Source organism: Coregonus clupeaformis, chromosome 10 (assembly GCF_020615455.1).
Source record: "Coregonus clupeaformis isolate EN_2021a chromosome 10, ASM2061545v1, whole genome shotgun sequence".
Lineage (NCBI taxonomy): Eukaryota > Metazoa > Chordata > Actinopteri > Salmoniformes > Salmonidae > Coregonus > Coregonus clupeaformis.
This window is the reverse complement of record NC_059201.1, coordinates 27,433,128-27,577,306: the sequence shown is the minus strand read 5'-3', so window position 1 is coordinate 27,577,306 and position 144,179 is coordinate 27,433,128. Positions and strand designations below refer to the sequence as shown.

Sequence of the window (144,179 nt, the reverse complement as noted above, 5' to 3'; positions counted from 1 at the left end):
ACTGGGCCGCACTCACCACCGTCTGTAGCGTCTTGTGGTTGGGTGCCTTGCAGTTGTCGTACCAAGCAGTGATGCATTATGAAAATGTATGCACTCACTAACTGTAACTCTGGATAAGAGCGTCTGCTAAATGACTAAAATGTAAATGTAATTGATGCAGCCAGTCAAGATGCTCCCAATGATGCAGCTGTATAACTTTTTGTGGATCTGAGGGCCCATGCCAAATATATTCAGCCTCCTGAGGTGGAAGAGGCGTTGTCGTGCCCTCTTCACAACTGTGTGAGTGTGTGTTGTCCATGTTAATTCCTTAGTGATGTGGACACCCAGGAAGTTGAAGCTCTCGACCCACTCCACTACAGCCCCATCGATGTGGTTGAGGGCGTGCTCATCCCTCAATTTCCTGTACTCCACAATCAGCTCATTTGTCTTGCTAATGTTGAGCAGCCCTGGGAGCTGAGGTTAGCACGGCCTAAACACTGCTCTGCTACCACTGCAGCCTGGGCCTCATTAGGATGTGTTGAGGGACCTGGGCCAGCCAGCCCGATGGGGAAGCCTGGCCTGGGACCCCAGTATACACACCATCTGAGGGGGGAGCAGCCTTTGCTGCGGCCTGGGCTGGGTCCTGGTCGGCTCTATCAACCCCAGCTCATTTTACCACTCCCAGGGATACCCCCCATAAACACATACCTCAGTAGTACAGAACAATACAAATCATAACAATACACAGTAAGAACATGAGGAGAATGATCATTAGAAATGTATGCTTTTCTTTTTGTTTCCTGCTCATGTTGAAAGTATGCAGTGATTAACCTTCAGGTTTTTAATAAAATATGGTCCTGTTATGAGAGAGCTTGGATTTAATAGCCAAACTCGTATCATATTGCCTTTTCCCTGTGTGTTAGTGTGTGTATGTGTTTAAGTTCCAGAGCGCTCCTGTTCTCACCTCAGTCAGGGGAAAAGGTTGTAGAGATGTAGCTAATGGGACAAGGCTAGCACTGAGTCCAACCACTAACTTGCACTGCTGTCCCTGTCCCCTGATACCATAATCACTACTGTCAACTATTACCGTAACTTCCACTTCACACTGCTACTGAAAACACAAACTCTGTGTTATTACCTGAATATTACTTTACATGCCATCCCCTGTCATCACTACTCACTCACAGCTTGAGAAAAGCTGGAAAATGACTGTTTGCTTGGATGTGTACCACTTTCTTACACTTACAATCTCATGCTGAGGGATTTTGTCACCTCACCCACCTCCTAATCTAGACGTCTCTTTGCACAGACTGAGCAGAATCTTCCTGTTTGTTTGTGTATCTGTCCCTTGGCCGTAGCTTCTGTCCTGTTTATATGTGTGTGTTCAGCGTGTTTTGTGTGTGTGGCCGTGTCCCAATACCCGTACTTGCGTTCTAAATAGTAGGCATTTTGGGTATGCGAGAAAATAAAGTTTTATAGTATGTGACATTTCTAAAATGTAGCATGCTTTAAATGCCAGGATGTCATACTCATTTCTGCTTTCCATCTAGTAGAATTCGCTGCACACTTTTGAGGAAGAGAATCGTCTTTCGAGACCCATGTGTGTCTGACAACAGCTGATAATCAGTTGAGGGGACAGCTGTACCAAAATAAACAAATGGTGGGAATCAATGCAATTGTGCATTAGATTACACATTCTCAGTAGGATGAGCCTAGTATGCTGATATTTGTTGCTTGCAGCATTCATTTTTACTAAACAGCACTCTTTGAATAACATGCTCCTTCCAAACAACCGCAGTATTGATGCAATTAATTGTTAGCTGCTGAGGTGGCCTGGAAGCGTGTAGTTAATGTGATTTAGAAGGCTTGACTTATCTACTTAGGCTTTGGGTGCAGGGTAAAAGTGCATGTGGTAGAGAAGGAGAGAGAGGGGGGATAGGGAGATAGAGAGGGGGATCGAGAGGCAGAGAGAAGGCGGGGATAAAGTGGTGGAGAGAGAGCGAGATTGTTTACAGTAATAGAATAAGGAGTCATCTGAGGGGATCAACTGTTGTTACACTCTTAGAATACATTTAGCTATCTAGAACCTAAAGGGTTCTTCGGCTGTCCCCATAGGAGAACCCTTTGAAGAACCCTTGTTGGTTCTAGGTAGAACCCTTTTGGTTCCATATAGAACCGTATTGGGTTCCATGTAGAACCCAAAGGTTTCTACATGGAACCCAAAATGGTTCTAATCTGAACCAAAAAAGGTTTTACCTGGAACAAAAATGAGTTATCCTATGGGGACAGCCGGAGAGCCCTTTTGGAACCCTTTTTTCTAAGAGTGTACGGTACCAAATCTCAATGACCCTGGCTAAAAACAATGTTAAAGGGCTTCAATGTAGCACCAAGTAAAGTGCTCAGCTACAACCAAGGCCTATCCACCTCATTTTCGAACGTTGCTATGGGCACAGCCAAATAATGAAGTGATGGATTCGACTTCCGCTTTACTTCCCTACTGCAGAGTGCCAGTGGCAAACTTGCCAGAGTAAATTATTTGAAAGAGTGTAAAAGTCAAGTAAATAAGTGTAAGTGTAATTTTATATTTATTTTATTCAAGTTCGCTAACGTTAGCTAGACCTAGTAGTAGGCTAGTTCTGTTTTGATAATAATAATAACATTAGTTGTGTTGTGTCAGAGTTAAGGCCAATAACTATAATGTTAACTATAATGATAAACTATAAGCTACATGACTATAAAACGTTGGTGAGCATCCATACTAGAGGAACATTTTTCCTTCTACAGTCCTACACCTGTCAATCAAGTGATCAACTCATCCTACTGCAAACTGCCTATTAATAAGATGGTAACAGAAGACCAATTATGAGGTCTCTAACGCACCGATACTGGTTCAGACCATTCAGTGCTTTCAGGGTGTGTTCATTGTTATAGTGACAACTGCAAATAATACATCAATGTACATGTAGGCCTAATGTAGGAAAATGCTAGCCTATTTTACATTCTGCAAGCAAGAGCAAGCGTGCATCTCTCCTCCAATAGGTTAATAGTAGGCTAAAGAAAATATTTCGAAATAAGTGTCCAACAATCTTTTGTAGTCTGGCTTTTTCTGGGCCTCCACAAGTTTTAAAAGAATAGCGGTGGCAGCGGAGAGGTCGGGTGCGTAATTGCGCAACAGAATTATGAAGAGACAGGCTCGAAATGTAGCCTATAGCCTGAGTTAGAAGCATATGCATATTAGCCTATAATTAATACGCTCAATGTTAGGCTTAATACTGCAGTGAATATATCTAGTCATCTAGTTTTATCAGATAACGAAATCACACTTTCAGCGCTCCCGAGGCTGCGCTGAGTGCGCTCCATCCAAGTCCCCGGGTATGCAGCTCAAAAATCTACCCTATTGTTAAAGTTTTTTAGGGACAAGAAATGTATCCTACCTAGGCTACAACAACACAATGTATTGAATAATGTTATTATTGTTTTCAAGTGAGTACAAAACTCTAGTCTAGGCTGTAAACTGCAGTGAGTAGCCTATGTCATTTGAATAAGCACTCAAAAGGCTGGATCAGTTATGGGGTTTTTCTCAGCAGTTTAGCCTACAAGGTCCAGGCACATTAGCAGGAATGTAAGATGGTGTATTTTCTCATGAGGTATTAGCTAACAGAAACATGCTAATGCAAGGATTTCGAGTGGCGCGGAATAGGCATATGGATGATAATAATGTGCGAGTGCGGAGGAAGTTGTAGCCATAGTTTCCGCGTTTGGCGTTTGGCTATTTTTTGTGGCAGGTTGCATACAATACCAGTCAAAAGTTTGGACACACCTACTCATTCAAGGGTTTTTCTTTATTTTTACTATTTTTTTACTTTGTAGAATAATAGTGAAGACATCAAAACTATGAAATAACACATATGGAATGATGTAGTAACCAAAAAAGTGTTAAACAAATATATTTGAGATTTGAGATTCTTCAAATAGCCACCCTTTGCCTTGATGACAGCTTTGCACACTCTTGGCATTCTCTCAACCAGCTTCATGAGGTAGTCACCTGGAATGCATTTCTATTAACAGGTGTGCCGTCTTAAAAGTTAATTTGGGGGGGGGTATACAGAAGATAGCCCTATTTGGTAAAAGACCAAGTCCATATTATGGCAAGAACAGCTCAAATAAGCAAAGAGAAACGACAGTCCATCATTACTTTAAGACATGAAGGTCAGTCAATACGGAACATTTCAAGAACTTTGAAAGTTTCTTCAGGTGCAGTCGCAAAAACCATCAAGCGCTATGATGAAACTGGCTCTCATGAGGACCACCACAGGAAAGGAAGACCCAGAGTCACCTCTGCTGCAGAGGATAAGTTCATTAGAGTTACCAGCCTCAGAAATTGCAGCCCAAATAAATACTTCACAGAGTTGAAGTAACAGACACATCTCAACATCAACTGTTCAGAGGAGACTGTGTGAATCAGGCCTCCATGTTTGAATTGCTGCAGAGAAACCACTACTAAAGGACACCAATAATAAGAAGAGACCTGCTTGGGCCAAGAAACACGAGCAATGGACATTAGACCGGTGGAAATGTGTCCTTTGGTCTGGAGTCCAAATATGAGATTTTTGGTTCCAACCGCCGTGTCTGAACGGATGTTCTCCGCATGTGTATTTCCCAGCGTAAAGCATGGAGGAGGAGGTGTTATAGTGTGGGGGTGCTTTGCTGGTGACACTGTCTGTGATTTATTTACAATTCAAGGCACACTTAACCAGCATGGCTACCACAGCATTCTGCAGCGATACGCCATCCCATCTGTTTTGGGCTTAGTGGGACTATCATTTGTTTTTCAACAGGACAATGACCCAACACAACTCCAGGTTGTGTAAGGGCTATTTTACCAATAAGGAGAGTGATGGAGTGCTGCATCAGATGACCTGGCCTCCACAATCCCCCGACCTCAACCCAATTGAGATGGTTTGGGATGTGTCTGACCACAGAGTGAAGGAAAAGCTGCCAACAAGTGCTCAGCATATGTGGGAACTCCTTCAAGACTGTTGGAAAATAATTCCAGGTGAAGCTGGTTGAGAGAATGCCAAGAGTGTGCAAAGCTGTCATCAAGGCAAAGGGTGGCTATTTGTTTAACACTTTTTTGGTTACTACATGATTCCATATTTGTTATTTCATAGTTTTGGTGTCTTCACTATTATTCTACAATGTAGAAAATAGTTAAAATAAAGAAAAACCCTGCAATGAGTAGGTGTGTCCAAACTTTTGACTGGAACTCTATGTACACTAATTGTATAAGCAGGTCTCAGAAGGTGTAAGTGGACTTGTTGGAAACTTGTTTTCTAACCTGTGGTATACAACTCCACCCAAGCCCTGTGAAGAGATCAGAGATTCTTGAACACAATGAATATGAGTTATGACCAGTCTGGAGTAGGGCCAGGAAGGAAGGAGTGTAATGCATCTGCAGTAGCAAACACCAACGCAGGGCAGGTTTATGCGTATAGACATCTGTTTATTCAACTAAAGCAATTTTTTTCAATTAAAGACTGTTATTGCCTGTATCAGAATGCCTATGCTTTTCTCCCCTCCCTCATCCAGAGTGAGGAATGTTTATTCACATGGCCCACCAACACAGTAATGGGAGTGTTGGGCCTGATTTCTGAAACATGAAAACATTTGGAAATCCAACGATATTCGTGCAAGATGTCTCCGAAAAGTCCCAGACGCACAAACGGTCCGGTTTGGATGTTGTTCTGACATTGGATGTTCTGCCATTGAGGATGTTCTTGTTGAGTGTGGCAGACAGATAAAAACACAGAGATGGTCTGTGGCTGGCATGCTGGGACTGTCTTGGCATTCCTGGAGTCCTGTGTCCTCGCTCTCATAGAGGGGCACAGCTGTGGTTACGCTTCCTAACATGAAAGGATGAGCATAATTAAAAATCTTAATTACATAACAAGATGCAGTCGTCCCAAAGTGGTGAAACATGGCTGGCTTCTTTGCTGAGGTTTTCCCTGACTCTTCTAACTGTTCCCATGACGACCATTGTTGGCAGCAATGACCAACACAGGAAGTATATTGTCAGATAACTTGTTTTCCGTTTACATTTTGGTTTGATTTAACGTCTCTGCTTCCTCTTAAAAGTCATTTCAGTCTGATGATGAATTGAATACCCATACCCATGCCATTTAGTTTGCCTTTGAACACATCTCCTCACCAAGCGGACATTGGAGAAAACTCATTTTTTGCATTTACATTTATTGAGAAACCATCCCAAATGTCTATTGATATATTTGTGTGGTGGCATCCTTCATTAATTAACATCTGAGCGTTGGCATGTAGAGAAGGCCTTGATGGCAGTGGAATGGATCCCCACAGTAATTGTGGGTCGTAAACACATGAAACCCTGAGGAATTTCATGGTTATCAGATAAACAATAACATGTTCGGTTTGCTGTTAGACGAATAAGATCCTCAAGTCACCCAGAGGGGTTCAGAGGTTTCAGTCAAGACATTCAGCATCTCATGATGTGTTTGTTCATTCTCAAATACACAGTTATGTGCATCATTCCAAATAGCTACAGTATACAACAACATACAGTACAAGTCAAAGGTTTGGACACACCTACTCATTCAAGGGTTTTTCTTTATTTTTACAATTTTTTACATTGTAGAATAATAGTGAAGACATCAAAACTATGAAACACCACATATGGAATCATGTAGTAACCAAAATATTGTTAAACAAATCAAAATATATTTTATATCTGAGATTCTTCAAATAGCCACCCTTTGCCTTGATGACAGCTTTGCACACTCTTGGCATTCTCTCAACCAGATTCACCTGGAATGCTTTTCCAACAGTCTTGAAGGAGTTCCCACATATGCTGAGCACTTGTTGGCTGCTTTTCCTTCACTCTGCGGTCCAACTCATCCCAAAGCTGTCATCAAGGCAAAGGGTTGTTATTTGAAGAATCTCAAATATAAAATATATTTTGATTTGTTTAACACTTTTTTGGTTACTACATGATTCCATATGTGTTATTTCATAGTTTTGATGTCTTCACTATTATTCTACAATGTAGAAAATAGTTCAAATAAAGAAAAACCCTTGAATGAGCAGGTGTGTCCAAACTTTTGACTGGTACTGTATGTAACAGAATCCGCCATTTCTCTAAGGTCCTGTTTTGCATTCTACTAAGACTTTGTGTTTTAGTCCAGCCATTTCTCTAATTTCTCCTCCTTCTCCTCTCAGAGTACGTAATGACAGTGACTGAGCTGTTTTTTTTAGTAACTGTTAGTGTTAGAATAAGCCCTGGTTTGTCTCTGTAGGCTGTCCTCGCACCCCAACCCATTACTCACAGCAATCTTGGCCTGTTTTCACTGGGTTCTGCCCTCTCTCATTCCTCCACTACCCGCTTCTCTCTCTCTCTCTCTCTCTCATCCATTGCTTTACTATTCTCCCCTCTCTCTTGAACTCACTCTATGGATAAGAAAGCGAGGGGGATACAGAGAAGGGACCCATGAGAGACGGACAGACCCATAGATTGATGGAGAGAAGCACCTAGGCAGAAGAGGCCATTGACCTTAAGGGGCACAGACATATCACAGACAGGAGAAAGAGGAGAGAGAGGCACTGTATATCAAACACAATTGGTCTATTTAGTCTATTCAATAACCTCCCAAGGTCATATCAGCCACCACAAGAAGAAAACAATACAGAAAGACAAATGAGACTCATATGGAGGAGACAGGGGGATCTGAATGTTTGCTGCAGTTATCCTCACTTGAAAAAGAGCCACAGAAATGCACACACATCTGAAATTGTCCCTTTGTTTATGTCACTGTCACTGTACATGATCATTATCCCTCTATAAACCACCACTCCAGTCTGGCACCCCCTACCTCTAGTCTAGACCACCCCAGCTGTGGTGTGTGTGTGTGTGTATACTGTAGACTGAGTCAGCCATGCCTACAGTGCACTCTGTCAATACCAGAGCATGTGAGCGGAGTGGAGCGGGAGCGAGTGGGGAGCGCGAGCGGGCGGATTTTGGACAGAGCACAGAGTGACATTTTTAAAAGAACGGAGGGTCGCCCTATGTCCCGCTCCAATTTCGCTCCGCTCACACCACGAGTCTGAAGCATGCTCAAGCCTGACCCAGAATCCACCTGTGTCTTGCACAGTCATCAACAGTAGACTATTTTCAGTCAAAACTCGGCTCAATAATGGAGTTCACCAAGTACTTCAAAAAGGAAAATGAGAAGTCATACAGGTGTACTATTAATATAAAACTAACTAACAATGATAATGTGGTACAAGAAAAATAATGTGGTGACATTGTTTAAGTCAGTAAAGATTCATTTTCGCTCAAACACGAAAGTGTGCTACGTGAACACGCTGGGAAGAAAGCAAAAGGTTAGCAAGTTGAATACGGTAACTTGTAACAAAAGTGTAAAGTAAATATAGCCTAATATTCAAACAAATTTGTTTTGTCATTCAAAGAAGGCCTAATATATGGTTCGTTTAATTTAATTTGTGTCGTCCATGAATTTGTATTTTATAGAGCGAGAGGAGCAGCAGCAGCAACAACAGAAAAGGGTTGAGGAATGTAAAAGTGTCTTCACTGCACGCAAAGGCCCAGCCATAACAAGGGAGAGAAATAGAGAGCTGGATGTAGCATTTTTTAAAATGATTTAAGTAAAGGAGAATGCGAAGGGATACAACACTTCGCCAGCGCAGCTCAACCGGGCTACACCCCCACATGCACCATACGGGACATGCTCATGCCACATGCCCTGGAAGAGATGGAAGCCAAACTGCAAGACCTACTGCAAAATGGTGATGGGCTCGTTCTGTCAGCGGACATTTGGACCAGTAAAGGAGGGCACAGCTTCCTTGGCATCGTGGCCAGTTTCATTGATGGGACGTTCCGGGGGCACACGGTTTTGTTGGGCTGTGAGCACATACAGGGGCAACATACCACAGATTGTATTTACCAAAAGTATGAAAGTGTACTGAAATATTGGAATGTGCAACGACGTGTGATTCGGGTCGTCACTGACAGTGCCAGCAACATGATCAAGGCATTTAACCTCCTCCCTGGCACTGAAGAGGAGGCGGAGGGTGAAGTGACCGCGGATGCCAGTAGCAGCGCAGAACATGAAGAGGAGAATGAGGGACCACCTGCGCCCTCGCAAGTCCATGTGGAAGTGATAACCACTAATGTAGAAACTATGATAAATCAGTACTTTACTGTGTCAAATTTACATCTGAGATGCCCCATTCATATGCTTCTGCTGGCGATGAAAGACGCCGTTAACGAGCACGGCAACATTAATAGGCTGTTAGTGAAAGTCGGGCACCTGGTGAAAAGTGTACGAAAGAGCACCCTGAACACAGAGGAAACTGACCAATTAGGTGTCCGCCCCACAAATGCCTGCGCCACTCGATGGAGCAGCCAGCTGCGGATGATTCAGTCGTTCATCCGGTTGTTCTAAAAAGACCCGTTATGGCAAAACAAACTCAAGTCTAATGTTGCTAACATCACCCTGAATCAAGTACGGCAGCTGACGCACCTTGTCAGTGTGCTGACACCACTGGCAGACCTCACAGACAAAATGCAGAAGGAGCTGGGGAACCTGGGGATGATCCTCCCTGCTGTCACATAAATCAAATCCCTGCTCACCGATGACACTCACGCTGCACTTCCAATGGGCATCGCTGCTTTTGCAGAAACATTGGCAAACAACGTGTCAATTCGCTATGGAATATACTATACTGATAAACATCTCATTTTAGCATCAGTGTTAGATCCCCGTTTCAAGACAGAATGGATAATCCGAGATGAGTCTGTATGCAACAAACTCGGGGAGATCCGCGACCTCCTCATAAAAGAAGCGGAGGAAATTAACGCTCCCAACGGGACACCCGAGACCGACACCCCACCCGCCGCTGACCTGAATCCCGAGCCCGAACCAAAAAGAGCTCGCCTGTTCGGGTCATACTTCAGCGAGCAGCTACGCATAACCGGAGACACCAAAGGTGAAGTCGAAAATTACCTCTCATCCCCGAGACAGAACCCGGGCGCAGATGTTATTCGATTTTGGAAAGAAAAATCCACGTCTTTTCCCCGCCTGGCTAAAGTAGCTTGCATTGTGTTCAGCATCCCAAGCGGGTCTGCGAGCGCAAAGAGGGTTTTCTCCGCTGCTGGCCTGCTGTCAAGAAACCACCGCATGAGTCTGAAGCCTCAGACATTGGCCAAACTTGTGTTCTTGAAGGTGAACTCAAAAGAACTGTAGATAAGGAAAGCAATTCATTTTTTTATTTTATTTTAAAGTTTGACAATGGATATAAGCCAATTTAAATTTTAATCCACGTGCACACTGCGCAAAAGTTCAGTTATCAGAATTTTGGCCTAATAGTTAATTTACTTTTAAAACTTTGATGTATAGCCTGTATATTTTTATTTATATAATTAGGCCCATTGATTCGTTTAATTTTACAGGACTTTTTGTGTATATTACTTCTTACATAGGCTAGGCCTAATTTGTCATTTGAAATAAAACATTTCTATTTGGAAAATGTTGTCGTTTCTCTTTAGTTCTTCGGGAGGTAAGGCTGTGGTTTAAGCTAAAAGTGAAATACATGCAGATTGTTTTCCTTTTTTGGAGCGAGCGGGGGGGCGATTTGAGTGGAGCGCGATGCAAACTGCGTTGAGCGCTGAGCGATAATGAGCGGACTGGCCTGATGTGGCTTTGAGCGGGGGGAGCGGAGGGGTGAACAGCTCCGTGAGCGAGGAGCTGAGATTCTCACCGCTCCACTCCGCTCATATGCTCTGGTCAATACTGTACATGCACCTCAATACATCTTGTTCTGTCCATCCATCCTGCAAAAATAAGATAACTTCTGTAAGGTGGGAACTGGGAAAACATTCCCCAAACAAGGTGAGATGGAGGACATGTCAATGGCCTATATACAGGATTCTTGATATTCACATTCATATTCTTGATGAAGAATGTTAAGCTCACTGGTTTGAGACCACAAAATCATCCAAATACGCTAAATAGCGCTGCTAATAACTCTATATTGAAAACACTGTGATTGAAGAAAAATAGTTCAGAGGTTAAATTAGAAAATAATATAGGTTCGGACCTCCCGAGTGGCACAGCGGTCTAAGGCACTGCATCGCAGTGCTAGAGGCGTCACAACAGACCCGGGTTCGATCCCAGTCTGTATCACAACCGGCCGTGATCGGGAGTCCCATAGGGCGGCGCACAATTGGCCCAGCGTCGTCCGGGTTAGGGGAGGGTTTGGCCAGGGGGGGCTTTACTTGGCTCATCGTGCTCTAGCAACACCTTGTGGCGGGCCGGGCTCCTGCAGGCTGATCTCGGTCGTCAGCTGAACTGTGTTTCCTCTGACACATTGGTGCGGCTGGCTTCCGGGTTAAGCGGGCGGATGTTAAGAAGCGTGGTTTGGCGGGTCATGTTTCGAAGGACGCATAACTTGACCTTTGCCTCCCGAGCCCGTTAGGGAGTTGCAGCTATGAGACAAGATCGAAATTGGTTTTAGTTGTTTAAATTGACTGGAGTATATTTCATTTAAAAAAACATATACTCAGACACTTGCGACCCATTCAAAACCACTGGCTGATCACCACACAGTGGGAGTGTGATGATAATTGCCTATTAAGCAGGAGGCCTTTAAGGGTGCAGATGAGGGTGTGGTTGGAGGCATGTCTAACCCACAGGTGCCATCTTGAATTAGACTGCAGGCCCATAATTTGCTACAAAGAGGGATTGCAGGCCTCTTTTCTCCAGATTCCACAAAAATGTAGCCATCACCTTCCTTTACATTTCGGGATTTGTTTTCTGTTGTTATCTTGTTTTAGGGTGTTCCTTTTAGGATTACAAATATTTCTCTGGGCTTGAACTTGGACTCAACCAGAGGTTTTGGTAGGACTACGTTTTTTTTTAGTTAGGCTACTTTGTAAATTTGCTCCTTGGACTCTTGGCTCTGACAGGACTATTAATTTGGTGTTGATGATTGAATAATGATTTTGTTGTTTGTGTTGAGCCCTTTGATTTTCCTATCAATTCACTATTATTACTGCGCTGACCAACTTCGTCAATCTCTTATTGCTGGCTATTTTATGCATGTTTGTTACAGCATTTGTGTGCATGTGTGTGCTCCGTCATGCGCTAGCTCACACATGTCAGCATTGAACATATTAGCCTCTCAATTAAGATACATTAAATACAGAAGTGTCAATTTGATCTGGTGACACTATGGTCATGTGATTCCATGTATGAATGGTTGAGTCCATTTCCAAGAAGCACATAGCCTCTTTGACTGCAGTCAGGTATCTCTGGACATGTTTAAATAGGACCTGAACAAGGTCTAGGGTGTTTGTAAATGCTTGAACAGCTGGTCTGAATGACAGATTGTTAAAACTGCTGTAACCTGGGTCTGCAGGGCTCAGTATTAATTGGGTAAAGGTAGGATTTCCACAATGAAAGAACAGTGTTATCATAAGAGAACACTTTGCATGGCTCTTGCTGTAATAAACCTGCCAAAAGGTTTGTCTGGAATGCCATTTTGGGGTTTGCCTTTTCTCAGAATCTAATGAAAACCTGTAGTCTTTCCGCACCACCTGCAACAGGGTGAGTCAACAATGTTGTGTTTTTTTAGATAGAAAATTCACCAGGTGAATTCATAAACACAATGTGTGAGCTGTGTGTGTTGGGTGGAGCAAGACCCATACTCTGGGGTCTTGTCAAGGCTGCAGGGATCTGTTGTCATAACGGGAAACAATATGGCTTGGCTCCTTTCAGCAGTGACTTCATCCCAGTCCATTTCCACACACACAGACAGCTCAGCTCTGAGAAACATCAGCCAGCCCAAGACATAAACTCTACTCAGCACGTTCTGCCACTCCCTCTATCTCTGCTGAGCTGATAACAGGGGAAACATTTAAAAAACAGAGATTACTAAAACAATGAAGACATCCCAGACAAACTAGTTTTTTGTCTGTGAAAAGTTTTGCAATATTTCTACTGCTCTATAGAGCCCTTTCTCATAATGGTAAGATTAATCTGTGCAAACAATTGTTGATTGTGTTACATTTAGTTTGCAATTGAAAATGTGGAAAAGGTCATAACAGATTTACCTGACCGCACCGGTGAAATGTATGTTGTTTATTTTTAATTGTTTGCTGGTGCTTCACTTGGAGGTCATTGATCTGAAGTCTGTGTCGCACGTTTGCTTTCCTCAGAGAAACAGTGTCTGAGCCGCCCAAGAAAATCATAATAATCATAAACAAAAGAGGCACTGCTTCCTTGTGTTTGTGAGGCACACATCTGGACTTCCCTCAGATTATGTGACCTGAGCTGGAAACAATTTGTTGAGAACGGACCACTCCAGTGAAAGGATTCGAGGTATGGAGTTTATTTGGCTAAAGGTCTTAGTTGCAGTAGAATGATATTTGGCAGCATTTGAAGATGTAATCTCCCATTTGATTTTCATTCACTGGGCAGGATGGGAGGGTGCCAGTCCCCTTCTCCCGGGGATAAGACATCCCACTCATATCAGGGTCAAGCTGGCTCTTTATAAACAGCGATTAAATGTCCTGGAAATGAGTCTCTGGCTAAGTTTTACACATAAAAAAGACAGGAGTACAGTGTTGTGAAAGAAAGAAAGAAAGAAAGAAAGAAAGAAAGAAAGAAAGAAAGAAAGAAAGAAAGAAAGAAAGAAAGAAAGAAAGAAAGAAAGAAAGAAAGAAAGAAAGAAAGAAAGAACAGAGAGCACAGGATATCATCTTAACAGCTGAATTATTGTTTTTTAGGAATTTCTCTTGATTTGTATATGTTTTATCATCAGACCGCATCCTAATTGAAGACAAAATATTAAGAGAAATCATCAGTGCAACTGTGTCTGGTCTTGTCATTCAAACACCAGTCCTGTTTTACAATTGTTAGCAGCGGTCTATAACAAACTGCTCACACGAACTTGGCTCCCACACCCTACAAAACTGTGTTTTTTTAAACAAAATGTTGACCAAACCAATCACAAAAATGTTGAAGGGATTTGCACTCTACTTCTGTCTTTTTCATTCCTTCTCTTCATCATGATATTTGAAGCAGCTGTATACTCTGAATAATACCTTTATTACATAATATCAATGATGATATCTTACAATGGTAACACAAGCCTTAGGTATACTTCACTGAGAGTTGAATGTGTTTGATAAAGTGTCTGAAAACAGATGCCTCAGGTTCTCTCACAGAAGAGGAGGGAAGGGACCTGTAAGGATTGGTGTGACCCAGGTGCGGTGCAGGATAGACAGTAGGCAGTAGGCAGAGATGGTGAAACAAGGATCTTTACTGGTGGTCCCGAAGCCAGGATACAAAACAATGGACTTAACACGATAAAAGAAAGGTGGAGCAACTAAGTCTCCAAAAACAGGCTGACAGCCAAAATACGAAATAGTAACTACGACTGAAATAATAAAGAAACAGGGAGAACACTTCTCGAGTACCTGTACATACTTCTCCGATCAGACACTGATTAGTACTGCTGAGCATAGAGAAACTAGCAGAGAAAACTGAGCAAGGGAACACAGGGAAGTGAGGGCATAAATACACAGGTGAACAGGTAGACACAGGTGACACCAATAGGATGATGATTAGTCCACTGTGAGTAAGGAGGTGCCTAAGGTTGTCGGAGGATGACACCTAGTGGGTCGCTCCAGAACTGCGACCCCCTCCTGTAACAGGGACCCATATTTGAGTGTGTGCTATTGATTTAATTTCACCCGTTTTATTCTAACCAGAGAGGAGCTGATGTCAGTATCAGCAGCCCTATAAGGAGCCTCACTAGAAAATACTTCCCTGCCTCTGAGATCCTGTTACACTACACAATAGCATGAACATTAGGAGTGTGTTTTTTTACAAGTTGGGGACAATTCCAGCTGAATTCCACTCAATTCAGAATTTGAATTGCACTACTGCAGTGTGTGGAAGATCCATGTCCAATTGAACTGACTAGAGTTGAAATGGAACTGAGCCAGCCAACTCAGGTGAAATCACTCAATGGCGCTTTTCTTACTCCCAATGAGGAGACTTGGCACGTACACGTTCAGCTGAGGATCAGGGCCTAGTTGCATAAAAGTTCATTTCCCCTTTATCTTTTCCCTTAACGTTTCCTTCATTTTAAGGCAGTTGCACTAAACATTTTAAGGTGAATGGTCCCCTTAAATTAAGGAGAAAATGTAAGGGTGCTCATGAGGTCCCTTAACCCTAGGATGCATAGTAAACATGACGCCCCAAGAATGCATATGCCGGGTCAAAATTACGCGATAATGTAATATCTGTGTTTTATTTATATGGGTCTAAAATATTATAAATTTTGTGGAACATAATTATTTTGAGTAATGATTTGGACCTTTCAATAATTATTCTATTGTTTGAAATGTTGTTGTCGCTCTTCAACAGTTTGATACACATTTCAATGATAACATATTATGAAAATTCATAACGGCTATTGAAAATATTAGCATATTTTTCATACAATCAATCTTACAATCAACGTTTCACATTCAACCTTTTAGTGTGAAGAACATGCTTTATAATATTTTAAATCATTTATTTGAAAATCCAAAGTTCATCATCAATATAAACGACAACACTAACAATTGTGAATTTAGAAAACATAAACACTAAAAGGAACAAAGTGTGTGTGTGTGTGCGTGTGTCATATTTACTTATGCTGTCTTAGTCCATGCATTTGTTACAAACCACAAGCATGTGACTGTGCTTTTTGCAGACGGGTGTGTTGCCCTGAGAACACCAGCAGCTGACTATTCTATCCTTTGTGCTTGGGCAGAGCTGGCACCTCTTCCTCTTCTGGCCCTGGCTGCTCTGAGTGTTGGTGGCATGGCTCTCTTTCATCACCCCACAACTTTCCATTGCCTCAGTTCTTCTGTGGAGATGGGAGAACCTTCCAGAAGGACAACCATCTCTGCAGCACTCCAACAATCAGGCCTTTATGGTAGAGTGGTCAGACGGAAGCCACTCCTCAGTAAAAGGCACATGACAGCCCGCTTGGAGTTTGCCAAAAGGTACCTAAAGGACTCTCAGACCATGAGAAACAAGATTTTCTGGTCTGATGAAACCAAGATTGAACTCTTTGGCCGGAATGTCAAGCGTCACGTCTGGAGGAAACCTGCTTATCCACTGTGACACAGTCGCTGTGGATTAGAGCAAAACATAAAACACATAGCTAGCTACTGTAGCTAGCTAATGCTAGCTAAATAATGGAAGGTGCACAATCCATGGCTACATCCATGCTAGTTTTAGCTTAGGTTGAGAGCCAGCTACTCTAAGCTAGCTTGACTTGCTAGAAAGTAAGAGAAACAAGTTGAGAATAAAGTAACTAAAATAAACATGTTTTATTATCACCTGAAACAACATGTTCCTGTCTTGAATGTAAATGTATTTTTGCAATCGCCCAGGCTGTACATCCTACAAGAGGAACTACCCACACATGTTTGAAAATGTTCCATCATGCAGCATTTTTATAATATTATTAAGTATGATACTGTTTCTCTATAATAGCATGCTTATTCCACAGTGGTGACTGAAAACATATGGTTTGTCCATACATTTATTGGAAGCTCATGGAAAACTGTCTGTTTCCCAGAGTTGCATGCAGTGCTAGTTTGGGAAAACAAATGTATTAAACCATTATCTGTGGTAGAGCATCCTCATGTAATGCACAGCGCTGTCCTGTGTTCTCCATCCAAACTCAACCAGATAGTCTGGAGAATTAAAGGATGGGTAGGCTACTTTCCTTTGCAACAGGAAGCATCAAACAAAAAACACACATCAAAAAGCACCCATGCTTCCCATCAAGAGTCAAAGACAACATAGACTGCTGGAAATCCAAGCTCAGCGTGTCTTTGGGAGAGACTTGAACACAGACTATAGTAATGTAGCACATTGTAATATGGTAACCTACTGTTTGAACACAGCTAGGCCAGAGATAAGCAGATTGGACTGACGGAATCATCAGGTTAAAAACTACAGCCTAATGAAATGGAAATGATCTAATTATGTTTAAGGATATTCATCTGTTGCTCATTTGTACTCCAGATTCTGGTGTTAAATTATTTTGTTCTGGTAGAGCTTTTAGTATAATATGAAGGACTACGAGCATATAACCAATACAGTGGGTGCAAGACATTGGACACAGTTTTATCATAACAATTTCTAGAGCTGGACTGAGCATATGGAAATTCTGAAACAGAAACATCTCTTCCAGTCTCTTCTAAAACCACACCAGAGCTCCAGTGGAAGATTAAGCAGCCAGTGTAACAGAATGTCAAAATATGTTTTGACTTTTTCTAGCATGCCTCGAGAAACATAGTCAACATGTTTATGCTTCTGCCATTTTAATTAAATATAATCATTTGCTGGTTTATTGAAACGTCCTCCCTCTTGATTGGAACACCGGCAGAAGTATTATGGGAGCGCCGTAGCATTAAAATGCAGTTAGACGGTTGGCATGCACTTTTTAGTAACTAGAATTGTTTTCCTGCGGTTTTCAAATAATTCTCAATTTGAACCCTAAGAATAACGAAATGACAGGGTGTGTAATTTTGGAACAGAAACCAGATCCCAGTTCTGTACTGTAGCGTTTTGATGGGCAAATAGTGGTTTCCAGTTCAAAGGGCAGCTGCAATAATCATGATTGTTTCCTTAAATACATAAACAGTGGAGGGTCATTCCACCTCAAAATGGACAACAAATATGATTTCGGCACCCACCATCTCAGATTGTTTTCAAATCGTTTCTGTAACAGATACAATTAGCGTTCCTGAAACATTCATTTGTTGAAATATAATTTGATCTCTAAGTCAAGCTAATTGATTACACCCAAATTGGCCATTTTATTTGTCAATATTATAATTATAATAGTCAATAAATATAGTACCCAACATCCGATTTGGACCAAACTTCTTCCTACCAATGAGTAAGACATGAGGTCCCCCACACCCCATGCCAATCCCACCCCAACAACCAGTATACAATATCAGTTCTCTATGAGTGACAAGTAGTATGAAGCTGTGGCTTGGAGTATTGCTTCTCTATACTAAGTAATGTATTCACTGTGAATCTGGTGATGTTTTTTCCCTCTGCTCAGAGAAATTTGTTGTTGAAGTCGCTTGCATTATTTACCATAAAGTAGTGTGAACGTACCATGTTTTGACCACTAGATGTCGCTGTTCCTGCTGTACCGCCACACTATGCTTCAACCCAACTCTCGTTGAATAGTCCAAAAAGTGTCCGCTCTCTGAGTGGGCTATCCCTATGGTGCAATTCTCATATGAAGACTTTTCCTACAAACCAAAAACTTTGATGGCGAAAGGGACTAAAATGTTGTGACAACCCCAATAAAATAATTAATTGCATGGGAGTCTTATCTTTTTCAATAAATTATCAGGAAACAGCTCTATATGTATTGTGATTAGTGACATTTACCATTAAACGCAACCCAATGCAAAACACTATACAGTGTGTGTTTGGGACTTTAACCATTTAAGCCCATTAGAGACCATAACATTGAAACTAGTATAACTGCTGTAGCCTAATGGTTTGCTTGCTCACCAGGAATGGTCGAACAGTAACTAATCCAGACCTTTTTTGATGGGAATAAACCACACAAAGGGGACGTTTGCTGGATGCAGATCAGGCGTAAAAAGAAGAAGAAGGACAAATTGATTTGTATGAAAATGTATGCACTCACATAAGAGCGTCTGCTAAATGACTAAAATGTAAGTCGCTCTGGATAAGAGCGTCTGCTAAATGACTAAAATTTAAAATGTATTTGCTTTCATGGAGGACTAGCTTGAGTTGTGAGGATAACCACACAATTTATGTTCATCATGAGCCAAATCTATTGGTTTTCTAGCCAAAATTGCAAAGAAAATGTGATCTATTTAATCAACACGAGTCCATCAAAATGGATAAAATAGGATAATGGTATAGCAGGAACAGCGGCATATAGTGGTCAAAATCTGGTACTTTCACACTACTTTATGGTAAATAATGAAAGCAACTTCAATTACTAGTTTAACTGAACAGGGGGAAAAAACATCACCAGATTCACAGGGAATACATTACAAAATATGGAGAAGCAATACTCCAAGCCACAGCTTCATAATACTTGTCAAACAGATACTGGATACTGGTTTACATTTTAGTCATTTAGCAGATGCTCTAATCCAGAGCGATTTAGAGGAGCAATTAGGGTTAAGTACCTTGCTCAATGGCACATCAACAGATTTTTCACCTAGTTGGCTCAGGGATTTCAAACCAGTGACCTTTCGGTTACTGGCCCAATGCTATTAACCGCTAGCCTACCTGCCTCTCTGGTTGTTACGGTTGGGATTGGCATGGGGTGTGGGGGGTCAGTTGGTGGCTTTAGAAATTTTTTTGGGATCCTAGTGTCTTACTCATTGGTAGGAAAAAGTTTGGTCCAAATCGGATGTTGGATACTATACTTATTTAATCTTATCTGTAATCTATGTGTGCTTCTACAGCCATATATCCATGTGGTCTGGGAAGGAAAGTATTATTTTATTAGTAATCTAGGAATTGGGGAATGTCAGAGTTGGAAATCTATCTTGTCAATGGCAAATGCTTTCCATACTCATAAATAGAGCTGTTACGGTGATGTATTAGGTGGCGGTCATGTTTATGTTAATTTATGGTAAATTCCCTTGAGACCGGCACAACATTTCATGACCGCCACAGCACTACTCATAAAGAGTCGCTCAGACGGTAATATACTTGAGCTGATACACTTGGAAGTCATGCATGTGTTTTCATTAGTCTGAGAATGTACAGATTGCAGTTGATATTAGTTTTGAAGAGAGCGGTTACCAATTGCATCCTACTGCATTAAGACACTTAAAAAATATATAAAAAATATGGCAGTCCTGCAAAAAAGCAGAGTTTCTCTCTGTTTATCCCCATCCTTTCTCCCCCTCCCTCTCCAATACAATACAGATATTATAGAAACAAAATGTCCCTTCCATGTCTACCCCGCCCTTCCTCTCCCCCGCACTCCCTCCCTCTCCTCCCTCTCCCCACCCTCCCTCCACCTCCCCCTCCCCCGCCCTCCCTCTCCTCCTCCCTCCCTCTCCCTTCATCTCCCCCGCCATTCCCCTTCCCCCCTCTCCCCACTCTCGCTCTCCGCCCCCGCCCTCCCTATCCCCTGTTCTCCCTCTCCCCTCCCTCCCTCTCCACCGCCCTCCCTCTCCACCACCCTCCCCTTCCCCTGTTCTCCCTCTCCAAGCCCTCCCTCTCCCCTGTTCTCCTTCTCCCCACCCTCCCTCTCCACCGCCCTCCCTCTCCCCTGTTCTCCCTCTCACCGCCCTCCCCCTCCCCTGTTCTCCCTCTCCCCACCCTCCCTCTCCACCGCCTCCCTCTCCACCGCCCTCCCTCTCCCCGCCCTCCCTCTCCCCCGCCCTCCGTCTCCCTCCCTCATTTCTATCCTCTCTCCTTTTCCGGCTGCTCTGTGGGCCAACCTCCCTGCCAGTGGTTAGTATCACAGATGGAGATTAGGAACACCCTGGTTGGCCATTGTCCTTTGCCATGGAGTCCCAGTAGGACCCACTGAACACACGATAGCGGTGCGTAATAAGAGACAGAACATTTTTTTCACTCCTTTATCAGCTGCAGTAGCTTCCGTTGATGTCACTGCCCCATGTCATTAGCTGCGGCCTCCTCCCCTCCCCTCGTCATCTAGACAATACGGTCATTACGTTTAGAGGATGGGGGAATGGTGGAGGAAAAGAGAAGCTTTGCAAAGCCTTTGAAACTTGTTAAGTATTAATTGTTGAAATACCTATTTTCGTTTATCCAGCGTCTCTACACCCAGAAAGACCGCTGGAACAGACCAATGATTTAGGTTAAAGAAAATACTTCAGGTTTAAAATATTAAGAGATGTTAAGTTTGATGTATATGGAGGTGCTGAAAATAACACTTGTTGAAATAATACTCTCCAGGATGACAAAATGCATTGAATGCATTGAAGAATATATAAATCCATTATTGTCTGTCTTTTTTCCAGAGCATGTTGAAAACGGAGCGGTTGCAGATGGAGAGTTTCAGGAAACCACAGGGCCAAAAGGGATCCTTCTCAGTCTGCTCTCAGCCGTGCATTTGGTACACAAACTACAAAGGCAGGCCGCGGTCAGTGCTCCCTCGTGAAAGGAGTTAAAATAAAGTGTGAGCACTACAGGATGTCCAATAGACTCCAAACAAGAAGAGGGAAACGTCTGCAGCAAACATTATTAGATTTACATTTTAGTCATTTAGCAGACGTTCTTATCCAGAGCGACTTACAGTTAGTGAGTGCATACATTTTTCATACTGGAAGGGAAATGTTGTTTCTATAATATCTGTATTGGTTTTACAATAGATAACACAGTAGACAGAAGCTTACACAGCAAATAAACATCAATCAATCAATCAAATGTATTTATAAAGCCCTTTTTACATCAGCAGATGTCACAAAGTGCTATACAGAAACCCAGCCTAAAACCCCAAACAGCAAGCAATGCAGATGTAGAAGCACGGTTGCTATGACAAACTCCCTAGAAAGGCAGGAACCTAGAAAGAAACCTAGAGAGTAACGAGGCTCTGAGGGGTTGGCCAGTCCTCTTCTGGCTGTGCCGGGTGGAGATTATAAGAGTACATGGCCATTTAAGGCCAGATTGTTCTTCAAGATCCCCTGTAGCTTTGTTGGTAGAGCATGGCGCTTGCAACGCCAGGGTTGTGTGTTTGTTTCCCACGGGGGGCCAGTATGAAAATGTATGCACTCACTAACTGTAAGTCGCTCTAGATAAGAGCGTCTGCTAAATGACTAAAATGTAAGATGTTCAAACGTTCATAGATGACCAGCAGGGTCAAATAATAATCAGTGGTTGTAGAGGGTGCAACAGGTCAGTACTTCAGGAGTAAATGTTAGTTGGCTTTTCATAGCCGAGCATTCAGAGGTCGAGACAGCAGGTGCGGTAGAGAGAGAGAGTCGAAAACAGCAGGTCCGGGACAAGGTAGCACGTCCGGTGAACAGGTCAGGGTTCCCTAGCCGCAGGCAGAACAGTTTAAACTGGAGCAGCAGCACGACCAGGTGGACTGGGGACAGCCAGGAGTCATCAGGTCAGGTAGTCCTGAGGCATGATCCTAGGGCTCAGGTCATCCGGGAGGGGAGGGAGAGAGAGAGAATTATAGGGAGCATACTTAAATTCACACAGGACACCAGATAAGACAGGAGAATTACACCAGATATAACAGACTGACCCTAGCCCCCGGCACATGGACTATTGCAGCATAGATACTGGAGACTGTGACAGGGGTGGGTCGGGGGACACTGTGGCCCCGTCCGACGATACCCCCGGACAGGGCCAACCAGGCAGGATATAACCCCACCCACTTTGCCAAAGCACAGCCCCCACACCACTAGAGGGTTATCAACAGACCACCAACGTACTACCCTGAGACAAGGCTGAGTATAGCCCACGAAGATCTCCTCCACCTGAGTTGTTCCATTCTCAGAGCTAGGCATGGTGGAAGCCCAACTGTGGAACACAGACTTGTCAGTCCTCCCTGATTACAAGCCAATCAATGTTTGACCACCATTAGTTGATTGTGGTATTTCTCCCTGGTCTAATCTTTGATAATTACCTCTCTGAATCACATTTATGTGAAGTATTTAGGTATTCACATTAAAAAGAATGCCCAGGCAATAACTGTCAGTGCCGTTTTTCACCACCCCTAATTCACCCCAATCACCTGCCCTTTAAAGAGACCGGTACTTTTATATACTTTTTAGCCAGTAGTTCTGAAAGTAGCCCTCACAAACCAAAAGTGGTCCCTGAAAATTGTGCACTATGTCACATATGTGCAGATATGTGACCCACCACCTGGATTCGGTCCTATGTAGCAACATTTGAAATAGTGTTTTTTACATTGGATAAAATTGGAGACTCTGAGCTAGAAAATGGTACATCATACACTGCAGTTGAGGAACAATGGGAAAGTAATTCTGCTGTGAAAGTTGAGAAATGGTCCTTGAATGTTTTGGTGTACCTACTGGAGAGCACTTCTTTGTCTACACCCATGCAGCATCGTTCACACCCTCTTAAGCCTTAGCCCCACCCATCTCTTTAAGGATTCACATGTGAGGCCATGTGCTAAACTGAGTGAGTAGTGTAGTAAACAACCAAACATTTCAAGACTAAAAGTAGTAGCCTACAATAAGGATAAACTCAAGGTAAAAATGCTCTTTATCTAGTCCATGGCCTATATCCTAATCTGACTTTGGTGCAGGTCATGTTGTTCTTCACATTACCGTCTCTAAGTTTATTTGTCACATGCACAGGATACAGAAGGTGTAAACGGTACAGTGAAATGGTTACTTGCATTTTTGCATAATATAAATATAAATTATTATTTTATACTTTTTTAATCATTATTAGATGATGCTACCCAGACACACTTGTCTAAATTGATGGGTCATTTGAAATAAATGCTATAACCACCCCCCAGTCACATCTAGCTAAGTGGATGGGTCACTATTGTCTAGACATGTACACATGTTCATTAAATACAATAGATGGCCGAAATCAACCCCAGACACACCTGGCTAACTTGATGGGTCATGTAATAATCTGGCGAAGTGGAGTCTTTTGTTTATACATGCTAGCTAGCTAAACAATGAACCAGCATAATCCCAATTCATACTACTACCACCAATACAAACTGATTTTCATAGCTGTAGTATGAATCTGCAGGTAGCTAAAGCTAACCAACTAGGTTCAATGTTAGCTAGCTAGCTAACATTAGGCTATAATGGTGTAGAATATTTTAATATTACACAGACCATACACGTAACGTTTGCTAGCTAGCTAACAGTACGCTTTAACTTGCAATGAAAATGACTTTCTGTCAAAAGTAGAAACTTATAATATCTGAAAAGGTAGCTCTTGCCCGTATACATGGATAAACGCTTCACGGCAGACTGGAACTATTTAACTCTGTTTGTTTGTAGCTATATCTTGTTCGGCCAGCGTTGTGTCAAATCACTCCGGTTCACACTGATTGTGGCGTGTGCAGAAAGTAGCCCATCACAACTTTTTCCAACTGCTCTGTCGATAGCGCCTGCTAAATTCAGGGCATCAATGTTGTTGAGAAAAGTAGCAAAAACTTTGTAGTTCTCGATGGCTAACGTTATATCTTTCAAAAAAGACGCGGTTGTGATAAGGCGGTGTTGAAGGAGGTGGCGGTCGTCGGTGCCAACGAACGCTGAAGCCTGCCCGAACAAGGAGGGGAGGCAGCCTCGGCCGAAGTCGTGACAGTACCCCCCCTGACGCGCAGCTCCAGCAGCGCGCCGACCCCGTACTCGGGGACGGCCAGGAGGACGCGGAGCAGGGCGAGCCGGATGGTGACGGTGGAAATCCCGCAACAGGGAGGGATCAAGGATATCCCTCACCCGGACCCAGCACCGTTCCTCCAGACCGTACCCCTCCCACTCCACAAGGTACTGAATGCACCCCACCCGACGCCTCGAATCCAGGATGGCACGGACAGAGTACGCCGCGGCCCCCTCGATGTCCAGAGGAGATGGAGGAACCTCCCGCACCTCAGACTCCTGGAGCGGACCAACCACCACCGGCCTGAGGAGAGACACATGAAACGAGGGGTTAATTCGGTAATCAGGGGGAAGTAACAACCTATACATAACCTTGTTGATTCTCCTCAGGACTTTGAATGGCCCCACAAACCGTGGACTCAGCTTCCGGCAGAGCAGGCGGAGGGGCAGATTCCGGGTTGAGAGCCAGACCCGATCCCCCGGTACGAAGAGCGGGGCCTCCCTGTGGTGACGGTCAGCGTTGGCCTTCTGACGACGCACGGTGCGCTGGAGGTGAAGGTGGGCAGCGTCCCACGTCTCCTCCACGCGCCGAAACCAGTCATCCACCGCAGGAACCTCGGTCTGGCTCTGGTGCCACGGTGCCAGAACCGGTTGGTAACCTAAAACACATTGGAATGGTGTTAGGTTAGTAGAGGAGTGGCGGAGAGAATTCTGGGCATATTCTGCCCATGGCAAGAAAACCGACCACTCCCCCGACCGCAGGAACCTACCCACATCCTGATTTACTCGTTACACCTGCCCATTTGACTCGGGGTGGAACCCAGAGGTCAGGCTGACCTAGACCCCCAGACGTTCCATGAACGCTGTGATGCGTGTGATAGAAGGAGTCAGGCGCAGGAGAGTAATATGCATCCAAAGAGTTTATTCCGTCGATAAACAGTTGCGTAAGCATGCGACAACAACACTCAGGCACAGGGGAAAATACTACCCTGGCAACAACAAGGTAAGGGTAGCTCAACCGAGCTACACACAGCTCACAACAAACAATCACCCACACAGACAAGGAAGCAGAGGGAACAATTATACAATGACTAATTGGGGATAAGGACCAGGTGTGTGTGATTAAATAGACAAGACAAGTGGAGTGATGATAAACGGATCGGCAGCAGCTAGTAAGCCGGTGATGACGAACGCCGAAACCTGCCCGAACAAGGAGGGGAGGCAGCCTCGGCGGAAGTCGTGACAGTACCCCCTTGACGCGCGGCTCCAGCAGCGCGCCGACCCCGGCCCCGGGGATGGCCAGGAAGACGCAGAGCAGGGCGAGCCGGATGGCGACTGTGGAAATCCCGTAACATGGAGGGATCGAGGATATCCCTCACCGGGACACAGCACCGTTCCTCCGGACCGTACCCCTCCCACTCCACGAGGTACTGAAGGCCCCCCACCCGACGCCTCGAATCCAGGATGGAACGGACCGAGTACGCCGGGGCCCCCTCGATGTCCAGAGGAGGTGGAGGGACCTCCCGCACCTCAGACTCCTGGAGCGGACCAGCTACAACCGGCCTGAGGAGAGACGAGGGGTTAATACGGTAATCAGGGGGAAGTAATAACCTATATGTGACCTCGTTGACTCTCCTCCTGACTTTAAACGGCCCCACAAACCGCGGGCTCAGCTTCCGGCAGGGCAGGCGGAGGGGCAGATTCCGGGTCGAGAGCCAGGCCCGATCCCCCGGTACAAAGACGGGGGCCTCACTGCAGTGGCGGTCAGCGTTGGCCTTCTGATGACGCACGGCGCGTTGGAGGTGAACGTGGGCAGCATCCCACGTCTCCTCCATGAGCCGAAACCAGTCATCCACCGCAGGAGCCTCGGTCTGGCTCTGGTGCCATGGTGCCATAACCGGTTGGTAACCTAGAACACACTGGAAAGGCGTTAGGTTAGTGGAGGAGTGGCGGAGAGAGTTCTGGGCATATTCTGCCTGCCAACGATCGTTGTAAGAGGCAGACCAAGGCGCAGCGTGATAGGCGTACATCTTTTAATGAGTACTTTACACCAACAACAAAACAACAAAACGATACGTGAAGTCTAAAGGTTCACCAACACAAACCTATACAGAACAAGATCCCACAATACTAAAGTGCCAAAAGGCTGCCTAAGTATGGTCCCCAATCAGAGACAACGAGCTGCAGCTGTCTCCGATTGGGAACCACCCTGGCCAACATAGATATGAACGATCTAGAACAGACCCAATGAAAACTAAACATAACAAGTCCACACCCTGGCTCAACATTTAAGATACCCCAGAGCCAGGGCGTGACAGTACCCCCCCCCCAAAGGCGCGGACTGCGACCGCGGCAACCAAGCACAACAGGGGAGGGGCCGGGTGACCACCACTCTCTCGCTACCCCCCCGTAGCGCCCCTGGTCTGGTCTGGCCCCGCTGGCCGGAGCTGGACTGGACACCGGTGGTGCGGATTGCTCTTGCTCCGGAGTGGAACAGGCACGGGCCGTGCCGGACTGACGACGCGCACCACTGGCTTGGTGCGGGGAGCAGGAACAGGCCGGACCGGGCTGGCGACGCGCGGGGAGCAGGAATGGGCCGGACCGGGCTGACGACGCGCACCACTGGCTTGGTGCGGGGAGCAGGAACAGGCCGGACCGGGCTGGCGACGCGCACCACAGGCTTGGTGCTGGGAGCAGGAACGGGCCGGACCGGGCTGACGACGCGCACCACTGTCTTGGTGCGGGGAGCAGGAACAGGCTGGGCCGGGCTGGCGACGCGCACCACAGGCTTGGTGCGGGGAGCAGGAACAGGCCGGACCGGGCTGGCGACGCGCACCACAGGCTTGGTGCAAGGAGCAGGATCAGGCCGGGCCGGGCTGGCGACGCGCACCACAGGCTTGGTGCGAGGGACAGGAACAGGCCGGACCGTACTGGGAACACACACCACTGGCCTTGTGCGGGGATCAGGAACGGGCCGGACCGGACTGGTAACACACCCCAGTACCTCTCGCCGTGCCTCTACACTCTCCTTCCCCCTCATGACCAATGGCCCCCGTAACCTGGTGGCCTCCTCTCCTAGTCCGCAAAGTCGCCCTGTAGCTGCCTCCAGCAGCCCCGTCGTCCATGCTGTGTGCCCCCCCCAAAAAAAAATTACTTGGGGTTGTCTCTCGCCTGTCCGACGACGGCCCGGTTGGCGCCGCTTCTCCTCTCCTGCCTGGGCATCCTCCCTCATCGCCCTCCGGTAGCGGACGGCCTCCTCCTCCGTGATTCTCCCCCAACCGAGGAAGACATCTACCAGAGTAACCTCCTGTTCCATACCCGGCGTTTGCTCCTGCACACGCTGCTTGGTCCTATTTTGGTGGGATCTTCTGTCACGATCGTCATAAGAGGCAGACCAAGGCGCAGCGTGATAGGCGCACAGCTTTTAATGAGTACTTTACACCAACAACAAAACAACAAAACGATACGTGAAGTCTAAAGGTTCACCAACACAAACCTATACAGAACAAGATCCCACAATACTAAAGTGCCAAAAGGCTGCCTAAGTATGGTCCTCAATCAGAGACAACGAGCTACAGCTGTCTCCAATTGGGAACCACCCTGGCCAACATAGATATGAACGATCTAGAACAGACCCAATGAAAACTAAACATAACAAGTCCACACCCTGGCTCAATATTTAAGAGTCCCCAGAGCCAGGGCGTGACACTGCCCATGGCAAGAACACCGACCACTCCCCTGGCCGGTCCTGGCAGTAGGACCGCAGGAACCTACCCATGTCCTGATTTACCCATTCCACCTGCCCATTACTCTCGGGGTGGAACCCAGAGGTCAGGCTGACCGAGACCCCCAGATGTTCCATGAATGCCTTCCAGACCTTGGACGTAAACTGGGGAGCTCGGTCAGACACTATATCCTCTGGTACCCCGTAGTGCCGGAAGACGTGAGTAAACAGGGCCTCCGCAGTCTGCAGGGCCGTGGGGAGACCGGGCAGAGGAAGGAGGCGGCAGGACTTGGAGAAGCGGTCCACAACGACCAGGATGGTGGTGTTACCTTGGGAGAGGGGAAGATCAGTTAGAAAATCAATGCTAAGGTGAGACCATGGTCGTTGTGGAACTGGTAACGGTTGTAGCTTACCCGCTGGGAGGTGCCTAGGTGCCTTACTCTGGGCGCACACCGAGCAGAAGGAGACGTACACCCTCACATCCTTAGCCAAGGTAGGCCACCAGTACTTTCCGCTCAGGCAGCGCACTGTACGGCCGATACCTGGGTGAGAGAAGGGTGATGTGTGTGCTCAGTAGATCAGACGATCTCGGATAAGAGCAGGCACGTACTGCAGCCCATCTGGACACTGAGGGGGAGAGTGATCCGTGGGTAATGCCTGCTCTATATCCGCGTCCATCGCCCATACTACCGGCGCTACAATGCAGGAGGCCGGCAGTATGGGAGTGTTGTCTCTGGGCCTCTCCTTTGTGTCATTCAGCCGGGACAGCGCGTCTGCCTTCACGTTCTTCGTACCCGGGATGTATGATAGAGTGAAATCAAACCGGGTAAAGAATAGGGCCCACCTGGCCTGGCGAGGATTCAGCCTCCTCGCTGCCCGGATGTACTCCAGGTTACGGTGGTCCATCCAGACGAGGAAAGGGTGTTTTGCCCCCTCTGGACAATGCCCCCACACGGTCAAGGCTCGAACAACAGCCAACAACTCCTGATCACCAACGCTGTATTTCTGCTCCGCCGGGCTGAGCTTCTTCGAAAAGAACGTACAGGGGCGGAGTTTGGGTGGCGTACCCGAGCGTTGAGACAGGACAGCTCCTATTCCAACCTCGGACGCATCCACCTCCACTACGAACGGTAGTGATGAATCGGGGTGGGCCAGTACTGGGGCTGAGGTGAACAGACCCCGCAGTTTGCTAAAGGCTAGGTCAGCCTCAGCGGACCAGCGGAGCCGGGACAGCCCACCCTTCAACAGGGAGGTAATGGGTGCTGCTACCTTGCCAAAGCACCGGATAAACCTCTGATAATAGTTGGCAAAGCCAAGGAAGCGCTGCACCTCCTTAACCGTGGTTGGAGTTGGCGAATTACGCACGGCTGAAATGCGATCTCCCTCCATCTCCTCACCTGAAGTGGAAATGCGATATCCAAGGAAGGAGACGGACTGCTGGAAAAACATACAGTTCTCTGCCTTAGCATAAAGGTCATTTTCCAACAGTCGGGCCAGCACCATGCGAACCAGGGACACATGCTCGGTGCGCGTAGCGGAATACACCAGGATGTCATCAATGTAGACCACTACACCGCGACCAAGCATGTCCCGAAACACCTAATTTTCATTTAAATTTTCGTCATTTAGCAGACACTCTTATCCAGAGCGACTTACAAATTAGTGCATTCACCTTATGATAGCCAGTGGGACAACCACTTTACAATTTTTTTTTTTTTTTAGGGTGGGGTAAGGGGGGGATAGAAGGATTACTTTATCCTATCCCAGGTATTCCTTAAAGAGGTGGGGTTTCAAGTGTCTCCGGAAGGTGGTGAGTGACTCCGCTGTCCTGGCATCGTGAGGGAGCTTGTTCCACCATTGGGGTGCCAGAGCAGCGAACAGTTTTGACTGGGCTGAGCGGGAACTGTGCTTCCGCAGAGGTAGGGGGGCCAGCAGGCCAGAGGTGGATGAACGCAATGCCCTCGTTTGGGTGTAGGGACTGATCAGAGCCTGAAGGTACGGAGGTGCCGTTCCCCTCACAGCTCCGTAGGCAAGCACCATGGTCTTGTAGCAGATGGATCTTCGTTGTCGTCGCAACGGGAAGCCTGTTGAAACCACAGACGATTACATCGGCAGACCAGTCGTGATGGATCGGCGGGGCTCTGTGTCAACTCTAGGAGGTCCCGTCCGGTTGACAGAGAGGTAGATAGCTGGGAGATGTGCCTGACTCGAGGCTAGCTCAAGGCTGATTAGCCACCAACAACATCCATTTGGTTGCAGCTGCGCATGCCACACACTAACCTATCATGTATAGTGTCACTCATTGATCGCCAAAATTCACAGTGTTCAGATAACTGTTTCGATACAGCCACAAACTGTGAGATTGAGTCCCCCTCCTCTTGATTTCTCTTATGAAACCGGAATCTCTCTGCGATTATCAGTGGTTTGGGAGAATAATGTCCTTTTAAGGTAGCCACAATTTCATCATATGATTTATCACCAGGTTTTTCAGGCGTTACTAGGCTGCGCAGTAGATTGAATGTTTTTCCTCCCATAACAGTCAAAAATATTGGCACAATGACTTCTGCTTTAATTCCATTTGCCAACACAAAGTACTCAAAACGTTCTGTGTAAGAACTCCATTGTTCCACAGATTCATCAAATGTTCCTATATTTCCAATCAATGCAGACATTTTCGGTTTAATTTTATTTATTTTAACTCACAATGACTTCACTTTCTCCCGCAGCGAAACTCTTCATATCCCTCGAGGCTCTCATTGCAGTGACATCAAAGGCTAGCTAGTATCACTCGACTGGCTAGCTCCACGTTATGTTTGCATCTTTCTACAGCGAGAACATTTTTTATAACGAATTTAACTCAGACTTTCTGCCGAAGACGATGAGCACAAACGTGAGAATGTTCCTTCCTCGTCGCCAGTTTTGTTGTATAGCACACTGTATTACTTATACAACTAATATAAGGACAGGACATGAGACGGGAGTAGAAATTAACGTGGGCATTGTTTTAATGCGTTTTACAGGAAGAACATTCCAAGCATTTCAACGTAGGTAAGCAAGGGGGAGTTACATGTGCCCTAAAGGGACAAAACTAGAATATCAATACACAACAAATTCAAACTCATCTCCCGGCATGTCCAGCCCATCGATTATCTCAGCCAATCGTGGATAGCAGGAAGGTTCCTGTCTTTTTCCGTGGGCTAAACCAACTAGGCTCGTAATTTTCCAATTTTATTCGTATTTACAGATGCAATAGAGGTTTGTTATTAAGGCACATGAAAGTACACATGTTCCAGAACAAATTTCAGCCCAAAACGCATAAAAAAATTAAAATACAATAAAGACATTCAAATGCCTCTCCTGTGAAGTAGTGACTTGCGACATACGCCTAGCTTCCTGAAACGGGTCACATATGTGCACCACGTCATTGCTCTCTTTCTCTCACTCTGCTGTGTGTGCATGATGTGCCTCTTGCTAGCTGTCACTCATATGGTGAGGGACTGAAGCTCAATGGGTGAACTTGAGTTGCTAGGGGGCTGGCCCACGTGGGGGGGAAATGGCGCAGCACAGCTTCCAGAAAAACAGTTGCTTAAAAACTAGGGATTTCGTGGCTGATTGAGGTAAAACAGTAATTCTGCTCATAGATTATGCATGTATGAACTATATATTAACACATACAGCCCAAAGCATGAGGTAAAAAAAATACTTAGTAGTTGCCAACGTTCTGAGCATGCCTTTAAAATGTCTGGGTTGGCATTCCTGTCATATTAAAACATTCTTGTTGAACAGGACCTGTCCTCCAGCACAAGGCTGAATGGATATGATTAACAACGAGGTGCCACCAGAGATGATCATGATGAATGTGGTTTCTGTTGTTTGGCGCGCTGAATATGAGCGCATGATCACTCCCCCACATGTTAGAATGCCAGGTATTATGTTGTGCTTCATTTCCTGGGGGTTCTGACCATGCCATGCCATAACAATACACCACTGACCTGGCATGGACTTTTCCTAGAAACACTGCTCATTAAAGAACTAACCTGCCTGTGTTCAATGTTTGGATCAGCAAACACAGTAGATGCCTTTACAAAGGGTATTTCTGTTGAAATGCATTGTAGATCTGTTATGTTGTGATACTGATATATTATGTGTGAATATGAATGAGTCAAGGATGAATGATTCTAATGCACAATGGCTAGATTTGATTAAATCCAACCTACAGTAGGTTCTGCCTTCTAACTGAGCTGAAACTACAACAACAGGGATTTCCAAACCATACACTGGCCAAGGTTAAATGATCCTCACCATAAAATCGACCAAAACGGTGACAAAGCAGAGTACCAAATCCCACAGCAGGAATAACTCAAAGGTAAACTGTAGGTAAAACAATGTCAAATCAAATCTAATTGTATTTGTCACATGCTTCGTAAACAAAAGGTATAGACTAACAGAGAAAAAAAGAGAAATAATAGAAAAGTAATAACATAAGGAATAAATACACAATGAGTAACGATAACTTGGCTATATACACGGGGTACCAGTAACGAGTCGATGTGCAGCGGTACGACGTAATTGAGGTAGATATGTACATATCGATAATAAACAGTAACAGCAGCGCACGTTATGAGTCAATAGAGTTAGTGCAAAAAGGTCAATGCAGATAGTCCGGGTAGCTATTGGTTAACTATTTAACTGACTATTTAGCAGTCTTATGGCTTGGGGGGCTGTTCAGGGTCCTGTTGGTCCCAGACCTTGTGCATCAGTACCGCTTGCCGTGCTGTAGCAGAGAGAACAGTCTATGACTTGGGTGGCTGGAGTCTTTGACAATTATTAGGGCCTTCCTCTGACACCACCTGGTATAGATGTCCTAGATGGTAGGGAGCTCGACCCCAGTGATGTACTGGGCCGTACGCATTACCCTTTGTAGCGCCTTGTGGTCGGATGCCAAGCAGTTGCCATACCAAGCGATGATGCAGCCAGTCAAGATGCTCTCAATGGTGCAGCTCTATAACTTTTTGAGGATCTGATGGCCCATGCCAAATCTTTTCAGCTTCCTGAGGTGTAAGAGGCGTTGTCATGCCCCTTCACCACTGTGTTGGTGTGTGTGGACCATGATCATTCCTTAGTGATGAGGACACCGAGGAACTTGAAGCTCTCAACCTGCTTCACTACAGCCCCATCGATGTGGATGGGGGCGTGCTCGGCCCTCCGTTTCCTGTAGTGCACGATCAGCTCCTCTGTCTTGCTGACGTTGAGGGAAAGGTTGTTGTCCGGTCACCACACTGCCAGGTCTCTGTCCTCCTCCCTGTAGACTGTCTCGTCGTTGGTGATCAGGCCTACCACCGTCATGTCGTCTGCAAACTTAATGACGGAGTCATGAGCGGCCACACAGTCGTGGGTGAACAGGGAGTACAGGTGGGGACTAAGCACGCATCCGAGGGGCCCCCGTGTTGAGGGTCAGTGTTGCGGATGTGTTGTTGCCTACCCTCACCACCTGGGGGCGGCCCTTCAGGAAGTCCAGGATCCAGTTACAGAGGGAGGTGTTTAATCCCAGGGTCCTTTTCTTAGTGATAGCTTGGAGGGCACTATGGTGTTGAATGCTGAGCTGTAGTCAATGAACAGAATTCTCACATAAGTGTTCCTTTTGTCCAGGTGAAAAAGGGCAGTGTGGAGTGCAAAAGAGATTGCGGCATCTGTGGATCTGTTGGGGCGGTATGCGAATTGGAGTGGTCCAGGGTGGCTGGGAAGATGGTGTTGATGTGAGCCATGACCAGCCTTTCAAAGAATTCCATGGCTACAGAAGTGAGTGCTACGGGGCGACACGTTGCCAGAAGTGAGTGCTACGGGGCGACACGTTGCCTTGGCGTTCTTGGGCACAGGGACTATGGTGGTCTGCTTGCAACATGTAGGTATTAAAGACTGGATCAGAGAGAGGTTGAAAAGACACTTGCCAGCTTGAGGTGTGGATAGATATACTATACAATGTTTGATGATATGACCATCATGATGGGACTTCAATGTAAAACTGAATCCTGTGGTGACAAAGGAAGAGGGAGTAAATGTGAAAACATGACAGTCGGGGCTGCAGAGAGCTAATCTCACTGCTTCAGGCTGCTTCGCATACCTTCCCTTTGGGCCAAGAGGGGAACCGAATAAGCCGGGATGAAGCTCTAGCTGTATCGCTTACACAAACTAGACTTTTCCCAAACCGCTGATCACAGCTGAGCTGACCATCCAGCGGCCGGACCAGGCCCTCTGTAGTAGTGAGTGCCCCCCCCATCTCTGTGGTAAAACATTCAACTGGGCACTCGGTGAACCCAAAATGACCTCTGCTCAGCTCAACACCACTCTACACTGATCCTACATTCAACAATTTGGTAGGATTGATCTCAATTTCCTTCTTTGGATGATGAATGGATATCCTACAATAGGATGAAGTCATTCTAAATTATGTTATCGCAGCAGTTTTCCAAAGATTTGAAGTTTATGGGAGACACCATAACCGAAGAAGTCCTACTCTGTTTCATAAGTAAGTTTTGGATGTTTAGTGTCGTGAAATCATATTTGTCCACTTTCTGATTTCTGTATATTTTTGACACTGAATGTTATCAGATCTTCAACCAAACCCTAATATTAGATAAAGGGAACCTGAGTGAACAAATAACACAAACATTTGACCCTTATTAAAAATATATATATACAAAGTTATGCAACACCCAATGCCCCTGTGTGTAATTGTCCCTTTATAACCAAATGCTTCCTGTAGTTGTTGATCAATCTCTCACATTACTGTGGAGGGATTTTGGCCCACTCTTCCATGCAGAACTGCTTTAACTCAGCAACATTTATTTATTTTTTGCAGGAACTGCTCGTTTCAGTCCTGCCACAATATCACATTCCGGTTTAGGTCTGGACTTTGACTAGGCCATTCCAAAACTTTACATTTGTTGCTTTTCAGCCATTCTGATGTAGACTTGCTTGTGTGTTTTGGATCATTGTCTTTCTGCATGACCCAGCTGCGCTCAGCTTCAGCTCACAGACAGATGGCTTTACATTCTCCTGTAGAATTCTCTGATACAGAGCAGAATTCATGGTTTCTTCAATGTCAGCAAAGCATCCCCAAACCATCACATTACCACCACCATGCTTAACCGTTGGTATGAGGTTCCTACTGTGGAATGCAGTGTTTGGTTTTCACCCGACATAACGGGACCCATGTCATCCAAAATGTCGACTCAAGTTTGCCAAAAAGCACCTGGAAGCACCTGGATGATCGTCAAGACTCCTGGAAGAATGTTTTATGGACAGATGAGTTAAAAGTGGAACTTTTTGGACAACATGGGTCCCGTCATATCTGGCGAAAACCAAACACTGCATTCCACAGTAAGAACCTCATACCAGTGGTCAAGCATGGTGGTGGTATTGTGATGGTTTGGGAATGCTTTGCTGCCTCAGGACCTGGACGACTTGCCATCATTGAAGGAACCATGAATTCTGCTCTGTATCAGAGAATTCTACAGAATGTCAGGCCATCCGTCCATGCAGCCTGGTCTCATAGACTAGATGTAACAGTAAATCCAGGACACTCAAATTAGTATGATATGTTATGTTTGGTCTGGTTACATAAAACAGAAGGTTACTTATGGCAAAATCAAAAGTAGGGTCGTTGGTTGGGGTCGATGGGTGTAAAACGCGAACGTCTAGCAACCCAAAACTTTAGCATTTTAGCTAATTAGCAACTTTGCAACTTCTTACTACTTTTTAGCTACTTTGCAACTACTTAGCATGTTAGCTAATCCTTCCCCTAACCTTAACCATTTAACCTAACTCCTAACTTTAACCTTAACCCTAACCTTAACTGTATCCTTAACCCCTAACCCTAACCCCTAGCCTAGCTAACGTTAGCCACTTAGCTAACGTTAGCAATAGCCACCTAGCTAACTTTAACCACTACAAATTGGAATTCATAATATATCAAATTCTTAACATATTGTACGAATTGAACAGCTGGGTCATGCAGCAAGACAATGTTCCAAAACACACAAGCAAGTCTAAATCAGAATGGCTGAAAATAAACCAATTTAAAGTTTTGGATCAGACCTAAACCTGATTGAGATGATGTGGTAGGACCTGAAACGAGCAGTTCATGCTCGAAAACCCATGGAAGAGTGGGCCAAAATTCCTCCACAGCGATGTTAGAGACTGGTACGGCAACTGCACCGCCCACAAATACACGGTTCTCCAGAGAGTGGTGCGGCCTGCCCAACGCATCACCGGGGGCACACTGCCTGCCCTCCAGGACACCTACAGCATCCAACGTCACAGGAAGGCCAAAAAGATCATCAAGGACATCAACCACCCGAGCCAAGGCCTGTTCACCCCGCTATCATCCAGAAGGCGAGGTCAGTACAGGTGCATCAAAGAGACTGAAAAACAGCTTCTATCTCAATGCCATCAGACTGTTAAATAGCTATCACTAGCTGGCTACCACATGGCTACTCAACCCCGCATCTTAGAAGCTGCTGCCCTATGTACATAGACATGGAATCACTGGTCACTTTAATAATGTTTACATACTGCTTTACTCATTTCATATGTATATACTGTATTATACTGTATTTTAGGCAATGCCACTCCGACATTGCTCGTCCTAATATTTATATATTTACTTTACTTTTAGATGTATGTGTATTGTGAATTGTTAGATACTACTGCACTGCTGGAGCTAGGAACACAAGCATTTCGCTACAACTGCAATAACATCTGCTAAATATGTGTATGTGACCAATACAATGTGATTTGATCAACAACTGATAACATTCAGTGTAAAGAATATGAACAAATAGCGTAAATCAGAAAGGGGGCAAATACTTTTTCACGGCACTGTAGGGCCCTTTGCTATACAGTTCTGTTCCGTTTGTTTTCTTTTATCCCAGGAAGACAAAGAGACTTTAATAAAGGACGCACTCGTGCCCAACCATCCTGTCCACCACAGAAGATTGAGTGTTTCTGGGTATATAAGTGAAAGGGATGTCTAGCCATCTGACATAGGATATTTCCTGTTCCTCCAAAGCCAACCATTCCTAAACAGAAATGTACACAGAAGAGGAGCTGTGGGCAGCATGTCAATGCCTCTGGGAACGCGGGGGAACAAGAGCACAGCACCAACGCAGACATTCCTCCTCCTCACAGCTGTGTTTTCAACTTAAATCCACACAAGTCAATACCTCAGCAAGGCAGCGGCTGAAACTGGACTGCTGCCTCCAATTCATACAGTACATATTGCATGACTGGCCTTTCTCTCTATAGTAAAGTTTTCTTGTTTTCTAAGATATTACAATGCTTTAGGATGGAGTTCTTTGATGTTTTGCTGTGTGATGTTCAAGGTCGTTTCACACTGAGTATAAATTGAATGCAGGTCTATGAGGGCAGTCAGCTACAGTACAGAGGCAGAGGTAGGATACTGTACTATATTTAAGATGTGTTGTCTTTGTTTGAGTTCAGCCTGAAGTGATTATAGAGGTGACTCACTGCACTGGACCATGCACAGAGACAATATGAAAGCATTAACACACGACAGACTGTGCATTGTCAGGGAATAACCGTACACCTCAGCGGTGTGAGAAGGCCCTCGGCAAGCCCTCCTCGGTAAGCCCTCCACGGCGACAATGTTATTGGGGGTGCAGGAATGTTAGATTCATCTTTTAGCAGTTAGGTGACATTTGGCCTTTATATCAAACCAAACTTTGTGTTATTAGCACCATTGTTTTTTAAAGGTTAAAAAACCTGCAGCGGAATTTTCGGGGGGAATTTTCCTAGATTAAAAAATGAGAAAGTCGCTAGAAGGGCAATTCTTAACATTTAAAATAAGAGAAAAAAGAGAGACCAAAAGTAAAATCAAAATGTATTAGACTACTTAAAAAAACACAACCAATCTGAAAGGGCACCTTTCTTATAGAAGGGCAAAAGGGTAGGTGCACCTCTATCTGTGCACGTGCCTGGGACAGGCCAAACATCTATGCTTTTTTGTCTATGCCAAGCTGTACTGGTTATAGTTTAAGAGGGAAATCTTTGTGGTTCATCACCTCCATGGAATGAAAAACTGTTTAACATTCAAATACTGCATGGTTTTGACCAATAGCATCCTTGTTCTCTTATCATTTCTTCCATCCAATGAAACAATTACCCCCCACGTTGCATCAATGCATTGTCATCAGACACAACTTCAAAGTGATTGTGCCAAACTTCATTTTGACTTAATTCTAGTCTGTTGAACTATAAAGAAATTGCATTACAGATACAGCATTACCAGTGGGCTGTTAGCCCTTCCCCCAGGTTCCTGGCAGTCTGTGGAGTTGGTTGTGACAGTAATACATGTTAGGGAGTTTCACGCTGTCAGTCACAGCCGTCAATTGGAGCCACTCACTGTGCTGGGTTAATATATATAATTACATTATCAGGCCACATTGAATTCAGAAAGTCTGATTTGGCAGTAATTCAGCAGATCCTGTGGGCGCTCTGAAAGATTAGGCTAAGACAGGGTATCCCTGCCCACTTCAACAGACTGTCTATGGGGCTACTCTTCCCATCAATGTCTCCCATTCAGTTGACACTATTGAGCTCAATTTTGTTGTTTTTTAAGACTGTTACGACTATTACAATTACAAGTCTTGCACAAGGTCAAAAGTGTTCAAGCCATCAACAGTGAAAATGCTTAATGTGCAGCTATACTACATACCGGAAACTTTTTTTCTACTTTTAAGTGAACCCTCTAAGTGTGACATGAGCGTTGGTTGGACTTGGAAAGGTCGTCATTGATGTGTTTTGTTCCCTCCCATCCAACGGGGGCCCCGTGCACACTGCTGTGCACCTGTCATCTGCACTAAGCCTGTCGGTCCCTGGTGGTCCCTGTCGGCCCCTGGCGGTCCCTTTCGGCCCCTGACTCAGTGGGGCTGCCAGCGGGACCCAGGCCAGCTTATTCTCCAGGCCTTGACAGCTACAGAATAGAGCCCCTGACCCAGAACACTAAACTATATCTATTATGACAAAGGAGCAGGGCCCAGGCAGCTGGAGCAGAGGGGAAACAAATTAAGCAAGATTGGTGGGTTTAAAGAGAACCCTGTGCCCCTTCAACCGCTCCTGTACTGTACACACCCTGTTTATTGTGATGCTCAGTTCAGGTCTGTGCTGTCTTCATCTCGTTAAGGTCATTCAAGAGACCCTGGATTTTACATGATGTGTTAGACACTACAATGAATTTTTACAGTGTAGAAGCATCGCTTCTGTATTATGAAGTTACATTATTGAGGTTAAGAAGGATATGAATAAAGTGAAGTGGTCCTATTAACTACTCTACTTTGATGACCTGGCATGCTCACAATGATAATTAATTTATGACAAATTATCACACTGTATTTATTTTATTTATTTATTAAGTTTATTTGAGCAGGGACAATGTTCAACAAAAACATTAGTCTCAGTACACTTGAGAGAATTTGCATTGTACCAAATTTAGCTAGCATCTCATTTCCTTCTGCAGTCCCATGTTGGCGCCCAATCAAAGGATCAGAGAAAAATAACACTGTTTCTGCTGTATTCCTTTTACTCCTCGTGACATCCAGCATTTTTGGAGTAAGGAATCTAAAATAAAGGCTGTTTTTGAGCTAGAGGAAAGGTGCTGATAACCCCACGCCTCCCCCTACTCCCTCTCTCTTTCTCTTACACTCGCACTCCTTCAACAGCTGCCTCATATCAATCCACTGGCTTGGGCTGGAAAGGGTTATCTTTTGGGTTATCTTTTCAATTTCTCTCACAGTTGAGAGTGATTAGGTCATCGTGTTGTCCTTTTGTTAAGCACGGGACGACAAGTAAGAGGGGTAACAGGCCCAGTGCTGCTAACTGATGACATACAGACTCAGAGAACTGATATTACTACTTTCCCCAAAATGGTCTGTCACATCCATTTCGAGTCAAATGGGGTGCTTGGGTGTCTGTCTCCAAACTGCAGTGTTACACCCCTCCCCGCCTCCTGTCACCACCACCACCACCACACCACAGCTCCACAGTCCACCGTGTCCATGTTATGATGTTATGAAAGAATACATGCCCTCTGAAACCTTCAGCAGGAGAAGAATGACTCACTAAGTCTTCATTTGCCCTACTGGACATGTAAACAGAGGATTTGGTGGAAGTGTTGAGAGGTTTTTGGAAGTTGGAGACTACACAGCTGGAGGCTTTCTTAGTGTGTGGCACATTGACATTTTTAGTGATCCAATTGACATTTTAGTAATTTAGCAGACACTCTTATCCAGAGCGATTTACAATTAGTGAGTGCATACATTTTTCATACTGGCCCCCCGTAGACGTAGTTTCAACGTCTAGTTTTAATTTACATTTGGTTGAGCTGTCAACTAACGTGAATTCAATGTGAAATCAACAACAAATGTCCCCATGTCATTGGATTTAAGTTAAAAATTGGGTGAAAAAAAAAAGAAATTCCCTTAAGTTCATGACTTTTTGCAAGGAAAGGCAATTGAGCATTTTCTCATAGAGAATAATATCATGTGAAAAAGTAAATATCCCCCGATGTGTCACAGTAGTAAAGAGAGACCAGTGTATTTCTTAACAACTGTCCCCTGACAGGATCCCAGCTGGAAAGGACAACAAGGCCACTGAGGTTAGAGCCTTGTGTCTCATTCAAAGATGTAATGTAGGCAGCAACATATAGCCAGTTGTCAATGCATGTGAATAAAAAGTATATATTCTCCTATCAGCCATAGTTGTATAGAACCAAAGCACAGAAGACCTGCTAAGCACTGAATACTATGGATGACAAATCACAACACAGCACACATGGACCTCGCCCAATAATTAAGACAAGTTCAGTACACCAAGGAAGTTAGTCATAAGGGGAGGGAGGGGATGATAAAAGCATAGCAATTATGTTTCTCTCTTTGAAACCCCAGGCCAGGATTTAGCCTCCATTCAAGCTTTCCAGTCCTTATCGGCCGTCATCAGAACTGGAGGGGAAGTGAAGTTTACAAGGTCACGAGGAGGCCGCCCTCGGTATGCTGTCAGATGCCTGTTACTGTCCCTGCAGGCCAGGCCAGGCCAGGCTCCATTGACCTCAGTGACAGTCCACTGACTGTGCATTGAGAATAACCACAGGGTCTGTGACTACTAATGGTCTACTGGTCTCCTGAGTGGCGCAGTGGTCTAAGGCACTGCATCGCAGTGCTAACTGTGCCACTAGAGATCCTGGTTCGAATCCAGGCTCTGTCGCAGCCGGCCGCGACCGGGAGACTCATGGGCGGCGCACAATTGGCCCAGCGTCGTCCAGGGTAGGGGAGGGAATGGCCGGCAGGGATGTAGCTCAGTTGATAGAGCATGGCGTTTGCAACGCCAGGGTTGTGGGTTCGATTCCCACGGGGGGCCAGTATAAAAAAATATGTATTCACTAACTGTAAGTCGCTCTGGATAAGAGCGTCTGCTAAATGAATAAAATGTAAAAATGTACTAGTCTGTTGAGTGAGGCCAACAGTAGCTAAACAGCCTCTTCAGAACAGCACAATGACAAACACAAAATCACATTATACAACAAGTAAACTGCCAACCACCAAGTCAACAACCAACCACCAAGTCAACTGCCAACCACCAAGTTAACTGCACCACCACCATTGTATTTAAAGCTGAACACGATGCCTTGTGGCAATGTTTATCTAGGTATTTGTATCTTCCCCAAGACCCCCGTTGTAAAAAGGTTTATGGAGAGTTCTGGGAAACTGATAATTGTACCTGATGGGTTACATTTAAAGGGGCTAAGGTTACTGGATGTAGAATCCACCACTTTACTAGGCCCACAGTGCGTTTTACTGACAGTGTGTTTTACTGTCTGTTCATAAGTCCAAAACTGCAAGAAGATCTAGAGGGAGCATAGTTCATTTACATTTACATTTGAGTCATTTAGCAGACTTCCAGTTAGTGAGTGCATACATTTTCATACATGGTTCCTGTCTGACTACTGCATGTTTGGAGAGATTGTAGGTATTTTAAACAAATCTGCAGTTAACAACAGTTAATTTTGCAAGGTAGTGGGTAGAATAAATTTTTAGTTTTTTGACTAGTTTGCCATCATAGTTTATTTAATTAATTAATGTGATGTTATTGATACTGTGGAAAACAAGCATTTGAGGAAAAAAAATGGATTGTTTTGTTTAGGGGTAAGATAATATATGTAAATGCCTTTGAGTTTGATCCCAGATTGGCTTAACAAAGCATGACGTCTATAGTATCGAATGATGGAAGTTGAGCTCTATTGAGTCAGATTATCAAACAGATTTTGTCATCATTTAGAAGACAAAAAGTACTGATTTATAAAATTAATCAATAGAGGCTTGAACTTCATGTTTTAACCAATACAAATTTTGTACAAGCTGGTTGGCTATCATAATTTTGTTTGCCTGTTTTCCTTCTAAAAATCCCTTGTGCTTAGGCTATAATGTGTTTTTTTCTGAGCCCACCACGGCCATTTCCTATGGGGCTATTGTTTTAGGTGTGCACCTGCAAACCATGTTAATGGTTCTAATGGTGATGTTTGTTGATTGTACCAAACAAATTAGCTGTAACGTCCCATCTGCTAGCATTTATCACTACATAAGGTCTCTGGGGAGGAGACCAGGCGTCTAGTGTTGTGGTGCATTGGTTGCAGTGATGACACATCAAACCAAGGGAGTGTTTTAGGAGTGCTTAGCAGCATCTACAGTATGTCACAGGTTCAACTAAACTATTCTAAATAAAATAAAATAAAATTGTATTTGTCACATGCTTCGTAAACAACAGGTGTAGACTAACAGTGACATGATTCCTTCTAGCCCTGGTCTGTGTAGTAACAAGGATATTTAGACTAGTTTTAATCTCAAGAACATGACTGCCTGGTGAAAATGTATTTCTTCATGTCCTGTTTTCTTGACAGAGCCTTCTAGGCTACTTATCTTTCACATATGATAATATTGAAGAACAAACTGTGTCTTTGCATAATATGATGATGTGTATGTGTGTGAGGGGGAGGGAGGGAGGGAGGGAGGGAGGGAGGGAGAGGGGGAGAGAGAGAGAGAGAGAGAGAGAGAGAGAGAGAGAGAGAGAGAGAGAGAGAGAGAGAGAGAGAGAGAGCGAGAGAAGAGAGAGAGAGAGAGAGAGAGAGAGAGAGAGAGAGAGAGAGAGAGAGAGAGAGAGAGAGAGAGAGAGAGAGAGAGAGAGAGAGAGAGTGAGTTGGGGGATACATTTAAAGGAACTCAATGACTTTTTAAATGTAAAGATCCCCCAAATCCTCATTTGTGAAGACACAGTGAATGAGGTAGAATAGCTGAGTAGGCTAAATGTGGAGTAGCTTGAAACCCTTTGAACTTAACTGCAGTGTCTATACAAAGGACCCCATGTAGGCTAATGTCAGGAGGAGGATGTAGCCTAATAAAGTGATTATCAGTAACATTAAACAATGCCATTATAATGTCTTTATAACTCAAATGTTGACATTTCTCATTGCTTATCCAGCTACTACCTTCATGGTTTCTTCATGGAGAACAGCTCCACCACCGCCAGCAATCCTAATTGAAGATGTTTCTCAAGTAATTGCAGTGCTGCCACAATAATACGTTTATTCTGTCTGTCAAGTCCCTCTCTAAGAAATGGGAGTGGCTTGGTTGAGGGGCGTGCTCCATTAATGTAGCCTACCTTTTCACTAAGCGCGCCCCCGACATCAGCAGTCTGGTGCCTGCAGTGTAGCCCACAATAGTTATATGTTTGTAGCCTACAACCGGCCCCTCTCTCTGCAGTATGCATGTTCTCCAGGGGATCCGCGAACCGCTCACGACCCAACGCACGTTACTGGTGAGAAATCCCCCAGCCAAGAGTCAAGCATAATCGATTTGAATGTGGCAGACGCGCAAGCACTTAAGAGTTGGAATAGGTTGGAAAGCCCGAGTGACCGGAGCAGCTGTGCAAGAGGCATACTTGTATTCGGTGGTGCTGCTCTCTACTTAACGTGGACAATCATGCATGTGCTGTTTTGGGGACTAGGGTTTCTGCTATTTCTCCCAGACGTTTTGAATGTAGTGTTATCCACGGAGAGATCGCTATTGAATTCAAGAAAAGGTAAAGTATTTCGACCTGCCCAAAAAATGTTTTACCATGTGATGTGATATTTTGTAACCGGTATGCAGAGAATGAATGACTTTTTTCAGGATCAGCAAAACACATGACTTGCAATGCATTTATACATTTATAATGGTCTTATGTTTTTGAATTACTTTATTTCACAGGGCAAACGTAATTAACTCATATAACATTATTATTATTATAGTTATTATTATTATAATTATGTATTATCATTGCTTATGATATAGCCGTTATACCATGGCTTTCTTCACCAGCTAAAGTGCCTAAGCAGCTTGGCGCATACGAGATTGTAACTCCGGCGCGAGTGAATGAAGCCGGTGACAACTTTCCCACGAGCGTGCACTTCAAAAGGAAAAGGCGGAGTGTGGACGGTGTCCCTGGCAACTCCTCCGATCAATGGGCCTCTCCAACAATCCATTTCAAAATATCTGCGTTCGGACAGAGCTATCACCTCAACCTGACACTCGAGTCCGGATTTATCGCTCCGCTATACACTGTGACAGTACTAGGAGCACCTACCAGAGGTAACATAACGGATTTCACCCTGGAGGAGGAGGCGGAGGAGGATACGGAGTATCAGCACTGCTTCTATAAAGGACATGTGAATGCTCAAACGGAGCACACCGCAGTCATCAGTCTCTGCTCTGGATTGGTGAGTCCAAGCACTTTGAGTAGCCCTCCCTTGATACAGTGTGCTACAATGTTTCTCTAGTCTGCACTATGATAGGCTCACGTGTTATATGACTAGATATGAAACTGTAATACCAATTGTTTACTATGCAGCTGTTCACATAATAATACTATGGCAACATGAGAACATTAGGGGAACCTTACCTGGCAACGGAGTGCATTTTTACCTCTGCACAAAGCGCGCCTTTCCAGCCTTGTGCATTTGTGTTCAACATGCAAGTGGTGACTGTTAATGAGAGACAGACGTTATGTTAGCTCTTGTATCCCTGACAATCTAAAACGAGCTGCTAAGATAAATAACTTTGTGCCTAGATGTCCTCTCTCTTGTCCTCCTCCACTTCATCCATCATTCACTCTGGATGCATGCTCCTCCGGTCGCTGGTGACGTCCTACGCACATTAGTGCAGAGGGAGCGCCAGTGGTGCTGACGTCATCACGATTCAGTCTCGGACAAGAACATAATATCCATTCATGCATGACGTTGTGGAGTAGAAATTCCCTAGGGATACTTACAGATTGTATTGATAACAATTATTAACTAACTGCGAACATCTTTGAGGTCATCACAAATCAAACAAATGGGACTTTTTACAATTTTTAAAAAACATTTTAGTCATTTTTAGCAGACGCTCTTATCCAGAGCGATTTACAGTTAGTGAGTGCATACATGTTTTTTTTCTTACTGGCCCCGCGTGGGAATCGAACCCACAACCCTGGCGTTGCAAGTGCCATGCTCTACCAACTGAGCTACAGGGGGACCTGTACTATAGGCCTAGTTAGCTTGCTTGTGGATATCATTTGACATTAAAATAAAACAAAGTTAATGTTGGTCTATGGGTGTGATTCATGCCAATAAAATGCACTATTAAAAAGTGAAAATGATCAAGCATTTATAGGCTATTTATTCATACATCCAAGGACTTGTAACTTGCTCTGGACCTATTCACAGGGAAACGGTCAGAAGTAGGTATATGCACACTGATATATTATGAATCATATCCACTTACCATGAATTAACCACTTTCTCATTTCAATTCCACTTTGTAATTTAAATTTCGTGAGTCATCATCCTCAGTCATAATGAGAGGGGCTCCCACAACTAAATCAATACTTGGTGTTGTCATTATACAGTATATTGTTTGCATGTGAGTACAATGGTGAATATTCCCAATGGTCATTACATTTTGCATACAGCAGACCTACAGTATATGATATGCCTTTTTCCCTAGTTTGAGGTGGTTTCAATCTCATACATAAGCAATGAAATACATTTTCATGGTGAATTAGGTTCACTCTGGGCCACCCTATTGGTCTGTAACATTGCCCAGTGCAGCATTGTCCAACTCAATCTAAATTAGAAATGAGTGCTGTTTCCACATTGCTTAGCTTTGCACTTTGCTTGTCTGGTGTATCTTTGACCTCCAAGTTAACTAGTAGTACAGCCTGTGCTTTATGAAATGCAACAAGGCTTCCACCAAGTCTGCCAACTGTGCCAAGAAACAAACAAAAAGAGTTGCATTGTTTTCTGATAGGTATCATAGGACTCATTCTTCTCCTTTTTCCTCTCTTTTGCAGGGACCATTTTACTAATATGCATGCAAATACATGTATTTCAACACATTCTCATCACATGAATAGCTGTGTATAAAAGCCAGTGGGGGCCCTGACAAGGAGCATTTCAACTAATATTTTGAGTGTGTCCATGCAGTACGAATCCACACTCCAATGTTACTGCAGTTATTTCAAACAATTCTGTTTCCTCCTGTTTTCTCCCTCTCAGCTTGGCACTTTCAGGTCACCAGAAGGGGAGTTTTTTGTGGAGCCCCTTCACAGCTACAATGGAGAGCACTATGAAGAAGAACACACCAAACCTCATATTGTGTACAGGAAGAAGGCCCCCAAGAAAGAGGCAGCCGGGGAGGACACTGCTTGTGACACATCAGGTACAATGAAATAATGAGAGGAGAGATGCAATGGAGATTTTTGGTCTGATATTTTTATTTTTAGAAAGAGAGAGAGAACGAGCGAGAGAGCTGTGTCAGTTTCATTGCGTCCGCTGACAGTTTCAACCTTCACCTGGTGTCTGATGGCTCTGAGTGGAGAGGAGAAGAGAGAGGATGGGACTCCCTGTGAGAGCTGCTACATGTGTAAACAAATGTGTGTGTGTGTGTGTGTGTCTCAGTCTCCCTGATAACACGCCCCTCGTTAACCAGCCTTTAACAAGTTCACACAGACGTAAGCAAGGAAGGATAATCATTGTCTCTCATATACAGTATTATATCCCAAAACTCCACTATATGATTCGCAATTGAACTTATTATAGTCATTTTACAATTATAGTCATGACCAATGACCATGCTACTGTGCTGTCTTGTTTAGACTTTGGTGTAAAGCAGTGGCATCATTTTGCTCATAGAACTGAGGAAATACAGTAAAAAAAATTTAAGTTGTGAATGAATGTTGTAAGGCAGATATAACAAGTTATGAGTGGTTCTTTAGTGACTGACATACAGTATCTGAAAGACAATATAACTGTAACCAGTCATTCTTATGATCTCACCATCCTTCAGGCAAACACATTGTGGCACAGCAATTTCACTTGAACAACTGATTACACAGAGGTGTATGCAGATGCTATGCACCCTAGAATGCAGTATGTGCAAAAGGTCAGAGGTTATTCAAGTTTTCAAGAGCAAAGGGCAGGATATGCATGCATCTTACCTCTAATTTCCCTAGCAAGTTCTACTATAACTGGGTACTTTTTCAGCTCATGCACAGGACAACCATTTTGGAAGTTCTTCCTAGTATCGCCGAATCTCTGTTTATTGCTACAAGTTCCTGTTGACTCTTGCACTTCCTGTGATCATTTGATAAGAAAACACGATAGGCACACTACCATGAAGACACTGTGTAAATTGTATTGTAGGAAAGTGATGCCAACTTCAAACATTTAAGTATGAATTACTATGAAAATAAATCTGAATGATATTGAGTAGAGTAATATGCAAAACATTTCACTACTCATAGGTGTGTGTGTGTGTTTGTGTATGTTACATCTCAGATTTGATGACCTAAAAATTAATTTGAGTTCAATAGATTTTTGAAAAAGTTGGGATGCATATAAGACATTGTGCAGGCTTTTACAGGTACCCTTTGTAGCTCTGGATTTTCAAGAAGGGAATATGTTTCAGTCTGAATAGAATCATGGGTAGCAGAAACAGCTCAACTTTTGTGCTGGAGACGGGGTCGAAAAGAAGAGTGGAGTGGTACTTGTGCTACTCCATTGCATTTGGTTGTCATCTCAAGATTAAAATCAGACTCAGAAGTCACCCTGAGTCATCCCTGGTGCTCCTCCTTGAGATGTTGGGGCTTTGCTCCATCTTTGGTGTGTGGCCGAGTGCCAGACTTACCTAAAGTGAACGCAACCCACGCCCTCATCTCTCCTCCTCTCCTCCCCACTCCTTCTCTCTCCAGGCCCTTGGACCGCAACACTTTCGTTTTGACTAATTCTTTTAGCAATAATATGCAAAGAAGAGCAGCAGCATATTCACTTTGTATGCATTCACAAGCATTACCTGGCAGTAGCAGAAAAACAGTGCTTTCAAGTAGGCTTGAGCGGTATACTGTGTATACTGTATACAGGTGTATTTTGAAATACTGACAGTATGATTTTCAATACTGTCAAAATATTATTATTATTTATTTTTTTTATGGTTGGGGGTCCCCGAAAGCTCGGGGATGCGTGCTACACCACTGCTTATAACTATAAGTTAACTATCTAAGATTTGCCAAATAAATTATCTCCTGCTCAGGGCTCCAGCTATGTATTTGGTTTGCTAACTTGCTAGTTAAATGGCTAGCTTTCCAGATCAAGCTTCTTGGTTACAGCAGAGACAATCAATCCCCTCCTGGATCAAGATCCCTGCTGCCTACATTTTTTTGGTGCATCAAAACAAATTACGCTTGGAAAGAAATACCGCCCCTTGTGTGCACTGCCGGTAATACAGTATATCCTGGTATGGTCCAGGAACGGTATAAAGTTATGAAAATCTGGATACCGCCGAACCATACTTTCAAGAAAGAGAGAATGACAGTTGATTGTATGATAAATGCAATAGCCTGTCATACAAGCTTGCAGTATAAGCTTGTGTTTTATATTGAGAGTATTATATTCATTTGACCATCTCTTTTCCAGGACATAAACACAGACACAAGAGGAACAGGGACAAGGTGAGGAGACATCCGATGGCCAGCAGCAGCAGCAGCGGCATGCTGAATGACCTGGAGAGCCTGTCTGCAGGCCTGACTGCCAATCCCTTCTCCAGATCAGAGAGAGAGAGCAGCAGACGGCCGGCTAATGACAGCAGCAGTGACTCAGTACCTCACAGGAGATCAAAGCGCTTCCTCTCCTATCCCCGCTTTGTAGAAGTCATGGTGGTGGCAGACAGCAAGATGGTGGAACATCACGGGAGCAACCTTCAGCACTACATTCTCACGTTAATGTCCATCGTAAGTTCTGCTCAGTTAACCACCCGACCGCCAGCCAGTTAGCCAGCCTCTTTGATTGTAGGGGAGTGGGGCTGTATTCTGTTGTGTCCCGGGCCATCGGCAGCAGGCAGGCAGGCAGGCAGGCAGGCGGAGGGGTCAGAGGGCTCAGAGGGAAAGGGCAGCCCATGGCAGGAGTAAACAAACATTTTTTGAACGGTCATGAAAGGGGCAGCATGAGGTGTACCTGTCTGACAGCTTTGATGAAAGTGAAAAAATAAGCTCTGGTATGTCGCGTAGATGGCATACTCCTGCCCACTTCATATAAAGGCTTCCTCAGGTGTCTGTGGCTGAGAGCCTAGGGAGTAGCTAACCTGGCCTATATTCTGATCCTGGTAGTCTGCATTCCCTACAGGATCTAACTGCAGCCATAATAAACCTCTCAAACAGGACAACGAGAACATGTTTTCTTCCCTTAAAACTGCATGTTGATTTAGAATGTCTGAACCGCTGATTGAGTACACTCCTAAAGGTTTTGATGTATGTTGGCTACTGAAATATATTGATGTTTTAAAAAAACGGGTGATTTTTCTGTCTATAATCTTTTCCTTCAGGTGTCTTCCATCTACAAGGATCCCAGCATCGGAAATCTGATTAACATTGTGATTGTGAAGTTAGTCATAATTAACAATGAGCTGGTAAGATTGCAACACTAACTCTAATCCTAATCATTTTCAGAGAAATACAATGCATTGCATTCATTCATCAGCCCCAGAAGCACAGTACAGTACTGTAAACGTCTCCCTTGTTCTCTCTACTGTAGGATGGCCCTACCATTTCCTTCAATGCACAGACCACTTTAAAGAACTTCTGTATCTGGCAACAGAGGCAAAATCACCAAGATGAGAACCATCACTCCTACCACGACACAGCCATTCTCATCACCAGGTACACTGTCTCTCCTACCACCACACAACCATTCTCATCACCATCTCTTGGGGTAACGGCTAAAGTGTTGTGTTGACAGTCCTAGGTTCGAGCCACGGTTGGGTCTACCCCCAGAATTCGCTGTAATATGTTGTCTTTTGTTTATTCTCTGGTGGAACAGTACAATGGGATTCTGGGGTGTGAAACCAGTGACATAACTTCCATCTGTGTGTTCTTCACAGGCAGGACATCTGCCGAGCGCGGGATAAGTGTGACACTTTAGGTAAGAGGAGCTCTCAATACACATGCAATACAGACTGTACAACATAACGTTTGATTGATGACAGTTTCATAATAATATTGATGTACTTATAATGATGCTGCTTTTGATGGGGCTGATGACAATGTAATGATGATGAAGGTGATGATGGTGATGACGATGCTCTAATAACAAATATGATGATGATGATGATGATTATACTCTTGGTTTGCAGGGCTTGCAGAGCTGGGTACAGTGTGTGATCCATACAGAAGTTGCAGTATTAGTGAGGACAATGGACTCAGCACTGCGTTCACTATCGCCCATGAACTAGGCCATGTGTGAGTACTGCATGCTCTCTATACTCTGATTGATTTCATGTAATCAAAATGTTGCAGCTGTATTAGTTTATCATGCTATCTCAGGCAAATGTCTTATGTGGCCCTGGTTTTGCTCTCAAAATCTTTCCAAGCTCCAAGACCTAAGTCTGCATGTACAAAGTCCCAAGTCAGCATGCGCCAGCCAGCCAGCCTTCATCCAGCTTGGCCAAACAACTCCAGGCCACTACATTGGAGACTGTTACAGACTTTAACAACCCTCGTGTCTTAGACAAATACAATTTTTTCGCCACACACACAAAAGGTGGGATTGTGGTGACACCGCTGCTGAAGTCTGCTTAGCGTCAAAGCTCGGTGGAATGCAGTACCTGTCATATTGTACCATAGAGGTGCCATACAGTACAGTACAGTACAGTACCATAGGAGAGAACTACCATACTATATAATACGTATCCCCTGTGACCCTACTCTCCAAGACACTGGCCCCGGCACAGACCGGCTGCTAATGTTAACCCCAACCAGCCCAGTCAGTTAACCCTGTGTGTTACCAGTCTGCTGCCTAAAGGATGAGGTTTTATTTATCACAGTAAAACAAATCTCCCAAAACTGGTCCTTTAGTGGTTAGCTTAGCAATCAGCCCAACATGTAGGTTTATTGATGGTGGGTTAGAGGGTTAGACCTGTGTGTTGTGGTGAATATACAGTGGCTTGCGAAAGTATTCACCCCCATTGGGATTTTTCCTATTTTGTTGCCTTACAACTGGAATTAAATTGGATTTTTTGGGGGTTTGTATCATTTGATTTACACAACATGCCTACCACTTTGAAGATGATATTTTTTTATTGTGAAACAAACAAGAAATAAGACAAAAAAAAACAGAAAACTTGAGCGTGCATAACTATTCACCCCTCTAAAGTAAATACTTTGTAGAGCCACCTTTTGCAGCAATTACAGCTGCAAGTCTCTTGGGGTATGTCTCTATAAGCTTGGCACATCTAGCCACTGGGATTTTTGCCCATTCTTCAAGGCAAAACTGCTCCAGCTCCTTCAAGTTGGATGGGTTCCGCTGGTGTACAGCAATCTTTAAGTCATGCCACAGATTCTCAATTGGATTGAGGTCTGGGCTTTGACTAGGCCATTCCAAGACATTTAAATGTTTCCCCTTAAACTACTCAAGTGTTGCTTTAGCAGTATGCTTGGGGTCATTGTCCTGCTGGAAGGTGAACCTCCATCCCAGTCTCAAATCTCTGGAAGAATGAAACAGGTTTCCCTCAAGAATTTCCCTGTATTTAGTGCCATCCATCATTCCTTCAATTCTGACCAGTTTCCCAGTCCCTGCCAATGAAAAACATCTCCACAGCATGATGCTGCCACCACCATGCTTCACTGTGGGGATGGTGTTCTCGGGGTGATGAGAGGTGTTGGGTTTGCGCCAGACATAGCGTTTTCCTTGATGGCCAAAAAGCTCAATTTTAGTCTCATCTGACCAGAGTACCTTCTTCCATATGTTTGGGGAGTCTCCCACATGCCTTTTGGCAAACACCAAACGTGTTTGCTTATTTGTTTCTTTAAGCAATGGCTTTTTTTCTGGCCACTCTTCTGTAAAGCCCAGCTCTGTGGAGTGTACAGCTTAAAGTTGTCCTATGTACAGATACTCCATTCTCCGCTGTGGAGCTTTGCAGCTCCTTCAGGGTTATCTTTGGTCTCTTTGTTGCCTCTCTGATTAATGCCCTCCTTGCCTGGTCCGTGAGTTTTGGTGGGCGGCCCTCTCTTGGCAGGTTTGTTGTGGTGCCATATTCTTTCCATTTTTTAATAATGGATTTAATGGTGCTCCGTGGGATGTTCAAAGTTTGGGATATTTTTTTATAACCCAACCCTGATCTGTACTTCTCCACAACTTTGTCCCCGACCTGTTTGGAGAGCTCCTTGGTCTTCAGGGTGCCGCTTGCTTGGTGGTGCCCCTTGCTTAGTGGTGTTGCAGACTCTGGGGCCTTTCAGAACAGGTGTATATATACTGAGATCATGTGACAGATCATGTGACACTTAGATTGCACACAGGTGGACTTTATTTAACTAATTATGTGGGCTTCATAGCAAAGGGGGTGAATACATATGCACGCACCACTTTTCCGTTATTTATTGTTTAGAATTATTTTAAACAAGTTATTTTTTTTCATTTCACTTCACCAATTTGGACTATTTTGTGTATGTGCATTACATGAAATCCAAATAAAAATAAATTTAAATTACATGTTGTAATGCAACAAAATAGTAAAAACGCCAAGGGGGATGAATGCTTTTGCAAGGCACTGTATGTTCTCACTTGTTGTTTGGTCCCCTGACAGATTCAACATGCCCCATGATGACAGCAACAAGTGCAAAGAGGAGGGGGTTAAAATACAGCAGCATGTGATGGCACCCACACTCAACCACTACACTAATCCCTGGATGTGGTCCAAGTGTAGCAGGAAATACATCACGGAGTTCCTTGAGTATGTATTGTTTTCTAGTATAGACATTCATGTCATTATGGAGAAGGGTTATTGTCGTTAGCATTAGTAGCACCACGCTCTTATCGCAGTAAGGGTTAAATGACCAGTCAGCTATTCAATCAAAACTGGTATCTGGACATTTCTGGGTTAAAGGGAAACAACATTACTTCAATGTTGTCAGTATCTGTTTGGAATGTGTAATACTTCCAGATATGTTTGTTTGATTGAATAGAGCTCCAGGTATTAGTAGTGGTTCTGATATTGTACAGAATACTGCCTGTCCACCTGTACTGAGTGTGTTTTCTGTCTGTTTGTGTCTTTGTTTTTTTTTGTTTTTTCTTTAAGTCATTTTATTTTTATTTCTTAATAGCACAGGGTATGGCGAGTGCTTACTTGATGAGCCCATTTCTAGGCCATACAGTCTGTCGCAGCAGCTGCCTGGACGGATATACAATGTCAATAAACAATGTGAATTGATATTTGGGCCGGGGACACAGGTGTGCCCATATATGGTAAGAGAATGAACCATGCGCAATTAAAATGTCATGTTTTGCACATTGGTCTGTCAAAGACACAGGAAGTACCCAGACACTCAGTTCACTGTCTAGTCCTACATTACTGTAGTATATGGCTCCAGACATTCTATACTAGAGTGACCTTAATCTGTTATGTAATATCCAATAGCTGCCCCAGTAATCTCTCAGCTAGGCCTTCTGTATGCGTTAAATAATTTGTTTACATGCTACACCTCCTGTGTAGCCCTGGCTTAGCTCCAGGCTTTGTTTAAAGGGAACACACCTTGTAAGAGATACAAGAGTATACAGTAATGTCTGTGGATGGGGCTCAGACAGGGGAATGGTAACAGTGTGTGTGTGTTCTCCAGGTCCAGTGCCGCAGGCTGTGGTGCACCAGCCCAGAGGGGGCCCAGAGGGGCTGCAGGACCCAACACATGCCCTGGGCCGACGGAACAGAGTGCTCTCCAGGAAAGGTAAGTACCAGAGAGATGTACCGCAATATATAGGGATCTGACAGGGAGAAGGAAGAAAATGGACAGATTGTGATAATTGGAGAGGGTGAGATAAAGAGAAAGATACAATTAAAAGTGAGAGAATAAGAGGGACTAGCACCAGATACTTATGTAGTGTGTACACACACAGAGAGAGAGAGAGAGAGAGAGAGAGAGAGAGAGAGAGAGAGAGAGAGAGAGAGAGAGAGAGAGAGAGAGAGAGAGAGAGAGAGAGAGAGAGAGAGAGAGAGAGAGAGAGAGAGAGAGAGAGAGAGAGAGAGAGAGAGAGAGAGAGAGAGAGAGAGAGAGAGAGAGAGAGAGAGAGAGAGAGAGAGAGAGAGAGAGAGAGAGAGAGAGAGAGAGAGAGAGAGAGAGAGAGAGAGAGAGAGAGAGAGAGAGAATCAAATAGTATCATTAATCTGTGCATGAACATACAAACACATACACCCCAAGCCAGCTTAATCACTATGCTGGAGCATATTGGAAATGTTCAATGTTATGAACTGCCAAAAAACACCCCATAAATAACCACAAAGGAAACTTTGATTTGAACTTTCTTTGTTTCAGCTGCTATTTGAATGACTCATGACTATAACATCTGTCAGGCTTTATTTAATCAAAAGCAAAATGACAAAACAAAACAACAAGTTCAGAGAAGCCTGCCACAAAATCAATTTACCAATGACAACTCAATATAAACACATAATTGAACATGAGTGGGGCACACGTGGCAGTTGCTCCAAATCCCTCCATTTGTTTAAACATATTTGGAACTTGGGTTAGGATGGTTTTGTTCTCCAGAGCCTGTATTATTATGAGGCAGTAATAGGCTTATGGTGGAGCTGTGAATAGAGGCTTGTGGAGATTTCCCTCTCCATTACTGGTTTAGTGTAGCTTCTAATTAGGCCCTCTACCAAACTCTTCACTTCCTGGCTGTCTGTCTGACATAAAAGAGATGTGGGGTGGCCGGGCCGGCCTGCTGAGGTCCCACAGCACACATGTTCAGAGCCTGCTCTGTTTACACATTGTATTCCTGCACACAAACAAACCAACCTCATGCCAAGCCCATGCCAAGCTCAACCCTTCAACACCGAGGCTGCCGCCTTTTACAATGCAGTCGTTGACGCCAACGAAAATGGATCCTCCGTTATAACCTGAAACATATCTTCCCCTTTGTGTTCACTTACCCTCAGACAGACACATTTGTAATGGGTGCCTTTTTGGGTTCTGTCTTTTTCCATTCGTTTGGTAATTTTTCCCAGATTAACATCAAAGGAGGTTGTGAAGTGCTTTCAATGATTTATATTTTTTGTCATTTAGCAGACGCTCTTATCCAGAGCGACTTACAGTTAGTGAGTGCATACAATGTTTTATAAAAAATAAATAAAAAAAATAATACTGGCCCCCCGTGGGAAACGAACCCACAACAATGGCGTTGCAAACGCCATGCTCTACCAACTGAGCTACATCCCTCTGCCGGCCATTCCCTCCCCTACCCTGGGCCAATTGTGCACCGCCCCATGGGTCTCCCGGTCGCGGCCGGCTACGAACCAGAGCCTGGATTCGAACCAGGATCTCTAGTGGCACAGCTAGCACTGCGATGCAGTGCCTTAGACCACTGCGCCACTCGGGAGACATGTGTTGCCAGTGTGCAGGCTAAGGTTTCATTCTCTCTCTCTCTCTCTCTCTCTCTCTCTCTCTCTCTCTCTCTCTCTCTCTCTCTCTCTCTCTCTCTCTCTCTCTCTCTCTCTCTCTCTCTCTCTCTCTCTCTCTCTCTCTCTCTCTCTCTCTCTCTCTCCAGCACTGTAAACATGGCCAGTGCATTACCAAGGAGCATGATGCCACGCCCGTGGAGGGGGCGTGGGGAGGCTGGTCTCCGTTTGGCTCCTGCTCGCGGACGTGTGGCGGGGGCATCAAAATCGGCAACCGCGAGTGCAACCAACCCATGTAAGCACAGCCTTTGTAGTCATGCAAGTCTACTGGACTGTGTCTCCCTTGGAGCTGCCGTGGTCAATGTTCCATACCATCAAGCCTCCTTAAATGAATTATTTACATATCAATCCTAAAGTACAAGATTTGACGATGTATTTATTTACCACCTTTATCCAGGCCCAAGAACGGGGGGAAGTACTGTGTGGGGCGCAGGATGAAGTTCCGCTCGTGTAACTCAGAGCCCTGCTCCAAGCAGAAGAGAGACTTCAGAGAGGAGCAGTGTGCGGCCTTCGATGGCCGGCACTTCAACATCAACGGTCTACCTCCTAATGTGCGCTGGGTACCCAAGTACAGCGGAAGTAAGAACATCTTCTCTCTCTTGACGCCTTCTGGGTTTTGCATTTTACTAATACAGAGAAAAATCTATGTACTGGACTGTTTAGGCCGTTAGAAATTGTGCCATTGTAAGCAAACTAAGGCTTCCTGTAGATGTGCACAAAGCACTCTGAGTGCTCAGTGAATCAATGTGATACAGCATGAGGACACTAAGTCAACTTGTTAGAGCATCCATATGGTTGAATTCATTAGCCCCTTTAATGTGGTCAGTGGACTGTTTTCACCATTCAACCTTCCTCTCCTGTCCTGTAGTTCAGATGAAGGATCGCTGTAAGCTGTTTTGCAGGGTGGCTGGCAGCACCGCCTACTATCAGCTCAGGGATCGGGTCATCGACGGCACGCCATGTGGCCCCGACACCAATGACATCTGTGTGCAGGGCCTGTGCAGGGTGAGACTGACACACAGCCTTTAACAGCTTCAGCCTGACAGCTAACCTAATATGCCATTCATAACAGTCATAAGATAATAATGGTATTATTTTAAAATGAGAAGAATATTGTTCACAGAGGAGGTGTGTTTCTTCATTTTACTGTACTCCCTATTAGAGGCAACTCGAACTAAACCCAACTATACCTGAATAGAGTTTCACTTTGGTGCTGTTTACGATAGAGATTTCCTGTCAGATGTGTTACAGTGATATGGACTTAACACACTTAACCAGGTTAGGTTCTGTGTATTAAGCAACTACACTGCTCAAAAAAATAAAGGGAACACTTAAACAACACAATGTAACTCCAAGTCAATCACACTTCTGTGAAATCAAACTGTCCACTTAGGAAGCAACACTGATTGACAATACATTTCACATGCTGTTGTGCAAATGGAATAGAGAACAGGTGGAAATTATAGGCAATTAGCAAGACACCCCCAATAAAGATGTGGTTCGGCAGGTGGTGACCACAGACCACTTCTCAGTTCCTATGCTTCCTGGCTGATGTTTTGGTCACTTTTGAATGCTGGCGGTGCTTTCACTTTAGTGGTAGCATGAGACGGAGTCTACAACCCACACAAGTGGCTCAGGTAGTGCAGCTCTTCCAGGATGGCACATCAATGCGAGCTGTGGCAAGAAGGTTTGCTGTGTCTGTCAGCGTAGTGTCCAGAGCATGGAGGCGCTACCAGGAGACAGGCCAGTACATCAGGAGACGTGGAGGAGGCCGTAGGAGGGCAACAACCCAGCAGCAGGACCGCTACCTCCGCCTTTGTGCAAGGAGGAGCAGTAGGAGCACTGCCAGAGCCCTGCAAAATGACCTCCAGCAGGCCACAAATGTGCATGTGTCTGCTCAAACGGTCAGAAACAGACTCCATGAGGGTGGTATGAGGGCCCGACGTCCACAGGTGGGGGTTGTGCTTACAGCCCAACACCGTGCAGGACGTTTGGCATTTGCCAGAGAACACCAAGATTGGCAGATTCGCCACTGGCGCCCTGTGCTCTTCACAGATGAAAGCAGGTTCACACTGAGCACATGTGACAGACGTGACTGAGTCTGGAGACGCCGTGGAGAACGTTCTGCTGCCTGCAACATCCTCCAGCATGACCGGTTTGGCAGTGGGTCAGTCATGGTGTGGGGTGGCATTTCTTTGGGGGGCCGCACAGCCCTCCATGTGCTCGCCAGAGATAGCCTGACTGCCATTAGGTACCGAGATGAGATCCTCAGACCGCTTGTGAGACCATATGCTGGTGCGGTTGGCCCTGGGTTCCTCCTAATGCAAGACAATGCTAGACCTCATGTGGCTGGAGTGTGTCAGCAGTTCCTGCAAGAGGAAGGCATTGATGCTATGGACTGGCCCGCCCGTTCCCCAGACCTGAATCCAATTGACCACATCTGGGACATCATGTCTCGCTCCATCCACCAACGCCATGTTGCACCACAGACTGTCCAGGAGTCGGCGGATGCTTTAGTCCAGGTCTGGGAGGAGATCCCTCAGGAGACCATCCGCCACCTCATCAGGAGCATGCCCAGGCGTTCTAGGGAGGTCATACAGGCACGTGGAGGCCACACACACTACTGAGCCTCATTTTGACTTGTTTTAAGGACATTACATCAAAGTTGGATCAGCCTGTAGTGTGGTTTTCCACTTTAATTTTGAGGGTGACTCCAAATCCAGACCTCCATGGGTTGATACATTTGATTTCCATTGATAATTTTTGTGTGATTTTGTTGTCAGCACATTCAACTATGTAAAGAAAAAATTATTTAATAAGATTATTTCATTCATTCAGATCTAGGATGTGTTGTTTAAGTGTTCCCTTTATTTTTTTGAGCAGTGTATTTTCTTAGGTCATATGGTTTTTATCCCTGTTGCAGAGCACAGTACAGGATTTCATAAGAATGCCACTACTTTAATTACATTATCTCACAAATACTAAAATCTTAGCTGCATCAATGTTTATTAATATGAATCTGCCAAGCAAATTAATGTGAGAGTGATGAGTTTTATGTTGTAGCACTAGTTGGATATTTATCCTTCCATGTCCTATACCCCACTTTCCCTCCCCCTCATCATCTGCCTTCTCCTCTTCCTCCTCCACTTCCTTTCCCTCATTAACCACCTCCTCTCTTTTCTCCTTCTCATCCCTGTGCAGCAAGCGGGATGTGACCATGTGTTGAATTCCAAGGCGAGGAGAGATAAGTGTGGTGTGTGTGGCGGTGACAACTCCTCGTGCAAGACCGTGGCAGGCACCTTCAACATGGTGCGATACGGTGAGCCTAGGGCCAGTCGTGGTGTTCAAACTATGTGTCATCACAATGACTGAAAAGGGTCATTCACTAGCCCATTAAATACTTAAGCAATAAGGCCGGAGGAGGTGTGGTATATGGCCAAAATACCACGGCTAAGGGCTGTTCTTATGCACGACGCAATGCGGAGTGCCTGAACACAGCCCTTAGCCGTGGTATATTGGCCATATATCACAAACCCCTGAGGTGCCTTATTGCTATTATAAACTGGTTACCAACTTAATTATATACGGTCTGATATACCATGGCTTTCAGCCAATTAGCATTCAGGGCTTGAACCACCCAGTTTATAATGACCACTGACTCAGTCATGTCCACTCAGAGACGTTGAGTTCTCTTCTGCTTGTTGTGCTGCAGGGTACAACGAAGTGGTGAGAATACCCAGTGGTGCTACAAATATTGATGTGCGTCAACACAGCTACTCAGGGAAACCAGAGGACGATAACTACCTCGGTAAGACTCAAACTCACTATCAAAACACTATTTTAGGGTCTTGTTGGCTGTTGAATTTAAACATTAGCTGGAGCATTGTATTTGTCACTGTCCGTCATATCATAGTTCAGGATGTCTACCATTCAGAGTTGTCAAAAGGTTTAGTATTCTCTTCTTGAGCAGATATGAGATGGTTCAATGGCGCCAGAGGGGATGGCTGCCGTTTTACGGGCTCCTAAACAATTGTGCTATTTTGTGTATTTTATACATAATGTTTCTGCCAGTGTCTCTTATGACCGAAAAGAGATTCTGGATATCAGAACAGCAATTACTCACCACGAACTGGACAAAGATTTTTTCTTCAATGAGTCAGACGGGAAGGATTTACTGCTGCTACCAGACCAGGCCCAAATCCCCGTCATTCATATGAAGAGACACCACCGATACAGGGAATGCAGATCCAGGTGCCTTGTGAGAATTTGCCGGCGAGTGGGTAACCCGCCTCTACCATCCATCCTATTGGCCAACGTGCAATCATTGAAGCATAAACTGGATGAGCTCCGTTTGAGACTATCCTACCAATGGGACATTTAAAAAAGTAATATCTTATGTTTCAGTCATGGCTGAAAGACGACATGTATAATATACAGTTGGCTGGGTTTTCCGTGCATCAGCAAGACAGAACAGTTACCTCTGGTAAGACGAGGGGTGGTGGTCTGTGTCTATTTGTCAATAAAAGCTGGTGCGCGAAATCTAATATTAAAGAAGTCTTGAGGTTTTGCTCGCCTGAGGTAAAGTACCTCATGATAAGCTGAAGACCACACTATTTACTATATTTTTCATAGCTGTCTATTTACCACCACAAACCGATGCTGACACTAAGACTGCACTCAACAAGCTGTATAAGGCCATTAGCAAACAAGAAAATGCTCATCCAGAGGCGGCGCTCCTAGTGGCCGGGGACTTTAATGCAGGAAAACTAAAATCAGTTTTACCAAATTTCTACCAGCATGCAACGTGCAAACAGAGGAAGAAAAAAAACTCTAGACTATCTTTAATCCACACACAGAGATGTGTTCTATCCTCCTGATTCCTGCTTACAAGCAAAAAATAAAGCAGGAAGTACCAGTGACTCGCTCAATACCGAAGTGGTCAGATGACGCAGATGCTAAGCTACAGAACAGCTTTCCTAGCACAGACAGGAAAATGTTCCTGGGATTCATCCGATGGCATTGAAGAGTATACCACATCAGTCACCGTGCATCGATGACGTCGCCCCCACAGTGACCGTACATACAGTAGGGGAAAAAAGTATTTAGTCAGCCACCAATTGTGCAAGTTCTCCCACTTAAAAAGATGAGAGAGGCCTGTAATTTTCATCATATGTACACGTCAACTATGACAGACAAATTGAGGAAAAAAATTCCAGAAAATCACATTGTAGGATTTTTAATGAATTTATTTGCAAATTATGGTGGAAAATAAGTATTTGGTCACCTACAAACAAGCAAGATTTCTGGCTCTCACAGACCTGTAACTTCTTCTTTAAGAGGCTCCTCTGTCCTCCACTCGTTACCTGTATTAATGGCACCTGTTTGAACTTGTTATCAGTATAAAAGACACCTGTCCACAACCTCAAACAGTCACACTCCAAACTCCACTATGGCCAAGACCAAAGAGCTGTCAAAGGACACCAGAAACAAAATTGTAGACCTGCACCAGGCTGGGAAGACTGAATCTGCAATAGGTAAGCAGCTTGGTTTGAAGAAATCAACTGTGGGAGCAATTATTAGGAAATGGAAGACATACAAGACCACTGATAATCTCCCCTCGATCTGGGGCTCCACGCAAGATCTCACCCCGTGGGGTCAAAATGATCACAAGAACGGTGAGCAAAATTCCCAGAACCACACGGGGGGGACCTAGTGAATGACCTGCAGAGAGCTGGGACCAAAGTAACAAAGCCTACCATCAGTAACACACTACGCCGCCAGGGCACTCAAATCCTGCAGTGCCAGACGTGTCCCCCTGCTTAAGCCAGTACATGTCCAGGCCCGTCTGAAGTTTGCTAGAGTGCATTTGGATGATCTAGAAGAGGATTGGGAGAATGTCATATGGTCAGATGAAACCAAAATATAACTTTTTGGTAAAAACTCAACTCGTCGTGTTTGGAGGACAAATAATGCTGAGTTGCATCCAAAGAACACCATACCTACTGTGAAGCATGGGGGTGGAAACATCATGCTTTGGGGCTGTTTTTCTGCAAAGGGACCAGGACGACTGATCCGTGTAAAGAATGAATGGGGCCATGTATCGTGAGATTTTGAGTGAAAACCTCCTTCCATCAGCAAGGGCATTGAAGATGAAACATGGCTGGGTCTTTCAGCATGACAATGATCCCAAACACACCGCCCGGGCAACGAAGGAGTGGCTTCGTAAGAAGCATTTCAAGGTCCTGGAGTGGCCTAGCCAGTCTCCAGATCTCAACCCCATAGAAAATCTTTGGAGGGAGTTGAAAGTCCGTGTTGCCCAGCGACAGCCCCAAAACATCACTGCTCTAGAGGAGATCTGCATGGAGGAATGGGCCAAAATACCAGCAACAGTGTGTGAAAACCTTGAAGACTTACAAAAAACGTTTGACCTGTGTCATTGCCAACAAAGGGTATATAACAAAGTATTGAGAAACTTTTGTTATTGACCAAATACTTATTTTCCACCACAATGTGATTTTCTGGATTTTCTTTCCTCATTTTGTCTGTCATAGTTGACGTGTACCTATGATGAAAATTACAGGCCTCTCTCATCTTTTTAAGTGGGAGAACTTGCACAATACCCCAACCAGAAGCTATGGATTACAGGCAACATCCGCACTGAGCTAAAGGGTAGAGCTGCCGCTTTCAAGGAGAGGGACTCTAACCCGGACGCTTATAAGAAATCCCGCTATGTCGTCCGATGAACCATCAAACAGGCAAAGCGTCAATACAGGACTAAGTTTGAATCCTACTACACCGGCTCTGACGCTCACCGGATGTGGCAGGGCTCGCAAACTATTAAGGATTACAAAGGGAAGCCCAGCTGCGAGCTCCCCAGTGACACGAGCCTACCAGACGAGCTAAATCACTTCTATGCACGCTTCAAGGCAAGCAACACTGAAGCATGCATGAGAGCACCAGCTGTTGTGGACAACTGTGTGATCACGCTCTCCGTAGCCGATATGAGTAAGACCTTTAAACAGGTCAACATTCACAAGGCCGCAGGGCCAGACGGATTACCAGGACGTGTACTCAGAGCATGCGCTGACCAACTGGCAAGTGTCTTCACTGACATTGTCAACCTGTCCCTGACAGAGTCTGTAATACCTACATGTTCCAAGCAGACCACCATAGTCCCTGTGCCCAAGTACGCCAAGATAACCTGCCTAAATGACTACAGACCTGTAGCACTCACGTCTGTAGCCACGAAGTGCTTTGAAAGGCTGGTCATGGCTCACATCAACACCATCATCCCAGAAACCCTAGACCCACTCCAATTCAAATACTGCCCCAACAGATCCACAGATGACGCAATCTCTATTGCACTCCACACTGCCCTTTACCACCTACACAAAAGGAACACCTACGTCAGAATGCTGTTCATTGACTACAGCTCAGCGTTCAACACCATAGTGCCCTCAAAGCTCATCACTAAGCTAAGGACCCTGGGACTAAACACCTCCCTCTGCAACTGGATCCTGTAATTCCTGATGGGCCACCCCCAGGTGGTAAGGGTAGGCAACAACACATTTGCCACGCTGATCCTCAACACGGGGGCCCCTCAGGGGCTCAGTTCCCTCCTGTACTCCCTGTTCACCCACAACTGCGTGGTCAAGCATGACTCCAACACCACCATTAAGTTTACAGACAACACAAAGGTGGTAGGCCTGATCACCAACAACGATGAGACAGCCTATAGGGAGGAGGTCAGAGACCTGGTAGTGTGGTGCCAGGACAACAACCTCTCCCTCACCGTGATAAAGACAAATGAGATGATTGTGGACTACAGGAAAAGGAGGGCTGACCACGCCCCATTCACATCGACGGGGCTGTAGTGGAGCAGCTCGAGAGCTTCAAGTTTATTGGTGTCCACATCACCAACAAACTATCATGGTCCAAACACACCAAGACAGTCATAAAGAGGGCACGACAATGCCTTTTCCCCCTCAGGAGTCTGAAAAGATTTGGCATTGGTCCTCAGATCCTCAAAAAGTTATACAGTTACACCATCGAGAGCATCCTGACTGGTTGCATCACCGCCTGGTATGGCAACTGCTCGGCATCCAACCGCAAGGCGCTACAGAGGGTAGTGCGTACGGCCCAGTACATCACTGGGGCCAAGCTTCCTGTGATCCAGGACCTCTATACCAGGCGGTGTCAGAGGAAGGTGAAAAAAATGGCCACCCTAGTCATAGACTGTTCTCTCTGCTACTGCACGGCAAGCTGTACCGGAGCGCCAAGTCTAGGTCCAAAAGGTTCCTTAACAGCTGCTACCCCCAAGCCATAAGACTGCTGAACAGTTAATCAAATGGCTGCTCTGACTATTTGCATTGACCCCCTGTTTTTTTACGCTGCTGCTACTCGCTGTTTATTATCTATGCATAATCACTTTCCCCTACCTACATGTACATATTACCTCAATTACCTCGACTAACCTGTACCCCCGCACATTGACTCGGTACCGGTACCCCCTGTATATGGCCTCGTTATTGTTATTTTATTGTGTTACTTTCTTTTTACTTTAGTTTATTTAGTAAATATTTTCTTTACTCTTATTTTTCTTAACATTTACATTTACATTTTAGTCATTTAGCAGACGCTCTTATCCAGAGCGACTTACAGTTAGTGAGTGCATACATTATAATATTTTTTTTTTTCATACTGCATTGTTGGTTAAGGGCTTGTAAGTAAGCATTTCACGGTAAGGTCTACACCTGTCGTATTTGGCGCATTTGACAAATAAAATTGGATTTGATTTGATTTATGGTTGGTGGTGATACTGTAGTGTTCTGCTTGTCTTCAGCTGAGAGCTTTGGCGGGCCCATTGAACCTGGCCTGTACGAGAGTTTAGGGCACACATGCTAACGCGTTAATGATCCAGAACTCATATAGCCCTCTGGGGTCCATTTCATTCTCTCTGTGCTGCTCGTAAAGGTCACTATGCTTGTGTTTCTTTGTGTGTGTGTGTGTGTTTGTGTGTGTGCGTGTGTGTGCATGACTGTCTCTGCGGGTGCGCTGGGGCCTTCTCTCTGTGCTGCTCGTAAAGGTCGCTATGTTTGTGTTTCTTTGTGTGTGTGTGTGTGTGTGTGTGTGTGTCTGTGCGTGTGTGTGTGACTGTCTCTGCGGGTGTGCTGGGGCTTGAGTGGGAACAGGGGGTAAGAGGGCTTGCGGGAAGTGGGCCGGTCTCTGCGGCCACATAACTGTGATGTGTGAAATGGCGAGGAAAGTAACTCAGGAAATTAGCTCCATAATCGTATTAGTGTGTATGTGTGCAGCAGACAGACTGATGAACAGAACAGGAGGACTGAGATTCCTCCAGGAGGAATGCAGGATTCTTTGACCCCAATTAGGTTTATCTGCTCTCTGTTGTAGGCCTTACTGTAAATTAAAACATCAGCTGTTTTGCTGCTCTTTTTTTAATCACTGAGTTAAGTGAGAGTTTGTTTACAGTTGACCGACTCTCTTTTCAGAGTAGACAACTCTACAGTATGTCCATGTAAACACTCAGCCAACTCTACAGTATGTCCATGTAAACACTCAGCCAACTCTACAGTATGTCCATGTAAACACTCAGCCAACTCTACAGTATGTCCATGTAAACACTCAGCCAACTCTACAGTATGTCCATGTAAACACTCAGCCAACTCTACAGTATGTCCATGTAAACACTCAGCCAACTCTACAGTATGTCCATGTAAACACTCAGCCAACTCTACAGTATGTCCATGTAAACACTCAGCCAACTCTACAGTATGTCTATGTAAACACTCAGCCATCTACATTATGTCCATGTAAACACTCAGCCAACTCTACAGTATGTCCATGTAAACACTCAGTCAACTCTACAGTATGTCCATGTAAACACTCAGCCAACTCTACAGTATGTCTATGTAAACACTCAGCCAACTCTACATTATGTCCATGTAAACACTCAGCCAACTCTACAGTATGTCCATGTAAACACTCAGCCAACTCTACAGTATGTCCATGTAAACACTCAGCCAACTCTACATTATGTCCATGTAAACACTCAGCCAACTCTACAGTATGTCTATGTAAACACTCAGCCAACTCTACAGTATGTCCATGTAAACACTCAGCCAACTCTACAGTATGTCCATGTAAACACTCAGCCAACTCTACAGTATGTCCATGTAAACACTCAGCCAACTCTACAGTATGTCTATGTAAACACTCAGCCAACTCTACAGTATGTCCATGTAAACACTTAGCCAACTCTACAGTATGTCTATGTAAACACTCAGCCAACTCTACAGTATGTCTATGTAAACACTCAGCCAACTCTACATTTACATTTTACATTTACGTCATTTAGCAGACACTCTACATTATGTCCATGTAAACACTCAGCCAACTCTACAGTATGTCTATGTACACTCAGCCAACTCTACATTATGTCCATGTAAACACTCAGCCAACTCTACAGTATGTCCATGTAAACACTCAGCCAACTCTATAGTATTCCCATGTAAACACTGTTTGATTTCCTCAACAAAAGGAAAAATGACTTTAGCTGAGCTCATCAGACACTTGTGGTTTCTCACCCTGTCCCATACTGTACTTTCAAAGTCTTATGACATCCTATTTATTCATGTCAGTGTCACCTCCTCTCTCTTTTTATGTAGCTGTTTCAAACAGCCGTGGGGAGTATCTGCTCAATGGCGAGTTTGTGGTTAGCATGTTTAAAAGGGAAATCAAACTGGGCAACGCCATCATCGAGTACAGCGGATCTGACCACGTCATCGAGAGAATCAATTGCACTGACCGTATCGAAGAGGAGATCATTGTCCAGGTAATGACTCCTTACCTAACTGTTGAGAATGTGACACAGTAAAATGGTTGTGATGCAAATGGAACAGTGGAACTGTACGGATCGTTCTGTTCCTCTGCCCCCCTCTCACTCCGCAGGTGCTTTCTGTAGGTAACTTGTACAACCCAGACGTCAGGTACTCCTATAACATCCCCATCGAGGATAAAACCCAGCAGTTCGTCTGGGACGCCTACGGGCCCTGGCAGGAGTGCAGCAGGCCCTGCCAAGGTGAGGGTTGGGGGAGGGATGTGAAGGGAACAGAGGGGAAGGGGTGTAGGGGTTAGGGGGGTAAAGAGAAGATTGTGGAGGAGTGTGGGAAAGGTGATGGGGTGTGGGAAAGGAGGTGAAAGATCAGGGGAGAGAGGAGTTGAGGCTGTATGTGGTTGTATCTGACAACCATGAAGTCCTCGTCTCCAACACGAAAAAAGCTCCTGCAACCAAGCGTTTTCTAGAAAGTAGAAAAGTAGACATTTCTCATTAAATAGTGTAGAATGCTGTACCCTACAGTCTTGTCAGGGTGTGTGAAACATGGAATTCAGGTGCAAAATTGTGGTATTTATTAACAGGTGCAGAAGGTGAGCTGGATCTATGACAAGACGTTGACAGATTCTGACTTATACAGATAAACTAAATGGTCAATATACTGAAGCTACAATTAGCTTCTAAGAAAGAGCACCTTTAAACTAGGCAGAGCGCCTATAACTTTGATAAAGCGTCAATGATTGCACACAGCTGTGTTTAGTAGGCCTAGACTAGAGCATTGGATAACATGTCACTCCAGCCTATGCTCTCCTGAAAATGGGCACCTGAAGCCTAACCTGTAACACTGAGATAATACAGAATGCACCTAAACAGGTATTTCATCAATTATCATTAGCCTAATAATTCCCTTTACAATCAGTACTTCTCAATAGTTATCTTATCAATGACCAATCCATAATACATTTAAACATTTCAGGACAAAATACTGTATCACATTAACGTTAAACTAATATACTGTAGATAGGCTATTATTAGGAAAACACCCCTCGACATAGAACATTTGGAGAATCTCAATAGTATTTCCTTGATTCCTCGGGTGCTCTCTCCTCGCCTCCTTCTCAAAACCCATTGGATGAGGAGGTCAGAGGTCCCAGAGGAATCAAGGAAATGCTATTGAGATTCTCCCATTGTAATTACTGCGCGCGCCAACCTGCTGGATAACTATGCACACATGAGCGGCTGCCGCGGTCTCTCCAAATCAGTAAACAATAGGGGTGTAACGATTCGTTTTAACAACGATTCGATTTGTATCACGATTCGTGGTTGTCGATACGATTCAAGGACGATATTGGTTCATTTAGAACGATACGATCCGAAACGATTCAGTGACTTGAAATCGATTCAGTAACCTTTTAGCCAAAAATTCAACCAGTGTGACTGAAATAAATACCTGGATACTGGACAGTGCAGGTGAAGTTTCCTAGATTCCTGTTTCTTGTAAGGACCGCAATGGTGGCTTGATAATTTCTCGCTCGTCGGCTTCTCCTCTGTTGTCGGCTTCTCCTCTGTTGTCCGCTTCTCCTCTGTTGTCCGCCATGCTTTGTTTTGTTGTCTTGGCGCCTTTGCGCTGCTGCTGGCGCGATGACGTCATGGATAGGCAGACTGAATCGAGTAATGTTTAAAGCCTTTATCATTAAAAGTGCTAAGAAAAAACATCCATATAAAGTCTGACGTGCTTAAATCCAATGGGTTATTTCCTAGTATCGATACAATCGATTTATTACATTTTAAAACGATGTTAGATCGATATATGTTGTCCAAAAGGCCAACTCGCCGAGCACAGATCGATGTTGTTGGATCATAGGAATATAAATTGATACATCGATGTAGTAGATGGATCGTTACACCCCTAGTAAACAACCTACGGTGGTAAGTACAGCTCAGGGATACAAATGGAACTTAACTTCTTAATAAACATTTCTACTTGCGTGTACGCTTGCAAAGCTACCGGTAATTTACCAAGGTTACCGGAATCTTCAGTAAGATTCTTTGGTAATTTATGCTTGAATAACTTGTAAAAAATTTATTCATATATAGTATTAATTTATTATATATGTTTCCATATTGTGCATGAGTTTCTAGTAGATAGAACATATGGTTTAAGAGAAATCAATCAATCAATCAAATGTATTTATAAAGCCCTTTTTACATCAGCAGATGTCACAAAGTGCTATACAGAAACCCAGCCTAAAATCCCAAACAGCAAGCAATGCAGATGTAGAAGCACGGTGGCTAGGAAAAACTCCCTAGAAAGGCAGAAACCTAGGAAGAAACCTAGAGAGGAACCAGGCTCTGAGGGCCTTCTGGCTGTGCCCGGTGGAGATTATAACAGTACATGGCCATTAAGGCCAGATTTTTCTCCAAGATGTTCAAACGTTCATAGATGACCAGCAGGGTCAAATAATAATCATAGTGGTTGTAGAGGTTGCAATAGGTTAGTACATCAGGAGTAAATGTCACTTGGCTTTTCATAGCCGGGCATTTAGAGGTTGAAATAGCAGGTGCAGTAGAGAGAAACGTTGGGTCTGGGACAAGGTAGCACGTCCGGTGAACAGGTCAGGGATCCATAGCCGCATGCAGAAGAGTTCAAACTGGAGCAGCAGCACGACCAGGTGGACTGGGGACAGCAAGGAGTCATCAGGCCAGGTAGTCCTGAGGCATGGTCCTAGGGCTCAGGTCCTCCGGGAGGGGAGTGTGAGAGGGAGAGAAAATAGCCTAATTAATGAAAACAGCATCTAATCAACAATGGTATTCTTTTCAATTAACAGCAACTCTTCAACTATTTACTTTTTTCACAACTGCCACCAGATTGACGCCAAAACATTGACAACAAATACATATTGACATAATAAAATAAAAAATATAAAGGATATTTCATGCTGAACCCCTCATATTTAACACCAATGGTATTCACTAAATTGATGGTTTATATTTAGGATAATGTTTTACAGCTTTGTCATTCTATCTATTATTTTAAAATAATTTCATACAATTATTTCATATGTAATAAGGCCACACAGAAGGCCAGAGATTATTACAGACACCTGTGATAATATTAAGTACCCAGAAGGGCCACTACATTTTAGTCATTTAGCAGACGCTCTTATCCAGAGCGACTTACAGTGAGTGAGTGCATACATTATTATTAATTTTTTCATACTGGCCCCCCGTGGGAATCAAACCCACAACCCTGGCGTTGCAAACGCCATGCTCTACCAACTGAGCTACACGGGACACTAGATGTATTGTGATCGATGACATAAAATCCTTGAAAGATACCAAAATTCTGGTAGTTTACTGGTAAGCTTAGAAAGTTTCCAGTAATATACCCTCCCTTTGCAACCCTACTAGCGTGTGACCTTTTCTATAACAACTGTGGGAGATCTTTAGCAATAGGAATTTGCTTGAAAACGTTAGCAACACTAACAACCATTAGCAAACATTTACAATCTGAGTTTGGCGCTAAAATAGCCAAGTACCTCAACTCCTCCACGGAGTTGAGCGCAGACTAGCCCATTCATAGACACTAACTACTCTAATTAGCACAGGTAGTCAAGGTCAAGAATTACAGTGAAATGCTAGGTGTGTGTATGTTTCTGTGCTCCCTGTAGTCTAAGCTGTAAGGGAAAAGAAGAGAACTCACATGGTGGAGGTGGGGAAACTGTCCAAGCAAGCTAGAAGTAAAGCAGAGAGAAAGTGATGTTAAAATTATACATTTCTTTTTAAATCAAACAATTAGTTTATTCAATTGTGACCTTATTTCATTGAAAATAAAGTGATATTTCATAGATAACCATTGTTTTAAACCCCTCTTTACTATTTAAAATGCAATCACTTCCTTATTTATGACAGGTCAGGATCGGTCATCTGACTTAGTTACTGTTTTCAAATGCTAGCCAAGGAGCCATTAGCCTAGTCATTCAAAAAATCTAATCTATCACCCCATTTCAATAGACTTAAAAATTAAAGCCTAACTTGTGATAACAGTACTAAAGAGACATAGCAAGAGGTATATCAAACCTCATTTGTCACTTTCCATGGAAGCAAAAGTTTTTAATGTTTTTTTGTCAAAGCTAGCTAGGTAGCAGCCAGTGGCAGAGAACATGCTAGCTAAGCTAGCTAATTTACTCATACAAAATATTCTACAAACACAACACATTAAAACCGACCTATGCCACCTCCTAACATGTTTATATAAACATTTGTTGTAGTTTTAGTATGTTTCTCTGACCCCATACCTGTCAAAAAATATTGTAATATTAGCAGTACCTGAACTAGCTAAACTGCCTGGCAGCCATTTCCTCAACTTCCAACTGTCAACTGTTGCTATGGTGACCAAGATGTCACATGACTGTTCATCTTCTTGTTCGTCTAAATGACCAAAATGTAAATGTAATGTAAATTGTAAAGGAGAGTTAAAAACACGTCTCTTTGGAATAGAAAACTAGCTAGCTATATACAAAATAATGTGCACTCACCTCCGCACACATTTGATCTTCTCCTTCAGCAGTTTGACTATCCGATATGGCCCTAGTAATATCAAAATCCTGCAAGATTCGTGCTGGAATTGGTCCTGCAGGAATATCAAAATCCTGCAGGATTGGTGCTGGAATTTACTTGGTCCTGCAGGAATTGCCATATCCTGCAGGAATATCAAAATCCTGCAGGTTTCAGTCCTGCAGGATACCTGCAGGAATGTACTTGGTTATGCAGGAATTGGCATATCCTGCAGGAATATCCAAATCCTGCAGGTTTCGGTCCTGCAGGATTCCTGCAGTAATTGTCATGTTTGTGCAGGATTTTCAAAATTTTCTTCAGGACAATTCACACTAAAAAGGACAAACATTTTAAATGTAAATATGCAATGGAGAGAAATGTCGACGTCACGGGCGCTCTTCAGTGTCAACGTCACATTTCTATTTATCTATGAAGATTTACTGATTTACTGCTCTTAATGTTTGGTTATAAAATTGAGAACAGAAGGTAAGGTTTCTGGGAATACTTTTTGAATTGATTTTGCAATGATTTAAACCATGTACGTCAAACGTGACTCTTGGAGGAACACACTCCTGCTGGTTTTCATTCTTGCCTTTTGACAAGTGTCTGATTTAGACTCCAAAGAATCCAAGCGCGCATGGACTTTCCAGCCAATCGATTCAATCCCAGGGAGAAACCAAAAGCAGTAGGACCATGACCAAGGAACTAAACCTTCTCTCACACCCCATCAGGAGAGCGTAAGAGGAAGATCCTGTGTAGTAGAGAGTCGGACCGTGTGGTGGTCTCAGACCAGAGATGCCATGGGGCTGCCAGACCAGCCATGGTCACAGAACCCTGCAACGCAGAGTGTGAAATCAGGTACTACCTAAACCACTCTCCATCTGTCCATATCACAGATTCTTCATCACTATCTTTATATCTGCGATCTGTATGCTGTATGATATAAAATTATAAAGTTGTTTCCTGTCAGCGTCTCTCACCTATGACCTTTCCTGTCTGTACAGGTGGCATGTGGCGCAGAAGAGTGAGTGTACAGTCCCGTGTGGAGTGGGATATCGTACGCTGGAGATCTATTGCGCCAAACTCAGACGTACCGACGGAAAGACCCAGAAGGTGGACGAGCGTTACTGCAGCAGTCAACGTAAACCTGAGGACAAGGAGAGTTGCCATGGAGACTGTAACCCGGCCGGTTGGGAGTACTCTTCTTGGTCAGAGGTGAGACCGCCTGTTTTTCGGGGGGCTAAGAAAAAGAGAAGGCAAAACAGAAGGAAAATGGTTGAATACGCGTACGTGTGTTTCAGTGCTCCAAAAGCTGTGGCGGAGGGTCCCGGCGTCGTGCGGCCGTGTGTGGGAAGTCCTCTGAGGCAGAAAGTGATGAGAGTAAGTGCAGCCAGCGAGACAAGCTCACCACCGTCCAGAACTGCAATGAGTTCCTGTGTCCCGCGTGGAAGACCGGAGACTGGTCTGAGGTCAGTTCTATGGAGAATGTTTGGACTACGCTTTGGAAATGATGGTTATCACTTGAAATGAATTTAGGAATTTAGAACCCAGATGGCCTTTTTTACGCTACGACCAGTTTGTTGTTAAAGATGTAAAAATGACAGGGCGCCAGTGAAGTGGGTCAAAGATCAAATCCAAATGTTAATAATTAGTGTCCTTGTTATGTCTTGTCATGTATGGTGCACTATGTGGGGCAATAACTAGCTTTATTGCATAGTTTACACATTCTGTCCAAGCAGCTCAAAATACTATGAGTCACATTCCACAAATGTTTTATATTATAAACCGGGTAGTTTGGGTCCTGGATGCTGATTGGCTGAAAGCTGTGGTACAGTATATCAGACAATATACCATGGGTATGACGCAAAATGACTTGTTTACCGTTCTAATTACATTGGTAACCAGTTTATAATAGAAATAAGGCACCTCGGGGTTTGTGGGATATGGCCAATATACCACGGCTAAAGGCTGTATCCAGGCACTCCACGTTGCATCGTGCATAAGAACAGCCTTTAGCCGTGATATATTGGCCATATACCACACCCCCTCTGGCCTTATTGCTTAAATATCCCAAACAAACACATACTGTACACACATAGCTAACCTACTGTACACGTCAAAGCTACTGTTATCTGCACACACACTGTTGTCCTGATTGTCCTGGCTTTATGCTATGTGTGCCCATGTTTCTCATTGTGCCTGTTGACTGTTCTTGCAGTGCCCGGTGACGTGTGGGAAAGGGTACAAGCACCGGCAGACATGGTGCCAGTTTGCAGAGGATCGACGGGACGACCGCTTCTGTGACTCTGCGTCCAAGCCTGAGTCGGTCCAGACGTGTCAGCAGCAGGACTGTGCCTCGTGGCAGGTCGGACCTTGGGGACAGGTGAGTCACACCTGTTGGACAGTTGACATACAGTACAGTGACATGTTTATGAGAGTGGTGACATAGCTTTGTGCCAGGTAATATTATGATATGTTTGCCAGGTGGCACACACTGTGACATCTTTGCCAAGTCACATCTGTGGCTTACCAACTGTTCCTCAAAGACTGTAGTGTTGTGTCTTGCAACAGCTAACGATTATGTATTTGTATTTATTAGGGATCCCCATTAGCTGCTGCCGAGGCAGCAGCTACTCTTCCTGGGGTCCAAAACATTAAAGCACATACATCACACATAAAACAAAAGATAAAACAGTACATCATATAACATTATTGCACCACTACATATCTATAATACAAAATGTATAATACCGGCATACAACAATATTAGAATGTACGTGTGTGTAGAGTGCGTGTGCTAGCATGTGTGTGCGTATGCGTGTGTCTGTACCTGTGTGTGTGTCTCTTCACAGTCCCCGCTGTTCCATAAAGTGTATTTTTATCTGTTTTTTAAATGTGATTCTACTGCTTGCATCAGTTACCTGATGTGGAATAGAGTTCCTTGTAGTCATGGCTCTATGTAGTACTGTGCACATCCCATAGTCTGTTCTGGACTTGGGGACTGTGAAGAGACCTCTGGTGGCATGTCTTGTGGACTTATTGTGTCATTCCAAACGTGTCCAACTGTTTCAAATATTAGAATATGACCCAATGAAACAGAAATTTATACTACTGTATCTATCATAATGAAACCGATTTTGCTTCAGAGTTTTAGCTATTTGGAACTCTGTCCAATTGGACATGAGGCTATACTATACTTTCTCCAGATGTAGAGCATTGACAGAAGAAAGATAAGCTAAGCCACTCATTTAGTCTATCCCCCATTCACTCTGTTGTTTAGGCACATTGCTGACCATACCAAAATAAGCATACACAATCTGTACACAATCTTTATGCTTGCTAAAGCATAATCAGTGTAGATCTCTCAGGATGAAAAACAGCTGCTTTGTAGCAACCCTTAGGCTCTAGCCTAAAAAGGTATTGCAACATTTTGCAAATCAAAACTAGGTACTTAACACAGCTTGTGTATGCAAACTGCCTGTAAGCCTAAATGTGTGATGGAGATTAGATGATCCTATACCATGGAATTGGCCAAAACAGAAAAAAATTCTGATAAAACTTCAGTTCCTCACAATAAAATGACAGCTCTTAATAAAGATTGTTTAAAGTTACTGCCACACAAGTTTGACCTCGTTTCATTGGAGTCAGTGAGGTAGAAGAGAGTGTGGTGTGTGTACCCACTGACTTAGATACAGTGGGGGAAAAAGCAGTGGAAAGTAGATGAATTACTCATGCATTATGGTCCCGAAGGCTGTCATCTGCTGGCACTAGTCTGACCAGGCTCAAAGGAAGTGAACTTTTTCTCCTTTAGTTACTCATTTTTGGGAAGATTTGGTATGTAGGCTTTTTTTTGTCCCTCTCTGACTTTCTCTCTGTCACTTTTTTTCTCTTTATCTCTACCTCTCTCTTTCTTTAAGTCGCTCTTTTCTCTTGTTCTCTCTTTGGTGAACACAGTGCACAACCTTGTGTGGACCAGGCTACCAGATGCGGGCGGTGAAGTGCGTTGTGGGGTCATATGGGTCTGTCATGGATGACACTGAATGTAACGCGGCCACACGGCCCACTGACACTCAGGTAAGGACACAGTCCACTAATACCCATCTCAACATCTCTGTACGTTCCCCATCTCCTCTGCACTGATCTGGAGAGAGTGAAAGCAGTTTGGTGGATGCCTTCTCATTTTGTGAAGATACCTTTGGCTACTGCCCTTGGATACTACTCCGTTTTCAAGTGACATTTGTTAGGATATAACATGAAGTGAGGCCTATATGCAATTTTCTCAGTATTAGACCACCCAGGGCTTGATTTGTCAGACTCAGTAGAACACGCAAACACCCTAACCCGTTCCTGACACACTACTTGAATGCTTAGTTGAGAGCTGACCATGTGACTTTCCCCATCCCCTGCAGTTGAAGAATGGTGTTCAATTTTATAGTGAGGAAAGTTTTTTTTCCTGTGCAGGCTGTGACACAGGTACAGTCAATGGCACATTGTGACCCAGTCCATTACCACCTGGACTCAATAAGGCCTTGTTGTCTAAAGGGTGTTCAGAGGGGGGCTGTGCCAGGCCGCTCTTACCCCCAGACGGAGACACAGGATTGTCTCCCTCCAGCAGTCTGCCTCCTTACGAAGCATGAAGGAGCAGGAGAGAGGGCCTTTCCATGGCAGGGGGCGCACAGGAGGGCGTCTGGGGGTGGGTGATGGAGGGGGAGCTGGCTCTAACCCCAGAAACCCAGCCACGGGGCAGGGCTGGTGATGGGGCAAAACATTCCTGGATTATTCTTGGAAACTGTCCTCACCTTGGTTATTATGTAAGTCACACCTACAGTCTGCCAGGGGTATCGTTTGTCTGTTAAGAGTCTTGTACTGTAGTGTAATAGTCTAGTTTCCCACCTTAATGTCTGTCCTTTAACAGTCTTGTACTGTAGTTTATACCATGGCATCTCCAATCCAAAGTTAAATCTAGAATCGGCTTCCTATTTCGCAACAAAGCCTCCTTCACTCATGCTGCCAAACATGCCCTCGTAAAACTGACTATCCTACCGATCCTTGACTTCGGCGATGTCATTTACAAAATAGCCTCCAACACTCTACTCAGCAAACTGGATGTACTGTAGTCGAACACAGTGCCATCCGTTTTGTCACCAAAGCCCCATATACTACACACCACTGTGACCTGTACGCTCTTCTTGGCTGGTCCTCACTACATATTCATTGCCAAACCCACTGGCTCCAGGCCATCTATAAATCACTGCTAGGCAAATCTCCGCCTTATCTTAGCTCATTGGTCACCATAGCAACACCCACCCGTAGTATGCGCTCCAGAAGGTATATCTCACTGGTCATCCCCAAAGCCAACACCTCCTTTGGCCGCCATTCCTTCCAGTTCTCTGCTGCCAATGACTGGAACGAACTGCAAAAATCTCTGAAGCTGGAGACTTTTATCTCCCTCACTAACTTTAAGCATCAATTGTCAGAGCACCTTACCGATCACTGCACCTGTACACAGCCCTTCTGAAATTAGCCCACTCAACTACCTCATCCCCATATTGTTATTTATATTGCTCATTTGCACCCCAGTAACTCTATTTGCACATCATCTTTTGCACATCTATCATTCCAGTGTTAATACTAATTGTAATTATTTTGCACTATGGCCTATTTATTGCCTTACCTCCATAACTTGCTACATTTGCACACACTGTATATATATTTTCTGTGGTATTTTTGACTTTATGTTTTGTTTTACCTCATATGTAACTCTGTTGTTGTTTTTATCGCACTGCTTTGCTTTATCTTGGCCAGGTTGCAGTTGTAAATGAGAACTTGTTCTCAACTGGCTTACCTGGTTAAATAAAGGTGAAATAAAAATAAAATAATACAATTGTTGAATACTCGTTTCTGATTGACTTGAAGGGCATTCTAGAGTGTGCATTATTTCCATATAACGCACTGTATATTTGCACGGTAGATTTCAATGGCTATAGTTTGAGCTACTTTTGAAAGCAAAAGTCAAATTGAAAACATTATTGGCATTGTTGAATTCAATGTTAATAATAACAAGCTAGGACGAATGGTTTGGATAGCTAAACTAGCAAGTCTGTTTGTTTGGTTACCAAGGCAACTATTGTCCCTATCTAGTAAACTTGCTAGCTACTTCAGTGGATGTTGAACACATAAAAGGGATAATCAACTCGTGGCTCGATGCGTTCTATGGAAAATAATGAACGACATGGAATGTGTGTAGGCTGGTTCTCTCCACCTTATGTGAACCTATCTGAAAATCTCTTCAGTAAAACAATTCCTGCTCTGTCGAAAATGACCAACACATAGACAGTGAACCCAAACTCACATTCATACAGTTGCTGACTAATCGTCACACATTTCATGAACCTCTACTTTTATGGACCTCTCCCCATGCATTGGTTTAGTTTATTAGAGCTTGTTTCGTTCTCTCTCCGTGCTAATAGTTGGAAGGCAGAATGGTCTGTTTTCCTGGGGCATGGGGTGGGCAGGTCAGGGTAGGGTGTGGAGCGGTGGGCTGGGCCATAAACACAGACTGAGACTCCGGTCCCAGGGAGGCCCCCCTGGTCCCGGCCTTAATTCCCGACTCAGCCGTCAGGCCTGGTGACCCTGAATCAGTCACTTCACCTCCCTGTGATTCCAGCCAGTCATCCGTGAAGTCTGCTCTGAGATCGCCCACCCTAAACTACTCCAGGGCTGGAAAAGGGGGAAAGAGAAAAGAACGGAGCTTATGTTTCAGGACGCCTATCTCTACCTGAGTTGACCAGCGAGAAGGAGAAGAGAAAACCAAAAAATACACAACGACGACTTAACACTTGCCTCCTACACACCTACCCACAGACGTGTACACAACATACATCAACACACACCCACAGCGTCATAGACAGGCCTTGGCTGCCTTTAGAACCAGAGTACCTTTTCATGTTTCACCTCCTTCTTTCTTTCTCTTCTATTTCTCCCACCACCACCACAACCATGTTTTACAGTGTATTTTACTGCTTGAGTGTGAGGCTGTGGAGGCTGTGTTCCCCCTGCCTGCCTGCCTGGCTGGCTGTCTGCCTGGCTGTCTGCCAGGGTCCTGTTTGTTTCCACTCAGAGGACTCAGAGTGTGGAATGTGGAGCCCTCTATGGCCCTGCTAAACCTGAGTTAACCTGGGTTCAAAGGTCATGAGAGGGCACCGGGGAGTAGAGCAGGGCGGAAGGTGGGGAAGGAGCCCAGTAACATGCCTGTGTTGGCATTGGAGACTGGGATACAACTCCACTGTGACACGTTATGACAGGCATCAGGTTATTCAGAAGGTTGGCGTCATGTGGAGGGGCTTAACGTTGTGTGTTTCCTGGGATCTGTCAGAGTAACTGTTACTTTTAGTCTGGTGGGTACACTTCTGTCAGTGCTGTACAGGTTGTCCAGTAAGTAGATGAAAGTGTAGTACTGTATGGTGGGTTTCTGTCAGTGTGATTGGTTTGATGGATGTGTATGTTTGTCCCTGTAGGACTGTGAACTGGCCCAGTGTCCTGTCAGCCACCCGGTTCCCCCTGGGACCAAAGTGCCCTCACACCTCTCACACAAAACCCAGTGGAGGTTCGGCTCTTGGACACAGGTTGGTTTTATTGGTTGCGCTACCACTCGCTGTAGCAATCAAATACTGTGTGTGTTACACTGTACTGTACTTTGCTGTACTGTACTGATTGCTTCCTTCTTCACCACAGTGTAGCGCCACCTGCGGCAAAGGGACACGGATGCGCTACGTTAGTTGCCGTGACAACCAGGGTGGGGTTGCGGAGGATTCTGCCTGCTCCCACCTGGCCAAGCCCCCGGCCAGGGACGGGTGCACTGTAGTGCACTGCGGACAGTGGAAGGTCCTAGAATGGACATCAGTAAGTAACTACTGTCTTTCAATCAACCACCATGTTAAATGCTCTGTGTATACTGTATATATATATAAAATATATTGAATATATACAATATCTACTTAATATTTGACATTACTAGAGGGTCTTGTGGCTAAGTATATGTTGTTTTCCTCCATTGCTAATGTCTTTAACCTTTGTGAACAGTTCCATTGTGAACAGTTCTTCTAGAGGGAAATCTGACTACCATTATATGCTCTCTCTCTGCACTGTTCATTAACCAACTCAGTGGCCTATAATATCTGAGGTTTATTTACAGTGCCTTGCAAAAGTATTCATCCCCCTTGGTGTTTTTCCTATTTTGTTGCATTACAACCTGTAATTTAAATATATTTATTGGGGGATTTCATGTAATGGACATACACAAAGTAGTCCAAATTGGTGAAGTGAAATGAAAGAAATTACTTGTTTCAAATCATTCTAAACAATAAATAACGGAAAAGTGGTGCGTGTATAGGTATTCAACCCCTTTGCTATGAAGCCCCTAAATAAGATCTGGTGCAACCAATTACCTTCAGAAGTCACATAATTAGTTAAATAAAGTCCACCTGTGTGCAATCTAAGTGTCACATGATCTGTCACATGATCTCAGTATATATACACCTGTTCTGAAAGGCCCCAGAAGACCAAGGAGCTCTCCAAACAGGTCAGGGACAAAGTTGTGAAGAAGTACAGATCAGGGTTGGGTTGGGTTCTAAAAAAATATCCAAAACTTTGAACATCCCACGGAGCACAATTAAATCCATTATTAAAAAATTTAAAGAATATGTCACCACAACAAACCTGCCAAGAGAGGGCCGCCCCCAAAAAATAAGCAAACATTTTTGGTGTTCGCCAAAAAATCAATTTTAATTCCAGGTTGTAAGGCAACAAAATAGGAAAAATGCCAAAGGGGGTGAATACTTTCGCAAGCCACTGTAGGCCTATACAGGGCCTGTTAAAAGTTCCACTGATCTGACAAACTGGGTCCCTTAAAGTACTGTAACTACACTATCTGTTTGTGTCAGCCATGTTTAAAGAGACAAGACACTGACCTGAGCTGCTACAGCATGTTTTGTTTGTGTTTGTATGCTGTGTGTCTTACTGTGTGTGCCTGTGTTTGTGTGTGTGTGTGTGTGTGTGTGTGTGTGTGTGTGTGTGTGTGTGTGTGTGTGTGTGTGTGTGTGTGTGTGTGTGTGTGTGTGTGTGTGTGTGTGTGTGTGTGTGTGTGTGTGTGTGTGTGTGTGTGCACAGTGCTCTGTATCCTGCGGGCAGGGGACTACCACTCGCCAGGTGGTGTGTTTGAACCTCAGTGACCAGATAGTGGACGTGGTGGAGTGTGACCCTGACGACCGTCCAGCCACAGAGCAGGAGTGTGCCATGTCCCAGTGCCCTTTTGTCCGCTCCAGTGATCCTCGACCCTTCCCCTCGCCCAGCGGGGGCGTCCGCAACAACCTGCCCACGGCTGCCGACGGACGTAGCGGAGGACGAACCCAGGCCCACCAATGGAGGACAGGACCCTGGGGAGCGGTAAATATCTTATACACCATTTACAATCATCTTGCAGTCCTAGGGTCCTTAACATTGAATTAATGCATACAACCTATATCAGGGGTTGGCAACAGGCGGCCCGTGGGCCAAAACTGTCCCTCACTGATTTTCTGGGAGGGGAGAGATATTCGTTTTTGGTCAAAAAAGACAGTAAAATCACCAGGAATATACTTTAAAATGTGTTTAATTTAGGAAATCTGTTCCCAAGTATTCACATATATGATCATGTCTCAATGTAATCAAGGTATGAAATTATTGTTATTTTCAAATATAATCCCTTTGTACAAATTATTATAATTATGTTCCGGGCCCCCAACCATCCGCTCCAACAAAAAACGGCCCGCGGCTGAATCTAATTGCCTACCCCTGACTTAGGTCAATGAGTTGTGCTGATGGTTTTGGCGGTTATTAGCCTATTGTACAGCTGTTATTAAAAACGGTTGCACAACAGTCTGTGTCCCCAAATAGCTGGTGTTATTTAAAGGAACATGGGAAATAGCAAGGGTTATTTTCGGGATCTCTTCCTGAGGATATGTGTTTTAATATATCGATCCAGTTTCCTAAAGCACATAGTCTCTGCGGTCAATCGGACCCTTGCCAGAATGATGTATGTGTGCTTTTGTATATTTGTCTGTCAATGGGGGCCTTTTTGCACATACTGTAGGTTAGTGTGTTAGTGTTTGTATTTATTAATGGTGTTTATATGTGCACTTGTTTCATTGTAGCTGATGTGTGTATTTGCAAAGGTCTACAATATGTGACACTGTGATTCTTGGTAAATGTATTCTTGCTGTAACCCCTTGTTTGAGTGAGGTGTGTGTGCATAGATGAGCACCATACATTTGCATGGACGTGTTTGATCATGTTTTTGTCATTGTGTCCATACATGCTCATACAGTGGGGGAAAAAAGTATTTAGTCAGCCACCAATTGTGCAAGTTCTCCCACTTAAAAAGATGAGAGAGGCCTGTAATTTTCATCATAGGTACACGTCAACTATGACAGACAAATTGAGAAAATAAAATCCCGAAAATCACATTGTAGGATTTTTAATGAATTTATTTGCAAATTATGGTGGAAAATAAGTATTTGGTCACCTACAAACAAGCAAGATTTCTGGCTCTCACAGACCTGCAACTTCTTCTTTAAGAGGCTCCTCTGTCCTCCACTCGTTACCTGTATTAATGGCACCTGTTTGAACTTGTTATCAGTATAAAAGACACCTGTCCACAACCTCAAACAGTCACACTCCAAACTCCACTATGGCCAAGACCAAAGAGCTGTCAAAGGACACCAGAAACAAAATTGTAGACCTGCACCAGGCTGGGAAGACTGAATCTGCAGTAGGTAAGCAGCTTGGTTTGAAGAAATCAACTGTGGGATCAATTATTAGGAAATGGAAGACATACAAGACCACTGATAATCTCCCTCGATCTGGGGCTCCACGCAAGATCTCACCCCATGGGGTCAAAATGATCACAAGAAAATCCCAGAACCACACGGGGGGACCTAGTGAATGACCTGCAGAGAGCTGGGACCAAAGTAACAAAGCCTACCATCAGTAACACACTACGCCGCAAGGGACTCAAATCCTGCAGTGCCAGACGTGTCCCCCTGCTTAAGCCAGTACATGTCCAGGCCTGTCTGAAGTTTGCTAGAGTGCATTTGGATGATCCAGAAGAGGATTGGGAGAATGTCATATGGTCAGATGAAACCAAAATAGAACTTTTTGGTAAAAACTCAACTCGTCGTGTTTGGAGGACAAAGAATGCTGAGTTGCATCCAAAGAACACCATACCTACTGTGAAGCATGGGGGTGGAAACATCATGCTTTGGGGCTGTTTTTCTGTAAAGGGACCAGGACGACTGATCTGTGTAAAGGAAAGAATGAATGGGGCCATGTATCGTGAGATTTTGAGTGAAAACCTCCTTCCATCAGCAAGGGCATTGAAGATGAAACGTGGCTGGGTCTTTCAGCATGACAGTGATCCCAAACACACCGCCCGGGCAACGAAGGAGTGGCTTCGTAAGAAGCATTTCAAGGTCCTGGAGTGGCCTAGCCAGTCTCCAGATCTCAACCCCATAGAAAATCTTTGGAGGGAGTTGAAAGTCCGTGTTGCCCAGCGACAGCCCCAAAACATTACTGCTCTAGAGGAGATCTGCATGGAGGAATGGGCCAAAATACCAGCAACAGTGTGTGAAAACCTTGTGAAGACTTACAGAAAACGTTTGACCTATGTCATTGCCAACAAAGGGTATATAACAAAGTATTGAGAAACTTTTGTTATTGACCAAATACTTATTTTCCACCATAATTTGCAAATAAATTCATTAAAAATCCTACAATGTGATTTTCTGCATTTTTTTCTCATTTTGTCTGTCATAGTTGACGTGTACATATGATGAAAATTACAGGCCTCTCTCATCTTTTTAAGTGGGAGAACTTGCACAATTGGTGGCTGACTAATTACTTTTTTTCCCCACTGTACATGTATGTGTATTAGTGTTTGAATGTCTACTTGCGTGTCTCTGAGTTAGTGCATACATACCTGTACGTGTGAGAGTGTGTGACTCATCTATCTCACACTGTGTTCTCCTCCCTGTGACGTCAGTGCTCGAGCACATGTGCGGGTGGCTTCCAGAGGCGTGTGGTGGTGTGCCAGGATGAGAATGGTTATGCTGCCAACAACTGTGAAGATCGCTCCAAACCCATCGAGCAGCGCTCCTGTGAGTCCGGACCCTGTCCACAGTGGGTCTACGGGAACTGGGGAGAGGTGAGAGAACCCAAGCCGCCCTACAGCACTGATACACTGTGAGGGTTTAGTCGCACTTTGATGACATCATCTCATTGTTATCACAGAGGTTATTATTCTGCAATTCCATTCTTCTGAAATTGCTTTGCTGGGCTGTATGTCGTCATGTACCTCCTGCGTTGTGCTGGGGGTGAGGGGTTAAAGGTTAGAGATTAGGGGTCAGAGGTCATCGATAACTGTATTTTGTATGGAGATGACATAGGTTGGATAAACAATGGAATGAATCAACTGTCCTGACTCTGTGTACACACTCTTCTTTCCTCTGCTCTGTCCTGCAGTGCACCAAGCCGTGTGGGGGAGGAATAAAGACGCGGCTGGTGGCGTGTCAGAGGCCCAACGGAGAGCGCTTTAACGATCTGAGCTGTGAGATTCTAGACAAACCGCCCGACCGTGAGCAGTGCAATACTCAGTCGTGCCCGTCTAACCCCCACTGGAGCACAGACCCATGGAGCTCGGTACGCTCGTAAATATAAACGTTTTCTTCCCCCATCTTTTTTAACAGTCCTCTCATTTCACCACACAGAGTTTGACAAACAAACAATCAAACTTGAGAGAGCAGGATGTTTCTGTGGCGCTTAAATGCTGGAAACTCCACTTTCCATTTCACCTTTACCCTTCCCTTGGTGCCTGAGACTGGTCATCCTTCTAGAGACAGTTGGGAATTGATTTATGTTGCACTTAAGAGACAGGATACACACAACAAACCAAAAAGTACAACATATGAAAAGCTTCATTGACAGTTGTGACCATAAGAACACTTTCTCTGTTATCAGTCTTAGTGTTCAAAATTCAGGATCAGTTTGTATCAGAATCAAAGCTAGTTTGTAAAATATTGTTTTAAAAGATAATTTATTACTTAAGAGATTTTCTTCTTTGTTTCCTATGTATATACAAACCTCCAACGTTTCTGTTATAGCTCTTTGTATTCGCACACTTAGTCAATCGTTGTTCATATGCAAATATTGATTAATGTTTCTGTATATCAGGAGTTTAAAATGCCTTGTTTCTTTTTTGTTAACAGCCAAATAATGGACATACACTCGGGTGTTGTTGCTATTCATACATGTGGCAAAGAAAATGACCTGGAAATAGTTTTTATGTACTCTAGAGATGGATACATCATTCTGATGCTAAAGCTTTATTGGCCATCATAACTGTAAAAATTAAATGTGTCTTAAAGGGTGTAATATGCAGTTCAAACAATAACAAAGCGCCACCCCACCACATTTTCGGTAAACAGCTAAGGGGTGGAACTGGATAAATGTAACCACTCTTAAATGCATAGACAGAGCTATGGATGCAAGGACTGACCATCCATGACATGAAAATTATAGTTTGAACCATGTTTTGAGGCTATACAGTGTTTTGTTTACAATTACATTGTTTACGAACAAAGAAGTAAATAAAGGTTATATTTTGGGTTCTGATTGGGTTAGACAGTTAAACTAAGCTTCTGAGTTAATATAAGTTATATTCTTCAAGAATCAATAGCTATATATAATGAATAAACATTTTTAAAAGATGGATGTAGCAATCGCAGATTGCCCCTTTAAGGCACATGCAGTTTTTATAGAGAAGTTACTAATCATCGTATGTTTACGCCTTATTTTACAGTCCACTATTTACCTGGTATTTACTCAGAAATGTCATTGTAAATGGTAATTACATGATAATTACCTAATAATTACTTTTTAATAATGTAAGTGCCGGGTAGTTACCAATTATGCTAAATTCTTAAAAAGAAACAATAGTCTTTAAGTAAAGACTAAGTCAACACCAGCTGAAATAGAACTGTAGAATAAAGTGACAGCTGTATTATTTGATCAATTATGTGATTCTTCGGGGTAATAGTCATTTTACCACAGTTTGAAGTCCTGACCCAGATTCCCTCCTTTTAACTAGCACAGACATAAGAACCCGGCCCAACCAGTAGGTCCAAGGCCCACTGCTCAAAAGGTGCTTGATATGAGTGTATTTATGTAATGTTAGATATGTCTATATATTCGCTTTTGTAAATAGTTTATTTTGGTGCGATCACCAGTGCTCAATACACGTGAAAATATGCTATGCTCAACCATACCTCACTTGGAACAAACACAACTCAACTAGCCATTAACTTATACTTACAATGGTGCTTTTGCAAAACAAGGGAGAAATTAGATATAAACATCAACGAATCACTATGTTTTTTTTTCATACTTAAGGTCATAAACTGTTTATTGTGACATAGAGAGATGCATGTATGTAAACTGGTGTTTTGAGTAGTTGTTTATATTCATTTTTATGTTTATTCTTTTTCATTTTTTTCATGAAGAGTTGATTATTGATTATGTCAAACATTTTTTTGTAATGTTAGGTGAAAATGTGTTGTAGTTTTTAAAAAGGTAAAGATAATTGTTTAAGTGTGTTCCATTTATTCACCACCAAACCTCTGTCTGTTGGAGCTCAAAGAGAATGCCCCTTGTCCTAGCTTTGTGAACACACAGTCAGTGCCTGCGACCACAGGGAGAGTTTATAGTGTTCTATATACCTGGAGCTCATCCTCTGAGCCAGTCGTATGTTTCTACCTCATTCTCTTCTAACATCACTCCTCACCCACCTTCTCTCTCCTGCTGGAGGGCTGCATCCTCATTCACATTCATCATGATCTAGGGTCTGTGTTTTGTTCTACCTCAATGGCTACGAGTGAAATCGGGGTAGTGAAAGCTGATCCCAGATCTGTGGTTTAGGTGCAACCTCTGCCTGGAGCCCACCCAGTCATTCCTAAGGCTAACTATAACCTCCTGGTCATTAATGTCTGTGCATAAGTTGCAGACATCACACCTTATTTTAAGGGCCTGTTAACACAGCTCTCAAGCAGGCAGTGAGTGTATTTCTCACCACACCTTGTTCACTAAAGAAAACTATAATTTCTAACAATCTCTAATACGAGTAATGAAAAGGTAGCATAAGGTTTGGGTTGATTATGATGAATCCAACAAGAGACTGAGTAACTTTTTACACTACTTGAAACAACTCCACATGCACATAAGTCTCATTGCACTGTGGAAATGTTGATAATTTGATTTGTAGAATAACTTGCAAAACACAGTTAAAAATGCATGATGATGCATTTACAATGTGTTTGATACCAACGGACTCTAGAAATAAAGTACTCTATGCCTCTCATTCTATATGGCAGTATTAGTTTTGGTTTCAAAGACATTTGTGTATATTTATGTAATGATCTGTATTTATTTCTACTTCATTATAATGTCATGTCAATATTTAATTTTATATGAACTTGCTGAATTTATGTTAGCTCACAGAAAGGTAACGATTAAAATGAAGTAGCGGTACTCTTAAAAAGTTTCTTTCATTTATATTATTTACTGTAAAAGATAATGTTCATGAACCATCACAAACGAGTGCTTATGTTCAAATTAAGTTCCAAAACATCAATTTATATTGATTTTCTTTCAAGTCAATCGTCTAGTTTATGTATCATACAGCTAGGTAGTTTTATTGCATGACTGTCTAAAGTGAAAAACGGAGCTCATATGAGAGAAGAGCATAGACATTGAGGGCTTCCACCATTTTTATGTAGTCAACTGGGTGGGGATTCCTATGGGTTTGGAGTGATCAGCCAATGATCAGAGCATTGTCTTCTTCAAATTGGTTAGCCTAGTTTGTAAATGACTTTAAGCTATACAACTGCCATCTAGTAGCCACAATAAATAAATGACACACAAGATTTGGTTCAAGAATCCAGCACTGCAGGTGGCGGTAAATTACCAATATTAGCTTTACACTTTTTTCAAACATCAAAAGCAGAAGAAAATTGACTACTTTAAAATGGAGATGCAGATGCCATAATGGCACAGATACAATGTTGCGAACTCTATGCACCTCTATGGAGAAGAGAGGCCAAACATCTGCACTCTTGAGCTTATCTTAGTTACAGTAGGACTAGTGCCTATGGGGAAAAACTGATAAACGTAAACTCTGGGACACTGGTTTCTAAAAATAGTTTAATTAAATGAGATAATTGCTGTGAGGAAACACTAATAGTGAAGTGAACATTTCACTTACACTACCACAGGCAAGCTTGTAGTCCTGTTAAAAATCTCATCAACATGTCTGTGCTTAAATTAAGACGATTACCTTCAGATTACCGGTTTTGACTTTACACTAATTACACTAGGAACGTGGAAGTGGTCATTATAATTAACCAAATCACCTACTATAGATTAGATAGGAAATAATCTCTACAGAGAGCATTACTCAAGCTCACCAACTGGTGTTCGGAAAAGGGCGTTGCCAGTGAATAAAAATGCACAAATCACTGAGCAATATCTTGTCTTATGAGGTCGGGGCACCTGTGACCTATTTGAGCAATAATTATTTTTCTGTCAGCCAGAGTTCAAAGACTTTTGTACCAAGGGAAATCTTTATTCTCTGTGACACTGACAAGATGGACCCCCACTTACTGTGCTTATTCACTCATTTTACATTTACATTTTAGTCATTTAGCAGACGCTCTTATCCAGAGCGACTTACAGTTAGTGAGTGCATACATGTTGTTTTTTTCACTCCTCATGCCTGGCATGTTTTTTTTGTGTGCCTGGCGACACATGCTATTGAACTACGTCGCCCCCTCATCCGCCCCTCGCCGTTCCCCCCTCGCTCAATGCGGGTTGATGACATTGTTCCGATGGTGGGGGGCTGGTGACTGTGACTCAAATGAAAGCCGGTCAGAAAGACAAGGGTCACGTTTGATCTGGAAGGGGCCCGTTCCCTGTACATCTAATCAGCATGGATGGACTTCTGGGACAGGGCTGTGATCCAAGGGAAAAAAGTTGGGATAGCCCTGTTGTCTGTGGGGGCACAGAAGGCCCAGTCACCTTTGATTCCGGGACAGAATGCGGGCTTTGGAATGTGGTGTATTTTAGGCACAAGTTGTGGTCTGTCCGGGGAAATGTTATATTTGACACTGTAAATAAAAGCATCTGATTTGAATGATACAATCGAATTGCGTCTGAATGCATGATAGTTGAAAATAGTGTGATAGTTGAAAATAGTATTGTAGATAAAAGGTAGTTTTGTGATGATTACACTTTACATTGACATCAAAATATCAATTTCACTCAGAATATGCTAAAATATAAGCCCCGTTTATACCTGGTTCCCATAATGCACCCTTTGTCCTGATCTTATCCAGATTCTGATTGTGCCCACATTTTTAGACAGGTGTAGACAATTTAAAGACGCATCGTGATCTGATTATGATCCGATCTTCCTGACCACCTCTGGAGGTTGTCAGGCACACTTGTCTGGAAATCTTACAAGTGTAGACGGATATGGACAGTGAAACCATTTAAATCATCATTATCCCATCCTCTAAAATCTGTCAAATCATTTGCATAGGGAGAGACCAGAAAATCTGGTCACAATGCAGAAACAGTGGACAGACAAAACACACACTTTAATACCATGTATACACACATTTCTGAAGATGTGGGCACAATCAGAATGTGGACAAGATCAAGACACATTATGCTTGGTAGTGCCAGGTATAAGCAAGGCTATAGAGTCTAGTTTATGTAATGGTTGTTGGGTAAATTTCTGCATGAAACACATTAACTAACTACATGTAATAAAGGTGTCTAGTGGACATCCACATCATTTGTGGATATAGAGAATTGGTGGGTGATTTACTTGTGTTCACTAACTGGTGTTTAGTGACTGTTGTAATGATTGATATCCAAGCTAATAGCAAGTTATTGGAGCAGAGTACAATGGCTGGAAAGCTCATTTAAAGAGTATATAAAACCTTGAGGAATGGTTTGCCATTTGAAAAGCAGCACAGTCTGGCTGCCTGCCCTTTGTTGTAAATGCCTTTTATTAAATGATTTAAAATTATATTTATCCTAAACGGCCCTCCACTACCATGATCTTATCCTGTGTCTGCTCTCTGTGTCTACCTATAGTATGCCATTTAGCAGACGCTTTTATCCAAAGCGACTTACAGTCATGTGTGCATACATTTTTACCTCAATCCTAATTCCAAACACCACTGTAATGCCTGCTCGTAGACCAGTGGGTGAAACAATAGTATCTCATTTTGAATGTTACCTAAAACACCATAGATGGGCAATAAGGGCACCTTAAAAGTAGAAGTGTCCTGCACGCTCTGAGAGTCCTCATGCAGACTGATGGCTGGCCTCAAGTGGTACTTATAAAGGAGGGCTAACTGTAACTGGTAACAGACCCTCACAATGCTGGGCCCAATAACAGCCTCTTCCAGATGTATGCATGTGGGGAACATCTGGAGACTAAAGCCTAGATTAAATCAGATTGAGCGTTAACCAACGTTGGCCGACATCCGCATAGCAGATGTTTTGGCGGTGTTAGAGGTGTAACTGCGGTATGTGCTGAGATGTGCCAGTAACCGAAAGGTCGCTGGTTCTAATCCCCGAGCCGACTAGGTGAAAAATCTGTCGATGTGTCCTTGAGCAAGGCACTTAACCCTAATTGCTCCTGTAAGTCGCTCTGGATAAGAGCGTCTGCTAAATGACTAAAAAAAAATAAAAATAAAAAATAATAATAATATCGGTGAGAGGCTGTTCTTGTGTGTAACAAACCACTCCCTTCCTTATTATCCCTTCTGTGTTAGAAGCTCAAAATGGAGCTAGAAAGTGTAGGCTCTATCCATGTTAGAAATAACTACTCTCAAATGTCAAACCATTGATGTTAGGCTAATGCATGTTTCATGTTAATTTGGATGGGGGGATTTATGCCTATCGGTCTAATTCAAGTATTTGAACTTGTAACGCGGCTGCATCAACTTTAACACAGCTGCATAGGATTTGTCGGATTATAGTTGGGTGTTTGATCATGTAATTCTTAATCAGGTTTATTATTTGAAATTGGTGTCTATGTGGTTATTATCGCAAATAATCTGTGATTCATCACTGTACACTATCAATCCCTTAAAGGTGCAATATGCTAAAATTCTAATAGGTCGCCTCATTTCAGTTTATGTGATAAAACAAGCAATGTGTAGAGAATCATTGTACCAGCTAAACCGCTGTGAAATATATTTTCAATAACCACAAATATTGTATTTTCAGCTGTTTGAAGTCTGTGTACAAAACCGAACAAAACAGACTAAATCTACCGCTTCTTAGACTTGCTTTCAAAAAGAATGACAGATCTATAACTCAAATTTCTATGTGAATTTGGTGGTCCCAAAAAGTTACATATTGCAGTTTTAAATGAAATTATTTTAGTAACTTAATATTTGTCATTCCTTTTCATTTTGTGCTTTTGTTTTCATTTGTTAATATAACATGAAATGCCCATACTAGTGTATAATGCATATAAAACAGATCCATTCACAACGTGCTCACTTCTACAGTCATTTCCGGTGGGAAGTAACTTCCTCTTAATTGAGCCAGTTGTTGTCCTCTGGATCCTGGGGACATTTAGCCCCTCCCTCCCTCTCCTAAATGAGGTGAAAGGTCGTCGTGGGTTCCTGTCCGGCGCGGTCCCTCACTGGGCAGTGCAGTGCGCCATGCTGGGATACGTACTCGTTCAACCCAGGGCCTGTCGCATCCTATCTGTACTTCCAACTCTACACTGCTCGTGGGGCATTTAAGCTCTGAACAGCACCTGACAGGCAGTCCTGTCTCCCAGGCTGTGTGCCACCCCCAAGACCAAAGCCAATCGCATGCAAGGAACAACGAGCAATCAAGCCACATTCAAACAGAGACAGAAAGCTAAAGACTAGAGGATAAAAGATAATATAGCTTGTATCTTTCAAAATTAAGGCAACTTTATACTGATATATCACTAACATTATATTAGACCGATTTTTTGTAGATGAGCAATCTTTTTGTGTTTGTTAGCTAACTTGCTAGCAAGGCTGCCAGCAAGCTCATTTGGCTAACTAGTCTTGTGAGCTAGCTAGTTAGCTAGGTAGTCTTATTAGCTAACTAGCTAACAAGCTAGCTAGTTGTCTATGCTGGTTGTTAGCTTGCATAACTAATATGTGTATAATTATAAGGGACACTTCATATTTTGTGGATAATATTTACCTTTACAGTACTCCATTACTGACAGGCTGATTAGATTAGCTTTCAGCCTCAGAGCTTGATCAGATTCCATAGCAGTCTCGGAGGCTGATAAATCAGGATGCCTTGTAGACAGTTTTATGAATAAAGCTCCTTGCAGGCATATTAGCAGTCAAAGTGCCTTATAGGCTGATGCATATGATCCAGTGGGTGCGCGCTATTCCAGCCAGGCTGATCAGATTCAATAGCAGATCTATTGCCTAAACTCCTTTCTCTGGGTTCAACCTCTTATTAAGATTAAATGGACAGACTACATGCATAGTAAATGCTTGCATATTGTGTCATTCTTAATCCCTCTTTAGGGTCTTTAATGAAAAGAAGACAATGTAGTATTATTGAGGTTATGCAGTGTATGATCTGTATGTCCCATTCCTCTCTGCCTGGGTGTATCTGTGTGCATTTTGTCTCTTCAGTCACTCCATACCCAAAGCTAGAGCTCTACTATGCTGAGCCTGGTGTTCCGGAATGCTAAAGGAGTTCTACAGGAGTCCAGTCTACCTACAGCTCCAGCAAATTGAGATTTTGTTTTAATTTCTTAAGAGGGACTGGATTTATTTTACCTGAACCAGTCCAGTCAATTGTTTATTAAGTAATGTTGTGGAAATCTGATGTCTCTGGGAATGGGAAGAATGAGTTATCAGATATGATTAAGATGTAAACCACGTTAGGTTAGTTTGGAATTAATTTGCCAACCCTTTTTATCACAAGGCACTTTTTTATATTTCACTGTTTATATCATGGAACAAAAGTGTAACATAAAGGGTGTGTGTCTTAAAATGACACTCTATACCCTGTATAGTGCACAACTAGTCCTGGCCATAGGTAGTGGGAATAAAGTGCCATTTCAGATGTAGATGCTCATTGCCTGCTTGTTTACGTACTAGTAGAAAGATGCCATAGCAACCGAGAATGATCCTGAACTGTAAGACTAACATGTCAATCTGCTTGTTGATGAAGGTCCTTCTGAGCTAGGCACCGTTCAGATGTCTTAACCCTTGAATGATATGAATCAATTTATGCCCAGTTTGGGAGTTTAGGTATTTTGTAGATTAAATAATTTGTGAAAAGCCTAGCTCAAGTCGGACCTCTAGAAGAAGCACAATGTCTTCTCTAGAGGGTATGCTCTTTTGAGAGCATCTTTCAGAATGTTACCAATAGAAATGTCATGCATAGAATAACTTATACGATACCACCCTCTTGAATAATAGATGGTTTGTCCACGTTGTACATTCTGCATGTTGTTTCACTTAATATGCCCCAGCTTTCTTTCATTTTTCTTTCATTCTCCTGTGAAGCTTCTAGTCAGTTGTCTTTTTTCATTGAGCTACTGTACTTAAACTGTAAATAAGTAATTTGATCTACTGAAAACAATTAATTTGTACTTTGTAAATATTTTTGTAAGTTTTTTGATGAACCATACTATCAGATAGTAATCAGTCTTACATACAAAATGGTCCTAAAAGGGCCTCATCTCATTTATGATTATCATGCACTAAATATCTGCTCAGAGCACATGGAATAGAGCAGCCTTTTAAAATAAAATACCACCACTTATACTCACCGTTTGCTTTGACAGTTATTTACTTGGGACCAGATTATGACGTTTTGTCATGTATAGAACATGGCGATGTCCTGTGCATGTGCTACACAAAAAACAATATACTTTTCTGTTCATGGACACCCCTCACTATAACTATTCACTACTCATGATTTTCTTTTACACTTGATTGTGCCAGATTAGAGCAATTGAGAACAGGAGCTGGATAGTGGTTGCTGATTACAGGAGAGTACATTTTTCATGTTCTTAGGCTTTACACAGGCATCCCAATTTAGATTTTTTTGCCCAATTATTGGCAAAAGATCTGATCTGATTGGTCAAAAGATCAGAATTAGGCTGCCTGTTTAAACACAGCCCTATTGTGTGCTGTGGTGAGTGATCTGTGGTCCTCTGTAGCTCAGCTGGTAGAGCACGGCGCTTGTAACGCCAAGGTAGTGGGTTCGATCCCCGGGACCACCCATACACAAAAAAATAAATAATGTATGCACGCATGACTGTAAGTCGCTTTGGATAAAAGCGTCTGCTAAATGGCATATTATTATTATTATCTGAATATTCAGAGTCTGCAGCTGTACATCTGTGATGTCACCACTGAGGTACATAATGTAGAATACCCCTTAACTGTAACTCAAGTATGTAAAGGACAAAACAGACCAACACAAACGCAGTAGATCACCTGCTGGGTGTCGACGAATGGTGGCCATTCAACATGTAGAATCATTGGGAAATTTTCAGAAAATGGCTGCCAATATTCTGAGGCTGTGCAAGACCGACGTTAGTGTTGGTCTGTCGTGTCCTTTATAGGGAACAAAGTTTAATGAGACAAGCCATCTTCAACAGTGCATTTATTGTCACAGGTCGAATTCAACATTGCCTCCAGAGTGCTTCTATCCGAACACAAGCCGGAAGGAGAAATAACACCAAAATGTACACCAGCACCAGTTGGAATAGCAAAAAAACAAACAACAGTGCTTAAATAAGAGTTAAGGTACAACCCTTTTCACCAGGAGGCAAATGTAAACAGGGGGAATCCAGAGAATTTTGCTTCTCATGGTCTGAGAGTCCTTTAGGTGCCTTTTGGAAAACTCCAAGCAGGCTATAATGTGCCTTTTACTGAGGAGTGGCTTTCGTCTGGCCACTCTACCATAAAGACCTGATTGGTGGAGCGCTGCAGAGATGGTTGGCCTTCTGAAAGGTTCTCCCATCTCCACAGAGGAACTCCGGAGCTCTGTCAGAGTGACCATCGGGTTCTTGGTCACGTCTCTGACCAAGGCCCTTCTCCCCCGATTGCTCAGTTTTGCCGGGCAGCCAGCTCTAGGAAGAGTCTTGGTGGTTCCAAACTTCTTCCATTTAAGAATGATGGAGGCCACTGTGTTCTTGGGGACCTTCAATGCTGCAAAAATGTTTTGGTACCCTTCCCCAGATCTGTGCCTCAACACAATCCTGTCTCGGAGCTCTACAGACAATTCCTTCGACCTCATGGCTTGGTTTTTGCTCTGACATGCACTGTCAACTGTGGGACCTTATATAGACAGATGTGTTCCTTACCAAATCATGTCCAATTAATTGAATTTACCACAGGTTGACTCCAATCAAGTTGTAGAAACATCTCAAGGATGATCAATGGAAACAGGATGCACTTGAGCTCAATTTCGAGTCTCATAGCAAAGGGTCTGAATACTTATGTAAATAAGGTGTTGTTCTGTATTTTTTTTGTAATACATTTGCAAACATTTCCAAAAACCTGTTTTCACTTTGTCATTATGGGGTATTGTGTGTAGATTGATGAGGAACATTTTTTATTTAATCAATTTTAGAATAAGGCTGTAACGTAACAAAATGTGGAAAAAGTCAAGGGGTCTGAATACTTTCCGAATGCACCGTATGAACAAGAATATAAATACATCAACTTTAACACAAATACATGCCACATTGTTTTGACCCAGTTCAAATGGATAGCCAAAAAATGTGTTCATGAAACAGACTACAAGGTAGCATCCTGACTTATGAGCCTCTGAGGCTGCTATTGAATCTGATCAGCCTGGCAGGAGTAGAGTTCACCCACTGGATCATATGCATCAGCAACGTAGGCCAATCTTCGCTAAAAAAAGTATTTTATTTATTTACATTTACATTTACATTTTAGTCATTTAGCAGACGCTCTTATCCAGATTAAATAAAAAATGTTCCTCATCAATCTACACACAATACCCCATAATGACAAAGTGAAAACAGGTTTTTGGAAATGTTTGCAAATGTATTACAAAAAAAAAACAGAACAACACCTTATTTACATAAGTATTCAGACCCTTTGCTATGAGACTCGAAATTGAGCTCAAGTGCATCCTGTTTCCATTGATCATCCTTGAGATGTTTCTACAACTTGATTGGAGTCAACCTGTGGTAAATTCAATTAATTGGACATGATTTGGTAAGGAACACATCTGTCTATATAAGGTCCCACAGTTGACAGTGCATGTCAGAGCAAAAACCAAGCCATGAGGTCGAAGGAATTGTCTGTAGAGCTCCGAGACAGGATTGTGTTGAGGCACAGATCTGGGGAAGGGTACCAAAACATTTTGGTACCCTTAACAGAAGATAAAAGTTGCACACCCTCAATACCCCTGACTGCCCTGTTTGTTATGGACGATGGATGCAATGGGTACAGATTGGGTCATCAGCGGCGGTCCCTCGCAGTTTAGACCCAACGTGGCAGTAGTGTTGGTCTGTGATCCACTCCAAACTGTCAATGCATAAATAATTCATCAAAATTGTGTTGATATTGCAAGAACATATTGTAATTTCACATAACCATACCAAGATACAGTAGCTACTCTACCTGCTTCATTCATGACGAGACAACTAACTGGAACAAGCTAGCTAACTAGTGTGGGGATCTATTTTCTTATAACTAGATGTGATGCCTAGCTTAGAAAGAATACATTAATGATTAAACATAATAGGTTTGTGCTGTACTGATATAGACTGTTTAACATAACAAGCTGTGATTAATGTGAGGAACCATTAGGGGGTAGGGTGAGATAAAGCTTGTGACTCACTTACACAAACACAGCCTCTTTGTTAAACCGCTCAAGGACAGACTATGTCTGAGGTTGCTGACTCGAGACAAGTTGTGGAGATAACAACTAATGCCTGGCAACAGTGAAGCGCCAAGGGACTGGGACCAGCCTGTGCGCCAACGATAGGCTGAGTAAGTCTAAACCACGCTCAGTCTCTACTCTGATAGGCCTGCATGGAGGAGGAACTATCTCTGTCAGAGTATTAAAATAATAATTTTGGGTTGGGACAGTTAGTTCTCTGTCTGCCCTGCGTGGTTTTTCAGTGGGCCCGTATATACGAACATCATATTTACCAATTCAAGTGTTTGCATTAATTAAAATACTAGTCTATTTTAGAAGACGTGTATTGACCTCTTTTTGTTCCTATACCAGATTTGAATTGACGCAACTTAACAATTGGTGACCACCAACGTGATCTGGTAGAGGGACTTCACTGGGTATTGTCCGGCCCATTGGACATCTCTGTCATTGGACGGTGTGTTTCACAAAGAGTCCGGACTACTAAAAACAGGTAAGCAGACACCTATTGTTATATAACTAAAGTTCTGCACATTGGCTTTATCCAAATTAATTTTGTGAAACACCTGTTTGATGTAAGTGAACTAAATTATGAATTATTATACAAATTATTATGAGTAGATAAGCACCATATTGTGACATGCAAACCTGTGGTGAATGTGATGTTAAACCTTGGTACCATAGAGTATTGTTCCACCGACACGTACCAGAGGGCTAGGTACGGCTAGGATCGGGGAAAATACTGAAATCCCCAGGCTAGGACCACCAGGGGTGGGAACTGTGGGATATAGGGAATTATTGGATTAAAAGTGTTGCGCTACTTGCAAGGATCGTAACTACGAGGGTACGGCTAGGATCAGAGGGACACTTACAATTTTAGATAGTGTTGCGCTATCGGCAAGGTCCGTAACTAGTATGGCTAGGATCGTAGGAGCACTTTAAAGTACACTATAGTGTTACGCTTCGGCAGGGAGTTGTACTTGGGGGTACGACCCAGATCGGAGGAGCACTTTAAAGTATAGGGTGTTGTATGAATGAGAGTGCAAATGATCCCAGTGTAATAAAAGAGTGAATGCGGGTTATTAAAATAATAAACCTGTATACCTTGATAGAAAACTAATTAGGAGTTAAAGAAGTCTGTGGTTGCTTAAACCGTATAACCCGTTAATAACAATTGGGAATAGATATACTAGGGTAGAGAAATTAAAATAAAATATATATTAAAAGTGAGACATAGAATCATAGCCTAAAAATTTTAAATTTCTAAAATAAAGGTAAAAATAATGAATAACTAGTATGACTAAACTGAAACGTTTGAACTGATATAACTGAACTGTAACGTTTGATGTTTGACATAGCATAATACTGGTTTTAAATAATTATGTTGAAGCAATTTGGTTTATTATTTGATTTAACGTTTGATGTTTGACATAGCATAATACTGGTTTTAAATAATTAAGTTGAAGCAATTTGGTTTATTATTTAATTTAACGTTTGATGTTTGACCCTGCAAAAATACTGGTAAAATAATTAGACTGAAATAATTAGGTTTATCGTTTAAATATAAATATGCACCGACTTTAACTAATTAGGTGGGAATAATTTGATTTAAATAAATAGATAGACATACTTTAAATAATTAAATAACGGATGAATATTACAAATTAAAACCAAAAACATGACTACCAGTGGAGAAGCGGAAAGAATATTGACGTATGAACTTGCTCACCCGAACGTAGATGTACATCATGGGTGAGAAAGTAGAGAATATTTACATTTGCATTTTTGGTCATTTAGCAGACGCTCTTGTCCAGAGCGACTTGCAGGAGCAATTGGGGTTGGGTGCCTTGCTCAGGGGGCACATCGGCAGCCCTGACCTCAATCCTATAGAAAATATGTGGGCAGAACTGAAAAGCCGTGTGCGAGCTAGGGAGGCCTACGAACCTTACTCAGTTACACCAGCTCTGTCAGGAGTAATGGCCCAAAATTCACCCAACTTATTGTGGGAAGCTTGGCAGGGGAAGGCTACCTGAAATGTTTGACCCGGGTTAAACAATTTAAAGGCAATGCTAACAGATGCTAATTGAGTGTATGTAAACTTCTGACCCACAGGGAATGTGATGAAAGAAATAAAAGCTTAAATAAATCTTTCTCTCACTATTATTCTGACATTTCACATTCTTAAATTAAAGTGGTGATCCTAACTGACCTAAGACAGGGAATATTTACTAGGATTAAATGTCGGAATTGTGAAAAACTGAGTTTAAATGTATTTGGCTAAGGTGTATGTGAACTTCAGACTTCAACTGTACATGTTGCTTATGAGCGCATTTTACACTACCTTTGGATTATAATAAGATTTTAAGGCTCGTATGAATGTCCTGCTAACTATGTTTGTGTCATCGCATATCAACTGCGTTATACTTAAAAAACACTTCAACTTCAACCAGTAAAATGGCTCTTTGGCTAGCTTTTGCTACAGCTTATATCAATGAGCATTAGCATTCTAGCTAACAACTGCTGCATCCAAAATAGTTATTTTGCAAACATCACAACCAAATATAATCTTAGCGACTGTGCAAGCAAGAATCAAAAAACATCATTGTAAGCGTGAGAACCCAAAAAAGTAAATTTTTTTGGAAGTAATAAAACTTAAATCTACTGTAGGCTATGCTAAATATTAGGAAGGTGTCCCTAATGTTTGGTATACTCTGTGTATGTCTGCTACAGAGAGACTAGAGAGAGCATGAGAACATTTGTTTTGATCAGTCATGGAAATAAAAGTGCTGAAAACATGTTGACACCATTTAAAAATACGATGGAGAACAAGCTATAGAGGATGAAAAATACAGGAGTTTTGGCGTAGGTACAGCTGACTAGTGCTAGTTAACGCTACTTTAAAATTTAAAAAAAAATACCTGGAGTCAAAGTATTGTTTATAATATCGTCCAAAGATAATATTGCGATATGTAATTGTTTAGATTTTTTCCCTCCATTACTGAGTGTTTGGGTGTGCATGGGTGGGGTGGCAGGACATAATGTTATGTTATGAGCACACACAGGAAGCCTGGCTGGAAGCCTCTCTGATAGGTTCTCTAGACCAGGGGTGGCACTACTTCTGACTTGGTGCCACAACATTGAAGGCTCTATGGTGGATATACTAAGGGTGGTGTGAGGGTATGTGCAGTACATTATAAACATCATAGAGACTATCCTAGTGAGAGCCAGAGCCAAATGCAAGGAGGGGGTGCTGTTGTGGGGGCTGTGGGTTCTGTCTCAGTGGCTGCAGCTGCTTTTGGCCGTCTCCCTGCCTCTGGTTTTCAGCTTCATTTCACCCCCTAATGAAGATTTAGAGGCACCCCTGGCAAGGGTGTGAGTGGGGAGAGGGAGTGTGTACGTGAGGGAGAGCAAGGAAGGAAGAGACTGGGTGGATGTCTTTCATTAGCTAGGTTTCCATCCAATTGGCAACAGATTTTAAAAGTAATTATTCTAAAATCTGCATAAAAACAATATGCGCATTTTCCCACCAGAGATGTATTTCCATCAGATTTACTTGTTTCAGACAAAAGGCTGTGCTTTATGACGTAGAGCATATAAAAATACCTTTTGCGGTTAAATGGGTTTCCGTTGCATTTTCAGATCTACTGATGATTTTCTCATATTGTTTTGCCTTATATAGCGAAATGTTGCATTATATAGCGAGTGTGCCCACTCTGATATTGGCACGTAGCGCTCTAGCCAACAGCTCCCAGATACAGTGTGGGTATAGCGTATATGATGATATTATTATGGACAAAAGAGCAAGATCATTTTTATTTGTCAAATGGCAGCCAAACGTCGATGATCATGTCACCAGAATAAGACCCTCGATATTTATTGAAAAGGGCATCAAGCTTATCACCTTGCACTTTCACCACCCCCTTATTTAATATGTAGCCTAATAAACTGCATGCTTTCCCGACGGTTATTAGATAAATATTTGCACATGAAGCGTTTCCACCAACATTTCTCACATAGTAAATTTTAACAACAGAAATAGATCCAACCTTTTCGAGCGTATTTTGTTTTGTCAACATTTGAAAAGTTTACCAACACATTTTCTGTTTCCATCAGGCATGTCATGTACATTTTCATCTGACATGTACTTTTCTCGCCCTAAAAGGTTGGATGGAAATCTGGTTAGTGTCCCAGTGAAATCTCCTATGATGGACCACCTCTGCTCCAGTACGGGAAAGGAAACTGTCTATTGTGACTGGTCTCTCTCGCTCTCTCTCTATTCAATTCAAAGGGCTTTATTGGCATGAGAAACATGTTTACATTGCCAAAGCAAGTGAAATAGATAATAAACAAAAGTGAAATAAACTATATAAAATTAACAGTAAACATTACGCTCACAAACGTTCCAAAGGAAGTAGAGACATTTCAAATGTCATATTATGGCTATACATACAGTGTAGTAACGATGTGCAACTAGTTAAAGTACAAAAGTGGAAAATAAATAAACATAAATATGGGTTGTATTTACAATGGTGTTTGTTCTTCACTCGTTGCCCTTTTCTTGTGGCAACAGGTCACAAATATTGCTGCTGTGATGGAACACTGTGGTATTTCACCCAATAGATGTGGGAGTTTATCAAAAATTGGATTTGTTTTTGAATTCTTTGTGGGTCTGTGTAATCTGAGGGAAATATGTGTCTCTAATATGGTCATACATTTGGCATGAGGTTAGGAAGTGCAGCTCAGTTTCCACCTCATTTTTTGGGCAGTGTGCACATAGCCGGTCTTCTCTTGAGAGCCTGGTCTGCCTGCAGCGGCCTCTCTCAATAGCAAGGCTATGCTCACTGAGTCTGTACATAGTCAAAGATTTGCCTTAATTTTGGGTCAGTCACAGTGGTCAGGTATTCTGCCACTGTGTACTCTCTGTTTAGGGGCCAAATAGCATTCTAGTTTGCTCTGTTTTTTGTTAATTCTTTCCAATTGGTCAAGTAATTATCTTTTTGTTTTCTCATGATTTGGTTGGGTCTAATTGTGTTGCTGTCTGGGCCTCTGTGGGGTCTGTTTGTGTTTGTGAACAGAGCCCCAGGACCAGCTTGCTTAGGGACTCTTCTCCAGGTTCATCTCTCTGTAGGTGATGGCTTTGTTATGGAAGGTTTGGAATCGCTTCCTTTTACAGTGAGGGAAAAAAGTATTTGATCCCTGCTGATTTTTGTACGTTTGCCCACTGACAAAGAAATTATCAGTCTATTATTTTAATGGTAGGTTTATTTGAACAGTGAGAGACAATAACAACAACAAAAAATCCAGAAAAAACGCATATCAAAAATGTTATAAATTGATTTGCATTTTAATGAGGGAAATAAGTATTTGACCCCCTCTCAGTCAGAAAGATTTCTGGCTCCCAGGTGTCTTTTATACAGGTAACGAGCTGAGATTAGGAGCACACTCTTAAAGGGAGTGCTCCTAATCTCAGCTTGTTACCTGTATAAAAGACACCTGTCCACAGAAGCAATCAATAAATCAGATTCCAAACTCTCCACCATGGCCAAGACCAAAGAGTCTCTTCGAGGATGTCAGGGACAAGATTGTAGACCCACACAAGGCTGGAATGGGCTACAAGACCATCGGCAAGCATCTTGGTGAGAAGGTGACAACAGTTGGTGCAATTATTCACAAATGGAAGAAACACAAAATAACTGTCAATCTCCTCGGCCTGGGGCTCCATGCAAGATCTCATCCTCGTGGAGTTGCAATGATCATGAGAACGGTGAGGAATCAGCCCAGAACTACATGGGAGGATCTTGTCAATGATCTCAAGGCAGCTGGGACCATAGTCACCAAGAAAACAATTGGTAACACACTACCGTGAAGGACTGAAATCCTGCAGCGCCCGCAAGGTCCCCCTGCTCAAGAAAGCACATATACAGGCCCGTCTGAAGTTTGCCAATGAACATCTGAATGATTCAGAGGAGAACTGGGTGAAAGTGTTGTGGTCAGATGAGACCAAAATCGAGCTCTTTGGCATCAACTCAACTCCGCCGTGTTTGGAGGAGGAGGAATGCTACCTATGACCCAAGTACACCATCCCCACCATCAAACATGGAGGTGGAAACATTATGCTTTGGGGGTGTTTTTCTGCTAAGGGGACAGGACAACTTCACTGCATCAAAGGGGACGATGGACGGGGCCATGTACCGTCAAATCTTGGGTGAGAACCTCCTTCCCTCAGCCAGGGCATTGAAAATGGGTCGTGGATGGGTATTCCCAGCATGACAATGACCCAAAACACACGGCCAAGGCAACAAAGGAGTGGCTCAAGAAGAAGCACATTAAGGTCCTGGAGTGCCTAGCCAGTCTCCAGACCTTAATCCCATAGAAAATCTGTGGAGGGGAGCTAAATGTTCGAGTTGCCAAATGTCAGGCTCGGAACCTTAATGACTTGGAGAAGATCTGCGAAGAGGAGTGGGACAAAATCCCTACTGAGATGTGTGCAAACCTGGTGGCCAACTAAAAGAAACATCTGACCTCGGTGATTGCCAACAAGGGTTTTACCAACAAGTACTAAGTCATGTTTTGCAGAGGGGTCAAATACTTATTTCCCTCATTAAAATGCAAATCAATTTATAACATTTTTTACATGCGTTTTTCTGTATTTTTGTTGTTATTCTGTCTCTCACTGTTCAAATAAACCTACCATTAAAATTATAGACAGATCATGTCTTTGTCAGTGGACAAACGTACAAAATCAGCAGGGGATCAAATACTTTTTTCCCTCACTGTAGGTGGATGTAGAATTTAACTGCTCTTTTCTGGATTTTGATCATTAGCGGTATCGGCCTAATTCTGCTCTGCATGCATTATTTGGTATTTTACGTTGTACACTAAGGATTTTTTTTTGTAGAATTCTGCTTGCAGAGTCTCAATTTGGTGTTCGTCCCCATTTTGTGAATTCTTGGTTGGTGAGCGGACCCCAGACCTCACAACCATAAAGGGCAATGGGTTCTATAACTTCGATTCAAGTATTTTTAACCAGATCCTAATTGGTATATCTAATTTTATGTTCCTTTTGATGGTGTAGGAAGGCCCTTCTTGCCTTGTCTCTCAGATCATTCACAGTTTTGTGGAAGTTACCTGTGGCGCTGATGTTTAGGCCAAGGAATGTATAGTGTTTTGTGTGCTCTAGGGCAACGGGTGTCTAGATGGAATTTGTGTTTGTGGTCCTGGCAACTGGATATTTTTGGAACACCATTATTTTTGTCTTACTGAGATTTACTGTCAGGGCCCAGGTCTGACAGAATCTTTGCAGAAGATCTAGGTGCTGCTGTAGACCCTCCTTGGTTGGAGACCGACGCACCAGATCATCAGCAAACAGTAGACATTTGACTTCAGATTCTAGTGAGGCCGGGTGCTGCAGACTGTTCTAGTGCCTCGCCAATTCATTGATATACATGTTGAAGAGGATGGGGCTTAAACTGCATCCCTGTCTCACCCACGCCCAGTGGAAAGAAATGTGTATGTTTTTTGCCATTTTTAACTCGTCACACTTGTTGTTTGTAGTTATAGGATTATTTTATGTATCATTAAGGCAAATGTAGGGGAGATGCCAAAGGTAAAATATAATAAACATGACTGTGTTTTAAATGAATGTATGTATCTTTCACAAAAGCTCTCAACAGTATGTATTACATTAGTTCTTTTTTAAGAAGGGGCCTAGGCCACGAGCCAATAGAATAATAGAATAGAGAGGCTTCATATAGAAAAAGCATTCATGACCTTTTGGAGTGGACATTGTGTGACAGCTGGACGTTGGAAAAGAAGGGTGGTGCAGAACTAAAATAAGTTAGGAATTTGCCATAAGGGGGTAACTGAATATGCCATGGAAGTATGTTTGTGCATTTGTGTGTGTATAAAAGGGAGCTCTAAGCCAGAGAGAGACAGCCGTTCCATGGAACTGCTCGGCTTTCATTATTAGATAATAAAAGTCTAATTTTTGGATTCACAGGCTCTAGTTTCTTGAGAGATATGTTTGAGTTGACTACTTTCGAGTCATATATTTCTCGACAGTGTACATGGATTTTATAATGTCGTATGTTTTTTCCCCCAACACTGCTTTCCATCAATTTGTATAGCAGACCATCATGCCAAATTAAGTCAAAAGCTTTTTGAAATCAATAAAGCATGAGAAGACTTTGGCTTTGTTTTCTTTGTTTGTCGGATAGGGTGTGCAGGGGTGAATACGTGGTCTGTCGTGATGGTAATTTGGTAAAAAGCCAATTTGACATTTGCTCAGTACATTGTTTTCACTGAGGAAATGTATGAGTCTGCTGTTAATGGATTTTCCCAAGGTTGCTGTTGACGCATACCCACGGTAGTTCTCTTTCTCTCTGTTCTCTCACTCAAATGATATATAGATTCTCTTCTCTCTGTTCTTCTGTTCTCCCTTTACCACTCACACCCTCCCCCCTCTCGCTCTTTCTGTGATCTGTCTCTCTCTCTCAATTCAATTCAAAGGGGCTTTATTGGCATGGGAAACATGTGTTTACATTGCCAAAGCAAGTGAAATAAACAATACAAAAAAGTGAGAAGACACAAAACAACATCAACAAAAACGATTGGAATTTAACAGTAAATATTGCACTCAAATGGTTATATTATCAGCTATGATAAATATTGGTGTTATTTACAATGTTGTTTGTGCTCCACTGATTGCCCTATTTTTCACGTGTCGGACACATCTTGCTGCTGTGATTGCACACTGCAGTATTTTGCCTAACAGATATGGGAGATTATTAATGTTTGATTTTGTTTTCAAATTCTTTGTGGGTCTGTGTGATCTGTAGGAAATATGTATCTTTAATGTGGTCATACATTTAGCAGGAGGTTAGGAACAGTTGGAAATTAACACCCAGCCACTCACAAAATGCAGGTAGATGTTGTCATTTGCAGGTAAGTATGTATATTTTACCAGCCACGTTGGCGGGTGGTCACACAGAGCATTTTAAAATCCGAAGCCCACATGTAGAAGTTGGTCGAGGTTACAAGAAAGGCTACTAAAGTGTGACTTTGTCCTTATGTTTGTTGGCCAGTTACATTGTTTTGTTCACATGCTAGGTTGTTTTTCAATGTTAGTTTTAGTTTGCTGCAACTGTCTGCTGCTAGGAAGACATAGAAGTTAGCGATCTTTTTGCTTTCTCATAATTTGGTTGGGTCTAATTGTGTTGCTGTCCTGGGGGTCTGTTTGTGTTTGTGAACAGAGCCCCAGAACCAGCTGGCTGAGGGGACTCTTCTCTAGGTTAATCTCTCTGTAGGTCAGGGCTTTGTGGTGGAATGTGTGGGCATCACTTCCTTTTAGATGGAATTTAACAGCTGTTTTCTGGATTTTGATAACTAGTGGAAATAGTCCTAATTCTGCGCTGCATGCAATGTTTGGGGTTTTGTGTTGTACACTAATTATATTTTTTAAGAATTCTGCATGCAGTCTCAATTGGTTGTTTGTCCCATTTTGTGTATTCTTGGTTGGTGAGTGGACTGCAGACCTCACAACCATAGATGGCAATGGGTTCTATAACTGATTTTAAGTATTTCTTAGCCAAATTTTACTTTTGATGGCATAGAAGGCCCTTCTTGCCTTGTCTCTTAGATCGTTCACAGCCTTGTGGAAGTTACCTGTGGTGCTGATGCTTAGGCTGAGGTAGGTATAGTTATTTGTGTGCTTTAGGGCAATGGTGTCTAGATAGAATTTGTATTTGTTGGCCTGGCAACTGGACCTTTTTTGGATTATTTTTGTTTTACTGAGACTTACTGTCCCCAACCAAGTCTTACAGAATATGTGCAGAATATCTAGGTGCTGCTGTAGGCCCTCCTTGGTTGGGGACAGAAGCACCAGATAATCTGCAAACAGTAGACATTTGATTTCCAAGTCCAGTAAGGTGAGGCCGGGTGCTGCAGACTGTTCTAGTGCCCTCACCAATTCATTGATATTAATGTTGAAGAGGGTGGGGCTCAAGCTGCATCCCTGTCTCACCCCACGGCCCTGAGGAAAGGAATCTGTGTGTTTATTGCCAATTTGTGTACATTGATTTTTATAATGTCATATTTTTTCCCCAACACCACTTCCATTAATTTGTTATAGCAGACCCCTCATTCCAAATTGAGTCATGAGCATGAGAATACTTTGCTTTTGTTTTGTTTGTATGTAAGGGTGCGCAGGGTGTATACGTGGTCTGTCGTACGGTATTTTACATTTTACATTTTCGTCATTTAGTAGACGCTTTTTATACAGAGTGACTTATCAGAGCCGACTTACAAATTGGTATTTGGTACAATGTCAATTTGACACTCGCAAAGGACATTGTTTTCACTGAAGACATTTTGGAATCTGCTGTTGATGTTACTGCAGATGATTTTTCCGAGATTGCTGTTGATGCAGATTCCACAGTAATTATTAGGTTGGAGGGTTTGTATTTTGTCCTGTAGTTCATTCAATGTAATTGGAGAAACCAGTGGGTTCTGGTAATCTTCAATAGCTGATTCTAATATTTGTAGTTGATCATATATACAGTGCATTTGGAAAGTATTCAGATCCCTTGACTTTTTCCACATTTTGTTACGTTACAGCCTTATTCTAAAATTGATTATATCCCCCCCCCCATCAATCTACACACAATACCCCATACTGACAAAGCAAAAACCGGTATTTATAAATTTTTGGATCTCTCTGTACTTTGCTCCGTTAATCTTTCCCTCGACCCTGACTAGTCTATCAGTCCCTGCCGCTGAAAAACATCCCCACAGCATGATGCTGCCACCACCATCCTTCACCGTAGGGATGGTGCCAGGTTTCCTCCAGACATAACGCTTGGCATTCAGGCCAAAGAGTTCAATCTTGGTTTCATCAGACCAGAGAATCTTGTTTCTCAAGGTCTGAGAGTCCTTTAGGTACCTTTGGCCAACTCCAAGCGGGCTGTCATGTGCCTTTTACTGAGAACTGGCTTGCGTCTGTCCACTCTACCATAAAGGCCTGATTGGTGGAGTGCTGCAGAGATGGTTGTCCTTCTGGAAAGTTCTCCCATCTCTGGAGCTCTGTCAGAGTGACCATCGGGTTCTTGGTCACCTCCCCCTGACCAAGGCCTTTCTCCCCGATTGCTCAGTTTGGCCAGGTGGCCAGCTCTAGGATGAGTCGTGGGTGGTTCCAAACATCTTCCATTTAAGAATGATGGAGGCCACTGTGTTCTTGGGGACCTCAATGCTGCAGACATTTTTTTGGTATCCTTCCCCCAGATCTCTGCCTCGACACAATTATGGCTTGGTTTTTGCTCTGACATGCACTGTCAACTGTGGGATCTTATTTAGACAGGTGTGTGGCTTTCCAAATCATGTCCAATCAATTGAATTTACCACAGGTGGACTCCAATCAAGTTGTAGAAACATCTCAAGGATGATCAATGGAAACAGGATGCACCTGAGCTCAATTTTGAGTCTCATAGCAAAGGGGTCTGAATACTTATGTAAATAAGGTATTTCTTTTAAATACATTTTCAAAATGTTCTAAAAACCTTTTCGCTTTGTCATAATGGGGTATTGTGTGTAGATTGATGAGGAAAAGCAGTCTTAATACTTTCCGAATGCACTGTATTTCCCATTGGAGTCCATAAGGAGTACAATCTGTGGCTTTTTGTGTGCCCTCAGTGGGTGTCGAGGCATTTTCATGGGGGGTTGCTAGAGGTGGTGGGGTCTGCTGGGTTGACGGTTCTTCATTTGTCTGTTCTGCTGTTGTGTCGAGGGAGGCTGTGGTCAGGATCTAGGGTGGGCTGTTCAGCTGTGGTGTCTAGGGCTAGCTGTCTCTCTCTCTCTCTCTGTATCTCTAGTGTGTAATCCTCTGATGCCTAATTAGGTGGCTGGTTGTGATGAATGGCCATTGGCCGTGCAGTTAAAACACAATCTCCAGGCTGACCTTGTCATGCTTACTGATGGGGAGGCTCGACTGTACACACCCTCTTACCCCCCACTCGCCCCCTCGTCCCCTGTATTGTACCTACCCCCTTTTCGGGAGACAGCTTTTGCTTTTATGTGTGTGTGTCCCCTCACATTGTACCCTTACTCAGTGTTTCCCTGACCTTTGGCTGCCCTCCACTACCACCACCACCACTCTACCATCACAAATAAAATATTGAAATATAAGATGTCCTTTTTAACTGTTTGTCGCCAGCCCGGGTTGGTTCATTTTGGAGGTCATTGCGTCCAGTGTGTGTGCCTGTCCTCTCACCTTGTCTGTTGGTTTTGTTGAAACGGCTGTGTGTGTCCCTCCTGTGCCCCTGTAGAGCACTAAGAACTGGCGTGCTGCAGTGGACCTGACCGGCGGACTGCTGACAGCTCATGGTCAGGGCTACGGCAAGGCTGGCCAGCCCACCAGCCACACCACTGAGTCACTACAGGTGTTTGTCTGTTCTGTCTGTCTAGGTTTCTGTGTGGCAATAGAAGTGCGATACTGGTGCACATGCCTACATGTCAGTGTTTTTGTGTGTTGTCATGTTTCTGTTTTACGTATGTACACTACATAACCAAAGGTATGTGGACACCTGCTTATCAAACATCTCATTCCAAAATCATGTGCATTAACATGGAGTTGGTCCCCCTTTTGCTGCTATAACAGCCTCCACTCTTCTGGGAAGGCATTCCACTAGATGTTGGAACATTGCTGCGGGGACTTGCTTCTATTCAGCCACGAGCATTAGTGAGGTCGGGCACTGATGTTGGGCGATTAGGCCTGACTCGCAGTCAGCATTCCAATTCATCCCAAAGGTTTTCGATGGGGTTGAGGTCAGGGCACCGATCTCGATAAACCATTTCTATATGAACCTCACTTTGTGCACGGGACATTGTCATGCTGAAACAGGAAAGGGCCTTTCCAAAACTGTTGCCATTGTATACTGTAGCATTAAGATTTCCCTTCACTGGAACTAAGGGGCCTAGCCCGAACCATGAAAAACAGCCCCAGACCATTATTCCTCCTCCACCAAACTTTAAAGTTGGCACTATGCATTCGGGCAAGTATCGTTCTCCTGGCATTTGCCAAACCCAGATTTGTCCGTCGGACTGCCAGATGGTGAAGTGTAATTCATCACTCCAGAGAACGCGTTTCCACTGCTCCAATGGCGGCGAGCTTTACATCACTCCAGCCGACACTTGGCATTGCGCATGGTGATCTTAGGCTTGTATCGGCTGCACGGCCATGGAAACCCATTTCATGAAGCTCCCAACTAACAGTTATTGTGCTGATGTTGCTTCCAGATGCAGTTTGGAACTCGGTAGTGAGTGTTGCAACCGAGGACAGACGATTTTTACACGCTACTCGCTTCAGCACTTGGCGGTCCCTTTCTATGAGCTTGTGTGGCTTACCACTTCATGGCTGAGCAGTTGTTGCTCCTAGATGTTTCCACTTCACAATAACAGCACTTACAGTTGACGGGGAAGCTCTAGCAGGGCAGAAATGTGACGAACTGACATGTTGGAAAGATGGCATCCTATGACGGTGCCACGTTGAAAGTCACTGAGCTCTTCAGTAAGGCCATTCTACTGCCAATGTCTGTCTATGGAGATTGCATGGCTGTGTCCTCGATTTTATACACCTGTCAGCAACGGGTGTGGCTGAAATAGCCAAATCCACTAATTTGAAGGGGTGTTCACATACTTATGTATATATAGTGTATGTAGCTTAGGGATGACCCCATTTAGTCGACTGGTCGATTGTTTGGTCAATAGGCCAAGATTTCTTTAGTCGAGCAGTAGCAAAAAAATATACAGTACCAGTCAAAAGTTTGGACAAACCTACTCATTCAAGGGTTTTTCTTTATTTTTACTATTTTCTACATTGTAGAATAATAGTGAAGACATCAAAACTATGAAATAACACATATGAATTCACGTAGTAACCAAAAAAGTGTTAAACAAATTTTTGATTTTTGATTCTTCAAAGTAGCCACCCTTTGCCTTGATGACAGCTTTGCACACTCTTGGCATTCTCTCAACCAGCTTCACCTGGAATGCTTTTCCATCAGTCTTGAAGGAGTTCCAACATATGCTGAGCACTTGTTGGCTGCTTTTCCTTCACTCTGCGGTCCAACTCATCCCAAACCATCTCAATTGGGTTGAGGTCGGGTGATTGTGGAGGCCAGGTCATCTGATGCAGCACTCCATCACTCTCCTTCTTGGTCAAATAGCCCTTACACAGCCTGGAGGTGTGTTGAAAAACAAATGATAGTCCCACTATGCGCAAACCAGATGGGATGGCGTATCACTGCAGAATGCTGTGGTAGCCATTCTGTTTAAGTATGCCTTGGATTCTAAATAAATCACAGACAGCGTCACCAGCAAGCACCCCCCACACCATCACATCTCCTCCTCCATGCTTCACGGTGGGAACCACACATGCAGAGATCATCCGTTCACCCACTATGCGTCTCACAAATACACGGTTGGAACCAAAAATCTCAAATTTGGACTCATCAGACCAAAGGACAGATTTCCACTGGTCTAATGTCCATTGCTCGTGTTTCTTGGCCCAAGCAAGTCTCTTCTTTATTATTGGTGTCCTTTAGTAGTGGTTTCTTTGCAGCAATTCGACCATGAAGGCCTGATTCACACAGTCCCCTCTGAACAGTTGATGTTGAGATGTGTCTGTTATTGAACTCTGTGAAGCATTAATTTGGGCTGCAGTTTCTGAGGCTGGTAACTCTAATGAACTTATCCTCTGCAGCAGAGGTAACTCTGGGTCTTCCTTTCCAGTGGTGGTCCTCATAAGAGCCAGTTTCATCATAGCGCTTGATGGTTTTTGTGACTGCACTTGAAGAAACGTTCAAAGTTCTTGAAATTTTCCAGATTGACTGACCATGTCTTAAAGTAATGATGGACTGTCATTTCTCTTTGCTTATTTGAGCTGTTCTTGCCATAATATGGACTTGGTATTTTACCAAATAGGGCTATCTTCTGTATACTACCCCTACCTTGTCACAACACAGCTGATTGGCTCAAACGCATTAAGAAGGAAAGAAATTCCACAAATTAACTTTTTACAAGGCACACCTGTAATTGAAATGCATTCCAGGTGGCTACCTCATGAAGCTGGTTGAGAGCTGTGCAAACCTGTCATCAAGGCAAAGGGTGGCTACTTTGAAGAATCTCAAATATAAAAGATTTTTTGATTTGTTTAACACTTTGTTTGGTTACTACATGATTCCATATGTGTTATTTCATTGTTTTGATGTCTTCACTATTATTCTACAATGTAAAAATAAAGAAAATAATGAGTAGGTGTGTCCAAACTTTTGACTGGTACTGTATATATCATGGTGTACAAGACGCATGTCTGATTCGCGCATGTCTGAGTGGACCAATCCATTGTGGGGATGGTACAGTCCATCACTCCAAGACGTGCTACTGAAATTGTATATGGTTATGTTACATCAGAACAATGGTGCAACACTAATAAAAATTAATATTATTTTATAACAAATTTGCTTTCTCCCGCGTTGGAAAGTGGTTGCTGTCTGCGGTTCTGAAAGACATCAGTGTGCTGTTGAATTGGCACCTTTTCCTAGACCATGTTGCTATGTACATAATAGCAAAGTTAACCAGCATATTGGTGTTGAGAACAATGCGGCGGAGGCAGCAGCAGAATGAGGAGATGAGAAAACAGCCCTTGCCTTATTGTCTAAGAAAAGTGAGGAGAGAGGAAACTCCACCTTAATTAGGTCTATAATCAATAGCCTAACTGTTAAATGTGCCTGACTTTATGAATCATCCATATATACTACCATTCAAAAGTTTGGGGTCACTTAGAAATTTCCTTGTTTTTAAAAGAAAAGCAATTTTTTGGTCCATTAAAATAACATCAAAAGGCGACTCCGGGACCTTCTAGGCAGAGTTGCAAAGAAAAAGTCCAGTGTCTGTATTCTTTTGCCTTTTATTTTTATTGGCCAGTCTGAGATATGGCTTTTTCTTTGCAACTCTGCCTAGGTCAGCATCCCGGAGTCGCCTCTTCACTGTTGACGTTGAGACTGGTGTTTTGCAGGTACTATTTAATGAAGCTGCCAGTTGAGGACCTGTGAGGCGTCTGTTTCTCAAACTAGACACTCTAATGTATTTGTCCTCTTGCTCAGTTGTGCACTGGGGCCTCCCACTCCTCTTTCTATTCTGGTTAGAGCCAGTTTGTGCTGTTCTGTGAAGGGAGTAGTACACAGCGTTTTACGAGATCTTCAGTTTCTTGGCAATTTCTCGCATGGAATAGCCTTCATTTCTCAGAACAAGAATAGACTGACGAGTTTCAGAAGAAAGTTATTTGTTTCTGGCCATTTTGAGCCTGTAATTGAACACACAATTGCTGATGCTCCAGATACCCAACTAGTCTCAAGAAGGCCAGTTTTTTATTGCTTCTTTAATCAGCACAACAGTTTTCAGCTGTGCTAACATAATTGCAAAAGGGTTTTCTAATTATCAATTAGCCTTTTAAAATGATAAACTTGGATTAGCAAACACAACGTGCTATTGGAACACAGGACTGATGGTTGCTGATAATGGGCCTCTGTATGCTGATAAAAAATCAGCCGTTTCCAGCTACAATAGCCATTTACAACATTAACAATGTCTATACTGTATTTCTGATTAATTTGATGTTATTTTAATGGACAAAAAAATTGATTTTCTTTCGAAAACAAGGACATTTTTAAGTGACCCCAAACTTTTGAACGGTAGTGTATATCTACAGAAATAAGACAGATCCTGTTTCTGTTGCCTGTTTTGAGTGTTTGTTTAATAGCCTACTGATTCCGTGAGCACCAAGCTTCATGCAATGACATGTCAAGTAAACAAAATTGGCTGTTATTAATCTTTGCTTTGCTGTAATAAAGGCTCTCCACTTTTTTTCCCCGTTAGAACAGTCTCTGGTATTATTTATCATTCATTTAGTGTTGTTTACATTTTTCCAAATTGTCCAAAAAATATTTACAATAATAATTCTCCCTTTTCTTGATATCATCTTATTGTTTTTATTACTTTTATTATTACGATCATCATTATAATAATAAGTCATGTCATTATCATTAGTAGGCTTAGTATACTGTAGCAGCCTTGTATAACAATCATTGAGCTGTAGGCCTAAGAGCACATCCTGTTTAGTCTTAATACCGTAACTTACTTAGGCCTATATTTCAATATTTATATAGGCTACTGTATCAATCAGTCATTCATTCGTTAATGTCATCACACAGCATATGAGTCATTCATGATTTTAAATGCAATCAAGCATTTTAGTTTTAAAATAAAATTAAGCGAGCCTGGAATAATTAGCTTAAACAATAAATAAACCTTTCCATTTTAGTCTTTGCTGTAATAAAGGCTTGGCAAAAAAACGTCACAACACACTCTCTGGTATGCTTAGAATTTATTTAGTGTTGTTTACATTGTTCCAAACGGTCAGAAAAATTATATTGTAATCTAATAGCACCTGTTTGGCACACATAATATGCACGCAGCGCTAGCTCCTTACCTTATTTTTCTTGATCTCCAGTATTTTTCACAACTAGTCAAATTTATTCCACACATCTGACTTCCCCTTTACCTCCTGAGCAAACAGTAGCTTAAACATTCCCCCGTTTTCGAGTTTATTTGTCACGTCCTCTGCATCTATTTTCCTGTTACGGTGTTCGGAGTTTGTTATAACCAATTTATTAATGTGATTATGATATGCTATAGGTCCTATTGGTCATGTGCATGTGATGCATACATGTGTCACGTAAAGAGAGCAAGGGTTGAGGGAATAGGGAATGTTTTTCCTAAACAAATGAGGGATTTCGGTAACAGAACTTTTCAGTCAGAAATGGCTGTAATTATGTTGCAGCTTCAGCAACGCGATAAACACTGTGGTGGTCACTGCAGCAGGGAGGAGAGAGAGACAACGGGTGCGAGTCACACAGTCACTCGCTGTCTTTTTTTTTTTCAAATCAATTGCTGGTCGGACTCCCTCTAGTCATTTGTGTGTCTTAATTATTTAACCAAACAATGTGCTTAAATCATCAGACAAGCTCAGTGAATATAGTTGATTTTATTAAAACACATAAGTGTCTATATATGGAAAAATACACGTTTTAAAATTGATTGGTCGAAAGAACAGAAGACTCTTGGTCGATGAAGATTTTTTTTGGGTCAGGGACAGGCCTAACGTGTCAGTACAGTGTGTCGGCAATAGAGAGGCAAGTCTAACATACCCTCCTGTCTGGCTGTGTGTGTAGAAGGGTGTGTGTGTGTGTGTGTGTGTGTGTGGCGCAGCACATGTGTATGTGTGGCAGTGTGTGTGTGTGGCAGAGGAGAGGATGGGGGTGGAAGCCAGGAGCTGCCTGCACAAATTAGACTCCGGATGACAAGAGTGGGCTGACACACACACACACACACCACATACACTCCGACAGGAGGGCAGAGGCAGGCTAAGACACACAGAGGACGACCGTATCGGGCTCACACACACACACAAACATATGTAAAGTTCTATATGTGTGTGTTGTTGCAGCTGTGGTTTGTTCGCCTGGCCCTGCTCACCAAGCTGAGCCTGTTCCAGAATACTGGAGCCGTTTGGAAACCTGGACCAACCTGAACTCTACTATGAATACTACCCTACTGTATACCCTGGGAGGAGAGGTACACACACCACCTACACCGAGCGTACAAAACATTAAGAACACCTTCCTAATATTGAGTTGCACCCACCTCTTTTGCCCTCAGAACAGCCTCAATTCGTCGGGGCATGGACCCTACAAGGTGTGGAAAACGTTCCACAGGGATGCTGGCCCATGTTGACTCCTATGCTTCCCATAGTTATGTCAAGTTGGCTGGATGTCCTTTGGGTGGTGGACCATTCTTGATACACTTGGGAAACTGTTGAGCGTGAAAAACCTACAGTGTTGCAGTTCTTGACAAAAACCGGTGCGGCTGGCACCTACTACCATACCCCGTTCAAAGGCACTTAAATATTTTGTCTTGCCCATTAAATATCCTTCTTTAACTGTCTCCTCCCCTTCATCTACATTGATTGAAGTGGATTTAACATGTGACATCAATAAGGGATCATAGCTTTCACCTGGATTCACCTGGTCAGTCTATGTCATGGAAAGAGCATGTTCATAATGTTTTGTACACACAGTGTATACTTCAAATACTAACCAAACGCCCTGAGACCCTCAGGTCAAACCATTGAAATACCCAACCCTGCTAACAACCAAAGACAGCACTTTATTTCAGTGCCACTGGTGTTGTTGTTTTTCCCTTTTAACTCTGCATGAACAGCTCTCTGATGTAGTGCCATTGCTTTAGTCTTTACAGCCCTAGGGGTTACTGTAGTAGAGGCAATCACTATAGAGTCATGGCCGTGGACACACACACACAGAAAGAGAACCGAGGTGAACACTTGAAGCTACACCACACAGCAGTCCAAGGGGAGAGCAGATTGAATTTCCATTCCTCAATATGAAATGCTTTGTGCTGCCGTAGGTGCCTCCAGATACTGGCAACTGCTTCCTGCCTGGCATCAAAGATTCAGATCTGAAGGTCTGCTGCCCCCATCCAATATCTATTATCCATGATCTCACTCTTAGAAGGAACCTTAGTGGGAACCAAGCACCTCCTCTCAAACAACCAGGATATCCTGTGGAAAAAAAACTGAAACGGCTGATAATCTGTTCACAAAGTGAGAGGAAAAAGTAGAATGTTATTTTTTTACTGGAATTATTTTCAAGATCCGCATCCACAAGTCATAGGTTGTGGCTGAATGATAGGATGTTTCTTTAACTCGTCAGGATGAAACGAGGTTAACCCTTGACCCTTTGTACTGGAGAACATGGCTGTTCTCTCTGTGATGTCACCGTGTGTCACTGCAGAGCTGTAAGGAGAGGAGTCGTGGGTGTTTTCAGGGGTGTTGCTGATTACCAGAGAAGCTGTACACAGACAGACAGAGAGGATGCTCTCTCTGTAGCTACCTGAATGTGTGTCTGATATCAAAGAGCCAGAGATCAAAGACTCCGAGCTCAGGCACATGTCTGACTGCTCACCTCTTGGTAGGGCCTTCCTTCCTCATGGGAAAGGAGGGAGGGTGGGAGGAAGAGAGATTGAGAAAGAGAGGAAGAGAGAGTGAGTGTTGGATAGGTAGATAGAGGGAGATAGGAGGCTTCCTGCTTTGCAACAATCGTTTCGCAATGCCATCTGTACGTTTCAATGCCATCTGACGTGTGAAGACTCTCTCCCTCCTCTCTCTCAGGCTCCATGGTTCCGTTCTCTATGCGGGTGCTGCATGCAGAGCTGCCTCAGTACCTGGGGAAACCACAGGAGTCTCTGGAAAGACTACACAGCACGAGGACTGTCTGTCAGACTGTGAGCACACACACACACACACACACACAGCTATGTCTTCCTATACTTGTGAGGACTTTTTGGGGACCAACAATTGATTCCCATTCAAAATCCTATTTTCCCTAACCCTAAACCTAACCCCTAACTTCTAAACCTAACCCCTAACCCTAATTTTAACCCTAATTCTAACCCTAACCCTAAAATATCATTTTTATAAGTGAGGACTGACAAAATGTCCTCACTTCTCTGAATTTTAGTTGGTTTACTATTCTTCTGGCACTCACAAGTATAGTCAAACGTGTACACATACACAAATACACACACACACACACACACCAACTTTCTCTTGTGTCCTCCCTCACTTTTGTTTTCTTCCAATAAATGTAGTGATGCATTAATGACTACCTTGCTATGTGTGTGTCCCCTGTTTAAAACTTTCCAACTCCCTGTTTCAACTGATAGATTGTGGATAACCTAGAGCAGGGCTTGTCTGAGGACAGCAGTATGATCAACCTTACCCAGAAGAACAGACAAGGTACAGTATATCACACCCTTATTATCAGACAGACAGTGTTATTCACATGTCATTCCTTTCCCTCTAGCTTTTAACAAGGTCACAAAACAACCATTAAGGTTTAACAACCTATGCAACAAAGTTTGGTTGTAAAGCCACTAATTTGCTGTCAAGCCCGAAATAATGTTAATTTTTTAGGATCTTATTAATAAACAAGGTTAGAACATCGAGACAGTTGATTTTGGTTTGTGAGAAATAAATCAATATATAAAACATGGTTAAGTTCATCAACACTTCAATAATTGGATGAACAGATGTTTGAGCTCAGGATGTGTGTGTGCAGTATGCTTACTAGTCTCTCCTCTGGACTTAAACCTACCAGTGCAGCGGGATCTGATACAGTGGGTATAGAAAGTCACCACCCCCTTTCAACATTTTCACGTTTTGTTGATTACAGCATGAAATGAGAACACAAAAAATCAGACTTTCTCTGGCTTTATTTACACACAGTGGGGGAAAAAATCTTTAAAAACTCTGAAAATTAAAATGAAAACAGTAAAATACCCTATTTGGATAAGTGAACATTTCAAAGGCTTTGTCTATCACTCGGAGAACAGTTAAGACCATTATTAAGAAGTGGAAGGCGTATGGCACCACCCAGACCCTGCGTAGATCAGGCCGTCACTCCAAACTGGATGACCGGGCAAGGAGGAGACTGATCAGAGAGGCTACCAAGAAGCCAATGGCGACATTGAAGGAGCTTCAGGCCTTTATGGCAAAAACTGGTCAATGTGTTCATGTGACCACAATATCACAAGCGCTCCACAAATCTGGCCTCTATGGGAGGGTGGCAAGACAAAAAACACTCCTCAAAAAAAGCCCCATCAAGTCTCAATTGAGCTTTGCCAAAAAGCACATTGTAGATTCCGAGGCCAACTGGCAAAAGGTGCTGGGGTCAGATTAAACCAATATTTTTTTGGCCTGAACGCAAAACGATATGTCTAGCGAAAACCCAATACATCTTCCCACCCAAAGAACACCATGCCTACAGTAAAGCATGGCGGTGGCAGCATCCTGTTGTGGGGGTGTTTCCAGACACTTGTCAGGATAGAAGGGAAAATGGACAGTGCAAAATACCGACAGATTCTTGAGGAGAACCTGCAGCCCTCTGCCAGGAAGTTGAAAATGGGAAGATGGTTCACGTTTCAACATGGCTATGACCCAAAGCACACCGGCCAAAGCAACCGTACAGTGGCTGAAGGACAACAAGGTGAATGTCCTCGAGTGGCCTAGTCAGAGCCCTGACCTAAATCCCATCGAGAATCTGTGGAATGACTTGAAGAGTGCAGTCCATGAGCGGTCACCATGCAATTTGACTGAGCTTGAACAATTCTGCAAGGAACAATGGGCAAATATTTCACAGTCTAGGTGTGCAAAGTTAGTAGTAGATGTATTCAAAGAGACTCATGGCTGTAATTCAAGCAAAAGGTGGTTCCAACAAGTATTAACTCAGGGGGGTGTTCACTTAACCAAATAGGGTATTTTGCTGTTTTAATTTAAAGAGTTTAATAAATAGTTTTTTAGATATTTTTTGCACTTGGATAATGTGGGTTACTGTGTGTAAATAAAGCCGGAAAAAGTCTGATTTTATGTGTTTTCATTTCAGGCTGTAAGGCAACAAAGGGTGAACATTTTGAAAGGGGGTGGTGACATTCTATACCCACTGTAGTTGCACCTCTCAATAGACCCCCACTGAGTGATTGCCTCAGTCAACTGAACACACACAGGTTCACTATACACATAGTGTACACACCAAGCACAATCAGGCCCATTCAAACAAACCCGCTGACAGCCTAAACAATTAGCCTTAGGAGAGAAAGACAGAGTGTGTGTGTGAGAGAGAGAGGGTGTCACAGTGCCTTCTCTCCCTCTATAATTCCTTCTCTCAGGCAATTCATTGATGGGTTGGAAGGTGGTAGGAATACTTGTGTGATGAGGGGAGCGGTAGTTGGATAGAGCGATAGGAGAGGAAAGCTGAGGGGGTGCTATAATTGCACTACTATGCATTTGGTGTGTGTTATGGTCAACTGTATTTTTGTACAGCGGAATATCGAATGAATGAATGAATGAATAGTCCCGAAAGCTACCTGGGTAAATGAGTCAGAAATTACTGAAATTATACCAATTTCTCCTCCTGTGTGTTGCAGAATCTCTTCAGCTGTGGAGGTCTCGTCTGAGTCGGGTCATGTACTCCATGGCTAACTGTCTGCTCATGAAGGTGTGTGTGTACACAGGTGTGTGTGAGGAGGGACTAACAGTCTGTGTAAGGAGAGCTGCACAGATCTACCATAGTCTTCTGTGTGTATGCGCATACACACAACAACTCGAACACACACATTCATTGACATACTTAGACACACATTCCTACATGCCCACAGTCACAGATTCACATACATGCCTGTCCAGGGCTGTCAGGAAGCTAGCAGAGAAATTAGAAGAATGGATGACGACCAGCGAGACACACGCACACACAAAATGGCTAATAAGAGTTATTAGGTTTTAGCAGCATTGTTTTGGTGCAGTGAGTGGGTGTGTTTGGAGAGGTCTTGTCAGGACGTGTGTCTGGTTCAGTTCTCTTCATTCTACCTTCCCCTCAGTCCTGCCCTCTGTCTAAACACATTTTAACAGTGGAACAGCCAGGCGGATGCTAGCTAGAGCATATCCTGCACCAAGACACTGTGTATCTGTCCTGCCAGTTCAACACATCTTCAGTAGTGTCATCACCCACAGAGTCAAATGAAGAAACGGTGAAACACTAAACTATCATGCAACAAAACTGCCATTCTGCTTGATGATCAGACTATCATGGACTGGAGTTGTAAAATAATTAACAGATGCAGAACACTACCCATCGAGGAACACACAGTGTCCATCTGGCACACAAGACATGATCATCTTTTGATGAAGACTGCATTCATCATGTTTAATTTACTTCTATACTTTATACAGCACTAGAGAATCCTGTCTAACGATGTTTCTTGTTAGTGATTGTTGTGTTGTTTGTGTTGGTCTTTAGATGTATGATGGCAGACCACAGGCTTCCCAGTAGTATCCCATAGGATCACCCTGACTGGATTCTTTGTGAGTGGGAGATAGAGGGAGAAATAGAGGAAGCAAGGGAAAGTGGGAGAGTGTGTTCTGTCCGGGGGACAATTGAGAGAGCCACAGTGCCATCAGCTGGTGGTAACATGGATGTACACACAGACACACACACTGCACCAACTCACCGCACGACCTCTCTCCTTCTATCCCCAGCTTGATAGCAGCCGTGCTCAGCCGTTCAGTCAGCATGTGAGCGATGTAATGTGTGGTACACTGTGACCAGGGACACCTTGCCCTGCTAATGGTCAGTACACCTGATTAATTTTCTCTCTCCCCCCTTGTCTTTCTCTGTCTCCAGGACTATGTTCTAGCTGTAGAGACATATCACTCCATCATCCAGTACGAGCCCCAGCAGAGAGTGCAGCTGCTGAGTGGGATAGGACGCATATTCCTGCAGGTAAACATGCACACACACACACACACCTTTCTCACATGCCTTTCTCTTTGAACTACAACTACTTTTCCTCAACATAATGCCAATGTGTTTTAGTTTTAATTGTTATTTTTGACCAGATTGGAGACATTAAAACAGCAGAGAAGTATTTGCTAGATGTGGAGAAAGCCTCTCTGAAGAAGGGAGGTGGACCTACAGACACACGCGGTTTGATGAACAGGTACGAATGAGTGTAAATAATGACTACTTCTGAGATGAATGTATCTGTAATTCTGTCAACCATCTCTCACTGTTCTAGTATGTGAGTTGGCACAGGGGATCACACTTGGGTATTTGCCACTTTGTGATGCTTTGCTAGGAGACACAATGGTGCCATTCACACTGTGTTGATTGACATTGCTGTTAATTCCTGTCACGTGGCTGATTGTCACATCTTCACACAGAATCACTGATGTAACCCAGCTGACATGTGTGCGTTGGGTTTCAGGTCCTTTGTCTACCTCAGTCAGAACAACTACTCAGAGGCACACTCCTCCTTCACAGAGGTCCTGAAGATCGACCCCAAAAACCCTGTGGTAGGTAATCACGCAATCTATAACTTTATGACAGCTATACTTGATTAACTTACTCATACATTTTCTAGAATACATCAGAAGCTGTACATTCTTAGAGACTGTAAATGAATGCACTCTAGTTTGAGACCAATCTCTCCCCTTTGCTGCATGGTATATCCCCTCTCTCCTCAGGCGAGAAAACAGCATTCCTCTCTTCTCCTCAGGCAATAACCGTGTCTTCTCCCCTCTCTCCCTAGACAAATAACATCTTTCTTATCTCTCCTCTCTGCAGAGTCCTTCTCCCTCAGGAAAATGACTCTTTACTCTCCTTCTCTGTCTTCACACACATGCCAATAACCCCCTCTCTTTCCTCTCCTCTCCTCTCCCTACATGCAAATAACTCATTTCTGCATTATCCCCTATCTATGCAGACATACAATGCCTTTCTCCCTCTTTCAGTAGAGCAATACCACTTCTGCCCCTTTCTCTCCCTGCAGGTTGATAACCTCGCTCTCTCCTCTCCCCCTATAGGCAAATAACAACGTGGCGGTGTGCCTGTCTGAAGTGGTCCCTGAGCCAGCTGGAGGGCCTGGTGCAGCAGGACCCTGCCCTGAACCTCCATGAGAACATCCTCTTCAACCTCGCCACCATGTACGAGCCGTCCCGCTCCACCCAGAAGAAACAGGCCCTGCTGGAGTCAGTGGCCTGCAGAGAGGGAGACAGCTTCAACACAGTGCCTCAAACTGGTGTAGAGGGAACCAGGGAGGTATGGGACCCTTGTAGGTCACTATTAAGACTGGAGCAAAACAATTGCAAGCACAGGGGGCCATCAGGAGTGTAGTGTCCTAGTCTTGAGTTTCATAAGACTCCACTAAACAACATGGCCATTACCCTGCCTGAACTCCAGAGCAGGCACACAAACTGTCCCCTCAGTGCAGGCAAATCCACTCCCCACGTTATAGTAGTAATGACGCAAATTATAATGATTGTGTGACTAACATCACAAGTGAATGCTGATAGGATATGTATGTGAATACATACAGTACAATGTTTTTAGACGAGGGAGACATTTTGCATTGCTGTGTGATTAAGACCGGAGTACATCATCAACCTGAAATCATGTTACTTCCCCCTAGATCTGTGACTTTTTTACATTTGAGTCATTAGCAGACGCTCTTATCCAGAGCGACTTACAGTTAGTGAGTGCATACATTTTTCATACAGACTTCGTCCTGTAAAATCAACCACAGGTCTTCTGTAACTTTCCAATTGAGTGTGAATTTTTGACTTGGCTCAGGATACACCCCTCTCCACAAAACAAAAGGAATGTAAAATAGATATGTAATAATAGATATGTAATGAAATAAAAAATAAATAATAATTCAGAACTGTACATATTATAAGTAGGGAAAATGTATAACTTGTCAAAATGATTATTGTAGTAAATTATTTATTTAAGTACTTTAATTGAATTATACTAATGGTCTCTGTATCACTGTTTGTTTACATGTTCAAATGAATCTTTTTTTATCCAAACAAAGGAATCTGGCAATACAATTTAAATGTGGTACATGGATACTGTTGGTGAAAAGTGAATCAGACTAGCTAATAATCGTGAATAGACAATCAATTGAATGATTGAAAATAGAATTGCAATTGTATTTTCATCAGTACAAACTACTTATCCATACATCAAGTCCTATGCATCTTACAATTGAGGTAGGCCTTTAATCAATCAACACTTGTGAGTCCTCTACAACCGACGTCAATAGTGATTTGATTCCTGAATGCAATAGCTTATTGGTATTTCTGCTTAGTAGAGTTAGTCTTGATTCTCACTAATGTACAGTGGCTTGTGAAAGTATTCACCCCCACTTGTCATTTTTCCTATTTTGTTGCCTTACAACCTGGAATTAAAATGGATTTTTTGGGGTTTGTATCATTTGATTTACACAACATGCTTAACTCTTTGAAGATGTAAATTATTTTTTATTGTGAAACAAACAAGAAATAAGACAAAAAAACAGAGAACTTGAGCGTGCATAACTATTCACCCCCCCAAAGTCAATACTTTGTAGAGCCACCTTTTGCAGCAATTACAGCTGCAAGTCTCTTGGGGTATGTCTCTATAAGCTTGACACATCTAGCCACTGGGATTTTTGCCCATTCTTCAAGGCAAAACTGCTCCAACTCCTTCAAGTTGGATGGGTTCCGCTGGTGTACAGCAATCTTTAAGTCACAGATTCTCAATTGGATTGAGGTCTGGGCTTTGACTAGGCCATTCCAAGACATTTAAATGAATCCCCTCAAACCACTTGAGTGTTGCTTTAGCAGTATGCTTAGGGTCATTGTCCTGCTGGAAGGTGAACCTCCGTCCCAGTCTCAAATCTCTGGAAGACTGAAACAGGTTTCCCTCAAGAAATTCCCTGTATTTAGCGCCATCCATCATTCCTTCAATTCTGACCAGTTTCCCTGTCACGGTTTCGGCCGAGGCTGCCTCTCTCCCTTGTTCGGGCAGGCTTCGGCGTTCGTTTAAAATGCAAATTAATTACTTAAAAATCATACAATGTGATTTTCTGGATTTTTGTTTTAGATTCCGTCTCTCACAGTTGAAGTGTACCTATGATAAAAATTACAGACCTCTACATGCTTTGTAAGTAGGAAAACCTGCAAAATCGGCAGTGTATCAAATACTTGTTCTCCCCACTGTATATACTGAGATCATGTGACACTTAGATAAGGTGGACTTTATTTAACTAATTATGTGACTTCTGAAGGTAATTGTTTGCACCAGACCTTATTTAGGGGCTTCATAGCAAAGGGGGTGAATACATATGCACGCACCACTTTTCCGTTATTTTATTTCTTTAATTTTTTGAAACAAAGTTATTTTTTTCATTTCACTTCATCAATTTGGACTATTTTGTGTATGTCCATTAAATGAAATCCAAATAAAAATCCATTTAAATTACAGGTTGTAATGCAACAAAATAGGAAAAACGCCAAGGGGGATGAATACTTTTGCAAGGCACTGTATACTGAACAAAAATATAAACGCAACATGTAAAGTGTTGGTCCCATGTTTCATGAGCTGAAATAAAAGATCCCTGAAATTTTCCATACGCACAAAAGCTTATTTCTCTCACATTTTGTGCACAAATTTGTTTACATCCTTGTTAGTGAGCATTTCTCCTTTGCCAATATAATCCATCCAACTGACAGGTGTGACATATCAAGAAGCTGATTAAACAGAATGATCATTACACAGGTGCACTTTGTGCTGGGGACAATAAAAGGCCACTCTAAAATGTGCAGTTTTGTCACACAACACAATGCCACAGATGTCTCAAGTTTTGAGGGAGCGTGCATTTGGCATGCTGACTGCAGGAATGTCCACCAGAGCTGTTGCCAGAGATTTTAATGTTAATTTCTCTACCATAAGCCAATGTCGTTTTAGAGAACTTGGCAGTACGTCCAACCGGACTCACAACCGCAGACCACGTGTAACCAGGACATCTACATCTGGCTTCTTCACCTCGGCATCTTCTGAGACCAGCCACCCGGACAGCTGATGAAACTGAGGAGTATTACCGTCTGTTATAATGCCCTTTTTGTGGGGAAAAAACTCATTCTGATTAGCTTGGCCTGGCTCCCCAGTAGGTGGGCCTGGCTCCCAAGTGAGTGGGCCTATGGTTGCACCCCTGCCCAGTCATGTGAAATCCATAGATTAGGGCCTAATGAATTTATTTTAATTGACCGATTTCCTTAAATGAACTGGAACTCAGTAAAATCGTTGAAATTGTTGCATGTTGTGTTTATACTTTTGTTCAGTATAGTAAGTCAATCTTGAGTGGTACAATACATTCTACATTATAATATAAATACAAAATTATATTAGGATGGTCTCTATAGTGAAATACATGGAAAGCAGTGTTTGTACATTAACTTTATTAGAATGTAGGCACTGCATGTCTTTAAAGTTTAAATACTTGATTGAAAAATGAAAGCCTTTAGTGTCATAGTATGCTTTGATTATCTAAGTCATATATTCATAATCCACAAAGTTGGTTCGTAGAAAATGCTATAATTCAATGGAAACTAACATCTGCATCCATTCAGTATCAAAAATAAAAAATTAATGTATGCACTCACTAACTGTAAGTCGCTCTGGATAAGAGCGTCTGCTAAATGACGTAAATGTAAAATGTAATTCAGTACCACCTGTTGCTCTTGTCTTAAGCGCATTGGAGAGAGCTCACATACTTCTGGCGAATATCAAACTCATCTGCTGGACGATTGTAGGCTTTCCATACAGGCTCCCCCATGATCAGTCTCATGGCTTCAGTGTAGTTCTGCAAAATGCATGAGAAATACATTAATCAACAAATCATTCATTGTATTTCCATGAAATTGAAATAGCCTACCTTTGACGTGGACGTGCAGTTCAGCTCTAGAACTATACATTGACATAGTCATATTTGCATAGCTTATGCACACAGAGCCAGCAGTTGACCTGTCGTAATCACATGACCTGGCCAGGACCATGTTAGACAATTTTGTTTTGTTGTAGACATCCAAATGACAAATGGAGCCGTACGGTCTCAGTCATAGTGAATCTGTGGTAGATGCCTGCAGGCAGAGTGATCAGGTCTCCCTTGGTCATGGCTATGCGGATCCAGCGGTCATCCCTGTTCCTCACGTCAAAGTAGGACCTGCCGTCCAGGATGTAGCGGATCTCATCATCCAGCTGGGGACAGGAGGGCACATATGGCAGGACACTTTTTAAGCATGTGCTTTTATCCAATGTATCATAAATCTAATCTGGCACAGTGAATAAGGGATCGGTAGAAATGTACTGAATTGTTCCCTGGAGGAAAATGGGGGAGGGTAATTATTTTTCAATTTCAGTCGGGGGAGGGTTTAGTGTTTTCTGATTCAGTCCAGGGGATGGTCATGTAATTTGTAATTGATTCAGGGCTCTATTTTAACAAACCTAATGCTATGGTAAATCTAAGCGCTGGCGGTAGCACTATAGGTTTGGGGGTGTGTCAGAAATATCTTTGCTATTTTCACAACCAAAAATTATCGGCACAGTGCTGGCATAGGCAAGAAAAGGCTGGGTTTTGATGAATAAACCAGGTGTGGGTGTGTTGAGGCTTGTTGGCCCTTCACTGGCCAATCAGAACGTGCTCCATGGCTAAATATGTGGTTGCTTCAAGTTGTGTATTTGGGTATTTTATATAAGAGAGTGAATCATTCTAATCAAATTAATAGGCCATGTCTAAATACACTTACAGGCACCATAATTGCTCCCAAATTAGCACTTTGAATCATGTTTTTAAGGACACCAAATATTTCCACCCCTCCCAACTGAGCGCAAGCGAGCTGATTTAAGATGGGTAAATGACCCATCCTTGCGCAACACTTTGAAAATAGCAGAGCGCTGGCTTTAACATGTTTTTTTTGGGGGGGGGGGTTTGTTTAGGGGGTAGTTCAGCTTTAATAGTGCAGATCCATCAATGTAATTGTCTGCATAATTTCCAATCCCCAAAATATTTTTTTGTAAATATATTTATATATACATATATTTTAAACGAATGGCCGTTTGACACTAGTGCCGCCTTAACGCCAGACGAAAATAGAGCCCTGAATGTCATATTGCTCAGTGTTTGAGAATTAGTTGCTTATGATATCTCTGTGTGGCCGATGCTGCCCCTCATCCCTGATTCTCTGCAAGTGCGCCTAGTGTGGTCTCAATCAAATTATCCATAGCCTATACTATAGGCTATAGACCTAGGCTATACGAAGAGCATGCTCAGAGAAACACAGGGCAAAGTTATATTTTTGCAAGTTTTTGCACTGCTGCGATGGTGTATATAAACCTAGACTACACTGCAGTACACACTGCAATGGATAGGCTATCCCAATCATGAGCCCTGGCCAAAAAATGCAATATCTGTGTGCTCGGACTAGGCCTACTGATGTCCTGTTCAGTTTGGGAGAGCGTGAAGATGAGAAGGAGGACCGGAGGTAAGCTTGCAACTGCTATAATTGATTTTACTAAAAACGATGTTTCGTTGCCCTCACAATAAGCCATATTCGAGTAATTTACAAAATTTGCATTACTATGAAGCAGCAGGCGTTGAGATGGACAGTGCATGAGTGCTGAAAGTAGGCTAATTTGAGAAGGCCTTATTCATTTAAACAGTCTTCATTTTAATTTGACTTTAGGCTACTAACAACAAGAGGGCTTTGTGTTGGAGCCTATTTCTTCCTTTTCAAGAAATAAGAGGTAGGCCTACCTGTTTAACAGACATAATTATAGTGTACTATCTGTAGATTTTGTCAGCCAATTCCTTTAGTCACCATGCACTCCTTAAATATCTGTGTCAGTGAAGGGCTTGGTGTGTTAAGTTAAAACCAGGGCTCGAACTGAGGGAGTGTGTGAGAGTATGTGAGAGTACTGCGGTTTCTGTTAAAGACAATGGCTAAAAGCATAGGACTACCCCTTGTAGAAAACAATGGAACGGACCTGATTATATACAGTGAGGGAAAAAAGTATTTGATCCCCTGCTGATTTTGTATGTTTGCCCACTGACAAAGACATGATCAGTCTATAATTTTAATGGTAGGTTTATTTGAACAGTGAGAGACAGAATAACAACAACAAAATCCAGAAAAACGCATGTCAAAAATGTTATAAATTGATTTGCATTTTAATGAGGGAAATAAGTATTTGACCCCTCTGCAAAACATTACTTAGTACTTGGTGGCAAAACCCTTGTTGGCAATCACAGAGGTCAGACATTTATTGTAGTTGGCCACCAGGTTTGCACACATCTCAGGAGGGATTTTGTTCCACTCCTCTTTGCAGATCTTCTCCAAGTCATTAAGGTTTCGAGGCTGACGTTTGGCAACTCAAACCTTCAGCTCCCTCAACAGATTTTCTATGGGATTAAGGTCTGGAGACTGGCTAGGCCACTCCAGGACCTTAATGTGCTCTTCTTGAGCCACTCCTTTGTTGCCATGGCCGTGTGTTTTGGGTCATTGTCATGCTGGAATTACTTCCACGACCCATTTTCAATGCCCTGGCTGAGGGAAGGAGGTTCTCACCCAAGATTTGACGGTACATGGCCCCGTCCATTGTCCCGTTGATGCGGTGAAGTTGTCCTGTCCCCTTAGCAGAAAAACACCCCCAAAGCATAATGTTTCCACCTCCATGTTTGACAGTGGGGATGATGTTCTTGGGGTCATAGGCAGCATTCCTCCTCCTCCAAACACGGCGAGTTGAGTTGATGCCAAAGAGCTCGATTTTGGTCTCATCTGACCACAACACTTTCACCCAGTTCTCCTCTGAATCATTCAGATGTTCATTGGCAAACTTCAGACGGCCCTTTATATGTGCTTTCTTGAGCAGGGGGACCTTGCGGGCGCTGCAGGATTTCAGTCCTTCACGGCGTAGTGTGTTACCAATTGTTTTCTTGGTGACTATGATCCCAGCTGCCTTGAGATCATTGACAAGATCCTCCCATGTAGTTCTGGGCAGATTCCTCACCGTTCTCATGATCATTGCAACTCCACGAGGTGAGATCTTGCATGGAGCCCCAGGCCGAGGGAGATTGACAGTTATTTTGTGTTTCTTCCATTTGCGAATAATCGCACCAACTGTTGTCACCTTCTCACCAAGCTGCTTGGCGATGGTCTTGTAGCCCATTCCAGCCTTGTGTAGGTCTACAATCGTGTCCCTGGAGAGCTCTTTGGTCTTGGCCATGGTGGAGAGTTTGGAATCTGATTGATTGATTGCTTCTGTGGACAGGTGTCTTTTATACAGGTAACAAGCTGAGATTAGGAGCACTCCTTTTAAGAGTGTGCTCCTAATCTCAGCTCGTTACCTGAATAAAAGACACCTGGAAGCCAGAAATCTTTCTGGCTCCCAGGTGCTACTTAGGTGCTACTTATGGCTCCCTGGTGCTACTTATTTCCCTCATTAAAATGCAAATCAATTTATAACATTTTTGACATGTGTTTTTCTGGATTTTTTTGTTGTTATTCTGTCTCTCACTGTTCAAATAAACCTACCATTAAAATTATAGACTGATCATTTCTTTGTCAGTGGGCAAACGTACAAAATCAGCAGGGGATCAAATACTTTTTTCCCTCACTGTAAAGCCATCTATAATGACGCTTTAGTCCGCAATGCTTTATGCTAGAAACAAGCTGTAAAATGCCGGGGAAAGACGTGACTCTGATACACATGGGATATCTTTGGTTTGTCTCTATGACATTCAGCGGACGTGCCGAGGAGACATAAAATTGACTTTGCTTGGGAAGTAATGTGTGATTCTGTCACTACACTCTAAAAGTAGGGCTTCAACAAGGGTTCTTCTAAGACCCTCAACGTTCTTCGAAGAACCTTAGGGTTCTTGGCACTGAAAATTGCCCCCAAATGGTTCTTCCAAGAACCCCATAGGAGATGGGGTTCATCGAGGAACCCCATTAGTTGGTGGTGGTTCTTGCAGGAACCTAACTGCCCAACTGAAACATTTGGATTTGAATTTGAAAGGACAGCAGATGCAGGCACTTAACTGACATTTTTTAATATCTCCTCAATTTAAGGTAAGGTTTGTCCCTTGTATGATCTAAATTGATATTGTTTTATGATGATACCATCTATCTTTTCATATTTGTGCAAATCTTTGGACGGGGCTCTGCTGGGAGTTTTCCTCATATTTGCATTTTTATCTATTCTGTTTTGCCACTACAATCATAATAAACACTAATATCGTGTTATTGTTCTTATTGGTGTTCGTATTATGAATGATTTTGCAGTGCATGGTGATCGAACAGGTTTCCTGCTATATTCATCAGAGGTGTAGGGAGGGTGAAGTCTGTGAATCCCAAAAAATAGTAAATATACAGATGATTAACAAAACTTGCACACGACAGTATTCATACCTTGGTTTTTGTGGTAAATGTGAATGACAAAACTGTTTTGATAATGGTTTTCATACACATACCAAAAAGTGAGCAGTTCAGTCATCTGCACGCAATACAGCTAGCCTTCAACATATTCTTATAGCATACATATTCTTACCTCTTTGTTGATTGATATCCATTGCATTGTGTCCATTTTTCTGTTTTAGAAAGATTTGCACAAATATGAAAAGATAGATGGTATCATCATAAAACAATATCAATTTAGATCATACAAGGGACAAACCTTACCTTAAATTGAGGAGATCTTTACATTTTTCAGTTAAGTGCCTGCATCTGCTGTCCTTTCAAATTCAAATCCAAATGTTTCAGTTGGGCAGTTAGGTCCTGCAAGAACCCCTACCAACTAATGAGGTTCCTCAATGAACCCCACCTCCTATGTGGGGTTCTCGGAAGAACCTTTTGGGGGCAATTTTCAGTGCCAAGAACCCTAAGGCTCTTCAAAGAACTTTGAGGGTCTCAGAATAACCCTTGTTGAAGCCCTGATGTTTTAGGGGAAATGGTAGCCATGTTCTCTGCTATCCACTTTATGTTTTAATAATAATTTTGGCTATAGGGGAGGGTCACCTTTTTATTTATTTTTCAAGCTTCAGGGAGGGTCACGTAAAAATATATTTTTGTGAAGGGAGGGCCATCCCTTTTCATTTCAGAGGTCCGATTTTCTCCAGGTATCCTTCATTATAAATAACGTACAGTCCGTAACAAAATATTAATTGTAATGTGAGCAGACTGGAAATGTTTTTTTTTCGTTCTATGCAATACCTTGTCCTCATAGTTGGGTAGTTTATCCTTGTGGGTAGTGATGATGTTGGAGTAGGAGTACCCCATGTCTTTACGGATCTTTTTCAGCGCATGGTCTGTCTCATAAATATCAGCATCTAAGACAAGGACAGTACAGAAACAACCAGTCAGTCTCGCGAGGTCAGATCATCCTTCCAAACGTGAGCGAAGCCTGGGCGACTCGGGACACTACTGTTTTATGCAATCCAATTTAGCTAGCTACAGTCACATTTATGTGTATATGATAGTGTCGTAGTAAATATAATTTGTCGTAGTAAATATAAAATGTTATAGATTGGTCTGACTAAAATGTTGTGCAAGACTCATTTGTGTTAGGAGCTTGTTTTCAATAAATGCTGTTCCAGGTCAGAGAACAAAGGACAGAGGAGAACACCATATCTTGTCACCAGATGGCCTAGTCTTGCAGGAGTGCGATAACAGGACAACACCCCCACCTCCGGCCACAACCACCAGTTCCTTCTCACGAGTTCCCCTTGACACACACAGACATTTCATTTGCACGCACACTCATTCTCAACTCCCCACGAGTTCTTTGACACACAAACATTTCATTTGCACGCACACTCATTCTCAACTCCCCACGAGTTCCCTTGACACACACAGACATTTCACTGTGCACGCACACTCAAACTCCACTCCCCTGTCTACTGGTCGGGTGCCAAGGGCAGAGGACTCTGCCGTGCACCAATGGGGCTTCTACTCTGGACAGAGCAGACCCGCCTCCTACGCCTCTGGAACCAATAGAGGGACTAGGAGAAGAATCCCTCCCCTTTATGTTACATTGTATAAAGTAATGCTGTAAACTCTGTTTAAACATCCTTCTCAGCTGACTCCTAGAGTGCCATATGATTAGGTCCATGCATGTTAAATTAGCAGGATTCCATGCATGTTAACTAACAGTACAAGATATCTCTGTGTTTAATAGACTGCCTTTTGCTTAAGCAAATTCCTCTCTGTCTAGCGTCGTTGGTTTGTACTCCCTCTCCATATAATTTAGTTCACCAACAAAATGGTAGCAGAGGATGGTTTCTATTTCGATCTAAAAAGTTGGTGAGAGAGGAAAAGGCAAATCATCGATCTAAAAACAGACGGAAGAGTGACCTGAAATCCAGGAGACATCAACTATTCGTCTTGCCTCAGGAACCTGATCAGAGCGCGCTCTTCTAAAAAGGTAAGCAGAGCCTGTTAAAACAAAATCTTGCATATTGTATTATAGACCAATACCAAATTTTGATCAGTAGTACTGAGTGTGAGTATGAATACTTGTTAAATAATTTCCATCCTAAATGAATTAAGGCATAAATGAGATATCTGGTACTGTGAACACTGAGAACTGTGACTATATTATGAGAGTCTTACCAGTGGCTGAATACTGATGATTGTATCCTATGGGTTAAATTGCGATTTAACACATGATGTGGATAAGATTTGACCCATAATCTAGATTCCTAAAGGGACCCAGTGTTATGATTTACCAGTATTAGAACCCAAATGCAGACAAGTACACCAAGCCAGAGAAGGTTTAACAGGTTTATTTAAAATGTTCAATAGTCCAGGTTTCCAATAATAGGGGAAGAGCAAGTCCAGGTTACAGGGAGGGTAACAGATCCAGGTCAGGGCAGGTGTGGTACCGTAATGTCCTAGTGTCCGTGGTGAGTCCAAAAGAGAGGTCCGGTAGTGGAGAGCAGGATGGTGGTGGCAGGAGTGAAGCGGAGGCAGGAGTCAGGTTCCAAATATCTGTGGCACAGGAGAAAAAGTAAATAGAACAGGCCAAAACACAAAGAGCAAAAATAAACAGGTTGAGTCGGCAGCGAGACTAACATGGTCATCTTGACTATGATCTGACGATGAGTGGTAAGTTTGACCGGGTCTTAAAGGCTGAGGTGATTATGGTGAATGAGCTGCAGCTGGAACCCTGACTCCCGCACACCAGACTTCACTCCTGCAATCAGGGACAGACAGAGGGGAGGGAGAGAGCAGAGAGAGAGCTACCTAGCAGCAGTAGGCCTAACAGTACCCCCCCTCTACGGACGCCACCTGGCGGCCGACGGGCTTATCGGGATGTAACCTATGAAACTCTCGGACCAGAGCAGGATCCACAATGAAGCTCCTGGGCACCCAGGAACGTTCCTCAGGACCATAACCCTCCCAATCCACCAGGTACTGGAAACCACGACCCCGGCGGCGAACATCCAGAAGTCGCCGGACAGTGTAGACCGGACCCCCACCCACGATCCTGGGCGGAGGAGGGGGACGAGAGGGCGGGCACAGAGGGCTAACCGACACAGGCTTAATCTGGGAAACATGAAAGGTGGAATGAACCCGTAGGGAGGCAGGAAGCTGTAGCTTAACCGCGCAGGGGTTAACAATAGACAGTATCTTGAACGGTCCTATAAAACGAGGCGCCATCTTCTTAGACTCCACCTTCAATGGAAGGTCCCGTGACTTCAGCCATACCTCTTGACCAGGAGAGTAACCGGGAGCCTGGGACCGGTGACGGTTGGCTTGCCTCTGCATGTACGCCGAAGCTCGGGACAGAGCTACCCTGGCCTTCCTCCAGACCTTGAAGCAGCGGCGCATGTGGGACTGCACCGAGGGTACCGCCAGTTCCCTCTCTTGAGAAGGGAACAGGGGAGGTTGATAACCCAGAGCACACAGAAAAGGAGACAAACCAGAGGAAGCGTTAGTCAAGGTGTTATGAGCATATTCCACCCAGGGGAGCATGGAGCTCCATGACCCAGGGTTAGACCCTGTGACACAGCGAAGAGCGGTCTCCATCTCCTGGTTCGCTCTCTCGGCTTGCCCGTTGGTCTGGGGGTGATATCCAGAGGACAGGCTGGATGTAATGCCCAAAGCTTTACAGAAAGCTTTCCACACCTGGGAGACAAACTGGGGACCCCTGTCAGAGACAATATCCGTGGGTAGACCATGAGAGCGGAACACATGTTCAACCAAAATATCAGCCGTCTCTCTGGCAGTGGGCAGTTTAGGTAGGGCCAAAAAATGAGCGAACTTAGAAAAAACGATCAATCACCGTAAGAATTACAGTCTTTCCAGACGAGGGGGAAGTCCAGTGACAAAATCCATAGCGATATGCGACTCAGGGCCGGCTGGGTATAGGTAGAGGTCGTAGATGACCAGCGCTGGCCTGGGTGGAGTTCTTACTTCGTGCACATACCGTACAAGCAGCAATGAAGGCTCGAGTGTCCGCCTCCATCGTGGCCCACCAGAACTTCCGTCGCACAAAGTCAAGGGTCCGTGAAACTCCAGGGTGACAGGTAAGGGGAGACGAGTGAGCCCACTGAAGTACCTGGGAGCGAGCAGACTCGGGACAAACATCCGGTTAGGAGGACCCCTCCCAGGGTCAGCTTGATGATGTTGAGCCTGTCTAACAATCCCCTCGATGTCACATGTGACGACCGCAATACTGCAGGTAGGAGGCAAAATGGGTTCAGGGTTACTACCAGTATCAACAGCCGAATGAACACGAGACAGGGCGTCAGGCTTGACGTTGCGTGACCCAGGACGGTAAGACAGAGAAAAATTGAATCTCCCAAAAAATAGTGCCCACCTGGCTTGACGGGGGTTGAGCTGCTTCGCTGACTGGAGGTAAGCCAGATTCTTATGATCCGTCCAAACGATGAAGGGTTGTTCCGCCCCTCCAACCAATGTCGCCACTCCTCGAGAGCCAGCTTAACGGCGAGCAGTTCCACGATTGCCAACATCATAATTCCTCTCTGCCTGAGAAAGTTTCCTTGAGAGAAAAGCACAGGGATGCAGTTTGTTATCTTCAGGAGAACGCTGTGACAACACCGCACCTACCCCAGTGTCGGATGCATCCACCTCCACGACAAACTGGCGGTCGGGGTCCGGCTGCATCAGAATGGGAGCCGAGGCGAAGCGATGTTTCAGTTCTTCGAACGCTGATTCGGCCCCTTCATTCCAAGCGAACGGTCGTGAGATGGAGGTGAGCGGTGAGTGGCGCCGCAATGCGGCTGTAGTCCTTGATGAACCTCCTATAGAAGTTCGCAAACCCCAGAAATCGTTGAAGTTGTTTGCGGGTAGAGGGGCTGGCCAGTCCGTGACAGCAGAGATCTTAGCTGGGTCCATCCGCAACTCCCCCTGAGCGATGATGTAACCCAAAAAGAGGTCTCAGACACATGAAATTCACATTTCTCCATCTTCACAAACAGTTTGTTCTCCAACAACCTTTGCAACACCTGGCGCACATGCAGTTCATGTTCCTGGGAGGACTCTGAGAAAATCAAGATATCATCCAGATAGACAAAAACAAACCGATTCAACATGTCCCGAAGGACATCATTGACTAGTGCCTGAAAAACAGCAGGGGCATTAGACAACCCAAAAGGCATAACCAGATACTCAAAATGTCACAAGGGTGTGTTGAAGGCAGTCTTCCATTCATCACCTTTACGAATGCGCACCAGGTGATACGCATTTCGTAGATCCAGTTTCGTAAAGATGGTAGCACCATGAAGGAGGGGAAAAGCAGAATTAATCAAAGGCAGAGAATACTTGTTCTTAATGGTGATGTTGTTAAGTCCACGGTAATCAATACAGGGTCTGAGGGTCTTATCCTTCTTAGCAACAAAAAGAATCCCGCTCCTACAGGTGACGAGGAAGGACGCATAATACCTGCCGCCAAGGAGTCCCGAATGTAGTTCTCCATAGCCTCCGTCTCCGGCCGGGAGAGATTGTACAGGCGACTGCTGGGGAGCGGGGCTCCTGGCTGGAGGTCAATGGCACAGTCGTAAGGCCGGTGAGGAGGAAGAGAAGTAGCTCTGTGTTTGCAGAAAACGGATGCCAGGTCATGATACACGTCAGGAACATTAGAAAGATCCATGGACTCCAGTGGAGGTCGAGGCACAGTACTGGCAGGAGTCAGAGCAGAACACAAACAATTCACATGACAAAATGTGCTCCATGAAACAATTCTACCTGTCACCCAATCAATGTGTGGATTGTGTCTTATGAGCCAGGGGGATACCAAGGACCAGAGGGGTCTGTGGGCAGTCGATAATATGGAATTGAATGTTCTCCTGATGATTTCCCGACACTCTAAGACAAACAGGAACAGTCTGATGGGTAATATGGGTCAACAATTGTCCATTCAGACCCTTAGCCTGCAGCGGACAGTCCATAGGAACAGTCTCCAAATCCATTTGTTGAGCCCACTCTCTATCCAAAAAAGCTTTCGTCTGCACCAGAGTCAATCAGCGCACTAACAGAGAGATTCTGGAACTGCCACTGGAGGGATGCCTGGAGCAGAATGCGGGGAGAAGAGGAAGAATCCGCTGCTCGGCTCACCAAAACTTCTCCCATTAATGATGAGCCGGCCCTTTTCCCGGACCGAACTGGGCAGGAAGGAACGAAATGACCAGCTTCTCCACAATACAGGCAGACCCGAGCCTGAATGCGGCGTGCACGCTCCTCTGAGGACAACCGTGCACGACCCACCTCCATGGCCGGGTTCAGTGCTCCTCGTATCGACTCGGGAAGACACGGCTTTCTCCGTAGGGAAGATGCAGGGAGGAGTTTGTTGATGACAGACAGGTTGCTTGGAACTAACACTCCTCTCCCGGCGGCGCTCCCGAATCCGATTATCCAACCTGATGGTGAGTGAAATAAGATTATCCAGCGTAGGCGATTCATCATATGACACCAATTCATCTTTTAAAGTCTCAGACAAAGCATTGATGAACACTCCTTGTAATGCCTCGTCATTCCAACCACTCACTGCTGCTAAAGTCCGAAACTCCACTGCCATCTCCGCCACACTGCGAGCCCCCTGCCGAAGAGAAAACAACCGTTTCGCAGCCTCCTTGCCTCGTGCAGGGTGGTCAAAAACCTTCCTCATCTCAGTGGTGAAGGCAACGTAAAGCGTTGCAAATGTCTGACTGACTCTCCCAGACCGCGGATCCCCAGGCACGAGCGGAACCGCTAGTAGAGTTGATAAGGTAGGCAATACGGGCTCTTTCTGAGGCGTAGGTGAGGGGCTGTTGTTCAAACACTACCCGAGCATTGAGTCAAAAAAATCGCCACAGGTTCCCATGTTCCCGTCATAGCGCTCTGGAGCAGGAACAAAAGGCTCTCTGATCTGGGCTGAAGGGGTAGTAAGGGCAGACACTTGATTGGTGAGTAATTGAACCTGATTAAGCAGCACCTGACTGTCCTCAGCAATCGTCTTAAACAGGGTATCATGTTGGCCAAGTAAAATGCCCTGATTGGCTATGGCAGTCCAAATTTGAGTGCACTCTGGGGTGGTATCAGCTACTGTCTGCTGGGTTCATGATGGTCAGATCATACTGTTATGATTTACCAGTATTAGGAACCCAAATGCAGACAAGTACACCAAGCCAGAGAAGGTTTAACAGGTTTATTTAAAATGTTCAATAGTCCAGGTTTCCAATAATAGGGGAAGAGCAAGTCCAGGTTACAGGGAGGGTAACAGATCCAGGTCAGGGCAGGTGTGGTACCGTAATGTCCTAGTGTCCGTGGTGAGTCCAAAGAGAGGTCCGGTAGTGGAGAGCAGGATGGTGGTGGCAGGAGTGAAGCGGAGGCAGGAGAGTCAGGTTCCAAATATCTGTGGCACAGGAGAAAAAGTAAATAGAACAGGCCAAAACACAAAGAGCAAAAATAAACAGGTTGAGTCGGCAGCGAGACTAACATGGTCATCTTGACTATGATCTGACGATGAGTGGTAAGTTTGACCGGGTCTTAAAGGCTGAGGTGATTATGGTGAATGAGCTGCAGCTGGAACCCTGACTCCCGCACACCAGACTTCACTCCTGCAATCAAGGACAGACAGAGGGGAGGGAGAGAGCAGAGAGAGAGCTACCTAGCAGCAGTAGGCCTAACACCCAGTTTGAACTGAGACCTTTTGCATAAATCCTATTAGGGGAGGTCCTACCCTATAGGTTGTGAGAGAGTTGATCACGTTAAACTGTGGCAGAGTTCTAGACATTAGGTGGGGGAGAATCACCGAAATTGACCAGAGGTACTAAATTCCCGGGATGCCAGTTATCTCTGTGATTTCACACTTAAAAGCGATCCCATATAAATGGTTGTGTGAAAGGTACAATTAAGCTGAGACTAAGTCCTTCCTAGTGATCGAGTTGTCTAAACTAAAAATCCTTTGATAGGGATCTAGTTGCTTCTGTGACTTCCACATAATGAAGGTGCCTTTTAAGGTTGTGTGAAGGGTGCAGTCGAACTGAGACTATGTTTTAGGACGCTCTGGTAATCTAAATTCATTAGTTGCTTCTGTGACTTCACATGTAAAAATTGATCCTTACATAAGGACGTGCGGAGGGTGGCAGTCGAACTGACAATATGTTTTAGGACGCTTTGAGAACCGGAATTTGTTAAGCATTGTAATTCCAATTGGCTTTTTGGTTGTGTGTTTTTATGTATTATAACGTGTAATGGATGATGGGGAAGTTATAGTGAGACTTATGAAACTGAATACCAATCTGTGGAATTGAGTGAATTTGACCTAGGCTTTCAGGAACCAGGGATTGGGGAGACTGATATTGGATCTGTGCATATTCTTGAACAAGAACTGAGACAATTGAAGCGTGTTGTGTGCTGTGGAGGAATTACTGCATTGGTATATGTGACTGGAATTCTGATTTTTATGATAATAATTGCATTACAAATTATATAAATCAGCCTCTTTATATACGAGGGTGTCGTACATGAGATAAGTCTGTATTGATACCGATAATACATCCTTGGAAAATAAAACACCAGGGACGGGATAAGTGTATAAAGATAGAGAAAGCAAGATGGCAGGGCCAAACATAACTAAACCCAAATTTAATGAATATCTAGAACAACGAATGACAGACAGAGCAAGGGGAAAAGTACAGTATAGGAAAGTTAAAAAAGTGGCGTTGGAGAGCAGGAGGGTGCAACCAAAGAAATCAGATACGATGTGTGTGGCCACTGAAGCAGCTTCCCCAGAGGCCAGTACCAGCACCACTCCCTGGCCCCACCTCACTATACAGCCCTAAAAGGCACCATGACTTTTGGCCCACAACCACAACCATGGCCTCAGCAGGGCACCCCCATTAGGTCCTCCAAGAGGAGGAACTACCTGTGCTACAATTGTGGAAGACCTGGACATTTCAAGCGTGATTGTTGGGATCTGCAGCAATCTAACCATCAACCCCCAGGGAGGGGGAAGAGGCAGAGGTACACCACAATGGAGAGGTAGAGGAGGGGAGGACCCCCACAACAACCATAAACCCACCTGTCTGAACTCCAGGTGCCCGAAGGCGTGATCCTCATCCAATACTACTACCACCGACATCACAGACTGAACTCAACCAAGGCGATATAGCACAGTTACAGAGCTCAGCAGGACCCTATGAACACTCAGTCTGGGCCCAGGAGGCGGCAGAGGACAGGACGAACTCTGGAGGTGCCATGATGGAAGACTAGTTGAACCAGCTAGACTCTGCCCAGAACTGTTGAGTGAGGCCCACGGGCCCACGACGAGGGAAAGTTTAAGACCCTCCAAAAGTTCCCACACATCTGGTGGCACCCTCACATGAAAGAAATGTAGACAGGTTTTCAAAATGGGTAGAGGCAATTCCTACAGAAACTACAGAATAAGAGGATGCTAGGTCAGTCATTAAGTGGCTACAAACTAAGTTAATACCCAGATATGGTATACCAAGGCAGATAAGATCTGACAACCACGCGTTTTAGCAACAAAACATCTGAGAGAGGTGGAGGAAAGATTGGAATCATGCACAGATTCGGTTCAGTAACATCCACAGTCCCAGGGACTCGTGGAACGCGCCAACCTAGCCAAGGGAGGGAGGTCATATGCCCGCCCTTGATGTACAACAGATAGAAATGACTGATTATGTGAAGAAATTGATGGAATTTTCTGCAGCACTCTCTTCTCAGGTGCAGAAGGCCCAAAGAGGGGGAGCTGACGGGAAGTACGCTACCACTGAAGGTAAAGGTGGGAGACTGGGTGAGGGTAAAAGTCCACAAGAGAAAGTGGCTGGAACCCAGTGGACTGGACCGTATGCGAAGTGAAGGAGGTTACTTCACACTCAGTCCAGGTCAGAGGTAAATTAGGCGCACCTGGCACCATCTAACACATTGCACACCAGCCCCCACTCCTTCTAGAACACTGACAGAAGTCAGAGCTGATTTGAGCAGCAAAACCACAATTTGATACCAAACATGTATATTCCCTTATGGAAAAAAGAACCTCGACCAGGTAGAAGGAGAAATCTTTGCCATCGCACCCACTCCAAACGAACAAGCTCAAATCTACCCCCTTTTAGGGGAAGATGAAATAGAATTTGAACAACAGCTTTGATGTATTTAATCGTGCACTAGAGGGGGACTAACATAGTTTAATTAACTGGCCATATAATTAGTATGCTAGAGGGGGATGGTTGAAATTTTTTAAAATTGCATTATGCGTTATCATGTGTTGTTTTCTTTTTCTGCATTATTGTTTTTCTTTTAAGACTGATTCAACTATGCTTCATGCCACCATAATTAATGGATCACGTCTGGGGAGACGTGAAGAGGGGATTTGTCGTAGTAAATATAATTTGTCGTAGTAAATATAAAATGTTATAGATTGGTCTGACTAAAATGTTGTGCAAGACCCATTTGTGTTAGGAGCTTGTTTTCAATAAATGCTGTTCCAGGTCAGAGAACAAAGGACAGAGGAGAACACCATATCTTGTCACCAGATGGCCTAGTCTTGCAGGAGTGCGATAACAGGACAACACCCCCACCTCCGGCCACAACCACCAGTTCCTTCTCACGAGTTCCCTTGACACACACAGACATTTCATTTGCACGCACACTCATTCTCAACTCCCCACGAGTTCTTTGACACACAAACATTTCATTTGCACGCACACTCATTCTCAACTCCCCACGAGTTCCCTTGACACACACAGACATTTCACTGTGCACGCACACTCAAACTCCACTCCCCTGTCTACTGGTCGGGTGCCAAGGGCAGAGGACTCTGCCGTGCACCAATGGGGCTTCTACTCTGGACAGAGCAGACCCGCCTCCTACGCCTCTGGAACCAATAGAGGGACTAGGAGAAGAATCCCTCCCCTTTATGTTACATTGTATAAAGTAATGCTGTAAACTCTGTTTAAACATCCTTCTCAGCTGACTCCTAGAGTGCCATAATGATTAGGTCCATGCATGTTAAATTAGCAGGATTCCATGCACGTTAACTAACAGTACAAGATATCTCTGTGTTTAATAAACTGCCTTTTGCTTAAGCAAATTCCTCTCTGTCTAGCGTCGTTGGTTTGTACTCCCCTCTCCATATAATTTAGTTCACCAACAATAGTGAATAACTAAGTAGCTAGCTAGCTAAACGTTGACTAATTTTTCTTGATAGCTGAAGCTTGTCTAACAAACGGCTAAAGTTGTTATCAAGTTGTTCCTTGCTCGCTAACTACCTTCCAGTAGAAAACGCCAAGCTTTTCTAACTCCTCCGAAGACACAGGTTCGTTTGGGTTTAGTTTATGCGGCATCCTCTGATCTTCGTCAGAATCGTCCATGAACCAAGCCTCAATCAACGCCATGGCATGGAGTAAACATTCAATAAAAGAGAGATGTCTAGCTATTAACGTAAGAAAACGCATGTGATTAAAAACACAAATGACGTCACACTGGTATAGTAATGAAGAAACCTTCAAAATAAAAGGCCACATTTTAACACATTGCAATGTCAATAGCGCATTAAAAATATGTTTTCAGGAGGCAAGAGCAGTAATTGAGGAGGGACAACCTGAGGGGGACTTGAACCAGCAACCCTTGACCTTGTTGGCAAAGATGCCTACTTTCAACTCACTTCATCAGGACATGGGAACAAATGTGGGACTGGGAAAACTTGTATTGTCCATCCCACTGAATATCCTAATCGAAATAAATCAGTAGGCTACCATAATAGGTTGAATTCACTTAACTGGGTTTGATGAACCAATACATGGGTTTGATGAGTTTAGTTATCAAGATGTAATAACTAATTTGTTGGCAATCAGTGTCTTAGAAAAAAAACATTACTTACTGTAACATCTTGACTCCCGAGTGGCGCAGTGGTCTGGCACTGCATCGCAGTGCTAGTTGTGCCACTAGAGATCCTGGTTCGAGTCAGGCTCTGTCGCAGCCGGCGCAACCGGGAGACCCATGGGCGGCGCACAATTGGTCCAGTGTCGTCCGAGGTAGGGGAGGTTTGGCCGGCAGGGATGTGGGTTCGTTTCCCACGGAGGGCAGTATGAAAAAAATTAATAAATACGTATGCACTAACTGTAAGTCGCTCTGGATAAGAGCGTCTGCTAAATGACTAAAATGTAAATGTAATGAGTAATTGGTAAAATACACACCGCACTGTAGCCTAGTGGTGCATGTCAGCCAGCTATGGGTGCATGTCTGTTGTAGCTTCATTGTACTATCCACAACTCTCACCACAAGGTGGTGGTCAAGTAGGTGGCAGAAACAGACACCATTGCTGTGTTAGTTGTTTGTCATTGAGATGCTAAAACTTGATTCAAGATCACGTGATCCAGTGTTTTCTCATATCAGTGATAACTAACTGGGTATTTAGCTGTAGCATAAATCACATGAATTGAAAAAATACTCTTCGTATACATGCTTCTTGAAGATCCAACACAGGAAAAATGGACTACTAGAATATGACAAACCCTACTAACAGAATCGTTGTCTACCTGTGTCACCAAATTGTTGTTTTGGAGCAGACATACACCCTCGCTGCCAGGTTCATTTGCATGCACATAAGGGTCTTGACTCTTTCAGCAGGCCCGACCCCAAGGCCCATATCTCAGAGGAACCAGAGAGAGGGCTGAGGTGATGTCTGGGCACAGAAACAGGAAGTGACTTGGTGTTGCTAAGGGTGACAAGAGCAGCAGTGTTTTGGTGTGGTTTTGTTGGATGGGCCCTTATAAATGTCTTCTGTTGCTTGCTAAAGGTTGGAGCTTCCTAGGAGAGAGACAGAGTGGGGTTGACATACAGTATATGCACAGTGTTTCATTCAATAATATAATATATGCTATTTAGCAGACACTTTTATCCAAAGCGACTTACAGTCATGTGTGCACGCATTTTACATAGGTGGTCCCAGGTATCAAACCCACAACCCAGACAGTGCAAGCACCATGCTCTACCAACTGTGAGAAAGAAAACAATAATTGCATCATTATGTAAACTATTGGTGGTATATTCTGGTCTGTTGTCTTGTACTCATTCGGTGTGATTTGTATTCACGGGACCACCCATACACAAAAAATGTATGCACGCATGACTGTAAGTCGCTTTGGATAAAAGCGTCTGCTAAATGGCATATTATGTATGTATTAGTATTATTATTATTATTCACACTGATTATCTGAGACATGTTGTGTGAGAAAATGAGAGCTAGTTTCACATAACTGTGAGATCATATTAATCACAGTGCTGATTCTGTGAAATAAGACCACCTGTTTTGCCATTTAACAGACGCTCTTATCCAATGCGACTTAATGGAGCAATTAGGGTTAAGTGCCTTGCTCAAGGGCACATCTGCAGATGTTTTACCTAGTCGGTTGGATTCAAACCAGCAACTTTTCAGTTACTGGCCCAACACTCTTAACCTCTAGGCGTACTGCCATCTGACCACCATCCCA

At 43.5% G+C, this 144,179-nt stretch overlaps 1 protein-coding gene and 1 pseudogene across 1 annotated transcript; both read left to right on the top strand.

Moving 5' to 3' along the window:
• Nucleotides 1-43,944: 43,944 nt before the first annotated feature.
• LOC121575837 (A disintegrin and metalloproteinase with thrombospondin motifs 9) lies at nucleotides 43,945-88,898 on the top strand. The gene is made up of 28 exons (XM_045222931.1): nucleotides 43,945-44,276; nucleotides 44,555-44,952; nucleotides 46,771-46,933; nucleotides 49,186-49,499; nucleotides 50,090-50,173; nucleotides 50,299-50,423; nucleotides 50,645-50,685; nucleotides 50,897-51,002; nucleotides 53,345-53,491; nucleotides 53,862-54,003; nucleotides 54,375-54,479; nucleotides 56,299-56,444; nucleotides 56,607-56,788; nucleotides 57,078-57,214; nucleotides 59,411-59,528; nucleotides 59,922-60,017; nucleotides 66,895-67,061; nucleotides 67,178-67,307; nucleotides 72,350-72,476; nucleotides 72,623-72,833; nucleotides 72,920-73,087; nucleotides 73,837-74,001; nucleotides 75,573-75,692; nucleotides 79,136-79,243; nucleotides 79,353-79,520; nucleotides 80,787-81,062; nucleotides 83,695-83,856; nucleotides 84,174-88,898. Exons 1-28 carry the CDS (start codon nucleotides 44,177-44,179, stop codon nucleotides 84,360-84,362), a joined length of 4,395 nt encoding a protein of 1,464 aa, XP_045078866.1. The 5' UTR covers nucleotides 43,945-44,176; the 3' UTR covers nucleotides 84,363-88,898.
• A 5,407-nt stretch (nucleotides 88,899-94,305) lies between these two features.
• LOC123481306 lies at nucleotides 94,306-122,522 on the top strand (annotated as a pseudogene).
• Nucleotides 122,523-144,179: the final 21,657 nt, after the last annotated feature.

What these genes read in the sequence shown, in the direction of transcription:
- LOC121575837 (XM_045222931.1), top strand. Translation starts at nt 44,177, where the DNA reads ATGCATGTGCTGTTTTGGGGACTAGGGTTTCTGCTATTTCTCCCAGAC. An exon ending in CTTCAACATGGTGCGATACG is followed by an intron (nt 59,529 to 59,921) that starts GTGAGCCTAGGG and finishes GTTGTGCTGCAG; the next exon opens with GGTACAACGAAGTGGTGAGA. An exon ending in AAGAGGAGATCATTGTCCAG is followed by an intron (nt 67,062 to 67,177) that starts GTAATGACTCCT and finishes CTCACTCCGCAG; the next exon opens with GTGCTTTCTGTAGGTAACTT.